Source organism: Vicia villosa, linkage group LG3 (genome assembly GCF_029867415.1).
Source record: "Vicia villosa cultivar HV-30 ecotype Madison, WI linkage group LG3, Vvil1.0, whole genome shotgun sequence".
In the NCBI taxonomy this organism is placed as follows: Eukaryota; Viridiplantae; Streptophyta; class Magnoliopsida; order Fabales; family Fabaceae; genus Vicia; species Vicia villosa.
Window position 1 is genome coordinate 205020401 of NC_081182.1, and position 132912 is coordinate 205153312.

At 36.3% G+C, this 132912-nt stretch overlaps 3 protein-coding genes and 4 pseudogenes across 7 annotated transcripts; 5 read left to right on the plus strand and 2 right to left on the minus strand.

Moving 5' to 3' along the window:
• Window positions 1–12668: 12668 nt before the first annotated feature.
• On the minus strand, window positions 12669–13811 carry LOC131659773 (uncharacterized). The gene has a single exon (XM_058928918.1). It carries the CDS (start codon window positions 13809–13811, stop codon window positions 12669–12671), a length of 1143 nt encoding a protein of 380 aa, XP_058784901.1.
• A 1955-nt stretch (window positions 13812–15766) lies between these two features.
• Window positions 15767–18133, plus strand: LOC131659774 (putative disease resistance RPP13-like protein 1; annotated as a pseudogene).
• A 3141-nt stretch (window positions 18134–21274) lies between these two features.
• LOC131659775 (uncharacterized) lies at window positions 21275–21964 on the plus strand. The gene is made up of 3 exons (XM_058928919.1): window positions 21275–21463; window positions 21517–21606; window positions 21743–21964. The coding sequence occupies exons 1-3, from the start codon at window positions 21275–21277 to the stop codon at window positions 21962–21964; spliced, it is 501 nt and encodes a 166-aa protein (XP_058784902.1).
• Window positions 21965–23635: 1671 nt separating this feature from the next.
• Window positions 23636–67263, plus strand: LOC131593367 (putative disease resistance RPP13-like protein 1). 5 transcript variants are annotated; one of them, XR_009280930.1, is made up of 8 exons: window positions 23636–23737; window positions 23819–23874; window positions 23962–24003; window positions 27473–27528; window positions 27656–27693; window positions 41206–44466; window positions 44552–44638; window positions 45114–45360. XR_009280930.1 is itself a non-coding variant. In XM_058865845.1 (8 exons), the coding sequence occupies exons 6-7, from the start codon at window positions 41213–41215 to the stop codon at window positions 44571–44573; spliced, it is 3276 nt and encodes a 1091-aa protein (XP_058721828.1). In that variant the 5' UTR covers window positions 23636–23737; window positions 23819–23874; window positions 23962–24003; window positions 27473–27528; window positions 27656–27693; window positions 41206–41212; the 3' UTR covers window positions 44574–44616; window positions 45114–45360. The 5 variants fall into 5 exon arrangements, 4 of the variants coding, with proteins under 4 accessions (XP_058721828.1, XP_058721825.1, XP_058721829.1 ...); XM_058865845.1 differs by having other exon boundaries at window positions 44552–44616; XM_058865842.1 differs by lacking the exons at window positions 44552–44638; window positions 45114–45360 and adding an exon at window positions 66951–67262.
• LOC131593368 (putative disease resistance RPP13-like protein 1) lies at window positions 63088–66511 on the plus strand (annotated as a pseudogene).
• Window positions 67264–69076: 1813 nt separating the features above from the next.
• LOC131659776 (putative disease resistance RPP13-like protein 1) lies at window positions 69077–72945 on the plus strand (annotated as a pseudogene).
• Window positions 72946–80206: 7261 nt separating this feature from the next.
• On the minus strand, window positions 80207–106518 carry LOC131659777 (glutamine--fructose-6-phosphate aminotransferase [isomerizing] 1-like; annotated as a pseudogene).
• Window positions 106519–132912: the final 26394 nt, after the last annotated feature.

The window sequence follows — 132912 nt, forward strand, 5'->3', positions numbered from 1 at the left end:
ATCTCCTTTCAGAATTGGTAGTGTTGCTGGAAAATGCCCATTCGGATGATTCATTTCCATCGCCATTCTTCTTGCCTTGAATCGATTAACCGGAGCTCTAGATACCAGATGTTGGAATTAGACTATCAGACCTTTGAGTAATTCCTTATCGTTAAAGATGACAATGAAGAAAATTAGAACAAAATTAGGATTAGGGTTTGCGGAAATTAAAAGAGAAGAAGAAAGTATTTTCTGCAGAGTTTCTCTCTGCCCACAAACTGTGGAAATTCTGTTATTCACTTGCAACTGCAACTTCTGTGAATACAAGATTAATGACTTGATTACAAATAATGAGGGTTACTCCCTATTTATAGATTTAGGTTAGCCTTCTCCCTAAGCCAAAGCCCAAAACTATAAAAGCCCAAAAACCTATTTTGGAACTAAATCAAATCTAATCTATTTTAAATCTAAATCAAATCTATCTAAATTTAAAACAAACTTATGTGTAACAAACTGTTACACACTTCGACACACCTTGTGTTCGAGTAACAACCTGCCTCGACACAAGGAATTACAAATTAACAAATATTATACTGATGTTAGAGTAAGATTCATTCTGTCATCCCACTATCCTTTTTCAATCATTTGTTTGGATCAAGTGTTATCCTATGACAAGTTCACGTTTGGTTCCGAGGACCTAAAATTTCTTGGGTCAATAGGTTAGAGTAAGGTATATTTCATCAATGTCTTTAACGTCATTATTGTGTGCCAATTTAAATGGCTTATTGATTTTAGTGTATTGTTAGTGGCTGACACACTTTTGAACTTTACTGTTATTAGATTGTAAACATTGTCATGATCCAAACATTTGGAGCAACAATAATTAGTCATAAATTAGTGAAATTTATTATTAATAATAGATTGTTATATATATATACTCCCTCCGTTCCTTTTTAATTGTCACACTTGTCAAAAAAAATTGTTTCTATTTAATTGTCACTTTATAGGTATAAGATCATTTATACCCTTATTTTTTTTATAGAAAAGCGGAATGGCGGGCTGAATAAAGATAAAGGTAAGGGTAAATTAGAAAAAAAAGTGAATATTTTTGTTCTTTTTTGGTTGTCTTGGTTATAGAGATTTTGGCAAGTGTGACAATTAAAAAGGAACAGAGGGAGTATATACTAAAAAAATATTGACTTATTGTAGCGGCCGGCCTAAAAACTCGCACCTCGAACGGGCGCGAAAAACAGAGTCGCCACCAAATTTTATTTATTCCTAAAAGGAAAGAGAAAATATCGATAAAACTCACAAATAAAAAGGAAAGGATAAGATGGTCATCACAACCAAATTAGGATTCGGGAATCGGTTAAGCAAGGGGAATGTATTAACACCCATCACCTCTATCGTACTCGATGGGACCTAATACATTCTCCTTGCTTAACCAATTCCCGACGATGTTAGCGTGATATTTACTTGTGTTTTTTTATTAAGTTAGGAGAAATAAAAAAAGGAACAAAATATGTTTTATTATTGTGCTCGCCAAGACATTTGTATGTTATGCCTAAGTATTCCCTCGTGCAATGGGAAAGTCAGAGCAATCGTAGTTCGAAATAAAAAACCACGAAAGTTTGTTGGTTGATTTTAGCGAGAGGTACTCAATCGCATTCAAACAATACCGTGCACACATGGATAAGAGATTGTTTGCATCACTACAAGAGTAGATAACTAAATAAAGATTAAAATAAGATTTTGGCCATCATCGCATTCGAGTGAAAAATATTCGATCTTCACATGTGGAAGTATAATTGCATTTGAATTTGACTAAGTGTCTCATTTATAAAAAAAAGGATTTTTGAAATGAAAAGGTCAAGATGACAAAAGGCGTGAATGAATTTGTTTATTAAGAGAATACAAGCATTCAAACAAAGGCTTAACGGCCATCGCTTAAATGCTTGAAAGAGTAACTTGCACAAGTACGTACAAACCCCTCTTGGATGGCGAAAAAGATTCGCACTTGGGCAAAAAAAAGAGGTGATTTAATGAATCGAAATTGTTTTGTAAAAGGCGAGATGAATTGAGTTTGAAATATTTTTAATGGAATTCAAGTACTCCAACAAAGGCTTAACGGCCATTGCTTAAAGTACTTGAAAGAGCATTCGCTAAATCGAGTTTTACGGAGTCTTTAATGGAGTCTACACACTCAAACAATGGTTTAACGGTCATCGCCTAAACGCTTAAGAACAACTTGTACAAGTACGTACAAACCCTTCTTCACCCATTAAAACTCAAAATTCAATTCGATTAAAAAAGAAATTGGTTCTTTTAAATTGATAAAGTAAAATAAATATATTAAATATTTTTGTGATTTTGGTATTATATAAATAAAACTCTAAAAAAAGTTCATTATTTTTTTTAATAAAGAAAACTATTTATAAAAACTATGGGCTGGATCGGGTTGGGCCAGTGTGACCCGGATCCATTTGAGTGGTGAGGTCACTGAGGAACGATTGTTGGTTCTGTGTATGAATGGAGATTTGAGCAGAGTTTTTGAAGGTTATCTCTTAGGTCTCTTTTTTTTCTGCCCTCTATGGATCCCCTGTTATATATAGATATCATAGAGACCGTTTTGGGAGGGAAAATTGAAAGGTTTGAACTTATTTGTAAAACTGGTATGTTGCTTTTTGATGCAGGTTAATGGATGATCATTTTGGTGAAAGTTCTTGGCCTCATGTGTGCAACAATTTTGGACTGGTTTGGACAGCAGCAGGCTGACATAGCAGGCTCTTGTATGATGCAGGGTCATAGAGATGATGGTAATGGTGCATGAAGGACCATTTTTGTTATTTTTGTTTTGTTCTAGGGTAAAAGAAAATGTAAAATGGACTCTATAAAAAAAATACAAGTTGGGCCTAAATTGAATATGTCAAAGCTCTCTCTATTTGTATAATTAAAATCAAAATAAATTGTAACTAAAATAAAAATAACAAAAATTCTAACAAATGAACAAAATAAAATTAAAAATAAAATTAAACTAGAAATTGAGACACAATTTTTTAAATATATTTTTTTAAAATGATAATAATAAAAACAACAACTATTTATTGTCTAAAAAATAAACTTTGAAAAAAAAAATAAACAAAGATGTAGACGCAAAGCTATTTTTTTGTTGACTATAATAAAAAGTCTATTTTTTTTCAAAATATGTAAAATGTGAAGATAAACTCACACAAAATACGAATGCAAAATATTCAAATGAATGAAATATGGATGACAAAAATTAGGGTATGACAGATGCCCCTATTTAATTATCTCGAGCCAGATAACATGAAAGACTTTGGTCTTCATGGTATCAATGACGAAAGTTAATTAAATACAGAAAGACCCAAATTTTGTCCTTCGTATGTAAATGGAGTGTAATGCATGAACTTCTTTTGTTATTTTGTTATTTTTGTTTTGTTCTAGTGTAAAAGAAAATGTAAAATGGATTCTATAAAAAAAGTACAAGTTGGGCCTAAATTGAATATGTCAAAGCTCTCTCTATTTGTATAATTAAAATCAAAATAAATTGTAACTAAAATAAAAATAACATAAATTCTAACAAATGAACAAAATAAAATTAAAAATAAAATTAAACTAGAAATTGAGACACAATTTTTTAAATATATTTTTTTAAAATGATAATAATAAAAACAACAACTATTTATTGTCTAAAAAATAAACTTTGAAAAAAAAAATAAACAAAGATGTAGACGCAAAGCTATTTTTTTGTTGACTATAATAAAAAGTCTATTTTTTTTCAAAATATGTAAAATGTGAAGATAAACTCACACAAAATACGAATGCAAAATATTCAAATGAATGAAATATGGATGGCAAAAATTAGGGTATGACAGATGCCCCTATTTAATTATCTCGAGCCAGATAACATGAAAGACTTTGGTCTTCATGGTATCAATGGCGAAAGTTAATTAAATACAGAAAGACCCAAATTTTGTCCTTCGTATGTAAATGGAGTGTAATGCATGAACTTCTTTTGTTATTTTGTTATTTTTGTTTTGTTCTAGTGTAAAAGAAAATGTAAAATGGACTCTATAAAAAAAATACAAGTTGGGCCTAAATTGAATATGTCAAAGCTCTCTCTATTTGTATAATTAAAATCAAAATAAATTGTAACTAAAATAAAAATAACATAAATTCTAACAAATGAACAAAATAAAATTAAACTAGAAATTGAGACACAATTTTTTAAATATATTTTTTTAAAATGATAATAATAAAAACAACAACTATTTATTGTCTAAAAAATGAAACTTTGAAAAAAAAAATAAACAAAGATGTAGACGCAAAGCTATTTTTTTGTTGACTATAATAAAAAGTCTATTTTTTTTCAAAATATGTAAAATGTGAAGATAAACTCACACAAAATACGAATGCAAAATATTCAAATGAATGAAATATGGAGGGCAAAAATTAGGGTATGACAGATGCCCCTATTTAATTATCTCGAGCCAGATAACATGAAAGACTTTGGTCTTCATGGTATCAATGGCGAAAGTTAATTAAATACAGAAAGACCCAAATTTTGTCCTTCCTATGTAAATGGAGTGTAATGCATGAACTTCTTTTGTTATTTTGAATGCAATATGATATGAGACAGACTTTGAATTCTGTGGGGAATAAGGTGCCACAAGAGACAAACTATCAGCGGAATGTGCAAAAGACTTGATGAAAGTGACAATTGGGTAAAAGGTGGTGAGCACCAGGGATATTCAGAAAAGCATTGAATAAACTCTAGAAACATTGAAGGCATCCAGAAAAGCTTGAATGAACTTCGGAAAGCAATCAAGCACATCGAGAATAACATTGAATGTACGAGAAACAAACATCAGAGATATCCAGAAAAGCGTTGAATAAACTCTAGAACACATCATTAAAGAAATTCAGAAGAGCATTGAATAATATTTGGAAAACACATCCAGAAAAGCATTGGATGGTAAGGAGTCTAAACTCTGGAAATCTCAAAGACAACCAAAGACATTCAGGAAAGCATTGAACGCAAAGGATACCTATAACCCGGGAATGCGTCAGAGACATCCAAAAAAGCATTGGATGTGGAAACAAAATGGAAAATCTGAGTAGTCATCTAGAAAAGCATTGAACGGTACCACAAATCCTGAAGAAAACATCCATGGCATTCAGAAAAGCATTGAATGTATGGAATCAAACTGAACATTCTAGAAAAGAATTAGAATGATCAAAGACATATTTGGAAAAGCATTGGATAAAAGGGTTCTGGGAGAGCAACAGAACAACAGAGACATATCCAGAAAAGCATCGGATAAACAAAGACAAATTGAAACAAATGGATAAAACTGTTTGATTGATGCCAAGTGAGTTGGACTTTAATCTCAAGGTAAGATGTTGATAACAACAGGACCTCGGAGAATGTAAATGAGCACGAATTTTGTTTCTATGCGTGATATTGAATTTTTCTGTGCATGATATGAATGATTAATGAAATGCAATTATTTATGACAACTGAGGCAGACTCTTCTGTGCGACAGAAAAGGACATCTGGTTCCTTAACACAGAGAACATTGCCAAATTCTTTTCTTGCAATTGTATTGAACTAATTATCCTCTAAGAAGGATCGCTAAACTGCTTAGGAATTCTCCTAAAAAGGGTTGCCCCAAATTGATTGATTGATGTAGAACAAGCTGATCATGGCTTCGACTTGGAGTAATTCTTGAAATGACAGCTTTACTGTGCGCTTGAAAATCACTTGCCCCAGCATGAGTCTTAAATGAGATGTTTTGATAAGCCAATTATGCGAATAGCTCGCACTGAGATAAGTCTTGAACAGGACCTCGAAGTGAAATGCCCCTGATAAGATCACGTACCAAGTTTCTCAACTGTTTGAAATTTCTGAGTGAGGAATGTTGTTTACAAGCAAAAAGGTTTGTTCGAAACTGGTAATTTAAATACAAAGTTCATGCAAGTTGTTTTTTTTTAAATCTACAGGAATGAAATTGTAAATCAAAGAGAAAGGTAAATTAAAAGGAGCACGACAAATGATTGGTAAATCTCTTAGGAGTCAGGTTAACGCAACCTTGTTGTGGTATGCTTTCAGAACAAACCTTGCTTCAATTAGAACTTTAGAGGGTAGTAACATGGCTTGGTTCAGGGTTTGAGAAACAAAGGATATAAGGCTCAAAATTTATTTGTGCCCACCCCTTCTTCGTAATGAACTTCCATCCTACATTCAAATAATTTCAACCAATGCATTCGGGTTCCAAGAGATTTTTGGATTGCAGCGCTGGTTTGATAATGATGATTCAGAAGTCAAGGGATTCAAAATGGTAATCACTTCTTCCTTACAAAATTTTATCGTTTTTGTTTGGACTTTTGTAAACTCTTTTTCTTTTTATTATCCCTAACTATTGTCTGAACTGTTTTATTTGAGATTTACAGTCAGCGGGATGCCCCAACTTTTGCCTAAGTCTCCTTTATAGGTTTTGACCTAGCGGGCTTTTTTTTGATGGATTTGTTTTAGAAAAATAATGATTGTCTGGCTTAATGATTACAATGAACCATCATTGGCTTTTGATTGACATCTCCGACACTCTTTTGATGTGTGCGGAGGTAGGCTTGTGATTGCAACCTTCATCGAAAGGTGTACTGAATGATTCTCATGTAATTGAATGCATAACCAATTTGACTGAGAACAACCCCGCCCCAAGTTAAAATTGTGGGTTTTTTCATGCGGAAAGAAACAACAACTTCTAGGCTCAAAGGGGTTAACGAGGGATTATCTTCCTTATTTCTCTAGTGTTTGGGAATTGAAACAATGCTTGTACATCATCAGCAAAGTTTTATTCGAAAGCACACCAACAACAATTATGGGTATTCCGTTTTCATCATCCTCCCTCCAATCTTTGCATAACCAAAAATTTTGATAAAGAAAGCAAAATGAGATACACACATATATTTTTTGAAAGAAATAAAACAATAAGTGAGAAGAATTTGAATCAAAATGTGCAATGCTCATTTCATTAAAATTAACAGTAAGAAACAAACAAGTTTGAAATAAAACAGACATTACAATTGAAGGAAATGTAAACAGAAAAGAAACATGGCCTAGAGACTAATCAGCAGCAAGGATGAGCTGTCCTGTCTGAAACACCTGGCTTTAGGAAGATAAATCTGATTCTAACTGAAGTTTCACTTGTCAGGCACTGGAAAAGGATTAACAACGTTTGCAGTACGAGCCTTGAAATCTATCACCTTTCCTCTGAAGAAGTCTTGCACTCTAGCCTTCAGCGCGTAACAGTGTTCTAAATCATGACCAGCGGCTCCCTGATGGAACTCACAATGAAGATCAGATCTGAAATTATCTGGAAGAGGGTTTGGAGGAGTCAAGGGTCTTGTAGTAATCAAACCTAGTTGAACCGAATGAGAATACATCTTGGTGTAAGTCATCGGGATAGGGTCAAACTGAGTCCTAGACCTTGCAGCGCGATTTTAATTATGGCCAGCATTTTGGTGAGGAGCTTAAACTGGTTGCACTTCGGCAATAGAGGCAACAACAACTGTCTGAAATTGATCATAAGGTTGAGCTCTATGACGAGGCCCTCTATCATCATTTGAAACGGCGTTGGTTTCACCATCTTTCTTCTTATAGAAGTTTCCATAAGGTTTCTTTGCCCCACTAGAGGATTCAGCAGCATTGGCAACCTTGCCATTCTTAATTCTTTCCTCTAGCCTTTGACCAATGGTCACCAAGTCTGTAAAGTTAGAGGACACGCTTCCAATCATCTTCTCCCAATAGATAGGTGAGAAAGTATCCATGAACATTTCAGTTAACTCTTTCTCGGCCAAGGGTGGCTCCACTTGAGAAGCTAGCTCCCTCCAACGATGGGCATACTCCTTGAATGACTCTTTGTCTTTCTGATACATGCTTTGAAGTTGTCGACGATCAGGTGCCATGTCCAGATTATACTTGTATTGCTTCATGAAAGCACCAATCAGGTCTTGAAAACAATGAATATGGTTCTTCTCAAGTCCCATATACCATTTCAGGGAAGCACCAGTCAGACTATCTTGAAAACAGTGGATCAGGAGTTTGTTGTTCTGTTGTATATTTCGTATGCTAAAATTAATTTTTTATTTTAAAATAAATAAATTAAAAGTATTGAGATACACCTTTTTTCAATTTTTTTTATTATGGTATTTTTTTTTTAAATAGGATGATATATATAATAAAAAGAAACAGTACAAAACGGGGAACCAGTTAGCCCCAAATCATGAGAACCTAAAGAAAGGTATACCTAACCTATTCTTTACAAAATCATTCCGAATTCCCAACGGGATGGAATCTAAGATGATGGTAGATCCGATGCCGAGCACTAAATTAGCCAAAAAATCAGCACAGGAATTACCTTCCCTATAGATGTGAGTTATAACTATGTGCGAGAAATTAGAGTGAAGAACGCAATAAAACCAACGAGTCCGAAAAACAAAAGGGACTAACTTGTGGTTGGAGAAAGCTTTGACAACCATGTTGGAGTCGGTTTCGACCCAAAGCTTGTTCCAACCCCTATCAATGGCCAGCTCCATAGCCCGAATAACTGCCCCGAATTCCGCGTGAACCGAAGAGATACACCGGATATTCTCCGCAAAAGCAAAAATAAAGTCTCCTTTATGATTCCGAAAAATGCCAGCACCACCCGCATTGGACGAGTCAGGAAGGAACGCACCGTCGCAGTTACACTTAATCCAGCCGAGAGTTGGAGGAGACCAAATCACTTCAGTTATAGATGGAGCTCTAGGGGGGTTTATGTTAACTTTAAACTCCTTGATGAAAGTGAAATCCAACATGCTTATGTGAGATGCTTTCGTTGTAGCATTCCCAGAAATTTGGACTTGATTCAAGATACAGGCAGTAGCAGAGTCAATATTGGGCTTAGTGTTGTTGTGCCTGGCCGCATTTCGCATCTGCCAAATAATGCACAGTAGGGACACGACTGCAGTAGAATGGACGAGCGCGACTTGCGGGGATTTGTTGGAGGTGCATTTCTCAAGCCAAGAAGCGATAGAGATCGGAGGAGTATTGATATGGAGTTTTTTCATAAGCCAGGCCCACAGATACTTGGAGAAAGCACAATCGAAAAAGAGGTGCTGGAATGATTCAGATTTGTTATGGCAAATTGGGCACATGGAAGTTAAAGAGAAGCCGCGATCAATGAAAAAATCATCAGTTGGGATTTTACCATGTATCATTCTCCAAACGTGAATGGATCTACTCGGGGGAATATTGATATGCCAAATCGCCTTGCTCCAAGGGACCTCCGGAAGCCGAGTCTCTTTAAACCAATACGCCTCCATTAGATCCAAGGTACTTGTAATATTGTGCTTCCAGCCCATGATGTCTTCGGAATCTTCAGACAGAACCATGGAAAGATCCAGACGCGGACATAAGAAAGGAAACCATGTAAACCAAATAGGAGGGATACACCACTGGCCATTGTTAAACAACTCTGATATTTTGATATGGGGATTGATACCTTTAGAGCCCGACCACGAAACCGGCCAGAAAGAAATTTTAGAGCCCAAGCCTATATTCCAACAAGCATTACTCAAAATGTTATTATATTCTGTCTTGACGCTAGTCCATATGGAGGAAAACACATGGTATCTGATACAACCGTAAGACTTTATCACTCTGTTTCTGATCAAGACCGCCCAGTCTTCGTGACTATTAAAAATGTCAAACATCATTTTCATATTTGTTGCTTTATTCAGCCAGCGAAGAGATCTAACACCCAGGCCCCCTTTCGATAACGATTGGCAAGTTTTCTTCCACGAGACTGTGCACATTTTCCTGCTTGTTGTACAGCCAGACCAAATGAAATTCCTACATGCCTTTTCCAACAATTTAATGTCTGCAGTAGGCCAATTGTAGATTGCAAAAGTGTATAACGTTATGCTGTGGATAACGGTCTTCACAAGAGTAAGTCTACCAGCCATGGAGAGACAGCTACCTTTCCAACTTGCAAGTCTGGCCGATACCTTATCTATGATTGGAGCAATGTAGCCACTTTTGATTCTACCTTTAAACAGAGGCGCACCAAGATGATTGAAAGGAAAAGTGCCCAGCTGAAAACCTGTTTCGGCAATAATACGATTCTTGTCGCGAACAGACATACCTCCCATGAAGACAAATGATTTGGCAAGATTAACATGCTGTCCAGAGGCAGTAGCATAATTGTGAAAAATACTTTTCAGGCTGTTGAGGTTATTTTGCCGACCAGAGCAAAAAACCATAATATCGTCGGCATACATACTGTGAGACGGAACCCAGTTAGATTTAGAAGCGCGAATTAGATTGATGGAGCCTTTAGAAACATAGTTGGTGATGAGCCTACTCAAGACATCTTGAGCCAAGACGAACAGAATAGGCAAGAGCGGGTCACCTTGACGAACTCCGCGCTTGCAGCCGAAAAAACCGTGAAGCTCCCCATTGAAACAAATGGACAGGCGCGCAGAATTAAGAATGGATGTAATCCAATTGCAGAAAGTATAGTTGAATCTGAAACCGCGAAGAACCTGCAAAATAAACTCCCAACTGATTGTGTCAAAAGCTTTTGAAATGTCCACCTTCATGGCTAAGTTTCCAAAGGAGCTTTTGTTGTCTAAAACGTTAACAGCTTCCGAAGCAATGCAAATGCAGTCCTTAATATTTCTTCCCGGAATAAACCCGCGTTGTTCCTTTGAAATGAGAGAAGGCATCATAGTTGTGAGTCTTGAAGCAATTATTTTTGAGATGATCTTGGCATTGAAGTTGGAGAGAGCAATCGGCCGAAACATATTCATAGTCTGGGCTTCCGGTGTTTTTGGAATAAGAATAATCTTGCTGACATTAAAGTTTGGAATGAAGGCTCCATGTTGAAAGAATTGAATAACCGCTGCGCAAACGTCCTCTTTAATGATACTCCAGTATGTTTGATAGAAAAATCCCCCAAACCCGTCTGGCCCTGGTGCACTTTGCTTGTTAAGACTGAAAACCGCACTTCTGATTTCCTCGTGAGAAGGCATCACCGTTAGGATGTTGTTCATATCGTCAGTAACCAATCTAGGGATCACATCATCAACAATGCCGAGGTTTTGAGCCGTGCCTGCAAAACAAAAAAGGTTAGTAAAATGAGATACAGCTAGAGAAGCCATCGCATCTTTATTGGTGACCGCAGTATCTCCATCCATGAGCAGGGAGATGATATTTTGAGAAGTTTTCAATTTGGCTATTCTGTGGAAGTATGTTGTGTTGCGGTCTCCATCCCTGTGCCACTCCATATTTGATTTTTCAGCCCAAAAAAACTCCTCCTGCTTTAGATAGTTATCCAAATCCTGTTGAGCGGAATTTTCTTGGTCCCGCAACATCGAAGAAGGACCGTGAATATTAATTTGTTCCTGTATATCATTCAGCTTGTTTTTCTGGTCTTTAACTCTTTGATGAATGTTGCCAAAAGTGTTCCAATTCCACTGCTTCAGCTTGGCTTTGAGAAGCTGCAGCTTTCTAGTTAGGATCCACATGAGGCAGCCAACAAAAACAGAGGACCAACAGTCAGTAACTAAGTCTTTACAAGAATTGTGAAGAGTCCACATACCATGGAACCTGAAATGCGATTTGATTTTGATTTGGGAGAACGAACAGTTTGTGAGGATAGGGTGGTGATCGGATCTTAATCTTGGGAGAACGGTGGAGTAAGAGACGAAACTTTCGTTGTGCCACACTTGATTGCAGAAAGCACGATCAAGCTTTCTTTCTAGGGAGGCAAAACCGGCACGACCATTATACCAAGTGAAAAGGTTGCCTTTGAAAGGAAAATCCAGAAGGTTATTGTCGTCTACCCAACTTTTAAAGTCCGAAATTGGAACACGATTAGGGACACAAGAACCTCTATGCTCATGCGCGCCAAGGATGGAGTTGAAATCGCCAATGCAGCACCACGGTAAAGAGTTTGAATTGAGGTAGGAGAGATCATTCCAAAGAGTTCTTCTTTTGATATGACAAGTGGAGGCGTAAATAGCCGTAATACCGATAGTTTTGTTGTTGTAGATGTAGGTAAAAGCAACATGCTGAGCAGATATGCTGTGAATTTGGGGGTCAAGACTCTTGCTGCAAATGCACCAAAGGTTAGGAAGGAGAGAATCTCTAGAGTTTACTGCAAACAGCCTCATGTTGAGTCTGTTCCAAAAAGATTGAGGGAAAATAGTATGGGACATCCATGGTTCTGCTATAAAACAAAAATCAGGCCTATGATTGATAATAAGATTTTTCAATGCTAACTTTGAGGGGGAGTTAGCGATTCCCCTGATGTTCCAAAAAAGGCAAATCATTGAGGAATTTTTCCAGAACCAGCTTTTGATCTGGTGCTTGAAACTTCCTTTGTGTTTGTTTTTCTTCTACTCTTTTTCTTTTTAGCTTTAGTAACCACTTTTGTAAAGTTTTCGTCTTCCTCCTCCGAAGATCCTTCCTTTTCCACTCGATCAGCTAGGTTTCCCCAAGATTCTGTGAGAAATTTATTGGCAGTGTTTTTCAAAGATTCTAATTGTGTTTCTTCTACAAATTCGGAGTCAGAACTGTTATCATCCAAATGGTTGATTACAGCGGCCTTCTTGAGAATCAGCTATTGCGTCATTTTATCTGTTAAACTGTGTTCTTCGATCTCTGCTATGGGAGTAAGGACAGTGTTGTGATTCCCTCTTTGATTGTTGTTAACATTTGGTATGTGTATGATTTCCTGTGAATTTCTCTCTATCGATGCTGGTGTGTCCAAAGCCGTAGAAGATGTCTGAACCACTTTGCTTGTTTCAACAGCTTTAAAAGTTCCACTCGTTTGTCCTCTATCAGGAGGTGTTTGATCAATGATGATTTCTTTACCACGAGAAGCCGGTTTAGTTTGTAATGAGTTGTTGTTTTGGTCTGTGTTTTTGGATTTAGGTTGATGTTCAGCAGCGTTTTGTTTCCTTCTGCAGGTGTAGACGGTGTGTCCCATAATCTTACAGAAACTGCAAAAGTCAGGGAGTTTCTCATATTCTAGGTCCACAAAGAATGCGAAACCAGCCCTTTCGACCAGTATTTTGTCGCGCAAATCCTTCAAGAGATCTATATCTACCAGAACCCGAACAAAATGTCCAAATGGGCGTTCAAGCAGAGGTTTATTAGAAGATGAATCGATGCATATAGGCGTCCCGATGCTGCTGGCAATTGTGAACAGAATTTTAGGCCTCCAGTATTCCTGCGCTAATCCGTGAATTCGAACCCAAACCTGAGCGGAGCTTTGTTTCATATTTGTTCGAACAAAATCTTTTGACCAAGGGAAAAGCTTGAGGATTCCTGGATTCAGATTCCACGCTGGTGATGATCGAACTCGGCGCACATCTTCCAGGCTAGAGAAAGAGAATTCATAGTATCCCTTACCAAGCGACGTTACCCCCCATTTTGGTAGTGAAGTCCATAACTCTTGGAGCTTAGATTTGAGCTGTTGCACAGTGATGGGAGTGGAACCTTTTGGCCAAAGTATTCTTCCATGTAAGTTATGTTTACAAGATTCCAGACCCAAGATATATTCGTCTTCTGGAATCATGATGGATAATCTATCTCCTTTCACACACGGAACAGGAAGTTGGTTTGTTGGAATGTCGCAAACATTGCCGATAGCTTCCACAAAGGATTTCTTTTTGCGAATTTGGTTTGGTTCCGGGCATGTTGTGGAAGGAACAGGGGCAGATTTTGAAACCGCTTCAGGAAAGAGGTCCTGGAAATTCATTGAGAAGAGGGGGGAAAAACACAGATTAGGGTTAGAAAGGGGGAAGAAATCTAGAGAGCGGGAGGACTTTCTCTCTCTATATATATTGTAAATTGAGAGTTATGTTTATGTATATTTAGCTGCAAATTGAAATAAAAATTTCGTATCTCAAATAAAGGTAATTGTTAATTAAAAAAAGATATTTTGCTGATAATGCCCCATGAGAAAAATAAAAAATTTTGACATTTGAAAATAAGAATTTTGTGTTTTAAATAAAGGTAAATCTCTATTAAAATAAAATATATAGCTGCAAATCGAAAATAAAAATTTCGTGTCACAAATAAAGGCAATTGTTAATTAAAAAAAAGATATTGTGTTTTAAATAAAGGTAAATTGTTATTAAAATAAAATATATATTTTGTTGATAGTGGCCCGTGAGAAAAAGAAAATAGTTTGACCTTTAAAAATATAAATTTTGTGTCTCCAATAAAGACAAATGTTAATTAAATTAAAATAGGTGTGAGAAAAAAAAATTTAACTGACAATGATTTGTGAGAAAAGAGAAATTTTGATATTTTAATATAAAAATTTTGTCTAAATTTTAAAAATATATTAATTAATATATTTATTAATAATAAATAAATAAAAATGATTTTATGTAGTGTAAAATCTATTTAAATATAAATTTAAAATAAATTATTTAATTGTAAAATGAATAATAATAATAATAATAATAATAATAATAATTTAAATTCAATTGTAGGGAAATTTTAATGTTTAAAAAAAAAAATTCATTGTAAAATTCAAACCACAATAATTTTAATGAATTGATTTTAGTGAAAAGAGATAAAAACTATTTATAAGTGAAGTGGAAGTGTGTTGAAATGAGAGGGTGGTGTATGATGGTTTTAGTGAAAAGAAAATATATGTTGCGAGAATTATTGAATTGTCCATTGGTTTATTTACATGTGGCAACATGAGAAATGATGGGAAGGTTGAAAAAATAGGTTGATTATGAATAGACTATTTTGACATTTATGCTTTGTAAATTTAAAAATAATAAAAGATATTTTAGGAAGTCTGGTAGATAGTTGATTGATAGTTGATCCTTTATTGTACGGTCTCAAAACCTTGTCTCTTTTAAGATATCTTATCTTCAGTTTGTTTCTTCAACGCTCTCTCGGAGTCAACTAGTCCTTCTCATTTGATATTAGATCTAATTTTCGAAATTCTACTCAAATATTCACTCTCAGATCCTCTTTTCATAATCTCAATTTGTTTACTCAGATGTATACTTATAGGTAATATCTTTCTCTTTTTGTAGATGTTTTATATACTTTCTTTTAGTGATTCATTTTCTATTTTAGATTTAGATTTTGTGTTGCTTCTAATTTTCTATATCTTACTCTTATTTATACATTCATTCTCAGGTTCTGTTTCATGAAGAGATCATAATCTTATGTTGTTTACTCACACTACACTTACAGATAATATCTTTCTTTCTTTGTAAATCTTCTTTTATACTTTTTTAGTGAATAATTTTCTACTTCAATTTAAATGATTTGTTGACACTTTAGGTAAATAATATTTGAATAGATTTTTGTTAATTGAGTTAAGTCTTCTTCGCATCGCCGAAACTTCTTTATAATTGAGCCAACCATTATTATCTATTTTCCTAAAGAAGAAATATAGAAGAATGATCAATGTGAGAATTTCTTTGATGGGTAATTGACCCTGATTCTAACTCTGGTGACCAGAATCCTTTGACCCTGGTCACCAAAGTTGAATTCACTTTTAGAGTCGAATTCACCTTTTAAAACAAAGGACTATTCATGTGTAACATTTAATTAGTGTTTAATAGTTTTTTACTCTTGACTAATATTTATTCATGTTTCAAGTGAATTATTCAAAGAAAATATTATTGCTACATAACCATAATTTACTGCAGAGAGCCTCTTAATCTCAATATTGTGCATCACACTCATCTCTCAGATTTCTTTATTTTGTATTACAGATAAGTCATGGCAGAACATATTACTGGAGCTTTTCTTTCGTCTTTCTTTCAAATGATTTTTGATAGGTTGCCTTCAAGTAATTTCACAGACTATATCCGTAGAGGAAAACTTGATAAGTTGGTAGAGGAACTTGAGTCTACACTCGATTCTATCAACCAAGTGTTAGATGATGCAGAGATTAAACAATACCAAATCCAAAACGTCAAGAAGTGGCTTGGTTATGTTAAACATGCTATGTACGAGGCTGACCAACTCTTAGATGAGATTGCCACTGATGCACCGTTGAAGAAGATGAGACTCGAGTCTCAACCTTCTACTAGCAATAACTTTTTCAGCTATGTTTCAGCTTTTATTAATCCGTTTGAATCGCGGATCAAAGAAATGATAAAGAGTCTAAAACATCTTGCTGAGCAAAAAGATGTGTTGGAATTGAAAAATGGAACTTGTGCTCGTAATGAAGTTGGTGTCAGTTTGAAACCTGTAGAAGGATTGCCAACTTCATGTTTGCTGGGTGGATCAGACATATATGGTAGAGATAATGACAAAGATGAAATGATCAAATTTTACTTTCAAATAATGGCGGAGGCAACCGTACACCAGTATCCAGCATTGTGGGTCTTGGTGGGATGGGCAAGACCACCTTTGCTAAGCTTGTGTACAATGAAAGTAGGATTGAGGAACATTTTGAACTTAAAGCATGGGTTTATGTTTCAGAATCTTTTGATGTTGTTGGACTCACCAAAGCAATTCTACAGTCATTTCATTCTTCTGCAGACGATGAATTCAAAGCAATTATCAAGTCATTTAATTCTTCACTAGACGATGAACATATTTTCAATTTACTCCAACAAAGACTGCAACATGTATTAACAGGCAAAAAATACTTGCTTGTTTTGGACGATATCTGGAACAAAAATGCGGAATGTTGGGAGCAGTTACTTCTTCCATTTAATCATGGATCTTCTGGAAGTAAGATTATTGTGACAACACGTGACAAGGAGGTAGCAAATGTCCTGAATTCCACCAATATATTTGATTTACATCAACTGCAAAGAAGAGATTGTTGGAGTTTATTTGTGGCACATGCGTTTCTTGGCAAGAATGCATGTGAATATCCAAATCTTGAATCTATTGGAGCGAAAATAGTGGACAAGTGCGGAGGGTTGCCTTTAGCTGTGAAAACATTGGGCCAACTTTTGCGGAAAAATTTCTCTCAACATGAATGGATGAAGATATTGGAGACTGATATGTGGCGTTTATCAGATAGGGAAAACAACATTAACCCAGTTCTAAGATTGAGTTACCATAAACTCCCATCCAATCAAAAGCGTTGTTTTGCGTATTGCTCTATATTTCCTAAAGGTTATTCCTTTGACAAAGGTGAATTAATCAGGTGTTGGATGGAAGAAGGTTTGTTAAAGTGTTACGGAACAGAAAAAAGCGAAGAAGAAGTGGGGAATGAAATTTTTTGTGAAAGAATTAGCAAACTCAATTTCAGGAGAGTTTTGTATGCAAATAGAAGGTGCTAGGGTGGAAGGTATCCTTGAAAGGACACGTCACATTCGGTGCTCTCCTCAATTAAACTGTGTTGATAAATTACTAGAGTCAGTTTGTAAGCTTAAGGGACTACGTAGTCTAACACTGAAAGGCAATGGAGCTATATCGATAAACAACAATGTGCAACATGATCTGTTTTCAAAACTAAAGTGTTTGCGGATGTTATCATTTAGATATTGTGTCATCTCGGAACTAGTTGATACAGTAAGCAATTTAAAGCTTTTGCGTTATCTAGACCTTTCTTACACTAAGATTACTAGCTTGCCTGATACCATTTGTATGTTGTATAATTTGCAAACACTCTTGTTGCGTGACTGTTATGAATTGACCGAGCTCCCTTCAAAATTTTCAAAACTGGTCAATTTACGTCATCTGGAACTTCCCTATTATATAAAGAAGATGTCGAAGCATATAGGAAGTCTAAGAAATCTCCAGGCCTTGCCTTATTTTATAGTGGAAGAGAAGAATGGATCTGATATTAAGGAGTTGGAGAAACTAAACCATCTTCATGGAACAATTCATATTAAAGGATTGGGTAATGTCATTGATCTTTCAGATGCTGCAACAAGCGTTATGAAAGATAAGAAGTATTTAGAAGAAATACATATGACATTCGATGACGGAAGAGAAGATATGGATGGTTTAATAGTTGAAGGCAATGTGTCTGTCTTGGAGGCTCTTCAACCAAATAGCAACTTGAGTAGGCTCATCATTGAGAACTACAATGGCATTATGTTTCCAAATTGGATAAGAGGTTGCCATTTACCATAAATCACCATTTTCCTTCCCCATTCACCTCATACAATAACTATTAACCCTCATACAATTTACACATCAATTGACAGCAATTTAGCACACATATAAGGTTCCTAAACATGCTTTTAACCATGGGTCATTCATACCACACATTGAACATGAATAAATCACAAAATCTCATGAAATCTACTAAACCCTTACATTTTATAAACTTATGAAATTGAGAGAAATAGAGATCATACACAATCATATACACAACATTACCCCATGATATAAACCTCTATCAATTCCACCAAATTCTCCACAAATCATTCATCAACAACATCAAGATTGCAATTCTCACACAAACATGGATATTCAATTATGAAGTCTAATCTCTACCATACCCATCATCATGCAAACCCTTAGATAGTAAGAATCCCACCCTTAACTTAGCAAAAGCTTCACCTTCTTCAATGGAGTCCTTCCTCTTCATGCCATAGCTTTCCTCTTTCTTCCCTTCTTTCTCTTCTTTCTCCAAAATATGTTATGAGACTAACTCTCTAAAACCCTAACCTTTACTATCTCACTAATGGGCTTAACCCATAACTCATCCATTGTATTATATTTCTTCCACTTAGGCCCAATTCATAATATTCCTCTAATTAATCAATTAAGCCAAATAACACACATAAATAAATAATCACATAGCATAACGAATATTATTTCCAATAATATTCCAGAACTACAATCGATCCATAACGCAAATAATACTAACTCGCAAATGTATTTCTCCGACTAATCCGACCACAACTTAACTGCTCAAATCAACACATTAATTCAATTACGCCTTTAGAATAATACCGATAAATTCCGACATCGACTAATTCCAACGAATAAATCCTTGATTAATTTAATTAAATAATTAATTAAATTCAGGGAGTTACACAAGGGACCCCACTACTTTAGAGGAGAAAATTCTTTCAATCACGGAAAAGTCATCTGAAATTCCTATTGACATCAGATGATCAGGGATAGACCTCTAATGATTCAAGTATTGATGTAGACCTTGTGTAACACCCTGGTTTTATTTACTAGTTATTTTATTATTTATTTATTTTATTAATTATTATATGATATAGTAATTAATTAAATTGTGTGATTTTGTGAACAAATATGTTATGTGGGTTGGGTTATTGGGTGTGAAAATAATAGAATGAGTAATTGGGCCTAATAATAATGTTAGAAAGAGTATAGGTGGGGGTATGAGTTAGTAAGCCCATTAGTGAAAAAATTATATTAGTAAGGGTTTAACAAAACAAGAGAAAATAGAAAGTTGGGAGAAAGAAGATAAAGGAAGGAAAGATAAGGGCCAACCCTAGAAGAGAACTTCATCGTAGGTAAGAGTGAGTTTTTCATATTATTATGGGGTATATGATGTATGTAATGGGTAGTAACATGTGTAGGATTTGAGAATTCCAATTTCTAGGTTTTGAAATGTTAGGTTTTGATGTGGAATCCATGAAATTGATGATTGAATCATGATTTGATGTCAGTAATTGATGTTATATGCTGAATACATGTTATTATGCTTTTAATCCATGAACTATGGTTGTTTTGATGTGTTTTGTGGAAGCAAAATCGTGGGAAAACAGAACTGTTCTGTAACACATTTTTCTGCTTTTTCATGAGCGGGCTTAGCGTGGTCTGCTATGTGAAATTTTAGATTTTTATGAATTGAACTAGATCTTGTATGATATTTATTTATCATGAATTTTCATGAATTTTCTTGAATTTTCTAAATATATTTGGTTAGCTTTTGAGGCATTTCTTTGTATGAACATAATACTTGAATTTAGGGTATATGTATGTTGTGAATTGCAATTGGTTGGGATTAACATTGTTTAGCTTTGTTTGCTACATGTTAATTATGATATGTTGATTTGATGAGTGTTATGAAGGTGTTTCATATGTGATTGATAACACGATATATGTATGTTTGTGCAAAATGGTGTGGTAATTCATATGTGATGAATGGTCTAATATATGCTTGTATGATTAAGATTTGGAGATGGTCTTAATTGCATATAATTGTTGGTATTTGCACATGCATCATTTTGTGTGAAGAGGCAATGTTCGTTAGTTTCGTGAAAATTAGTGACTGGTGCCAAACCTTGGAGATGGGTTTGAAGCTTAGGGGATGAACTTATTTTTGATGGTTATTTGTCTTGGAGATGAACGCGGTGATACCGCTAAAGATAACAATTGGTACCACATGCATATTGCATTGATTCGAATTTGAGTCACATGTGTCAATGTGAAATGCTATTTTAGTGTGCTTATGTGATAATTGTGTGAATGATACATTGATGGTAATTGTGATTGATTACTTTGGTATCTTGATTTGTTGAGCTATGTTGTATATGTAAAACATGTTAATTGTATTTAAAATTGTTGAATACATGAATGTATGTAATGTGTTGAATTCGATTGATGAATGTTGTTATGCATTACTTATTATTATATATTTCTATAATGATATAAATTCTCACACTTTTGTTGAAATGATGTTTTGTACGACATCGCTCAAGTACCGAGGAGTAGTGGCATTTGGCTTGCAAGGATTAGTCATGGAGCTTGTTCCTTACTTATTTTTATTCTAGGTAGTGAGTCATGCTCTGGTTATGTAATACGAGGAAACATTTGAACTCATGTTTATTATGGGAGATGTTTCTTATACTCTCTTTTATATTTTGGTGTATTTGAGATTTTGTGATGATTGGCCTTTGGTGCCTAATGCGTTTATGGATGACTTTCTATTATGATATTTCATTATTGATAATGTTTTGAAATGAATTATTATTCCGTTGTGATGTGCATGTGAAATATGAATTTCAATCTGTGTTGTGAACATGGCCAGACGTATACATGGTATATTTGTGTTTAGTTTTTCAATACACGTGACACCCTCTTTTGATATGCATGTTAATTTACTCTGATTATGCGTTATATTTTTCGTGGGGTTTAAATGGTGTTACATTAGTGGTATCAGAGCATAGTCGGCCAGTTGGCCAGGTTATTAACATGTTTATTTTTCTTTTGTATTTGATTTGTGTTTGTAACATAATCGGTATATGCTAATCCACGTCAGATTGTGGCTTATTGGTTGTTAAAACTATGGTTGCAGGAAGGAATGATGATGTTATTGCCGAGGCATTGACGATGTTGGCTGGTGCTATTGGGCAGGCTCTGAATGTGACTGCTGGTAACATAGAGGAGGATGAGTTCCGTGCTATGGGGAATTTCCAGAGGAACAATCCACCTATATCTTTGAGAGAGAGCATGAACCTGACAAGGCACAAGCATGTCTGAAGGAGATTGAGAAGATCTTTCGGGTTATGAATTGTATGGATGCGCAGAAGGTGCAATTTGGTACTCATATGCTTGAGAAGAAAGCTGAGAATTGGTGGGGTAACACTGTTCAGAGGTTCGATGAAGAAGGAATTGAGGTTACTTGGGCTCTTTTTTTGTGATGCATTTCTGGAGAACTATTTTCCAGAAGATGTGCGTGGAAAGAAAGAGTTTGAGTTTCTTGAGCTGAAGCAGGGTAATGGAAGTGTGACTTAGTATGCTGCAAGATTTCAGGAGTTAATTAAGTATTGTCCTTATTACAACACTGCTAATGCTGAGAGGTCTAAGTGTCTAAAGTTTGTGAATGATTTGAGACTTGAGATTAAGAAGGCTATTAGTTATCAACATATTTCACATTTTGTTGAGTTGGTTAACAAGATTAAGATCTATGATAAGGATTATAGAGAGAGTGTTGCTCACTATAAGTCTATGAATGATAAGAAAGGGAAAGACTAATTCAGAGAAAATCCTTATGCTGATAAAAGGAAACAGAAAGTTGGTTATGACAGGAAGTCGAGTAGGGGATGAACTCTAATTTCAATTAGGTGCTACAGGTATGGTGTTGAAGGTCATCGTGCTTCTGAGTGCACAGGTGCTGAAGCGAAATGCTTTAAGTGGGGCAAGCAAGGTCACAAAGCTAAAGATTGTAAAGGATGTGTAAGTGTGACATGCTACATTTTCGAGCTTGATTTAGTGGAGAAATAGAGTTTCGTAAATGAAAATGACGTATGGAGGTAGAAGATGAAGTTCTTCTAAGTTGGAAGTTCGTTTAAGTTTTAGGTTTCGCGCGGATCACTAATGGTAGTGTCTTGAGCGTTGGTACTCACTAAATAGCGGGCAAAGATTTATTTAAGGACGGTGAAGAAACTCAATAAACACGGTTATATTTCCCCATGACCCTGAGTGACTTTTCACCACGGTTGGAAGTTCCAACTGTTGTGAAAAGTGGCTTAAAAATAAATAAAAAACAAAATATAGGTGCTAGGATTCGAACTCATGACCCTGAGTGACTTTTCACTACGGTATAAGAAAGGAAGGGGGCAGCCATAGTGAATCCGATGACATCAGAGAGGGATTTATGTTTACTACTAGACATCCCACCAATAGAAATGATGGACTTAGCTTTACTGCAAAACTGACCCGAGCAAGATGCAAAGTATTAAGCGAATTGGAATGGCAGATAAGGATTTGAGATCTCCTCTACAGAAAATTATAATATCATCTGCATATATAGTGAGAGTCCACAAAACAACTTCTAAAGGACTCGAAGATTTGGACTATGATAATTTTGGAAATGATCTCATAATAGTTATTATGAGTTAAAATTATTTAATTTTTAAAAGTCACCAATATTGACTTGCTAATTTGCAAATTTAAGTTAATATTGGTTTGTGATTTTAAATTTAGATTTCAAATACTTTATTTATTTGTTAATCATAAATAAATAACTAAATTTCATTCTTAGTTTTCCATCAATATTATTTCACTTATATACTTAATAATGATTTAAGTTTGATGATTATTTCACCAATACTTTATTTATTGTTCCTTTTAAGAGAAAATATTTTCTATTTAAAAAAAAATATTTAATATAAAACGATTAAGTTAGTAAAACTTTGATAAAACCTAAATCTAATTTAATTTATTAAGTAAGTGGCTAAGACAAAGGTAGTGACTGTATATGTTATTTAAATCTCTTTTATATAGGACTATCTGATTTTTGAACTAATTGTTGAACATGCATATATTTGATTAATTATTATTAATTTAAAATATAAAAAATTTATTGTATGATTAATATAAAAAAAAATAACATTTGTAGTATATAATTAAAAATATTGTATATACAATCACATTAAACTAATAAATTAATGATGTTGTAGGGATATTTAACTATAAGAATATGAATTTGAATATAAGACATATTATTTATTTATTTTTAAGATATAAAATTCTAATTATTAACTTATTAAAAAATATACAAAATTCCATTTATCCGTGGATGCATACCCATTAACTATCATCTATAATTTTCTAGTCAATGACAAAGTCTTACCTTCCTTTTCCTAACAAGTGGTGGGAAGTTGCATGGTATGTAGGAAGACACGTTGCTAAAAGTAGCTCAATCATTTTTCTATTTCTTTCTCATTCTCTTCCATTTTAAACTTCATCTTTATCATAACTTTGTGTGGCCTCTAAACTTTCTCTCATTCCACTTCACTTTCTCAAGTAATCTATCTCTAAATATTCTCAGATCTCTTAACTTACATAATTCTGTGTTGTCTCTAATTTTTTAAATATTATTATCAGGTTCTCTTTTCTAGAAGATAAAATCTTCATTTGTTTGCTTACACCTATACTTATCGGTAATATTTTTTACTTCATATATATTTTAATTTTGTGTTACCTCTAACTTTTTAGATTTTATCATAATTTTTATTCATCATTTTCAGGCAGGTTTTCGTAGAGATTAAAGTATCCTCACATATTTCCGGGTAATTTATTTCTCTTTTATAAATATTTCTTTTATTTTCTTCTAGTGAATACTAATTTTATACTTTTATTTGAATTTACAATTAAATTCAATTTTAAGTTAATTTAATTTTTGTTTTTATTTTATTTAAAATGTATATTTATTCAATTATTAAAAGTAAATCTAAAATTATAATTATTTTAATATATTTAAATAAAAATTAGCCGCACCTTAAATTTGAGAATATAAAGGCAGATAAGTAGTACAAACTCCAAATCCATCAATGGCGGATCTATTTGGGAGCTGAAGGCTACAGTGGCACCCTTCATATTTTTACTTAAAAAAAATTCTTATATTAGTAGCTTGTTACCGTAAAGGAAAAACAAAAGCATAAAAACATAAAGAAACACATAAAAAAAATGAGACAATTAATAAATGGAGTTTGATTGAAAGAGAATAAAAATATGATACATTATATTATTTTTAAACAATTGATTTTGACTTTAATATAATTTAATATCTTTTACTATAAAAATAATAATAATAATAATAATAATAATAATAATAAATGTTAAATAAGCTTGAATTATTATTATTATTATTATTATTATTATTATTATTATTATTATTATTATTATTATTATTATTATTATTATTATTATTATTATTATTATGTTTAGAGAAATGCTAACGAGTGCCCCAGGGGCACTGGTTAAGAGTTTAAATAGGTAAGTAATACTTATATTTAATATTTTAAAAATGAAAATATACGACTTTTTTAAGGAATAACAAAGTTTATTTTATTAAAATTACTTGTATTCAATGCATTGAAAATTGAAATAACCAATTTACTTAAAGTATATTTTTTTTATATGGAATGCTTAAAGAGTGTCCCCAGGGCACTCGTTAGCATGACCCTTATTATTATTATTATTATATTATTTGTTTGATTTTAAAATTTTAATATTAATGTTAATTTGGCCATTTTTTTTAATCACAAATGAATAAAAGGCAACATAATATGTCATGAAATTTAATTTTTTTAATATTAGCATATCAATGGTAATATAATAAATTAATGAGTCATCAATTCAATCAATGAGATTAAATTTAGACTCGATGGTCTAAATTGAAAGTTGCTCAAAATTAAACATAAGAAAAATTGATATGTATTAGTAATTTGAATTTTGATAAATAGTAGTAATAAATAGTGTATTTTCTAAATAATGTTCTTTAGAAATTAAATTCATAGTATTTAAAGGTATTAATGATTTATTTATATAGTTTTTACTAGTAATAAACTGGTTAAACAAAACAAAAAATACATATTATATATACTCATAAATTTCAATTATAATATTTTGATTGATATTCATCGCACCCCTTAATATTTTGGGCGAGATCCGCATTAATATGAGAAAGAATTTTTTTAAAAATTGAGGAAATATACTTTGTTGAAAAATTAAAAGTTTATTTTTTTTTGGTAACAAAGAGGCCAAAAAGCCCAACAACAAAGAGCTAAACAGGAACGATTCTAGCGGTCGAAATACCCCTAGCATCCTCATCCAAAAGGTCCAACAAGAACTCAGGGGTTAGAGCAAAAACACGAACATCCTGTAGAGGAATATAACCAAAATTAGCTAAACCATCGGCACATTTATTCGTCTCCCTATAAACATGACAAAGTCTGACATTCATAAATTCTTCCATTAATCTTCTGATATGAGAGATAATTGCCAAACATTCGCGGATATTAAATCTCTCTTTATCAACAGCATGGAACACCAATAAAGAGTCAATATTGATTTCCAATCCTAAGTGACTTGGCAAAACCTCCCAACCAAACACCCCTATGATATTTTTAATATAACTGCTTTCTTAACTAATTAGTAATGATATTTTTGAAAATAATATTACTTCTTGAAATTGTTTGCACTTCTAAAAATTCATTTTATATAGAAAATAACATTTCTTTATTTATAATCAAAATGCTACTTTTGAGATTTTTTTATTAAATAACCACGTTTTGGAGAAAATTACGCAAATAACTATGTCTCAAAAAACGTTAAGACGGAGGAGTCAAATGAGACGGCGACACGACTTCCTACGCCAAATGAGATGACTCCTAGGTGCATGCGATTTTGAATTAGCAGTGAGATGACGCCTACTATATAATTTTGGGAAGAGGTGCCAATTGAAATGACTCCTACATGCAATCGTGTTTTCTATAAATAAAACACTTATTTCTCCCACATTATTCACACTTTCTCACATTCTCTTCTCATTCTCTTCTTATCAAATCCAGATGCTAGTAGGTAGGTTGATAATGTGAGAAATTATGAACAAGGTTGGTGAAATAAATGTTTTATTTATAGAAAACACGATTGCATGTAGGAGTCATTTCAATTGGCACCTCTTCCCAAAATTGTATAGTAAGCGCCATCTCACACGCTAATTCAAAATCAGATGCACCTAACCTAAGAGTCATCTCATTTGAAGTCTCCTTTAAAAATTTAAGTGGTGTCGCGATCTCACTTGGCTCCTCCATATTAACATTCTAAAACATGGATATTTGCGTAATTTTCTCCGAAACGTGATTATTTGTGTATTCTTTTTTCAATATGTGGTTATTCCAAAAAAAAAATCAACTTTTGATCTATATTTTTTTATTACAAAATATTAAACATTTGACTAAAAAAATAATTCATAGATTCTTATCCATAAGAATTAAAAGAAGATATAAGCCTATCTATATCTTTTAACTTCAATTTTTTAAAAAATATTTTTTATAATTTTTTAAAAAATATTAAGAGTTTTCTAAATTTGTTTTTTATAAATTAAAATATTAATTTTGACGATCAATAACATAAACATGTATTTTTCAAGATCAAAATATAATTTAAATCGTATTTTTTTTCAAAAAGTTGTATTTTAAAAAAAAATTAATGAAATCTATAAAAAATTTCAAAATTAAATTATTTTTTAAAATTTTAATATCCAAAAAAATTATAGTAAAATGATAAAATGTCTATTATAAAATAAAGAACCATATATTTGATTAATTATTATTAATTTAAAATATAAAAAATTATTGTACGATTAATATAAAAAATTAAGATTTATAGTATATAATTAAAAATATTGTGTATACAATCACATTAAACTAAAAAATTAATAAATTTGTAGGAATATTTAACTATAAAATGTGAATTCAAATATTAGACATGTTATTTATTTTTAAGACATAAAATTCCAATCATTAACTTATTAAAAAATATATAAAATTTAAAATGATGTATTTTGTCAACCGAGTGTGTTTTAAGATGGATGTATAAAAGATATCAAGACTACATGATTCATATAATCTAAACCTTTTCTTATTCCATTTGATTTCTTCCATTTGTCAATCAAGTAATCTCTAAAAATATATTCTCAGATCTCTTAACTTGCATAATTTGTGCTGTCTCTAATTTTCTAAATATTATTATCAGGTTCTCTTTTCTAGAAGATAAAATCTTCATTTATTTGCTCACACCTATATTTATAGGTAATTTCCTTTTCTCTTTCTACATATTTTTTATTTTTTTTGGAGTGAAAAATCTTTTACTTCAAATTTTAAATTGTGTTACCTCTAATTTGTTAGATCTTATCCTAATTTTTATATTCATTTTCAGGTTTTGTGAGAAATTATTGTCTCCTCACATATTTACTGGTAATTTATTTCTCTCTTTTGTGAATATTTCTTTTATTTTCTTCTAGTGAATACTAATTTTTTACTTTTATTTGAATTTTCAGTTACATTCAGTTTTAAATTAATTGGTCTTTTATTTTTATATTATTAAAAATATATATTTATTCAATTATTACAAGTAAACATAAAATTGTAATTATTTTAATATCTTTAAATAAAAATTAGCCGCACCTTAAATTTGAGAATATAAAGGAAATATATGGTACAAACTCCAAATCCACCATTATATTACATTCTTCTTATGAAAATTAATATTAATCTAGAATATTTAAAAAACTAAAAAATATAATTAATTTTGTAACACAATGACTAACTTTAAAAATTTTGTTTATTTGTCACTGTCATTGATATGAGAAAGAATAATTTTAAAAATTGAGAAAATATACTTCTACATTTTGTTGAAAAGTATAAAGTTTTTTAATATAATTGCTTTATTAACTAATTATTAATGATATTTTTATAAATAATATTGTTGCTTGAAATTTTTTCACTTAAAAAAAATTCGTTTTATAGAGAAATAGCATTTCATTATAATCAGAATACTACTTTTAATCATATATCAAACCCTTGAATATGAGCGCTCTGTTAGGGTTTGGGAAAACCCTAGTTTTCAAAAACGGCAAGTCTTTGGAGGAGGAAGACAAGCTGGTTCGAAATACGAAGCGTGCGAAGGAGATTGAGGACAGTAGTAAGGTTGCGGATGGAATGATCGTGGAAAGTGTGATGATAAGACATTACATGCACAGAAAGACGTAACTATCACCACAACGAGTAGGTCTTACAAAGATACGGTTTTAGGTGGCAATGGTGTTGAGACTAAGGATGCAGAGGGGGAGAGTGTTGGCATGGCAAGTGATGATGAGGAAGACGACGAGTTTGTGGAAGCATTAACAGTGGAGGATAAAAAACTTGGAGGGTACGAATGTTCCTTGTTTATTTTATTCAAAACTGAGGAGAAAAGAATTCATAAGCCATGAAAGAAAGGTTTGATAATTAAGTTGTTGGGTAGGAGAATCGGTTTCAAGGCATTAGAGACAAGGTTGAAGCACATGTGGGTGAAAAAAGGAATAATAAACATTATTGACCTTAGTAATGATTATTTTCTTGTTAACTTTTCCCACGATCAAGATCATGCGGTAGCAACGTTGAATGGGCCTTGGTTTATATACGATCATGATCTTATAGTCAAGGAATGGTGTTCAAACTTCCACCCTCAAAGTGATACAATTAAGAATGTTGTGGTGTGGGTGAGAATTGCAGAGCTGCCGATTAAATATTACGACAGTGGTATTCTACATAACATCGATAATAGAATTGGAAAGATAGTTGAGATGGACAAGAATATGATCATGCACGAACGGGGGAAGTATGCTAGGATATGTGTGGAGGTTGATCTAACCAAGGCGCTATTAGCAACCTTCATGTTAGGTGTACGATAATACTATATTGAGGGATGTCCTGACAAGCTGAAATCAAATACTGGAGGACTTGCAGGTGAGAGAGGAGTGGGGGTTGGGAACCAGACTGTTATGGGAGGTCAGCTTGAAGGAACGAGCAATGGATCATAGAAAGTGGTCCAAAAAAAAGTGTAAAACACGAGTATCAAAGGACAAAGGCCGGTTGAATGGTGTTGGAATGGTGAGAAAAAGGCCTGATATGGTGGTGGATAGGCAGCATCAAGGGTCACGTTTTTCTGCATTAAATCAGATGGACGAGATTGCTGTATGTGGAAAAGCCAATGTGGAGGTGAATAGTGAGCCAATCATAGAGATAGTTCAATCGGGGGAACATGTGATATCAACGAAGGTTCAGCGTGTCAAGATAATTCATGCTCAGAAGCAAAAAGAGGATGGGACTGTTAGTATGAGACAAAGCCTGGAAATAAATGAAGCAGCAACAAGAATAACAAAAGATCCTCCAAGCACATCAAAGGGTACAAAAGTGGATAGTGGTGGTCAAAATATTACTCAGGAAAAAGCAAAAGAGGTATCAATCTTAGGTCAAGGGTCACAAAGCAGCTTTAAAGGGAAGACAATAAGTAAGAATGTTGGGCGTAATGCTATGGAGAATAACATAGGTGTTATGGAAGCAAGTAAACTGGCGGTGTTATTTAAGAACCAATTCAAGCCAATGAGACATTGCCACAACGATATGCAACATGAAGAAAACGGGAGTATTATAGCCATAGGCTACCAGGGTGGGCCAGTTTTGGAGCCACTCCAAAATGATGATACTCATAAGGCCAAGCCACCAGATGTTAGTAAAGTCCTGCATTATGCAGGCCTAGGGAAATACAGCCTCGGGGCGAGTGAGATTTTTGAGCCCATACCGGATCAACTTCAAGAATTCATAGAATTTACACTGATTTCTTTGGATATGGAGGTTGTAAAGGAAACTCATGTTGGAGAGTTATAGTGAGGCTGGTTGTTAACTATAAATAATCATTGATTATGATGAATACACCAACAAGCATACTTGTGTGGAATTTCCATGGAGCAGCTAACAAGAATTTTTATCATTATTGCAATGAATATGTAATTATATGGAGACCTTTGTTACTGGTAATTATGGAAAACCGATGTCAGCCTGAGAGGTTGAAGAAAACCTTTGAGTTGCTGGGGTATGATGGTTTTGTTGCGTCTGATAATGTGGGATATGTTGGTGATATCGTTATTGGTTGGCGTTCAGATTCCATTGATGTTCAGCTAGTGGAACAATCTCTACAGTATGTGCATCTATAAGTGAACTACACTAGTTATGCCAAGTGGTTATTTACTGTAGTATACACAAGTCCAACATAGGTGAATCAGAGCATTATTTGGGATAACTTAAGAGCTATTGCTTGTCATATGACGGAGGCCTAGCTTGTGGCAGGAGATTTTAATGACATTATGTGTGCAAATGAGAAGAGAGGTGGGGCACTCGTGGGCCTCATTAGGTGTGGAAAATTTCGGGAAAGAGTGGATGGATGTCAGCTAATGGATGCATGGATGGTGGGTGCTAAATATACTTGGAGAGAGCTTATGTATCATGGAGGGAAAAGGATTCGAGAAAGGCTTGATAGAGCCCTTATAAATGACAACTAGAGACTTATGTTCCCCGACGGTTATGTTAAGGTGTTTTCACAGTTGAGTTTTTTGGACCATCACCCTTTGTTGTTATCTCCCTTCGATGGTTCACATGTGCATGCTCCAAAGCTATTTAAGTTTGAGAGTGTGTGGTACTCGAGGATAACTATTATACTATGCTGAGTTTCATTTACAGGCTGAGGTTGACGCTATAATGCAGCAGGAGGAATTCATGTGGCATCAGCGTTCCCGTGCAAAATGGTTGCAGGATGGTGATAGTAATACTCGATATTACCATATCAAAGCGTTTACGCGACGTCGACAGAACAATGTATTAATGCTGCGGATTGATAATGGTGAATGGATTGAGGATGCTGGTTTGCTTAGTAATATGGTGACGACGTTCTACAAGAAGTTGTTCTCGTTAAATCAGAGGCATGATGTGAGAATTGCCACAAGTGTGAAGCTTCCCGTGTTTGGGCCAGATGTAGTGCAGAGGTTGAATGGTCCTATTGTAGATGAAGAAGTTAGAAAATCTGTTTTTAATATGCATCCGCGAAAAGCGCCAGGGCCATATGATTTCCCACCGATTCTTACCAAAAATAATGGGATATAGTTAAGGATAACGTGTGTGGTTTTGTGCAGGATGTATGGAGGAATCCTAGTCTGCTGAAAGAAGTGAATCAAACGGATATCTACCTTATTCCAAAAGTCTCGCATTCAAAGCTTATTAGCCAGTTCAGGCCAATATCTCTGAGCAACTCCATTTATAAGGTGGTCACAAATGTGTTAGTTGACAAATTTAAAGATTGTATGTTGTTACTCATATCCCTTTACCAAACGGAACATACACAAGAATATTATTATTGCGCAGGAAATGGTGCACACTATGATGAAAGCGAAGGGATGTAATAGTTACTTTGTAATTAAAGTGGATCTTTCAAAAGCATATGATAAATTAAATTGAAATTTTATAGAGCATGTGCTTGTTAAAGTTGGTATTCCGGGTAGTATGTTGAATGTGATACTGCATGCAATTTCAACTGTGGAAACGAATGTGAAATGGAATGGTGCTAGAGGAGAGTTCTTTTGTCTGCAGAGAGGTATCAGGCTGGGTGATCCAATATTGCCTTATTTGTTTGTGTTGTGCATGGACAAGCTCTTGCATCTTATCAGTCATGAAGTGAATGAAGGTAGATGGAAAGCTCCTAGGGCTGGTAGAAATGGTCCAGTTATCTCCCATTTTATGTTTGTGGATGACTTATTATCGTTTGGCGAAGCTAATGTGGTCCAGATTAGGTGTGTTATGCGAACTTTGGAGGTTTTATGCAAGGCTTCAGACCAACAAGTGAGTAATGAAAAGTCTAGTATATTGTTTTAGGCTAACTCGAGTAGAAGAAGTAAAGAGGATATCCTTCACATATATGGTTTTCGTGAGACCAATGTCCTTAAAAATTACCTTGGAGTGCCTCTCACTGGTAAAGCTCCCAAGAGAAAAGATTTTGAGTACGTCATTGACCAAGTAAAGGCTAAGCTCGTGAAGTGGAAGGCAAAGCAACTTTCTTTGGCGGGGAGAACAATGTTGGCTAAGAGCATTTTGGAGGCCACACCAATTTATCCTATGATGACGTGTATGCTTACTAAGACTAGAGTAGAGGTAATTCATAAAATTCAGCGGTAGTTTATATGGGGGGATACAGAGTTTCGATGGAAGTATCATGAAGTGGGTTGGGAGATGATCACTCAACCGAAAATCCTTGGTGGATTGAGGCTTCGGAGACTGCATGTAATGAATAAGACATGTATTATGAAGCTAGTCCGTGGACTGTAGGATACTTCACAAGACTTGTGGTGTTAAGTTCTTCGTGGAAAATACCAGCGAAATAACTGCGGTAATCATACGGAAGTGCAGTCTACTGATTCTCATTTATGGAGAAGTATAATCAAGTTGTGGCCTTTGATGTAAGATTATAAGGAATGTCTAGTTAGAGATGGGAGAACAATTTAGTTGTGTCATGATGCGTGGATTGCCGCAGGTATAAGGCTGGCTGAGATACTGTTGGATATACCAGCAAATTGCAATAATGCAAAGCTGGCCGATGTTGTTCTTGACGGGCAATGGAATTGGAGTATGCTACAGTGGATTCCTGCATGATTCTTAGGCAAAATAGGTGTTATCATACCTCCACATGACAATTACGGTGCTGATGAGAGGGTGAGCTGGGATACGGATCCGAAGCTGACCTCTGTTGCTAACATGTACTACAAAATGTGCAATTTTCAGCAACAGGCAGAGAAACACGACTTGGATTCGGATATGGCGGCTAAAAGCCCCAGAGCGGGTTCGGGTGTTTTTTTTGGAAAGTTAAGCATAATCGATTGCTCACTAATGTACGGAAGCACTGTATGGGACTTGGCATACGCAATTGTGACTACTGTCATGGCTTCTCGGAAACAGCTCTTCACGTGCTGCGGGACTGTAAATTGGTGTATCAGTTTTGGTGCAGTATTGTCCCAATTACCAAAAGGTATAGCTTTTTCATGTGTAACCTGTCGTCATGGATCAACATGAATTTATGCAATAAACGGAATCTTGGTTGGCCGGAAAATTGAGACAAATTTTTGGAGAATGCTTTCCATATGTTGTGGATCTGGAGGAATAAAGAGAAGTTTAATGAAGGTTTCGTTTGGCCGCATAATCAGGTGGAGAGAGTGGGGAGGGTGATTGGATGTTATGCGATATCATATGTAATTATGCGAGACTGTTGTATGGGAAGAAAAATTACTAAGCAACTTCACTTTGTTTCTCCTAAAAGTAGGTGGATTTGCATTAATATCGATGGAGCTTGTAAAAATGGTATTATTGATTGTGGCAGTGTGATTCGAGGGGGTGTCGGAGAATGAATTAGTGGGTTTTTGAAATTAATTGGGAGAGGGGACCCTTATCTGGATGAACTATGGGGTCTCTATGAAGGGTTGCAGCTTGCTAGGAATATGCACTTTTGTAAGGTAGAGCTGAGGGTGAACTCATTGGTAGTGGTTCAGGATGTCAAAGAGAGGAGGATTATCCATCGATGAGGGAATAATCTTGTGACCATGATAATTAGTATGTGGGATCTAGACTGGGAGTTGGAAATTGTCCATGTTCTTAGGGAAGTTAATCAAGTGGTTGATGCACTGATAAACCATAGTTTTTCCTTGAAGGAAGAGTATAGCATTTTCGCAGATTGTCCTATTAATTTTGAGAATATTTGTAGAGCAGATGAGAACAACATTAATGATCCTAGAATTACTTGTCTGTAGTTTTCTTTCTCCGGGCATTTAGCCCTCTCTCTAATAAAAATAAAAATAAAAGAATACTACTTTTAATCTATATTCTTTTTATTAAAAAATATTAAACATTTGACTAGGAATTTTTTTTTTCTAGATTCTTATCCATGAGAATTAAAAGAAGATATTTCTTTTAACTTTAATTTTTTTAAACGATTTTTTAAAATTTTTTTTAAAATGTTAAGAATTTTTTCAAATTCCTCTTTAAAAATTGGAAGATTAATTTTTATAAGTAATAACATAAACATGTAATTATCAATGGGCTCACAAACGCTTAAAAAATATAGAAAATTTCTTTATGCATTTATATAAGGTGAAAAACACCCATAATATTTTCAAAATATCTTTCGGATATGCATATTCGAAGGCACTCTTATTATGTTTTTAATGATTTCGAAAATGTATATCCAAAATCATCCTCTTTGAATTTTTTTTATTTAAACATTGAATTTAAAATTTCAGGTGTTTTTTCGAATACGCATATCTGAAAAAATTCTTTTAATTTTTTTTGTTGAGATATTGGTTAATTCGAATATGCATATCCGAAGTATTCAATATTCAAAAAGAAACTTTATTTTATTTTGAAATAATATTTATTTATTATATAATTATATAATAATTACAGTGAGTTATTATTAATAAAGAATAACTTAAATATAAATTGTTATAAATAAGGAATAGAAGATTAAATAATATTTTAATTTGTCCAGGGATATTTTAATTTATAAGCATTATAATTTTTAATTTATATTAATTTTTTTAATTAATTTTATATGAGAATAATGTGTTGATTTAAATATTTAATTAATTATATATCATGATAAAATGATATATATTTAACTATATATTTTGATTAAAATGATATATACTTAATTATATATTTTGATTAATACAATTAATTATATTATTAATACAATTGATTCACCTTGATTTTAATTTTTAATAAATATTGAGTTTTTTCGGATATACATATTCAAAAATTCCAAGACCAAAAATTGAGTTATTTCGGATGTGCATTTCCGAAGTCACATTTTTCTAAAAAAAAGTTCCGATATACATATCCAAAATCATTCTTTTTATAGAAAAATGTGTCTTTGGAGATACACATCCAAAATATAGAAGTATTTTGAAGATTTTACCCCGGGTCTGTAAGAGGACATATGAGTGCATAAAAGAATTACCAAAATATACATCAAAATTTTAAATAAAATAACTTTTTAAAAAGTAATCCTTTTATCAATAAATTTAAGAGGATATAGTTAATTTTTTTTCTTTCTATATATTACTAACAACAAATTTCAAAAGTTATTAAATGTTGGTTTGTTGATACTTTGGATACATTAATAAAAAGTATTAAATAAAGTTCTAAGAGAATTGTCAACAAATATAGAGGAGATTCTAGTTCCTCTTTGAGGAAGTATGTCAGGAACGTTTTTACGGCAAACATCATACCTAGTAACATCACCAAAACTGTGGAAGAGAGCCAGAATTTAAAATCACCTCCAATAAAGACGACACTAAAATTATCCCTCACAACAATGATTTTATGGTCATCATGGTGCAATATTATGATGGAATATAAAGCGAGTATCAATCGACCTAAAAAGCTTGACAAAGGTCTTATTCTATAGCACCTTCTAAAGAATTCAGCTTGACCCAGACAATATGAGAGCATTCCAAGATTCTTTGATTGATCTGTCAGATAAACATGTATAAGTAAATGATCCCTTAACAATTGAAACAACATTAGGCTCATAGGAAAGCGTAAAAACAATCAAAGTAAGGTATCTCGTGGTGGATGCCTTGTCTCCATACAATGCCATCCTAGGAAATCCTGCCTTTAACTTGCTACGGATGGTCATGCCTACCCTTTAAATAGGCTTGAAGTATCACGTTGTCAAAAACATTGCCCTAAGCCAGAAGCACGAGAGGAAGATGTCACAAGATGGAACCCTAGATTATTTACCTAAAATAAAAGGCTCATTCCCATGAAGGATTTGAAAGAAGTCTGGATTAGGCCTTTGAAACATCAAGTCACCAAATTAGGCACCTCCTTATTTCTAAGGAGGAAGAGATGGTCGCCCTACTAAGGAGGAACATATACTTGTTCGCCCATGAGTCTTCAAATATGTCAGGAATATGTACAAGAGTGGTCTGACATCGCCTCGCTATTGACCTCGCAGGAAAGGTATTATCTTAGCGGAAAATCAAGGTAGAACAGAAGACAACAATTATTAATAAAGAAGTACGGAACGTGAGAAGCGGAGAATTTATAATTGAGGTAAACTACCTATACTGGTGAGGAATTCATCAAACAAGTGATGTATGTTCGTCGACTTCATTGGCCTTAATGGCTATTGTCCCAAAGGTCCATATCCCTTATCCAACATAGTTCGTCTCATTGAAATATCCTCTAGCTACAATACATTGATTTTTATGGACGCTTATTCTTGCTACAATTAGATCTTGATGGATTTTATGGATGCGCCCAAGAAAACATTCATGTACAATCACATAAATTATTGCTTCAATGTCATGCCATTTGGGCTAAAGAATTAAGAGCCATTTAACAAATACTCATGGACACAGTATTCTCTAAATAGATAGGGAACAACCTGGAGGTATACAATGATGACATGATAGTAAAGACCTTAAAAGGGAAGAGCCATTCAATAAACCTATAAGATATCGTTGAGTCAGTAAAAAACTACAACATGCATCTGCTAAGTGCTCCTTTGGCATACAAGATCAAGTTTCTAGGTTTTGTATTAATCAAGAGAGGTATAAATGTGAACCCAAATAAGTGTTAGACCATCAGTGACACGAGAAGCCTTATGTACGTTAAAAAGGTTCAACAACTAACGTGGCATTTATCTTCCCCATCTCTTTTCCTTTCTTGTCCAGATGACAATGCTTTTCATTTATTTTCCACTTTGAAGAAAAAGGATATGTTCACTTGGACGAGCAAGTGCGAAGAGGCATTCCCAAAATTAAAGGTCTTCCTGACATTGTTGCCCATCTTGACTCGCCTAATAGTAGTTTCTCCCTTCTGCCTCTATTTGTTTGTTACTAACCATGCGATGAGTTTGATGCTCGTCCAAGATATAGATAAAGCTGAGCGACATGTCCATTTTGTGAACTAAGTGTTTAAGGGTGTTGAGGCTTGATATCAAAATTTTGAAAGACTTGGTGGTCGTGATAACTACAAGAAAACTCATACCCTACTTTCAGGGGCATCGGGTTATGGTGAAAACCAACTACCACATTCAAGAGGTCTTGAAGAAGCCAGATCTAGAAGGAAGGATACTATCTTAGGCAGTGAAACTATTTAAGTACGACATTCCGTATATACCCCTCATTTAACCATTATAGAGACTTCGTTCATAATGGTATACGAAAAGGACATCATGCTACCTGTTGAAATAAACACACCCACTTGGTGGCGCTCTCTATATAATGCGAAAGAGAACGAGGCAAGGATTAGACGCGCAATCGACCTAATTGACGAGAAGAGGGATGTTGCTCACATGAAGGAATATTTTTCCAAGAAAACAACATCCAGAATGTACAAGTCAAAAGGGGTTTTGAGGGAAATGCAAGAAGGAGAACTAGTACTTAGACATGTTGTTGTTCCCATCCAGTAGGTGAAACTATAACTCAATTAGGAAGGACCAACAACATATGTCAGAAAATACCTCACGGAACCTACAAGATTGAAGAGCTGGTGGACGACTCATCCCCAGAACGTGGAACTCTATTAACGTGTGATATTACTATAGTTAATTGTTTTTTGGTTATGTGTTTAAATACAAAAGGCATTTGGCCTATCAATTTGGGAATCTCTTTGAAAATCTTATTGTTATTTACAATAAGTTATTTCGTTCCTAAGTTGACATGAATATCAGACTTCTACATGAATATCCTTGCCACCCTCTAAAAGATAATATAAACGTTGAACTTTCAAGGGAGGATCATTCCCGCCCTTAAACAACTTAAAGTCTTGCATGAGGGAATCAACTCAAAGTCTCGCATGAAGGACTTAACTTAGAGTATCACCAGAGAGATGTAACTTAAGGTTTTTCTTAAGAGACTCGAATTAAACTCTTGCCCTAAGGGAATCAACTTAAAGTTTCTCTAAAGGGACTCAATAAAGACCCTCACCCGAAGGACTCTACTTAAAGTCTCACCTAAGGGACTCAATTGAGAGTCTCGTCTAAACAACTTAAGCTAAACAATTGAAATAACTTTGTATTTTATAAAGACACCGTGCTTCAGAGATTGTCTATTGGAATAAGTGTAAAAGTCCCCTAGAGGAGGTACCCTAACTCTCAAGACATGCGAGGTGGAACATCTCCCACGCGAGAGACTCCATAGCCTCCCATTTAGGGAGGGGATCTCATTTCTTGATTTGGTCTCCCACTCTATGGGTGACTCGCTCGATTCGTGAGAATGTGAGTGCTGACGTGTCCTAGCCCAACAATAGTAGGATAAGGAAGTTAAAAAGGGAAATATCACATTCTTCTGAATAATAGGAAATTAGTTGTTCACTCTCCATACTCTTGGGAGCGGTTATTATTTTATTAGAACTTGAGGTTCAGGTCTAGGGATTTATAATAAATACCTCAGCCCTGAGGTTGAAAGCGAATCCTGTTCATTATGCAAAGCACCATATACAAAGCTTCTCACCATCCCCGCATCTGCTTCCTCTAATACAAAACAACCATATACACCTCTGGAATCCCTACACAACAAAGGATTGTCTTGTATTTTACTTTTGGCAAGTATGGTTGGTAAAATTGGAATTAAACTGATATGTTTGATTAGGAATCATAAAAATAGAGTGGTTGGTCTAAGCATACAAACAAACTTGCAAACAAATTAATGAAAAAATGTGGCATCCATCAGTGCGTCGCTCAAATCAAATAACCCGTCAAAAACTAGTCCCACTCTATTTTTAAATCGACAACTAAAGGCCCCAGAAGTACATCGAACAAACTAAATTAGACACAATATATACCATACCAAGGTTACAAGAACAACAAAACAAGAACGACCAAAGAAAGAAAAAACAAAAAATGACAATGCAAACACCGTGGAAAATGGAAAGAGGCTAAAAGTCAGCCCAAAAGGAACCACCATTAGTAGAAAAATTCCTCTAAAAAAACCACCAAAAACGTCACTGAAAGGTAACAAACTCTCAATCTGCTATTGGATAAAATAAATACTAAGGTTCTTAAGCCAAATGGAGAAAACACAAGAGTTTCGTAGTGGACCTGTCAAGATTCCATTTCCATGATGTGAAAATGATCTAATCTTATGATGAACATGCCTCCCAATGACCTAAACACCTTAAAAAGAGTCAGAAGGTCCTTAGGAAGAGGTAACTACAACCCCAACCACGTAAAAAATCTATACTAAATTGATTCACTCGTTCTGCATGTTACAAACAAATAAGAAATAAACTCGATAGACCCTTAAACAGTAGACACAAAATAACTTATGAGTCAACCAACACCCTCCGCTTATGCAAGATCTGTCTGATATGAATCTTATCTTGAAAAAACTGTCAAGAGTTTAAAAAGTTTCAATTACTCCGAATTAGGGAAGGACGGGCTCCATAGAATTGAGCAACAACTCACTAGGAAGATTGCACATATGATGAGGTAAGTAAGTTAAGGCTAAAGAAAAATATTATTCTCATTCAGTTTGATAAGAGGCCTATTTATTAATGAAAAATTCGATAAATAGATTGACATGTAAGAATAGAACAATAATGGTTTCTTCGATGGGGGCTTGGATGGAAAATGTTTGGATTTGGGAGGTGAAGCTTAAGCCTGAGAGGTTGTTGCGGGCGGAGGAAGAAATTGAGTTGGAATCTCTCTATTCCATTATGCAGGATGTTCAGATTCATCAGCAAATGAAGGATTCTTTTGTGTGGTGGAGGAGCAATAACAGTTTCTCGGTTAAAAGTAGTTATCAAGGTTTAGAAAATGCTTTTGGTTTAGAGGTGCGGATTGATGAGTACTACTTTCAGTTGTTGGATCTGCTTTGGATAACAAATGTGCCTAGCAAAGTTCTAGTTTTTGGATGGAGATTTTTGTTGAACAGGTTAACTAGTCAGGAGGCTTTGTCATTTAGGGGGATCATCAATGGATCTAACTCTCTTGGATGTCCCATCTGTTCTATTTATTTTGAAATTATTCCCCATCTCTTCTTCGGTTGTTTTATGCCTTTTCATGTTTGAGAGCAAATTTACGAGTGGATGAAACTGTAGTTTCAATTTGAGTTAGATGCTTCTGGTACTAATCTCAGTAGTTTTAGTTTTTTGCTAAAAGGAAGGATGAACAAGAGCAATCGTCTCTTGGTTTGGCTTTCGGTTTGTTGGGCTATTTAGCCAAGTAGAAATGAGGTTGTCTTTCAACTAGCGGTTGTGCGGGCTAGTGAAGTGGTTGATAGGACTAAAGTGTTGGCTTGGAACGTTTGTTGCAAAAACCAAAGGTGCAAATGGTTTTATTTGGTTTGATTGGTGTTCTAATCCTTTGGATTGTCGTGTGAATCATTGACTTATCCCTTCTATTTTAGACTTTGATTCAGTTGACACTCTTTATAGTTCTTTTCTCTTATATGGTTGGGTACCCATTGTACTTTCTATTAATACAAATTTTGCTTATAAAAAAAAAACAAAATACAACATCACATGTCTTTAAGTATTTTGCAAAAAATTGCATTAAAATTAAATATATAAATTATTATCATATTTATATATACCAATAATTTATCTTTAATCGATACAACTATTATTTTGGATATATAACTTGTACTACTATTTTAAATTTAAATCATAACATACAAAAATGAATCAATGCCCTTTAAATTTATATATACATATATGTTTAAGTGAATTGCTCAATGCCCTTTTCATTATTATTGTATGAATCAGTATTACAATAGTTTATTTGCGCGGAGATAAAAATAACAACATCTATGTTTATATTCTACATAACCATTACTGCAGATATATATCCTTTCATGTGCATTACACTCATCTCTCAAATTCCTTTATTTTGTGGTACAGAAAAGTCATGGCAGAACTTGTTGCTGGAGCATGCCTTTCGTCTTTCTTTCAAATGATTTTTGATAAGTTGGCTTCAAGTAATTTCACTGACTATTTCCGTAGAGGCAAGCTTGAAAAGTTGGTGGAGGAACTTGAGTCAACCCTTGATTCTATCAACCAAGTGTTGGATGATGCAGAGATTAAACAATACCAAATCCGAAATGTCAAGAAGTGGCTTGGTGATGTTAAACATGCTATGTATGAGGCTGACCAACTCTTGGATGAGATTGCCACTGATGCACTATTGAAGAAGATAAGAGCTGAATCTCAACCTACTACCAGTAGGAACAACTATTTTGGTTATGTTTCAACTTTTATTAATCCATTTGAATCTCGAGTCAAAGAATTGCTAAAGAATCTAAAGCATCTTGCTGAGCAAAAAGATGTGCTGGAATTGAAAAATGGATCTTTGACTCGTAATGAAGTTGGAGTCAGCTCGAAACCTTTAGAAAGACCGCAAACTTCCTATTTGGTGGATGCATCCCGCATATATGGTAGAGATGATGAGAAAGATGAAATGATCAAATTTTTACTTTCAAACAATGGCAGTGACAATCAAACACCTGTGTCTAGCATAGTTGGTCTGGGTGGGATTGGCAAGACCACCTTTGCTAAGCTTGTGTACAATGACAGTAGGATTGAGAATCATTTTGAACATAAAGCATGGGTTTATGTTTCTGAATCTTTTGATGTTGTTGAACTCACCAAAGCTATTCTCAAGTCATTTCATTCTCCGGCAGATGATGATGAATCTATTCTCAATTTACTTCAACAGAGACTACAACGCGTACTAACGGGCAAAAAATACTTGCTTGTTTTAGATGATATATGGAACGCGAATGCGGATTGTTGGGAGCAGTTACTACTTCCTTTTAACCATGGATCTTACGGAAGTAAGATTATAGTGACAACACGTGACAAGGAGGTAGCAAATGTTTTGAAATCCACCAAGTTACTTGATCTACAGAAATTGGGGAAAAGCGATTGTTGGAGTTTATTTGCAACACATGCGTTTCATGGCAAAAATGTGTGTGAAAATCCAAACCTTGAATCAATTGGCAAAAGAATTGTGGAAAAGTGTGGAGGATTGCCTTTAGCTGTAAAAACAATGGGCCAACTGTTGCGAAAAAAATTCTCTCAGCATGAATGGATGAAGATATTGGAGACTGATATGTGGCGTTTATCCGATGGGGACAACAACATTAACCCAGTGCTGAGATTGAGTTACCATAATCTACCTTCCAATCATAAACGTTGTTTTGCTTATTGTTCTATATTTCCTAAAGGTTATTGGTTTAGAAAAGACGATTTAATCAGGATTTGGATGGCAGAAGGTTTGCTTAAGTGTTGTAGAACAGAAAAAAGTGAAGAAGAGTTGGGTAATGAAATTTTTGGTGATCTAGAGTCAATTTCATTTTTCCAACAATCAGCCTACTATGACTCTGACATGCATGACCTTGTTAATGATTTGGCTGAATCAGTGTCAGGAGAATATTGTATGCGAATAAACGAAGCTAAGGTGGAAGGTATCCCTGGAAGAACACGTCACATTAGATGGTCTCTTCAATCAAATTTTGTTGACAAATTACTAGAGCCAATTTGTGAGCTTAAGGGCCTACGTAGTCTTTTATTAGAAGGCGACTTTGGTATATTGATAAGCAGCAATGTGCAACGTGATATGTTTTCAAGACTAAAATATTTGCGAATATTATCATTATTTTTTTGCGGCATCTCAGAGCTAATTGATGAGATAAGCAATTTAAAGCTTTTGCGTTATCTAGATCTTTCTATTAATAGAATTTCAAGGTTACCTGACACCATTTGTATGCTATATAATTTGCAAACACTCTTGTTGGATGAATGTAATGAATTGACTGAGCTCCCTTCAAATTTTTACAAACTCATCAATTTACGCCACCTTGAACTTCCCGGTTCTATAAAGAAGATACCAAAGAATATAGGAAGTCTAAGCAATCTCCAGACCTTAAATTCTTTTATAGTGGAAGAGCAGAACGGATCAGATCTTAAGGAGTTGGAGAAACTAAACCATCTTCGTGGAACAATTTATATTAAAGGGTTGGGTAAAGTCATAGATCATACAAATGTTACAACAAGAAGTTTGAAAGATAAGATGTATTTGGAAGAAATAGGGATGATATTTGATGGCGGAAGAGAAGATGTGGATGGATCAATAGTTGAAAGCAATATGTCTTTGTTGGAGGCTCTTCAACCAAATAGTAACTTGAAGATACTCACCATCAGCATGTACAGAGGTAATAGCTTTCCTAATTGGCTAAGTGGTTGTCATTTACTCAAGAAGCTTTATATTTCAGACTGTCATGGAATAAAGATCATCGGAAAAGAGTTTTCCAGCCATAACTTCAAGTCTCTTGAAATTTTGGGCTTTGAGAATATGGACAATTTGGAGGAATGGTTATGTATTGATGGGTTTCCTTTACTTACAGAGCTTTCTATAACAAATTGTCCCAAATTGAAAAGGGTATCACTGCCTCAACACCTTCCTTCATTACAGAAATTGGAGATTGGGGATTGCAAAATGCTGGCCGTATCAATTCCCATTTGTGATAATATCAAAAAGTTAAAAATAAAGAGATGTGGTCGGATTTTGATAAATGAGTTGTCATCCAGCTTGAAAAGGTTCAGAGTTGATGAAAATCAGTATGTTGAGTTCCCCATGGGTCATTTAATCAATAATCCCAATCTGGAATTAATAGAGTTGGATTTCAAGGACTTTGTAGAATGTCCTTCTTTGAATTTGTGTTGTTATAATTCTCTTTGGGGATTTTCAATAACAGGATGGAAGTCCTCCTCCTTGCCTTTTTCACCACACTTGTTCACCAATCTTAAATATCTAGGGCTGTCTAATTGTCCAGAATTAGAATGTTTTCCTATGGGAGGTTTCCCTTCCAACTTGACCAATCTTAAAATAGTTAATTGTCCTAAATTGAAAGCTTCGAGAGAGGACTGGGGTTGTCTCCACCACAAATCTAATGTTTATATTATTATTCACAATTGCCCTAGTCTTGAGCACTTGCCAGAGGAGTGGGGTTCCATTTTTGATTTGGAGATTGAAGATTGTCCATTACTTAAGGAGAAGTACCAAAAGGAGGGAGGAGAACGTTGGCATACAATTAGTCACATCTATGAAGTGAGGATTGACGGTTTTGAGCAGCCTTCTTTTATTTCGGAAAAGGAAATGAGGTAAGTACAACCCATGTGTTCATTTTTTTTTTAATTTTTTATTAGCCATAATAATAAAGCTCTCTTTGCATTTGATGTTGAACAGTGACAGTGACAAGTCTATGTAAGCCGATCCAATTGGCAGACGTTTCCGGATGGAGGCAGGCTTAAGTTAGTTATTTACATGTTTGAGGTTTTTCCCTTATAAAACTTAGAGAATGTTTAATGTTAATTGTCCAGTTTTCACTTTTGTTGTAAAAGTAAAATTGAACTAACAGTTCATTTTCAAAGCCGCCACTGCATAATATAATAGGCCAACTTCACTTCTCAATGTCTCTGTATTGACTTCGACTATAATAATTATTTTTCATTGATGTCAGCTATGCTTAGCAGTTATGAGTTATGTGTGTTTCTATTTTAGAGTTGTATCTAGCACATAACTCTCTCAATTTGCTATGCCATGTTCATCATCAAATGCTTTGTCTAGTATAAAACTTCTATAGTCTATTTCAAGTACTGCATTAACACAGGTTACTCAAAACCACTTCATGGCATTTTTCATTTTCTAAGCCAAATTATTTATCTTCCTTAGTACTATAATAACTTGTTCATGTTTAGCTTTTTGGGTTTACATCAATTTGATAAATATATTGTCAATCATGTTACAGATTTATCATGGAAGTCAAAGGCATGATATGTATCAGCCTTTCACATTCATGAGATTTTCATTCAAAGATAGCAGGAGAGTCCGCGGTACTCCCTTAATACTTTGATCATTCACAGTTATCCGTTACTTAAGGAGAAGTACAAAAAGGATGGATGTGAGCGTTGGCATACAATTAGTCACATCCCTACTGTGAAGATTGACGGTATTCAGCAACATTAGATTGACGGAATTGAGCGGTAGAAATGACTTCTTTGTCACAGGCAAGTACAACCCATGTGTTCATTTTTTCTTTGCTAGTCATTGTGATATTTTCCATAATAATAACACTCTGTATGTATTTGATGTTGAACAGTGGCAACTCTATGTGACCTCTTTCTTGCAAGTCAGCCTCAAAGATCTTGCACTTCCTACTACCAAGACATATGCACTGCCACCAACATGAAGCACCACCACTTTCTTAATCTTTTCAATCTACTGTTTGTATATTCCTTCCTAGTTCATACACTGGAAGTTGAGTTTCCGTCATACGTCTTTAACAATATGCTGCTATATTGTATTGTTTTATTTTTTTTAAGGCTAAACCCTTTCATGAACTGATTGAAAGTATTTTCCAACTCTGTTGTTTTGTGTTGGTATTTTTTTAAAATTTTGGAGCTGTTCCATGCATAATTTTCACGCCCCTTATGTAATGTTGGATCGATAATCTTTCTTTTGTGTGTCGGTCATTCTTTATCTTCGATGGAGAGGTGACCATCCCTTTTGTTTATGCTGAAAATCTAACTCAGACTTTTGTTTCTGGCCAACATCGATGCCGACCTTTATTTCATATCATGCTAAGATCGTAGGTGAAGTCTTTGGTACAGAACATGTTGTTCTCATCCACTATTGGTTGTAAATTAATATCTTTTTGTGATTGATTTGTTGGTATTCTCAAGTATATCAATCACATGACCAGTATAAGTATATCTAATCATATATCTTTCACAAAAATGATTAACTATGTTGGCAATGATAATCTTGTTGCAATTATAAATATATTTTGAATTTTTTAATGCTAAACCCTTTCAATAGAAGATGTGATAGCAAAGCTTGGAACAGAAAATGCAACCTCTTTAAGATTTTCAACTACACGAGCTATGTGTTGTTATTCAGAATTTTCATGAACCGATTTAATGTATTCTCCAACTTTGTTATTCTGTGTTGGTATTTTTTTATTCGCAATTACATGAACTGATTCAATATATGCTTCAACTTTGTTGTAATGTGTTGTCAGAGTTTTGTTGGCACAACTAGAATGAAGGATGTCTATGAAAACTTGGATTTGTTTGTTTTCTAAAATCCTCAAATCTTTGTTGAAGTTATCCATTCATGTTTACTTGTAAAGCTTCCAAATGTTCCTCTTCAAACATGAGTTCGTACACCGATGAAATGTCTCTTGACACTGATTTATGGCTAAGATAGTGACTTATATCCCCTCCAGCACTAGAGTCCTTCTTGTCGCCTTTCTTGAGCCTCACTTTCACCCTGAAGTTGTTCCCAATGTGCCTATGGAAATAACACCCCTTACAATCTGATGCAAGTATCCTGGTTTGACTACTACCAATAACACCAACAATTTTACCATATTCTTGGAGTTGTTTTTCAGAGCATCTTCTCCTAGAAATGTCCAATTCCAACGTTTCGTAAAATGGCAGACTGCCCTTTATTAGTTCTAAGACTTCAAACTTAGAGACTCCTTTGAACTGAAAACTTTTTCGTAACTTCTTGCATCGCTAAATTTTGTTGGCTAGTTATTCTGGTGCAACAAAAGGATTCATAAATCTTCTAGCAAGTCCAAAGGTGGACATATTGCCTAAATTTGGCACTTTTGAGAAATACTACGAGTTCAAATGGAACCCTTGAAATTATACTTACGATTCGATATATGGATGAGGATTTAGACAAAGCTTCAAGAAAACACAATACCAAATGGTCTATTCTAAGATTCATAAACACTATGATGGACATCCTTTGGTCCCTCGCGTCGTATCCAAAAATAAATCAGTATGCTTCTTTTGGTTTGGCGAGTGAATTCCATGGTTAGTTAAAAGCATGTTTGTAACATTCTCATGTTTAGCCTTTGTGCTATCTGCAATTTGATAAATATATTGTCAATCATGTTGTAAGTATATCTAATCATCTATCTTTCACAAAAACTGTTGTTTTTCGGTTTTGTAAAATTGCCACAAGAAAATTATCGGGACGAGTCGCGTATTAGGTCACTTTCTTGAAGACGTTTCGTCGTACTGCCAGTGATTATTCAATGTGGTCGAGTTTCGACGATGTCTCCAGGATAAAACAGCCCATTCAAAGTTACGATTATCACTTGCACTGGAATGAGTTGTTACAAGAGATACACATTCAGATGGTGTTTAAACCACTCGTTGATGGCGCGATAAGCCACTCGAAAAATTTACCGTGTTTTCAACAAATTTTGAACAAGAGATAAGCCACGCGATAAGCCACTTGCATTGTTCGTTTATTGTGCTTTCATCAAGTTAATAAATTTATTACCAAATATGTTGTATGTATATCTTATCATCTATCCTTCACAGAAACTATTTTAATGGTAGAGAAATGTACATTTATGCATTTCCTATAACAACACTAGTTTCATTTTGTGCTATTTTGTGAATTCTCTGATCTTGTTTTAAGTGACAAGTTGACGCCAAAAATCATTTAAGAGCAAAGGTTTGTTTTGATTATGTTATGTAATCATTTTCTTAACAAAAATGATAATTGTGATTTCACTGATTTGTTGAGATTATGAACATTAACATTCCAATATATGAACCATTTTATTGGTTCTGGTTAGTCTTGCCTTTAACCTGTTTGTTATATTGTCTGTGAGACAATTATTAAATAAATCCCAAAATGTAGCTTAATCCTTCAACTAAATATATGGATGTCGATAACTACAATGAGGCAAAGGTAGGTACTACTCCGATTTTTCTCGCAATGCTAACTCTGTAAAATACTCAGAAATTTTATGGTTACCTTGTTTCAGATTTGCAATTTATTGTTGCAACTGTATAACTTGAATTTTATCTACCTCGCATATATTGATCGTTGAGATCTTTCCAATCGATTTGTCTACAAACTTAAACTTGTTCTTCCTTGCTAAGGCTCTATGCATCTACAGTGCCCAGGCATGATAGTTTTCTCCGGGTAAACATAATAGAGATCTAGGATTAATGTTTGATCCTGTTTTTGATTCTGAGAATTTAGTCCCTTCTCCATGAATGTTGGTGAAAAAAATTTGAACTTGGTGAAAAAGAAAAGAGAAGTTGATCGTAGTCAAAGAAACAGTAGATGAATCTTGTTCATTTAGCGTAGCATAAACAAATCAGTATGAATTCACTCTGATACCATCAGAGTGTTAGCAGAAGATGAAAACAGAAGAATGAATTACAAACTTCAATGGTTTATTAAGCTGAAACTACTCCAATGTCAGCTTATGTAGACTAGGCAGTTGGAAAAATTAGTTACAAGCTATAACAGAATTCAGCTAACTAACTAACTTTCTAATTGAGTTACGGTTGGTGTATTTTGATAAATTAATATTAAACCGGGCCCGTATTAAAGACTTCTTACTAGTGTTATCAAACTGTGGCGCTATGGCGGATGTACATGGCGGTTTTTGGGCTTTGTGCAATGGTAAATATAGGCCAAAATTGCATGTTTTCCGCCATAATCTGCTATAACGGCGCCACAAAGCGACCGGTATGGCGGGATTTTGGCTCTCCTCCATGGACCGCCATCGACAACACTGATGTTATTAGTCAATGGTATATGGCATATGCAATTGATAACAAACCTTAATAATTAAATACTCAAATAATTATTTGAGATTTTTTTGAATGTTCATTTTCAAATTGGATACATATTTAACTAAATTAGTGTTGACCAAATTTAAAATACCCACTTTTCTTAAAAGGGTAGCCTACCTAATACACATATCAAAGTCAAGTAGTAAATAATTTTTTTTATCAAACTTATATGTCATAGTGTTGAATGTTGTGAACAGAGTGCAAGTGGTAGAAGATTAATAATAAATAAATCAACATCATGGTTGGTCACTGGTTTTTGATCATTTTGTTCGGTTGATGAGGATGCTGCTTCCTTCATTCATTCAACATTCTCTGCGTTTGCTTATTGATCTCAGTCTCAGTTAATTGAAAACAACCTCAGGTAACTCTCTCATTCTCTTAATTTCATATTGTAATCATTTTCATTTTCAATCTATTTTCGCTTTACTTTTCTAATGTTTCTTAATTTCTATTTCCCTAGTAAATCTTTTCTAATGTTTCAAGCTATTTTGATTTCATTTATTTACTGGTTTTTTATTAGGATACACCTGTTGCACCCCAAAATTTGCCCATCTAATTATTCTTAATTGGCTTACATATCTCATTCATTTTTTTGCATTTTTGGTCATCTAACACATCATTGCATTCATAATCCAAAACACGTGGGATCAGGGATCGATTGGTGAACTAACTGGAGCTCACAAAGTTTTGGCATGAGCTTATTCATTCAAGAAAAGAAGCTTGGCATTTGATCAGAAGATGATAATTAATTCAGCCTCTCAAAGAACACTTGATCATATGACTTTGACATTGGCCTCATAAGTTTGGTTTAGAGCGTTGAGTCATTTGGATTGTTCGCTTATGTTGTAAACCATTGGTTTGAGTGGATTTATTCTACTACATGAATGGATTCATTTAGGTGGTCCTTTTCATTATGAGTTATTGGACTAGCCTACATAAGGGGTTGATCTTATCTCAAGTTCAAGCGTGGATGTTCGGAAGCTCATCCGATTCCAACAAAAGAAGAATTTCACTTTTTATTCAAAGGGATACAAACTCATATTCAATCTCAAATTAAAAGTCTTTATGTCAAATTAAATGTCTACATTCAATCCCTAGTTATGTACATCATCAAATCCATTACAGAAAAAAGGCATTACAAATAATAATATTTCTTTGGCCAAAGTCTAATGGAATCTTGAAGGCTTGTTCCCTGTTCCGATTTTCCAGCTCATATTTCGGTCTCCTCTTCTTCTCCATCACATCAAACCAACCTGCATAATCAAGCGCATATCAATCCAAGGAGATTATATTATCAAGTCATATATTCAAATTCAATTCATCACTTCTTACTAATCATCATTCATTCAAATTCAAGCTATATAACAAAACCAAAACTTCTAAATAACCATACCAAACAGCCCTGCAAAACCAGAAAGATACCACATAAACAATCCCTCATTCAGCCCTAACATAATCCGCAATTGTCCTAACAGCATTCAAACACCTAACTGTATATTAACCCCGCATATAAGCAGCCATCTCACATCATCCATCTATTCATATACATACACAAAACCATCACTATGTTACCATTCAACCATAACATCACCATCCCATATCAATTCAAAGACAGTTTGAAAAAGAGAGAAAACAAAAGTGCGAAATGCTGTCTTCATCATTCAAATCATCATAGTTAGCCCCTGCAATACATACATATATTCAGAACCCCCATACAAAACATTCACTATTTCATAACTTTAACAGAATTCCCTAACTGATTTAACCAATTCAGTTACAAACATATAACCACCTCTAACTGTCTAACCGATTCAGTTACAAAGCCTAACAGAATCGTAACTACCTATAACAGATTTCTAACCATCTCTAAACAACTTTTAACAGCAGAAAAATCAGTTACACAGAGTTGCAACAGAATCAGTTAACTAACAGAGCAACAGCAGTAACAGAAAATTCAGAATAACAGAAAACCAACCTTTAACTACATTGAATCTGAACCTTCAATCTTCAACCAACTTTTTGATCCATTGGCTCAAGCTTCTCCCTTTTGTAACTAACTTCAAGCTCTAACTGAATTCAAACTCTCACCTATATATCTCAGCTTCCCTCCATAATTCAAGGCTCTCAACCATTTTCACCATAGCTCTCCACCATTCTTCCACTCTCGATTCATTCCATTCTTTACTTCTCTTCTCACTCTCTCCAATCTTCCACCTTCATCATTCTTCATCCCCTTTCATACCATGTTCATCACTCATCAAGAATCTGCAAATAGAAAAACTCAGAAAATCAATCTTCAATCTCTCCTTTCAATCTTCATGACCTAATAGCAAGACCATTTTCTCCAGAATTCACTTCTCAACCATTCTTCACGCACCATCCACCACTTCACTCCATTCTCTCTGCAACTCCATTCATCATCATCCAAACTTCAATAGCCTTCATCTTCAACCCGCTTCAACACCTTCTTCCAACACCTTCAATCTCCAAAAACTTCTAAACGCATTGTCGAATCAATCTCAATCTCTTGCTCTCTCCTTCTGAACCGAAACCATATCCTCCATAATCTTCATCGTCACCTGAAAATTGCAACAAGAAAACCTTCGTGAAGTTGCAACTGAGTCAACTCTTATCATTAATCGTCAATTATCTTCGCGTTTCAAGGTTGAGCTTCTCCTTCGACGTTATCATCAATCTGTGATTCACCAATCATCGTCAAGAAATCATCATCAACACAACTACTCAGAATTCAAAAAAACGAGAAGAAGAGGAAGTTAGAACGCAAAGGCTGAGCGATACTCATACCTGAAAGTTGAAGCGATTTCGCCGGATTTCGGATCCAAACCGTTGAAGACGTAACTCCGTTCAGTAATAGAAGGAACAGCGAGACGAGAGATGACTCTGGGAAGATGAAAGAGCGAGTGATCAACTGCCTTGGATACGGTGGCTGGGGTTTGATTTCGTCGGAGAAGACTGGTCTTCGCCGCCGCCTTCGTGAGAGAGAGGGAGGATGTCGTTCAGACAAGCCCAAAGGTCACAAATGATTTAACCCTAGCCCCTTTTGATTATTATTATAATTAGTGTATTATTTTGTTAATTTCATAAAGTATGATTCATTTAGTTTGATTAGAGATTAATTTCATATAGTCTGAATATTTGATTTCGATTAGGGTTTAATCTGCAATCATGTTCAATAACCAAATCTGAATAATCAATAAGCAAATAAACATTGATGGATCAAGAATCACTATGGGCCGAATTTGCTACTGCACCCCCTTTGGGCCCTTTCACCTTTTTTGTCAATCTGCAATAATAATCATCTTGGGCCTCCCACTAGGCCCTGCGCCCAGACTTGCTTATCACACCATGTAATCCAGTTCACACCCCCTGTATACATCATTCTTTAATTTTAGATTTTAATTAGATTTCTTTACCATTTCTTTTAGACATTAAAAATACTAATCTTTCTCATGCATTTTAGACCTTAATAGAATTTTTGTCACATATAAGAATAATCACTAAAAATATTAGTTTAGTTTTTAGGCTATTTGTTTTTAGTCTTTTTACTTGACTTGTAATTCAATTTCTCCCATAAAAATCAATATAAAAAAATAATAGTATTTTTAATTCATTTTTGTACTATATTTTTGACTTGTTACCATATGCTTGTATGCCAATTTTTGCACCATTGTGTTACTCACTATTGACTTCTAATTGCGATCTCTAGTTTCATGTTTCTTTTATTCCTAACCTTAGGTAGAAACCATGATAACATTAGGTAGAAATTCCCTTCATATTAGGCTAGTTTTCATTTAGGCTAGTTTCTTTTCCTTTTCAACTTTAAAACACTTAACAAATACTTGACTTAATTTCCCTTAAAAAATACAAAGAAAACACTTAAAAAACACTAATAAAAAAGTGAAAATCATTAAAAAGGGAATGGAAGCTTGAACGTCCCTTGCTTTAGGGAACGTTCGAGTGCTTGGATCTCCCTTGCTTTAGGGAACCATTCGGGCGTAAGTTCCCAAACTCTAAAAAACACAAACCAAAGAGCAACTCGAGTCTCCCTTGCTTTAGGGTGCAACTTGAACGCTCAAACTCTTTTCTCTATCTCGCCTCAGAGGCATTCTTTAATCGGATACGTTATTTCCGCTCCATTCCCAGCTTAAGACTCCAGAGGTCGAGCAGCGGAGTGCGAATGTAACTTCGTCCACTAAAAAACACAAAAACAAACAAAACTAAAGAGCCGAACTACGGCGCTCTGATTCCTGAAAAGGATACGTAGGCATTGGGTCGCGGGGCCTAAGCGAGCACAACTATTTATAAACCTTATTTTCCCCGTGTTTCATTTTCTTTCATTTGCATGCATTCCCTTAGTAATTAAGCCTTAGATTTATACACCCTTAGAATAGAACAAACATAGGTGGATACCATCGAGTACGATGGGCGTGAGGGGTGCTAGTACCTTCCCCTCGCGTAACCGACTCCCGTACCTTATCTCTGGTCGAAAGACCTCGTTCTTATTCATCTTAGGTTTCCTGATATTCCTTTCCCTCTTTGGGATAAATATATTGGTGGCGACTCTGTTGTTCATTTTCGCGAGCGTGCGATAGCTGGCGACTCTGCTGGGGATGACCTAAGCAAGTCGATCCTAGCCTTTGTTTGTTTTATTTTATTGGGTGTTTATTTGTTTTATGTCTATATCTTGTATATATGTTTGCATATCATGTTTATTTCTGCTTGCACATCATGCATATGGATTATATTTTGTGTTCCTTGGGGTCTTCTGTTCTGTTTTGCAGGTGGGGGGTTTTTGTGAGGTAAAAGGCCCACTACCCAGGCCATTGACACATAGGATTAGCGTGGATGCTCATGTTGACTCCCTTGGCCCTTGCTACGATCGAGTTCAACATGGGGTACCACAACTGGGCGAGGTTCTTTCATGGAACACTGTGTCTGGCACCCTTGTTGCCTCAAACACTTTGTACCCCATGGGAACTGTAGACCCTAGTGACCATTAGGGACCACTTGTCCGTGTCTAGACTACATACCCGTGAGATTGGGGTGGGACAGGAAACTTGACCTCCATCATACCCGGATTTCTGCTATTCAGTGAAAGACGTCGAACCTTTGATCCTGGGACATTTGACTTATATAGAAGTTCTACATCAGTTATCTATCAGAATCAACGTCGAACCCCTGAATCTGGAGGGTTCGACCATCTTTGACTTATGCACAAGCTATTTATCCAGAGAGCAACGTCGAACCTCTGAATCTGGAGGATTCGACCATATCTTATTGACCATGAGAAGTTGTTATCCAAGAGGCCTTGATCCTTGATCCTGATACATTTGCATCTTCATTAACATTTTTGCATTCATGCATGTGCATCCATGGTTATCAAGACTCTTACCACTCTTCCTCTCCGTCAGATCAGTCAAGACGATTCCTCCACACCGATATCTGACAAGAGCTCACAGAAGAAGAATCATGGAGAACTATGAACAAGATCAAACTGCTATTAGAGAAGAGATGGATCAAATGAAAGGCAAGGTTGATGCTATTTTGGAAGCCCTCCAAGCTTTGAGAAATGAAAGGATTCCTGCTGTACAAGAGGTTCCCGTTGATGCTAATCAAGCTGCTGCTAGTCAACCTGATGTCATTCCACCTTCTACTAATCCACCTGAGTTCCAACCAAGGACTAATGCTACTCTTGGGATGCCATTTAGCTTCATGACTGCTGATACTCTTGGAGCTTCAAACCAAGGAGGGTCCATGCCCTTAACCTCTGGAGTGCCAACTATGAATGGACCTGTTTTCCCATTTCCTACTCCACCTCCTCATACAGAGATTCCTTATCCTGCTTTCTGTGGTCCTCAGTTTGCTAATCCAGAAATGCGTCCAATATCAACTGCTGAAAGAGCTCAACCTGTTGAGAGATCTGCTGAGAAGTATAAGATTCTTGAGGAAAGGATCCGAGCTATCGAAGGTTTTAGTGCCTATGGGATGAACGCTGAAGAAATGTGCTTGGTTCCTAATCTGGTTGTTCCTCCCAAGTTCAAGACTCCCGACTTTCAGAAGTACAAGGGTTTAAGCTGTCCGAAGAGCCACATTATCATGTACTGTCGTAAGATGGCTTCTCACATTCACAATGAACCATTGCTCATCCATTGCTTTCAAGATAGCTTGTCTGGGGCATCTCTGAACTGGTATATGAATCTGGAGCGTAATAGGATCCGATCTTGGAAGGATTTGTATGATGCCTTTCTCAAGCAATACCAATACAACATCGACATGGCACCGACTAGGTTGCAACTTCAGAATCAAGCACAAAAGACCAATGAGACATTCAAAGAATATGCCCAAAGGTGGAGAGAAATGGCTGCTCAAGTTAATCCACCACTTTCCGAATCTGAATTGGTTGATATGTTCATGAACACTCTTCAGGGGCACTACTATGAAAGGATGGTAGGTAGTGTCTCTTCTGGCTTCTCCGATCTGGTCAGGATTGATGAAAGAATTGAGAATGGCTTGAAAATTGGTAAGATCCAGAATCCCGCCAATGCTGCTGCTGCTGCTAACCAATATGGGTACAAAAAACCTCAAGGTAATTTCATCAAAAAGAAAGAAGGTGAGACTAGTGCTGCTTCTACTCAAGATCAAGCTCCCTACTATCAAGTGAACGCCACCGCTCCTCAAGCTTATGTGGCACCTGTTGGTCAACAACCTTGGGTTCCGTATCGGCAATATGTTCAACAACAACAACAAGGTTATCAACAGAGACAAGGTCAACAGAGACAAAATAGGCCAAAAAGGGTGTATGATCGTGTGCCAATGTCTTATAGCCAACTTCTTGCTACCTTGCTCGACCTCAAACTGATTCAGTTAGCAGAAGCGAGGCCTCCTCCTGATCCTCTCCCTCCAAATTACAAGATCAATGCCAAATGTGAATTCCACTCTGGGGGATCTGGTCACACTACTGAAGAATGCAGAGTTCTCAAGGACAGGGTTCAGGATCTGATTGATGCAAAAGAGATTACATTCGCACCTGTGGCACCTAATGTGGTCAACAATCCCATGCCACCTCACAATGGAGCTTCCACCAGTGGACCATGAAGACTTTATGTTTGTCAGAGAACATTTCATTCGCATTAGAATAAGGCCAAGCTTGCCATTGTATAGATTTCTTTAGCACTTTCAATTGTACTACTTTTGTTGTTATCAAGTACTATCCATTGTAAGAAACTCATTCTGTTTGAATAAATAAAAATGTAATATACATGTTTTTCTCAAATCATTTCATCTTTGTCATTATGTTCATTGATACTTCACTCATTTGTCTTAAGCAACTAAAAAAGGAGAATGATGAAAATCAAAAAACCACATGAATCACTAATTGTATGCTTTTGGAACAAGATCCTGCCGACGATGTACAGACATTGTTTCAATTCCTAAACACTGGAGTTATAAGGGAGTGAAACCTTCGTCAACCCCTTTGAGCCTAAGGAGTAGAAGTTTCTTTTCAAAAGATACAAAACCCTCAATCTTAACCTGGGGCAGGGTAGCCTTCAGTTAGTACGACCGAGCGCTCAACTTTCAGGTACTCCATCAGAGGATCAATCATATCTCAGATCTCACAACAAAAAAAGAAGAACACAATCCACAATGGATGTCTCCCATTCACTAAGAAGAAGGCAGTCACAACCTTTTCATCAAGTCAATCACCAAAGTCATACAACTTGTTCCCGAACGAGACAAAAAAAAGAGAGAATGAAAAGAAAGTTATGAATCATGATAAAAAAAAAGAAGCAATAGCCCGCTAAGTCAAAAAGAAAAGCTTTGAAGCAAATGACTTAGGCAAAATTGGGGCATATCCCGCTGGACAACAAAAATCAAAGTCAAAAGAAACTTTCTGTCCAGGCAAAAGTTAGGGAAAGCAAAAGTCAAAAGCAAAAGAACAAAAATCCTCCAAGGAACAAGTTATTGTGATCATCAACGAAAGCATCAAAGGGTGACTGCCACTTCAATCAAAGCTACAAAGGATCCTCATCCATCGCAATCCTTCCTGAAAGGCGAACACTCGTGTCAAACTATCTGAACGTAGGACTGGAGAACATCACGAAGAGGGGTGGGTTAAGTAGAACTTGAGCCTTTATCCTTTGTTTCTCAAACCGTGAACCCGGCCACGTTACAACCCTCAAAAGTCCTAATTGAGGCATGGTTCGTTCCGAGAGCATACAAACTGTAAGATCATGTCAAAACTGACTCCTAATGTTGCTGTGTCACTTGTGTTAGTATCAATACAACATTTTGACAAATAAAACTTTTCCTTTGAGATTAACATGTGCATTGCATTCTCATTATCTTTTTCAAAACAGAATTGTCTCTGACCTGAAAGTAAGTACTTGATACCAAGGAAAGTTCAACATTGAAACTCCATCGAGTAATCTTACAAAGGCAAAGGTTGGTCATCTGCAAAGCAAATATCTGAAGCATCCATTTGGTGGAATAGTTCCTTTCAGTCTGGGGCACTCACTCCATGATCAACACTGGGGCAGACCATTGCAATCTCCATCATTCAAGCACTATCAAAAGTTCTATCTCAAAAGATCACGCAAGCTGGGGCAAGCTAGTAACAATTCATCTCTTCATCTTCAATCAAGTGTCAGATATCAAGACAAGTGTCGAGGAGTCAAGCCAAACACCTCACCTTCACAAGTTCTATCCTTCAAGCTATGACATTTCTACAAAGGCACTCTCCATCAATCCCTGTATCTTGGAAACAATCATTCCATTCATAATCATACATGCATCATGCATATCATTGCATTCTCATTGGCATATCTCCCTCAATAATCCAATCATCAACAAAGCTGGGGCATCCACCCCATCTTGAATCAAGCAGAGTTCAGAACTCCATCTAATCTACACCATACAAAACAGAAACCCTGAACATCAATCAGTACACTGCATATAGAATTCATTGCATTGCATCTTCAGAAGTGCACAAATAAATCATACATTGCATATGAAGCATAAGCCAAGTTACTCATCAGATGAGGTCCCTACAAAGCATTCAATTGGTATTCCACTGGATCACTTAGAGTTACCATTGTGATGTCATCTCCCAAAGTCAAACACATTCATCTTCCTTCAACCCCGAGTTGATGTTTTTGTGTTCAACCCAGAGTTGACTTTCCCTCCATCTTTTAACCCCGAGTTAATTATCTTTTCCCACTCAACCCAGAGTTGACGGTTATCTTTTATCCAACCCAGAGTTGATCCTCCTCTTTTTTCCCACTCAACCCAGAGTTGACGGTATCTTTTATTCAACCCAGAGTTGATCCTTCTCTTTCCCTCTCACCCAGAGTTGACGGATATATTTTCTCCTTTACCACTCAACCCAGAGTTGACGGTTACCTTTTGTCATTTTCCACTCAACCCAGAGTTGACGGTTATCTTTTCTCCTTTCCCTCTCAACCCAGAGTTGGCGGTTATCTCTTGTCTTTCCCACTCAACCCAGAGTTGACGGTTATTTCTAATTGTTCTCTTTTCCCATTCAACCCAGAGTTGACAGTCATTACTTGTCTTTCCCACTCAACCCAGAGTTGATGGTTATCCCTTATTCAATCCAGAATTGATTCCTTTCCCACTCAACCCAGAGTTGATGGTTATCCCTTGTTCAATCCAGAATTGACGGTTATCTTTTTTCCTTTACCTCTCAACCCATAGTTGACGGTTATTTCTTATTCAATCCAGAATTGATTTGTCTTTCCCACTCAACCCAGAGTTGACGGTTATCTTTTATTCAATCCAGAATTGATTTCTCTTTCCCACTCAACCCAGAGTTGACGGTTATTTCTGATTGTTCATCCTTCTCCTTTCAACCCGGAGTTGAATTATTTTCTCTCGACCCAGAGTTGATGTCTATCTCTTGTTTTCAACCCAGAGTTGATATTCTTGCTTTCTCTCTCAACCTAGAGTTGATGCCTATATCTTGTCCTATTAATACTGATTTCCCCTTTCCGTTCTCAACCCAGAGTTGATGTTTACCTCTTGTCCAACCCAGAGTTGACCCACTATTCCTCTTCAACCCAGAGTTGAGTTCTATTTCATTTCTAACCCAGAGTCAATTTGTTCAATCCAGAATTGATACACTTTTCCTCAGTGGAGTTGACACCATTTCTTCCCCAGTGGATCTTATCTCTCATCGGGCAAATTTTCAAGTTCTCTTGGTATTTAATCTTCTTCAACCTTGAATGTTCGAAAGGCTGACGCCAATCTCACTCTCAGGTTTAAGATGATTAAATAGGGGCAGCTGTTGCACCCCAAAATTTGCCCATCTAATTATTCTTAATTGGCTTACATATCTCATTCATTTTTTTGCATTTTTGGTCATCTAACACATCATTGCATTCATAATCCAAAACACGTGGGATCAGGGATCGATTGGTGAACTAACTGGAGCTCACAAAGTTTTGGCATGAGCTTATTCATTCAAGAAAAGAAGCTTGGCATTTGATCAGAAGATGATAATTAATTCAGCCTCTCAAAGAACACTTGATCATATGACTTTGACATTGGCCTCATAAGTTTGGTTTAGAGCGTTGAGTCATTTGGATTGTTCGCTTATGTTGTAAACCATTGGTTTGAGTGGATTTATTCTACTACATGAATGGATTCATTTAGGTGGTCCTTTTCATTATGAGTTATTGGACTAGCCTACATAAGGGGTTGATCTTATCTCAAGTTCAAGCGTGGATGTTCGGAAGCTCATCCGATTCCAACAAAAGAAGAATTTCACTTTTTATTCAAAGGGATACAAACTCATATTCAATCTCAAATTAAAAGTCTTTATGTCAAATTAAATGTCTACATTCAATCCCTAGTTATGTACATCATCAAATCCATTACAGAAAAAAGGCATTACAAATAATAATATTTCTTTGGCCAAAGTCTAATGGAATCTTGAAGGCTTGTTCCCTGTTCCGATTTTCCAGCTCATATTTCGGTCTCCTCTTCTTCTCCATCACATCAAACCAACCTGCATAATCAAGCGCATATCAATCCAAGGAGATTATATTATCAAGTCATATATTCAAATTCAATTCATCACTTCTTACTAATCATCATTCATTCAAATTCAAGCTATATAACAAAACCAAAACTTCTAAATAACCATACCAAACAGCCCTGCAAAACCAGAAAGATACCACATAAACAATCCCTCATTCAGCCCTAACATAATCCGCAATTGTCCTAACAGCATTCAAACACCTAACTGTATATTAACCCCGCATATAAGCAGCCATCTCACATCATCCATCTATTCATATACATACACAGAACCATCACTATGTTACCATTCAACCATAACATCACCATCCCATATCAATTCAAAGACAGTTTGAAAAAGAGAGAAAACAAAAGTGCGAAATGCTGTCTTCATCATTCAAATCATCATAGTTAGCCCCTGCAATACATACATATATTCAGAACCCCCATACAAAACATTCACTATTTCATAACTTTAACAGAATTCCCTAACTGATTTAACCAATTCAGTTACAAACATATAACCACCTCTAACTGTCTAACCGATTCAGTTACAAAGCCTAACAGAATCGTAACTACCTATAACAGATTTCTAACCATCTCTAAACAACTTTTAACAGCAGAAAAATCAGTTACACAGAGTTGCAACAGAATCAGTTAACTAACAGAGCAACAGCAGTAACAGAAAATTCAGAATAACAGAAAACCAACCTTTAACTACATTGAATCTGAACCTTCAATCTTCAACCAACTTTTTGATCCATTGGCTCAAGCTTCTCCCTTTTGTAACTAACTTCAAGCTCTAACTGAATTCAAACTCTCACCTATATATCTCAGCTTCCCTCCATAATTCAAGGCTCTCAACCATTTTCACCATAGCTCTCCACCATTCTTCCACTCTCGATTCATTCCATTCTTTACTTCTCTTCTCACTCTCTCCAATCTTCCACCTTCATCATTCTTCATCCCCTTTCATACCATGTTCATCACTCATCAAGAATCTGCAAATAGAAAAACTCAGAAAATCAATCTTCAATCTCTCCTTTCAATCTTCATGACCTAATAGCAAGACCATTTTCTCCAGAATTCACTTCTCAACCATTCTTCACGCACCATCCACCACTTCACTCCATTCTCTCTGCAACTCCATTCATCATCATCCAAACTTCAATAGCCTTCATCTTCAACCCGCTTCAACACCTTCTTCCAACACCTTCAATCTCCAAAAACTTCTAAACGCATTGTCGAATCAATCTCAATCTCTTGCTCTCTCCTTCTGAACCGAAACCATATCCTCCATAATCTTCATCGTCACCTGAAAATTGCAACAAGAAAACCTTCGTGAAGTTGCAACTGAGTCAACTCTTATCATTAATCGTCAATTATCTTCGCGTTTCAAGGTTGAGCTTCTCCTTCGACGTTATCATCAATCTGTGATTCACCAATCATCGTCAAGAAATCATCATCAACACAACTACTCAGAATTCAAAAAAACGAGAAGAAGAGGAAGTTAGAACGCAAAGGCTGAGCGATACTCATACCTGAAAGTTGAAGCGATTTCGCCGGATTTCGGATCCAAACCGTTGAAGACGTAACTCCGTTCAGTAATAGAAGGAACAGCGAGACGAGAGATGACTCTGGGAAGATGAAAGAGCGAGTGATCAACTGCCTTGGATACGGTGGCTGGGGTTTGATTTCGTCGGAGAAGACTGGTCTTCGCCGCCGCCTTCGTGAGAGAGAGGGAGGATGTCGTTCAGACAAGCCCAAAGGTCACAAATGATTTAACCCTAGCCCCTTTTGATTATTATTATAATTAGTGTATTATTTTGTTAATTTCATAAAGTATGATTCATTTAGTTTGATTAGAGATTAATTTCATATAGTCTGAATATTTGATTTCGATTAGGGTTTAATCTGCAATCATGTTCAATAACCAAATCTGAATAATCAATAAGCAAATAAACATTGATGGATCAAGAATCACTATGGGCCGAATTTGCTACTGCACCCCCTTTGGGCCCTTTCACCTTTTTTGTCAATCTGCAATAATAATCATCTTGGGCCTCCCACTAGGCCCTGCGCCCAGACTTGCTTATCACACCATGTAATCCAGTTCACACCCCCTGTATACATCATTCTTTAATTTTAGATTTTAATTAGATTTCTTTACCATTTCTTTTAGACATTAAAAATACTAATCTTTCTCATGCATTTTAGACCTTAATAGAATTTTTGTCACATATAAGAATAATCACTAAAAATATTAGTTTAGTTTTTAGGCTATTTGTTTTTAGTCTTTTTACTTGACTTGTAATTCAATTTCTCCCATAAAAATCAATATAAAAAAATAATAGTATTTTTAATTCATTTTTGTACTATATTTTTGACTTGTTACCATATGCTTGTATGCCAATTTTTGCACCATTGTGTTACTCACTATTGACTTCTAATTGCGATCTCTAGTTTCATGTTTCTTTTATTCCTAACCTTAGGTAGAAACCATGATAACATTAGGTAGAAATTCCCTTCATATTAGGCTAGTTTTCATTTAGGCTAGTTTCTTTTCCTTTTCAACTTTAAAACACTTAACAAATACTTGACTTAATTTCCCTTAAAAAATACAAAGAAAACACTTAAAAAACACTAATAAAAAAGTGAAAATCATTAAAAAGGGAATGGAAGCTTGAACGTCCCTTGCTTTAGGGAACGTTCGAGTGCTTGGATCTCCCTTGCTTTAGGGAACCATTCGGGCGTAAGTTCCCAAACTCTAAAAAACACAAACCAAAGAGCAACTCGAGTCTCCCTTGCTTTAGGGTGCAACTTGAACGCTCAAACTCTTTTCTCTATCTCGCCTCAGAGGCATTCTTTAATCGGATACGTTATTTCCGCTCCATTCCCAGCTTAAGACTCCAGAGGTCGAGCAGCGGAGTGCGAATGTAACTTCGTCCACTAAAAAACACAAAAACAAACAAAACTAAAGAGCCGAACTACGGCGCTCTGATTCCTGAAAAGGATACGTAGGCATTGGGTCGCGGGGCCTAAGCGAGCACAACTATTTATAAACCTTATTTTCCCCGTGTTTCATTTTCTTTCATTTGCATGCATTCCCTTAGTAATTAAGCCTTAGATTTATACACCCTTAGAATAGAACAAACATAGGTGGATACCATCGAGTACGATGGGCGTGAGGGGTGCTAGTACCTTCCCCTCGCGTAACCGACTCCCGTACCTTATCTCTGGTCGAAAGACCTCGTTCTTATTCATCTTAGGTTTCTTGATATTCCTTTCCCTCTTTGGGATAAATATATTGGTGGCGACTCTGTTGTTCATTTTCGCGAGCGTGCGACAACACCTAGGTTCTTTATTTTGTATCTAGTTTCTTAAAAGGAAGAGAACCATATCTTTAAGAAAAGAAAACAGAACTATTTGTTATTGTAGAAAACCTATCAGGATCTTGCTTATATCTAATCATTTTTTGCGTGACAGTAAAATAATGAAAGAAATGATTGTTGAGGCATTTCTTTCATCTTTATTTGGTGTGGTTCTTGAGAGGTTGGCTTCAAGTAATTTAATAGACTACTTCCGTAGAGTCAAACTTGACACACTGGTGGATAAACTTGAGTCTATACTCAATTCTATCAATCAAGTGTTGGATGATGCAGAGAAGAAGCAGTACTGGAATCCAGACATGAAGACGTGGCTTGCTGATGTTAAACATGCTATGTATGAGGCTGACCAACTATTAGACGAGATTGCCACTGATGCACCATTGAAGAAGATGAGAGTCGAATCTCAACCATCCAGCAACACTATTTTCAACCTTATTCCAACTTTTACTAATCCATTTAAATCTAGGCTCAAAGAATTGATAGAGAGCCTAGATTATCTTGCAGAGCAGAAGGATAAGCTGAAACTGAAAACAAGAGTGCGTGCTTATAATGGAGATGGAGTCGATTCGAAACTTTCAGAAAGACTACCAACTACATATTTGGTGGATGTAACCCAGATATATGGTAGAGATGATGAGAAAGATGAAATGGTTGAATTTTTACTTTCAAACAGTGATCCTTGCAACCAGACACCTGTATGTAGCATTGTGGGTTTGGGAGGGATGGGTAAGACCACCTTTGCTAAGCTTGTGTACAATGATAGTAGGATTGAAGATCATTTTGAACTTAAAGCATGGGTTTATGTTTCTGAATCTTTTGATGTTGTTGGACTCACCAAAGCAATTCTCAAGTCATTTCATTCTCCATCAGATGATGAATCTATTCTCAATTTACTTCAACAGAGACTACAATGTATACTAACGGGCAAAAAATACTTGCTTGTTTTAGATGATATCTGGAACGGGAATGCAGAATGTTGGGAGAAGTTACTACTTCCTTTTAACCATGGATCTTATGGAAGTAAGATAATAGTGACAACGCGTGACAAGGAGGTAGCAAATATTTTGAAATCCACCAAGTTATTTGATTTACAAATATTGGACAAAAGCGATTGTTGGAGTTTATTTGTGACGCATGCGTTTCATGGCAAAAATGTGTGTGAAAATCCAAACCTTGAATCAATTGGCAAAAGAATTGTGGAAAAGTGTGGAGGATTGCCTTGGGCTGTAAAAACAATGGGCCAACTGTTGCGAAAAAAATTCTCTCAACATGAATGGATGAAGATATTGGAGACTGATATGTGGTGTTTATCCGATGGTGACAACAACATTAACCCAGTGTTGAGATTGAGTTACCATAATCTGCCTTCCAATTTAAAGCGTTGTTTTGCTTTTTGTTCTATATTTCCCAAAGGTAGTTATTTTGAGAAAGATGAATTAATCAAGCTTTGGATGGCTGAAGGTTTGTTGAAGTGTTGCGGACAAGAAATTAGTGAAGAAGAGTTGGGTAATGAAATTGTAGGTGATCTTGAGTCAATTTCATTTTTCCAACAGTCAATTGAAAAAGATTACTTAGACATGCATGACCTTGTCAATGATTTAGCTAAATCAGTGTCAGGAGAATTTTGCATGCAAATGGACGCATCTAATGAGGAAGGTATCAGTGAAAGAACACGTCACATTAGATGGCCTCGTCCATTAAATGGTACACGTGATTATAAAATACCAGAACCAATTTGTGAGCTTAAAGGACTACGTAGCCTGTTACTAACAGACTATCATTCTATAATGATAAGCAACACTGTGCAGCATGATATGTTTTCAAGACTAAAATATTTGCGAATGTTATCATTCAATGGTTGCAGTCTCTACGAGCTAGTTGATGAGATAAGTAATTTAAAGCTTTTGCGTTATCTAGACCTTTCTTTTACTGAAATTTCAAGCTTACCTGACACCATTTGCATGCTGTGTAATTTGCTAACACTCCTGTTTTGTGGCTGTTCTAAATTGACTGAGCTCCCTTCAAGTTTTTCCAAACTCATCAATTTACGCCATCTTGAACTTCCCTATTCTATAAAGAAAATGCCAAAGAATATAGGAAGTCTAAGCAATCTCCAGACCTTGTCTTATTTTATAGTGGAAGAGCAAAATGGATCTGATCTTAAGGAGTTGGGGAAACTAAACCATCTTCGTGGAAGAATTCAAATTAAAGGGTTGGGTAAAGTCATTGATCCTACAGATGTTACGACAAGAAGTTTGAAAGATAAGAAGTATTTAGAAGAAATAGAGATGACATTTGATGGCGGAAGAGAAGATATGGATGGATCAATAGTTGAAAGCAATGTATCTGTGTTGGAGGCTCTTCAACCAAATAGTAACTTGAAGATACTCTTCATCAGCAAGTACAGAGGTAATAGCTTTCCTAATTGGGTAAGTGGTTGTCATTTACCCAACTTATTATCTCTTACATTGAAGAACTGTGGATTATGTTCCCACTTGCCTCCACTTGGGCAGATCCCCTCTCTCAAGAAGCTTAATATTTCAGGCTGTCATGGAATAAAGATCATCGTAAAAAGAGTTTTCCAGCAATAACTTCAAGTCTCTTGAAATTTTAAGATTTAAAAGAATGAACAATTGGGAGGAATGGTTATGTATTGAAGAGTTTCCTTTACTTTAAAAGCTTTATATAAGTGATTATCCCAAATTGAAAAGGGTATCACTGCCTCAACACCTTCCTTCATTAGAGATATTGGAGATTAGTGGTTGCAAAATGCTGGCCTTATCAATTCCCATTTGTGATAATATCAAAGAGTTAAAAATAAAGAGATGTGGTCGGATTTTGATAAATGAGTTGTCATCCAGCTTTAAAAGGTTCACCCTTCGTGAAAATCAGTACATCGAGTTCCCCATGGTTCATTTAATCAACAATCCCAATCTAGAAGTGTTGGAGTTGGATTTCAAGGACTTTGTAGAATGTCCCTCTTTGAATTTGTGTTGTTATAATTCACTTTGGAGATTTTGGATAACAGGATGGAAGTCCTCCTTCTTGCCTTTTTCACCACACTAGTTCACCCTTCTTAACTCTCTAAAGCTGTCTAATTGTCCAGAATTAGATTGTTTTCCTATGGGAGGTTTCCCTTCCAACTTGATCAATCTTTATATAGTTAATTGTCCTAAATTGAAAGCTTCGAGAGAGGACTGGGGTTGTCTCCACCACAAATCTGAAGTTTGTATTATTATTGACAATTGCCCTAGTCTTGAGCACTTGCCAGAGGAGTGGGGTTCCATTGTTCATTTGGAGATTGAAGATTGTCCATTACTAAAGGAGAAGTACCGAGAGGGAGGAGAACGTTGGCATACAATTAGTCACATCTGTGAAATGTCGATTGACGGGATTGGCGGGATTGGCCAGCCTTCTTTAATTTGGGAAGAGGAAATGAAGTAAGTACAACCCATGTGTTCATTTTTTTCTTTATTTTTTATTTGCCATAATAATAAAGCTCTCTTTGCATTTGATGTTGAACAGTGACAGTGACAGTGACGAGTCTATGTAAGCCGATCCAATTGACAGACGTTTCCGGATGGAGGCATGCTTAAGTTAGTTATTTAAATGTTTGAGGTTTTTTCCTTATAAAACTTAAAGAATGTTTAATGTTAATTGTCCAGTTTTCACTTTTGTTGTAAAAGTAAAATTGAACCAACAATTCATTTTCACAGAAGCCACTGCATAATATAATAGGCCAACTTCAGTTCGCAGTGTCTCTGTATTGACTTCAACGATAATAGTCAACTATGTTTAGCAGTTATGAGTTATGTGTGTTTCTATTTTAGAATTGTACCTAGCACATAACTCTCTCAATTTTCTATGCCATGTTCATCATCAAAAGCTTTGTCTAGCATAAAACTTCAACAGTCTAATTCAAGTACTGCATTAACACAAGTTACTCTATGGCATTTTTTCATTTTCAAAACCAAATCATTTATCTTCCTTAGTACTATAATAACTTTTTCATGTTTAGCCTTTTGTGTTTTCAGCAATTTGATAAATATATTGTCAATCATGTTATAAGTATATCTAATCATATATCTTTCACAAAAATGATTAACTATGTTGGCAATGATAATCTTGTTGCAATTATAAATATATTTTGAATTTTTTAATGCTAAACCCTTCAATAGAAGATGTGATAGCAAAGCTTGGAACAGAAAATGCAACCTCTTTAAGATTTTCAACTACACGAGCTATGTGTTGCGATTCAGAATTTTCATGAGCCGACTTAATGTATTCTCCAACTTTGTTATTCTGTGTTAGTATTTTTTTATTATGGGCGTGTCGGTAATTTTTTTATTCGCAATTACATGAACTGATTCAAAATATCCTTCAACCTTGTTGTAATGTGTTGTTGGAGTTTTGTTTGTATAACTAGAATGAAGGATGTCTCAGAAAATTTGGATTGTTTGTTACCCTTTTGATATTGATTCTGATACTAATTTCGGCCTCTTCTAAGCTTATTGCCTATGTATTGTACTTATTAATTAGGTGGCCTAACAACAAACAGTTTGATGATCACTTAATTAAAGTCCACACTTCATGCTCAGAAACTCTTTTCTAAAATCCTCAAATCTTTGCTGAAATTATCCATTCATGTTTACTTGTAAAGCTTCCAAATGTTCCTCTTCAAACATGAGTTCATACACCGATGAAATGTCTCTTTGACTATGATTTATGGCTAAGATAGTGACTTATATCCCCTCCAGCACGAGAATCCTTCTTGTCGCCTTTCTTGAGCCTCACTTTCACCATGAAGTTGTTCCTAATGTGCCTATGGAAATAACACCCCCTTACAATCTGATCCAGGTATCCTGGTTTGACCACTACCAATAACATTGTTTTTCAGAGCATCTTCTCCTAGAAATGTCCAATTCCAACGTTTCGTGAAATGGCAGACTGCCCTTTATTAGTTCTAAGACTTCAAACTTAGAGACTCCTTTGAACTGAAAACTTTTATATTTGGCGCAATAATAACACTGTAATTTGTATGTGTTTGATGTTGAACAGAGGCAAGTCTAATTGGCAGACGTTTCCGGATGGAAGACTTATTTGGTTTTCATTTTTTTGTTAAACGTAAAATTGAGCTCAGTCTATTACCAAAGAAGCCACTGCATAATAGGCCATCTTCAGTTCTCAATTTCTCTCCACAATATTGCATGTTTTCCACCATAATCCGCTATAACGGCGCCGCAAAGCAACCTGTATGGCGGGAGTTTGGCTCTCCGCCATGGACCGCCATCGACAACGCTACTTCTTAATAATAATACAATTAATATAGAGAATTGTTGTATGTTTAGGAAAGCCTTACTTTCACACTGATGTTATTAGTCAATGGTATATGGCATATGCAACTGATAACAAACTTTAATAATTAAATACTCCAATAATTATCTGTGGTCCATTTCTTTGAGATTTCTTTGAATGTTCATTTTTGAAATTGGGATACATTTTTAACTAAATTAGTGTTGACCAACTTTATTTTACTATCTTCCTATTTCCTTGCAAGTGATAGGAAGATAACATTCTTTTCTTTGTTTGTGAAATGTACTATAAACCTTTTCTCATACACTTTCAATCAAATTCCTCTTTGTTCAGAAGATCATAATCTCAGTTTGATTGTTCACATATTTATAGGTAAATATCTTTCTCTCTATATACATGTTTTTACCTTTCCTTCAGTGAATAATTTTCCAGTTATATTTGGATCTACAATCAAAAATATGGGGAAGTAGAAGGTATCCGACTAAAACTTTAGTCTGTCATGCAAAAATATGAGGTCGGGGTGGGCTTGATGGGCCCTGAACCCTAAAGTCTAAAAGTTGCAAAATGCATATTATTATCTGCGGTCGTTAAAGTCCGCAGAAAAAATAGAGCGGGCAGACTTATTAGAAAGCGAGAACATAAAACCTTAACCCATTTCGCAAAAGAGTGCGGACTTTCCCAGCGAACTGAGCTCGTTTTACAACCTTTAACTATAACTATAGATGACTGACTTATTATATGATTAGAGGTCATATTACATTGAATAAAATGGATCGGGATTTGTGGTGGTCATCGAATTCCCGCAATAATGCAGTAAGTGTTAGAGGTCATTAGATCCCTCTCACACAACTCTGATTTAAGTTTGATATTTTCAGCAATACTAAATATAAATTAAATATATTTTTTTAGACGGTTGGATCAAATATCAGACCGTGATTGATGGTGTAACTGCATCATTGCGGGAAAAAACTGCATGGAATCAATTTTCAAATAAAATATCCACTTTTCTTAAAAGGGTACCTCACTCTTTCTTTATTTTATAAATAGAAAACTTATATGTCATATGTTGAATGTTGTGAACAGAGTGCAAGTGGTTGAAGATTGAATAATAAATAAATGAACATCATGGTTGGTCACTGGTTTTTTATCATTTTGTTCAGTTGACCAGGATGCTTCTCTACTACAACCCCTTCTTCCTTCATTCTCTCTGTTTGGTGATTGATCTCAGTCTTAGTTAAGTGGAAACAACATTCTCTCATTCCGTTAATTTCGTATTGTAATCATTTTCATTTATAAGCTATTTTCACTTTGTTTTTCTAATGATTCTTAATTTCTACTTCTGAGGTAAATCTTATTTAATGTGTGATATGATGCATGAGAATTCAATTCTCTCTTTATATAACAAAAGAAATCTCTTAGGGTAGAAATATAATTGAGTTTTTTATTTCTTCTATTTACTGGTTTTTTTATTCAGATACGCCCAGGTTCTTTATTTTGTGTTTAGTTTCTTAAAACCAAGAGAACCATATCTTTAAGAGAAGAAACATAACTATCTATCTTGTTAAGAGACTCTCAAGCTTGTATTATGTCTCACTTATATCTCTAACCATTTTTGGTGTGACAGTAAAATAATGGCAGAGATGGTTGTTGAGGCATTTCTTTCGTCTTTATTCGGTGTGGTTCTTGAGAGGTTGGCTTCAAGTAATTTAATAGACTACTTCCGTAGAGTCAAACTAGACACGCTTGTAGACAATCTTGAGTCTCTTCTCAATTCTATCAACCAAGTCTTGGATGATGCAGAGAAGAAGCAGTACGAGAATCCAGACGTGAAGACATGGCTTGGTGATGTTAAACATGCTATGTATGAGGCTGACCAACTATTAGATGAGATTGCCACTGATGCACCATTGAAGAAGATGAGAGTCGAATCTCAACCATCCAGCAACACTATTTTCAACTTCATTCCAACTTTTACTACTCCATTTAAATCTAGGCTCAAAGAACTGATAGAGAGCCTAGATTCTCTTGCAGAGCAGAAGGATAAGCTGAAACTGAAAACAAGAGTGCGTGCTTATAATGGAGATGGAGTCGACTCGAAACTTTCAGAAAGACTACCAACTACATATTTGGTGGATGCATCCCAAATATATGGTAGAGATGATGAGAAAGATGAAATGGTTGAATTTTTACTTTCAAACAGTGATCCTTGCAACCAGACACCTGTATGTAGCATTGTGGGTTTGGGAGGGATGGGTAAGACCACCTTTGCTAAGCTTGTGTACAATGATAGTAGGATTGAAGATCATTTTGAACTTAAAGCATGGGTTTATGTTTCTGAATCTTTTGATGTTGTTGGACTCACCAAAGCAATTCTCAAGTCATTTCATTCTCCATCAGATGATGAATCTATTCTCAATTTACTTCAACAGAGACTACAACGTATACTAACGGGCAAAAAATACTTGCTTGTTTTAGATGATATCTGGAACGGGAATGCAGAATGTTGGGAGAAGTTACTACTTCCTTTTAACCATGGATCTTATGGAAGTAAGATAATAGTGACAACGCGTGACAAGGAGGTAGCAAATCTTTTGAAATCCACCAAGTTATTTTATTTACAAATATTGGACAAAAGCGATTGTTGGAGTTTATTTGTGACGCATGCGTTTCATGGCAAAAATGTGTGTGAAAATCCAAACCTTGAATCAATTGGCAAAAGAATTGTGGAAAAGTGTGGAGGATTGCCTTTGGCTGTAAAAACAATGGGCCAACTTTTGCGAAAAAAATTCTCTCAACATGAATGGATGAAGATATTGGAGACTGATATGCGGTGTTTATCCGATGGTGACAACAACATTAACCCAGTGTTAAGATTGAGTTACCATAATCAAAGCGTTGTTTTGCTTTTTGTTCTATATTTCCCAAAGGTAGTTATTTTGAGAAAGATGAATTAATCAAGCTTTGGATGGCTGAAGGTTTGTTGAAGTGTTGCGGACAAGAAAATAGTGAAGAAGAGTTGGGTAATGAAATTGTAGGTGATCTTGAGTCAATTTCATTTTTCCAACAGTCAATTGAAAAAGATTACTTAGACATGCATGACCTTGTCAATGATTTAGCTAAATCAGTGTCAGGAGAATTTTGCATGCAAATGGACGCATCTAATGAGGAAGGTATCAGTGAAAGAACACGTCACATTAGATGGCCTCGTCCATTAAATGGTACACGTGATTATAAAATACCAGAGCCAATTTGTGAGCTTAAAGGACTACGTAGCCTGTTACTAACAGACTATCATTCTATATTGATAAGCAACACTGTGCAGCATGATATGTTTTCAAGACTAAAATATTTGCGAATGTTATCATTCAATGGTTGTGGTCTCTTAGAGCTAGTTGATGAGATAAGCAATTTAAAGCTTCTACGGTACCTTGACCTTTCTTCTAATCAAATTTCAAGCTTACCTGACACGATTTATATGCTATATAATTTGCAAACACTCTTGTTGGAAAACTGTGATAAATTGACTGAGCTCCCATCAAATTTTTTCAAACTCATCAATTTACGTCATCTTGAACTTCCCTATTCTGTAAAGAAGATTCCAAAGAATATAGGAAGTCTAAGCAATCTCCAGACCTTGTCTTATTTTATAGTGGAAGAGCAAAATGGATCTGATCTTAAGGAGTTGGAGAAACTAAACCAACTTCGTGGAAGAATTCATATCAAAGGGTTGGGTAAAGTCATTGATCCTATAAATGTTACAACAAGAAGTTTGAAAGATAAGATGTATTTGGAAGAAATAGAGATGAAATTTGATGGTGGAAGAGAAGATGTGGATGGATTAATAGTTGAAAGCAATGTATCTGTCTTGGAGGCTCTTCAACCAAATAGTAACTTGAAGATGCTCACCATCAGCGAGTATAAAGGTAATAGCTTTCCAAATTGGGTAAGTAGTTGTCATTTACCCAACTTAGTATGTCTTACACTAGAGAACTGTGGATTATGTACCCACTTGCCACCACTTGGGCAACTACCCTCTCTCAGGGAGCTTTATATTTCACGCTGTCATGGAATAAAGATCATTGGAAAAGAGTTTTACAACAATAACTTCAAGTCTCTTAAAATTTTGAGATTTAAGAAGATGGAAAATTGGGAGAAATTGTTACAATATATATTACGGTTAAATATATTTGGTCCCTATAAATTATAGAATATTTGTTTTTGGTCCCATAAAAAAATCCATGGATTTTGTTAGGGAATAATTATCATGGTTTTTGTTTTTTATTTCTAATATCAACATGATATCAACAAATTCTACAATTTTTTTTACATTTTATTTAATTGTTTTAAATTATATTAAATTGTCTATTGAGAAAAAAATATATCTTTAGTAAGTGGAATCTATACTGTAACACCCCATATTTTCTAATTTTAATTTAATTGGAAATTAAATTATTATTTAGAATTATTTGGTATTTTGTTGAATTATTTGGATAATTATGAGATGGGCTACTGGGCCAAGTGTGGTGTTAGTAAAGAGGGGGTGATATGTTAGTAAGCCCTTTTCTAAAATTATAATCTATTTTCATAAAATAAGAAAAAGAAGGAAATTGGAAAATAGAAGAGGAAAACCTAAGAGGAAGAAGGAGAGAGCTCATGGACAAAGACCTATTTTCGTATTCATGGTGCAACCTTCACAAAACGAGTCATAACTCCTTGATCGTGGCTCCAAATCGGGTAATTCTTGAAGATTCGGATTCTACACGAAATTTCCTTCGATTTGATATATTAATTCGTGTCAGGGAAGTTCTTAATGAGGGAGATACACGAGTTTGAAGATTGGAGATTCTTCCTGAAATTGAGGAAAAGGGGCTTACGGGTTTGATGGAGAAGAAGTGGAAGAATCCATATTCCTGGCTAAGGTAAGGGGGGACTCTTCCGATTAACATCTATTATCGGGTTATGGATAATAGGACTGATATAGATATATTATTTCATGTCAATTGAGTCGAATGATAGAGTTTGGGTTTTGGGATGTTTGTTGATGATTATCAGTTTTGATGAATCCCATGAATTTGGTGTTGTATGATGTTTGATGATGCATCATATATGTTATATGTGTGTATGATATATGTTATGTGGCTGTTTTGTAGTGTTTGATCAACTTGAATCGATTTGGTCGAGGTTGAGGAATTTGGGATTCAGGTTCGTATGATGTCATTGCGATTGGGACCTCTGACCTAGTCAGTTCGCGACGCGTCCAATTGTTGGTGTCGCGAACTACTTGGCAGAAAGCTTAAGAACAATTATTTCACTCATTTCGCGTCGCGTCCCTTGTTGGCGCCACGAAGGCATCGTTTCCTGGCAGCGCGTCGCGAACAATGTGTGGCGCCGCGTGCTGGTAGTGATTTTTGAAAAGTTTAAAGATGCATAACTTTCGAACCGTTGGCCTATTTTAAGTGCCATTTTGAGCAGGATGAAGCTTATGATATTCTTTGTATTATAATGATGAAATGAGCAGTAGCTCGAATTTATTTTTAAACCATGATTTGCTTGTTTTGATGAATGATGTGTTGTGGATATATATGACAAGATATGACGATACATGCTATGTTTAAAACATGAGTTGTGTGACGATTTGTTTGATTGTATAATGAAGCTAATGAGACATTCTATACAATGATATGAGTATGATGTGAAAATTTTGTTTGTTTGATGGATGATATATTGTGCATATATGTGATGAGATGTGATAATATATGTTATGTTTGAAGTAATAATCATGTGATGATTTATTGGTTGTAAGATGATGATGATTGAATCGTATTTGAATGACGGTAACATATGTAAACATGCTTGATGAAGATGATGATGGTTTGAGTATTGGATGATGTTACTCATAGACTTAACGAGGATATAAGTATGTTTCATATATCTTTGCATTCATTTATAATCATGTGTTGAGGGCTGAAACCAGATGATGTTGTGGAATCAGTGAAGGGCATAATTCCCATTGTGTGGAATTTGTGCTGGCAGGGCCGTATCTTGATGATGTTGGATAGGTCGGTGGGTTAATCCCATTGATGATGTTGGTACCACATGCATAGTGTTAGTTGCATTCATATGCATGATTTTTATAACATGATTGGATGTTTTCCAGTGTTATGAATATTGATGATGTGTTGGTTGTTAAAATGATGAAACTTGTCTGAATATCTGTGTATGATACAATTGGGTGAGTAATGTGACTATGATGTGTTAATGTTTATGACTCTATAACATTTGTTAATTGTGAATGAGACTCACCCTTATTGTTGTTATTTTTAGATTGGCGAGTAGCGGCTTTTGGCTTTGGTGAGGATAGCTCATAGGCCAGTTTGTTTAAGTATAGCGTCGGTGTCATGCTCTGATATTGTAACACTGGGAAACGCTAGTTAGAGTCTATGATGATACTCTATTATGCTGTTATTGTATTAATTTTGTGGGATATTGCATAGATGATGTTGTGCTTATCCGTATGATGAATATTCCGTTGTGTAGAAACATAATTTTATTAAATTGATGATTGTTCCTTAGCGAAAGCATGACAAGTGAGTTATAATAAATTGTTTTATTGATTTGTGGCACCCTTATTTTCATGTTTACTCTGAAATTTTTATATAATTGCCGCGGGGTTTAGAAGAGTGTTACATATATAATATTGAAAACATTTATTTTTAGTTTATATTATACTATTTTTTATAAATATTTTATTTATTTTTTTAAACAATGTAACAAATATATTTTAGTTTTATATGAATATATATTTGGATTTATTTTCTTAAATTCATATGTATCTGATAAATTTGGTCCAATTCACACCAAAACCTGTGCGGACACACGAGTTTCCCACTAGTTTTAAAAAGAAAAAAGATCCGACCAAATTATCTATTGCTTAACAAAAAAAATAGGAAAACTATACAGATTGATAATAAAACTAAAACAATATTGTTTATAAAAAAAATTGCTTCAACTACCTAACTAATAATAAGACATACCACTAAACACCCTAAAACACCCTTAATGAAAAAAATAATTGCCCTTAAAAAAGCCTTTTATTGTAATTTGCTAATTCAAAGTTTTATTCCTACCCATCAAATTTGTCCATTCCTCCAAATGGCACTCTCTTTTCATATTCTTATTATTTCTTTCTAACTATATCTATTAACCATTGGATTTTTCCATCAAACCTTTGAAAACCGATAAACCCATTCAAGTACTCTACACCCCCTTCATTTGTCAAATATGTGCTTTACTTTTGCTTTTTTTCCTTCTCTCTCTATTGAAAAGTTAAACACCACGACCCTAGCCTCCTTGTCCCGAAATCAACATCGTTGCAGCAAAGCTTTACCTGGTTCTCATTTTATTTTCCTCTTCCATTTCAAAGCAATACTCCTATACTTCTCTTTCTCTTCTTTATCATCCAACCTCCTTCTCTCTTGTCAGTTTTTGTACAATCAAGAACAACTTCATTTCCTTCTTCCAGATCCACCAATTTTCTCCTTACCGATTCCATCTTCCTTCCTCATAATAAGATTGGTTATTCATTTTTCTCTTCTGTTATTCAGTTTTTCGATTTAAAGTTTTAGATCTGAATAGTCCGATCTAATTTTTATTTCGTGTTATTTTTGTTTTGTTTTGTAGATTGAAACGGAAAGGCGCTCGAACTGGAAGAAAACAGTAGAAAACAACTGATGATTATTACGGTTAAATCAAACTTGAAGACTTCATGTTTCATCATGTAAAGCTCTTCATTTATGGACATGGCTTTTGATTGTTTACCACTAAAACTGATAAACTGTGTGTTAATCGCTTTTTTCTGGTTTGAAGATGTGTTTTTCGTCGCATAGTGCAAGCCAGTTTTCGTAGTATTCCTTGGAAGAGGAAGAGGTACTTACTTCGCTTCTATATGTTTTTTCTAATGTTGTTCTTTTTGTTTGTTATTATGTGGGGTGCACTTATTTTGAAGTTTTTATGCGAATGTTGTGGCCGTTATTTTGTTTTAGCTCTGGGGTTTGCTTTCGATGTTTTATTGGAAACAAGATGTATCAGTATATTGCAGTTGCTCTATACATGCCTCTGGCAGATATTTATTATTTATAAGAATGACTATTGCATTTCCATGTTTTTTTATATAACTACTATATATAGATTCATTCCATCTATATTATGTTTTGTTAATCTTAAATTAACATTCCTCATTTGAATTTTCATACTTCTTTTTTTACATTTTTAATACATTATTCATTTTAAGATTTCACTTACCCGTGCCGACGCACGGGTTTTCTACTAGTTAAAGATTAAAAAAATTCAAGAAAATGACTATTAATGATTCTTTGACCCGAAGAAGACATCTCCAACAATTTATCCATTAATTAAGAGAATTTCTTTATCCACCCCCCTTTCTTCTTGGTGACCCCTGGTGAAAACCCCAAAAGCCCCCTGTTTCGGAAATGCATTTCCGAAGTGCAAAAAAAATCTGTTTTCTGAGATGCATCTCCGAAAACGCATTTTTTTTTTCAAAATTTGTCCTATTTCGGAAATGAATTTCCGAAAACAGGAGGCAGAGGAGGAGGTACCGGATGTTGACCCTCCGCACGGGGAGGAGGAGGAGGAGGGCTACCCGGGAGGGCCCATTGACACGTCTGTGCTGATTTCCTACCATGAGCACGTCGCTCAACGTGTCTGGGAGGGATAGGTATTTTTTATAATTTGTCCGACTTTATTATTTAACCATTTTTTATTTAGCTTTTTATTACACATTTTCTTAACGGTCTAATTAACAATGTTTTTTTTGTGTTTTTGTTGTAACAGGAGAGACAGACTTTAAAAATGGTGAACCACGCCCGGAAGATTTTGGTCTATTTAAACTAGAGGCGCAGTGGTTTAACGACGCGGTGACAGCTTCAGGGCTAGGTGGGTTGTGCATGACCGAGTATACCACCATCAGCCACGGCATGCAGGGGGCCTTTGTGGAGCGGTGGCACAGGGAGACGTCTTCTTTCCACTTACCGGTTGGGGAGATGACGATCACCTTGCACGATGTGCAGTGTCTTCTCCACTTGCCGATTAGGGGGAAGCTACTGGACCATTCCCAGATCCAGAGGGCCGATGCGATCGAGTGGAAGGCGATCTATCTGGGTATGGAGCTAGATATGGCTAATTTTGAGTGCCGGACGACAAATGGGTCTCATATTTGGTTCTCCACATTGAGCAATTATTACGAGCATCACTTGGTGGCGGCGGCCGAATCCGAGGATGCGGAGAAAGGCCTATTTATGGAGTATCACCGTGCCTGCACTCTCCGGTGCTGGTTCATGTTTTCGATAGGCACTGCACTCTTTGTGGATAAGAGTGCAAGATACGTTGACGTGACCCCGTTCACCAGTGGAACTAGGGGTCAGCTATTCTGGTTTACCTATACTAGAAGCTGAATGAGGCCTCCAACTGAAGGACTAGGCAGTTGACCGGATCCGCCACACTCGTGACAGTACGTTTCATTTTAATTGTTTCACATTTATTTATGGTTCGTATTTATTTTTAATACATTATCGTGTTTGTGTTTCGGGGCTGGATCATCTCCTACTTCCCCCGCATCCACGGCTTCCACATTGATCCTGCGTACGAGGACGCCATGCCCAGGGCCGCCCGATACGTTCTCCAAAGGGGGAACAATGCAGTGGGACCATATTGTGGGTACCTCGACCGCACAGCTCACGATGACATTCCTTGGAGGCCATTCAGTGACTACATTGTTGTTGTCGCCTTAGACCGCATCTCGTTATATTCTGGCTGGTTGGCATGCGGGACCAACACCATGGTGAGGTATCTCCCTGAGCGGTGCATGCGGCAGTTTGGATTTGTGTAGATGATACCCATGTCACCTTTTGAGGCTGCTCCCGACATAGTTACCCGAGTGGAGCTCACTGGCATATTTGCGGATTGGGAGCGTCATGTGGTCCCGGAGGAGTATCGTCGCATGCAGGTCACCCAGGACTGGCACAGTGTGGAGGGATATGTCACATAGTTCTATCGGGTGTCACATCCTCCGATGACACCCGATGCTCCCGGCGCTCCTAGGCCAGCATACGAGGTCCTGGAGAACCAGCATGCCGATGATGACCATGTCATTGATCTCCTGCCGATCTGCCAGCGGATAGAGCTGCTGGGGCGGGACGCGTTGGACCGAGGTATCATTGATCAGGGCGGTTCAGAGGCAGTCGCTGTGGTGGAGAGGATAATCGGTGATGCGGGCCATGCGGCGGCACATAGGAGGCAGAGGAGGTTCCAGGGAGTGAGGGTTAGACATACCCAGTAGGGGTTCGGGATTATTTTTCATGTATTCGGCTTGTACTATTACTCGTTTTGTATGTATTATTCGGATTTTATTTGTTAGTATTTTATGTTGATATATTGTTTATTTTGTTCGGCGTTTTCGTTTTGTATATATTATGTTCGGGACTGTTAAGAAAAACATTAAAAAAAAGAGAATTTCTGCATAATTCGGAAATGCACTTCCGAAAATCCCCAAAAATTGGAAAAAAGGTGTTTTCGGAAGTGCACTTCCGAAGTCTGGGAAAATTTAGAAAAAAAATACTTCGGAGATGCATCTCCGAAGCAGGGACAAGTTGGGGTTTTCGCTGGGGGTCAACCCCATAGGGAAGTGGATAAAAAAATTTCTTAATTATATTAGCAAACAGATAATTTACATAGCAAAACAAAATTAAAAACTTAAAAAGAAACAACAACCACACCATTAAAACCACACTATTTTAAGTAGTAGTGAGAAAATATGTTAGAGAAGTTGAACAATAATTATGGTAAATATCATAAAGTATATGGCAGTGATTTAAATTTTTTGAATAAAATAAAGTTCAAAATTGAAGTGAGAGTCTTGCTTTCATACCAAATTGGATGACAACTAAATTAGGACATCTTCAGTTAAGAAATATAAATGGCAAGTTTCACTCCCAATACTTGTGTCCCGCTTTCGTGGGAAAAGACCGTCTAAAGAAAAAGTTATCTAATTGCTCATGTTCGGTAACCACTTTGTGAAGGTTATTATATTTTACATTTTCTTTTGTTGACTTTGAAAACATTATTACCGTATATAATTTATTAATATTATGTTTTCTTTGAAAATGTTATTACCGTATATTGTTTATTAATATTTTGTTGGCTTTTAGGAATATGTTCAAATATATATAATACTCGTAAATCTTTTGAATAAAGCAAAGAAATGCAAAACTGACACTGATATTTATATTCAACATGAGAAAACACCAAGAAGCTCATGGAATAATGAAGAAAAGAATCAGTAACAACTAGCAACACAGTGGAGAATATTTTAGTATAAAGACAGGCAAATAACGAAATGGTTTATCCCTTTGTATATTGTATTAATGTTACTAAAAAACAAAGTAATAAGATACCTATAACGGAACTGCATTCATAATCGGTTGAAGACACTCATCAACATTTGGAACTTCAATTGTCCTACACTTCTTACCAGGGAAAACAGAATCAACATCCCCTTTCGAACACATAACTATGACACAATCTGGATGGGCATGAAGTTGTTGTATGACAGACTGCTGTTTGCTGCCAAATGTAAAACAGTGTTAATATCAATGTGATACTAGGTACTCAAAATTTAATACAACCAACCTGAAGCAACTATCGCGTGTGTAACACCCCTCTAATACCCCACGGCAATTAACAAAATTAAATCAGAGTAAACATGCAAAGGGTGTCACAATTCAAAAATAAAAGAAAACACACGTTCGACATATGTCATGCTTTCACTAAGGAACAATTCATCATAATACATAAACATCTCATGTTAACACAGCGGAAATTCACCATACGGATAAGCATAACATCATCTATGCAATATCCCACAGAATTAATACAATAACAACACGATAGAGTATCATCATAAACTCTAAGCTATCGTTTCCCCAGTGTTACAATATCAGAGCGTGACACCGACGCTATACTAAACGAACTGGCTCATGAGCTAATCCTCACCGAGCCAAAAGCCGCTATCCTCAATCTGAAAATATCAACAGTAAGGGTGAGTCTCATTCACAATTAACAAATGTTATCGAATTATAAACAACAACACATCATAGTCACATTATTCATCCAATTTCATTATATTCAGATTGTCAAGAAGTACTCATCAACACACAACAACAAATAGAATACATTACCAAGAGACAACACCATAATTCATCCAAACGAATCATAACCATTATACAATCATCACATATTATAACATTGGACAATCTTCCATTCATGTTATAATAACACAAGTAGCCTAATGCAAATGCAACTATATGCATGTGGTACCAAAATCTGGGATAACCCAACTCACCGATCCATCATCGTCAAGGATACGGCAACACCCACTCACTAATTCCACACAATGGGAATTAGCTACCACTGATCCACCATCGTCAAGGATCAGCCACATAATGATTATGAAATGCATGTATCAACCATAACATGCTCATCATCCACATAAACCATCCAAATGTCATAATCATCAACCAACACAATAATCAATAGCCACACACAATTATGCTATTTCTCAACCATAATAAAATACATATTTTACCTCAACAATATATGTATATCAAACATCAATTACCACCACGACATCATAACAGGTAGAACATCCGTCATTCAGTGCAACAACAAAGACACCTCTCACAATCGTGTACTAGGTACCACAAATCAACCCAACAAAACAGAGTATTTACATCACCATTCATCAAAACACATGATAATCATATTTACCATGAACAACATCCATTTGCATAACAAGCAGGAGCAACCGCATTATCACAACACACATCATTGCACATATTCAATTATGCAAACAACAGTCATTGCATCTCATCAACTATGCACAACCAGAATAAACCACATTTGGAGAAAACGGTAATTTTCAAAATAAAATCAAGTTATTGTTGTTTTATTTATTTCATATGGTAGAGCATTCAATTTAAGGAACAACGTCCAAAACGGCGTCTAAAACGGACTTACGGTTTGAAAGTTACACATCTTTAACTTTTTACAAGAAAACAATTATCGCTACAGTACGCGGCGCCACACACAGTCCGCAGCGCGTAACGAATAGAAAACACGCCTTCGCTGCGCAAACAAAGGTTCGTGGCGCGGAACGAGAAAATCACTACGCCTTCGTGGCGCGGACCTACCTTCGCGGCGCGAACTGGCAAAAGTCAGAGCTTTCATCGCATTTGACAGCATTACGGGATTTACCCCAAAATCCCCAAAAACCAAACCAAGTTATGTCATGAACCTCAAATACCACCATTTCAGCCAAATACATGTTATAACATAAATATAACACACAAATAGGATCATCTAATCACCATAATAATCATATAATCATATAATTCATCAAATCATACAATTCCCTCATAATCATCCCAAAACCCCAATCTAGCATATAACCAATTGACACAAACAATGCATCTAAATCAGTCCTATTATCTATAATACGATAAGAGATATTAACCAGAAGAGTCCCCCCTTACCTTAGCCAAAGATCTTGATTAGCCCTCTTCCTCTTTTGTTCCTCTTTCACGTATCAGCTTTCCAATCTCTCATCTCCTCTGCTATGCTTTTCACGTTCCTTTTTCCTTTTTCCCAATTTTCCTTATTTCCTTTATTTTATGAAAACATAAAATAATTAGTAATGGGCTTACTCACTTAGCACCCCCATACTAATAATCTCACCATTCCAGCCCAATGGCCCTTAATCCATAATTCTCCAATAATTCAACAAAATACCAAATAATTCTAAATAATAATTTAATTTCTGATTAAATTAAAATGAGAAAATATGGGGTGTTACAGCGTGTAGCAATAACAATCATGAAACCTCCATCGATAGATGCCAAAGATTCATTCTTCATTTCATCTGCGAGTAACCCATAACTATACAGGCGTGCCATTTCGTGTAGTTTCAAAGCTCCTGCTAGAGCATTCGCATAGTTGCATCCCCTCCCAATGACAAGAAGAGACTTTTCAGCAATCAATAGATTTGTTAGATCCTTCACCTCTTGATCAAGCTTCATGACCTCGCTGACTTTGTCTACAATTCAAAATTTAAATAAGATTACTTCCATAACTTCTCTAGAGCTACTTTATGTTTCACTTCCTAGTTTCTACAGTATTTTGAAGTAATTCATTAAAACTCACTTGGAAGGTCATAAAGACCGTCGATGATAGTTTCTCTTACTTTGCTGAAAATATTATCGCCAGCTAATGCTACAAACAGCATGGCCATCGTTACTATTTGGCTTGTGTAAGCCTGTAGTAATTGCAAGAGTGAGAGTAGCTCGTTGGTTAAGAAAACAGTAGGGAAATATTAAAAACAAAGAATACAATATCCTTTAATTTCAACACATACCTTGGTACTTGACACACCAATCTCAGCAGTAGCATTTATATGAACATCGCAGTGTGTTTCTTGCAACAGCACTACCAATAGTATTTGTCACCCCAACACATAATGCAAAATTGTCTATAGCATATTGCAGTGCTAGTAAAGTATTTTTAGTTTCGCCAAATTGATTAACAAAAATGGTTGTATCTTCTCGGTGTATTAGACCCTTCCGATCAAATAAATCACTAGCAATTTCAACCATAACAAGAATACCTATAATTCAATGTATGCAGAAAAATAAACAGTTTAACAGCATAATTTAAATATGCAAAACTTAACCAAAAAAAGTCATAAAGGCACTGACTAGACAATTCTTCAAAAATTGGCCTAGCTGCCAAAGCAGCATTATAACTGCTTCCACTGCCAATGAGTAGTATTCTTCGACCTCTCCTAATAGTTTTTAAGTGATCTTTTATACCACCTAAGTGAATAGACTTGGATTTTCCAGATCTTGCTCAAAGATTTCCTTTTGCATATAATGTTCATAATGCCCTTTGTTTATTTTTTCTATCTCCATTTCAAGAAAAGAAAGTGCTTGTCGCACTGAAGAAGCTCGGGAGAAAGAAGAGGCAGGTTCTCCCATGTCATACTCAAACTTCAAAAATGAAACCCCACCACCCTGAAACAACCATTTCCAAATTATATTCTTCATATTGAAATATATGTGAGTTAGGTGTACAAGTACAATAGACATAAAAACACATAAACTTAGAAACGTGTTATTGAAAAAGGAGGTTGTTGTATCTGCCTTGATATGCAGAACTTCATTATCTTCAATAACTCGCACTTGCTTGCAATGCTGAACCACAATATTGGCATCATTAGACAAAAACATTTCCTTGGGCTTTCCATCTTCTGATAGGAATTTGTTTTCCTCAAAGGCAGAACAATTATACTTATTTTCTGTCAATTCCTGAAATTAGAGCACTAATTAGTTAAATATTGTAAATAGAAATTCACAATCCCCACTCAATTTATGCATTGACCATGAAATACAAATATAAAAATATAAGATGGTATTGTTAAGTAATTGATTGAGAGCACTTGCATCTGCTTTTTTCATCCATGATCTGCATTGCATTTGTAGCTGGTATGTTCAAAATACTTCTAATTATTTCCTAATGTTTTACAGGAAAAGTTTTACAGATAAAGAAGCATTGTTACTCAAAACTAGTTTGACTACCCTACCATTACCATCCCTTCACATTGAATGTGAGAGAAAATAAAAAATACAAATTTAGAGTTATTGATTCTATTAGTGGCCCGTTCCCTGAAGGTATGTATAATCTTACGGTTCAAGATCTTCTCTTACCCAATAGTAAGTGATGGAATGTTGGTGTTGTTAATTCCTTATTTGAACAGGTGGTTGCTAAAGAGATCTTGAATATTCCTTTGATTGAGGAGGTAGTAGATGATGTTCTTATCTGGAATGAGGAGAGAAGTGGGGTCTATAGTGTTTTCACGGGGTATAATTTGTGGAGAAATTCCTGCTTGTATCAACCTAATTGGAGGATTGATGGTAATTGGGATAGTTTATGGAATATCTTGGTGCCGCCTAGAGTTAAGCACCTTCTTTGGAGAATTTATCGAGGTTGCTTACCGTCTCGTACAAGACTTAGAAAACATTTTTTCCAGTGTATTGCACCCCAAAATTTGCCCATCTAATTTTATTTTTATCTGGCTTATGCTTCCCAATTCATCTATTTATCATGCTTGGGTTAAACTCTTAAAGTCTCGTTCATTCATACTAGGTCACTTTTATTTCACCTGCATATATGGTCATATGATCATTCATTCACACATCGCACATAAATTTGGCTTAGGATCAAAGACCTTGAAGAGTGTGGCATGATTCCTCTAGTTCTTCTTCGAACTTTGACTTATGGATCGGAGTTTCTATCATCATCAAAGACTTAATTGAGTTGATCCTTACAACTTGGTTCAATTGGGATTTTACTATCATCTGAAGTATCGGATAACTTGATTATTTGAATTATAAGGCGTTTACCTGGGTTTGTATGCAAATACTGGAGTTGGTATGGTGTTTTTGTGAATCATTTCATCTTTGGAAGCCATTGGATAACACATCAAGAGTCAACCCCAAAAGGTTGACTTTCCAACCAAATTTCCACTGAAGGTTCTTTGATAGTTTTCATCTCACCTTATGGTTCATTCAAGTTTCCAAGGAACAAGATCGGAAATGTCGAATATTCAAGTTGAAAATGAAAGGAAAGAGTGAACTTCAAAATTACTTGAAAAAGGTCAACATTCAAACCAAAGTCAAAATTCGTTACAAAGATCAGAGAATCATTACAGTTCCAAATCTCCACAAGGTCCATCTATTACATCACGCAAAAAAATTTAAATTATTACAAACAGGACCTTTGTTCTACAAACTGAACCAATTCAAAAGAAAAACCACTTCACATCATCCAACCATGTTTTAAGCTATCTCAAAATCAAGCCACTGACTACATTGAACCAAGCCATACAAGTCGCCTTCCATGATTCTATGTTGCAAATTCTCCTCCAAGAAGCCTTCAAATGACCGATACGCATACCGCAACTCTTCACAAGTGAAGCAATCTGAAATTCTATCAAACTCAAGCTACAGCCCTGCAACATTCACAAAAAAAGACCATGTCAGCCCCATACCATTCACAATGCCAACACAGCTCTGCATAAGCAAAAAGAAATCAGAAAGGTTACTAACAGCACCCCTTAAACACTTGAAAACCTGCATTAAAATATACATTCAGCCCGCACAATTCCAGCCCTGCAGTTAATCCAAATTGGTTCGTTAAACCGGTTCGGCACCAACACAAACATAAAGAAGCCAATTCAGTGCAGAATAACCATGGCATAACAGTTCACATAAAAAGTCCAAGCCATATATACATAGGGCATACAAACCACATAGCTATTCCTAAACCCCAACTAACCAGCTTTTCACTAACAGTTTCTCTGACCATCTTCTAATTACCTAACAGAATTCCCAACACAACTAACTACCCCTAACCGAATCTCTAACCCCCTGCAACTGAATTCGTAACAGAAAAACAATCACAAAGCGGAGCTATAATATAACAGAATTCAGAGTAACTAACTCCTGATATCCTAACAGAATCAGCAGCATAACAGAAAAATTCAGAGGAGAAACTAACCTGCAAAACTATATATAACAGAGTCTCATCACTAATTCGGCTCCCTCTTGATTCATTCTTCAAATCTTCACTTCACACTCAGAACCTCACTTCTCACTCTCCTTCGATTCATTCATCATCACCATCTTCATTCACCACTTTGCTTCCAGATCCATCTTCACTTTCATTCAAAGCTTCTCTCCACCATTCACTCACTTCACCTTCATCACCATCACCGATCCAGTGTTTTTCACCTTCAGAATCCTTCACCTCTTCAATCAATTATCAACCTTCATCCCCTTTGACGCTATCTTCATCGCACAAAAAACAAAGAACCTGCAATAAAACTTGGAGCTCTATAATCGCTTTGAACAGGACCTTTATCCTTCTCTCTCCGAACCTTCTGCATCATCTTCACCATCAACACTTCAATCTTCACCGCATCTATCAATCATCATCATCGCAGCATACACACAGAATACAACAATCAAAACAAAAACTCAAGAATCAAAAAGAAGAAGAAGAAGAAGATAGCGCAAGAAGTAGAAAGATAACGGAAGAGTACCTGAAGTGAAGACTTCCTCGCGTTTGTTTCACCAAGGCGACGCTGTCGAAGGAGCGCCGGACTGACTCCAGTAGGTAAACGCGAAATTCCCCAACTTTCTTCATCTCTTTACGCTATTTTTTCACGCCATACAGTAGATTATCATCCTCTGATTATTTCCACCATGATCACACTCCATGATTCGCATCCGTTGCCGTTTAATTTCGTTTTGGCTAGATCTAGGTTTCTTTTGTTGTTCGGATTAGAGAGGATTAAGAGGGAATATGAGAAAGCTAAGGGAAATTTGGAAGAGAGGGAGTGGAGGTGATTCTTTTGGTACGTTCAATTTTGAGATTAGGGAAGCTCCGCCGCCTCCGGCGCGGCGGAGCGATTTCCGGCGAGAGCGAGATACGATAGTGAGGGAGAGAATCTGAGTTGAGTTGAAACGTCACTTTCTATCCCCTTTACTTATTTTTTCTTTTTTATTAACTGATTATTTGAATTAATTAGAATTAATCAAGTAAAACCAAATATTAATTATTGTTAGTCTGAATAATTGGTGATTAATTGAATAAAATCTGAATTAATGTGATTAATTAAGTTTGATTAACTTTGATTAGAATCAGAACAAAACTCCTTGGGTCATTCGCTGCATACACCCCCATGTGGCCCATACCATATTTTTGGTAATCTGTAACAAAAAACCCTTTGGGCTAGGCCCTGCGCCCATAGCTCTTCACACCACTATCTTCAATTTTCACCCCTGTTTACATTTTAATTTAGATTTTAATTAGTTTTTTGTCATTTCTTTTAGTAATAAAAATGCTGACTTTGCTTATTGTTTTAGACTTTAAATACAATTTTTGACATAAAAAATAATCACCAAAATATTAGTTTTAGGCTAATTGTTTTAATCTTTTTTGCTTGATTTGTAATTCAATTTCTTCTATAAAAATCATAAAAAATAAATAGTATCTTTTAATTCATTTTCGCACTATATCTTGAATCACTTGTTTTCATGTTTGGTGCTATATTTTCAAGTCACTTCTTTTAGTCAATTTTGTACTAGTTTTGTATCATGCTTACTTGTGATTTTTACTTGTAATTTCACTTGTGTGTTCCTTTAGAATTTTAGGACCCATAATCCATAACTTTTAGGCTAGTTCCCTTAAATCCCATAATTTTAGGTAGAACTTTAACTTGACAACATTAGGACTTAGAAGTTCCCTTCATAACACTTAGGCTAGTCATTCATTTTAGGCTAGTTTGCTTTTCCTTTTTCTTTTCAACTTTAAAACATTTAATAAAGGAAGAGGCGAATCACACTTCACTAAAAGTGGGAGAGAAATGAGTGGGATTTATTCCTTAATCTGTTTCTCAATCACTTAGTGTAGAGAAATGAGTGGGATTCATTCCCTAATCTGTTTCTCGATCACTATGAAGAGAAATGAGTGGGATTCATTCCCTAATCTGTTTCTCGATCGCTATGTAGAGAAATGAGTGGGATTCATTCCCTAATCTGTTTCTCGATCATTATGTAGAGAAATGAGTGGGATTCATTCCCTAATCTGTTTCTTTACCATCATGCACTCTTATGTGATTCAACTCGCAGATTAATTCCCCTTAAAAGACACCCAATAAAAAACATTTCAAAATATCTAATAAAGGCTCAGACCTAAACAAAGTAAGGAAGTGATGCGAAGCCTTGTAGTGGGTTTTCGTCCATCATGGAATTACACCTAAAAGACACAAACCAATTTTCTCTCTCCTCTCTCTTGCCTCCGAGGCATTCCTTCTCTTGCCTTCAGGGCATTCTTTCTCCTTAAGAGCACGTTACTTCCGCTCCATTCCCAGCTTAAGACTCCAGAGGTCGAGCAGCGGAGTGCGAATGTAACTGTTCAACTAAAAAACACAAAAACAAACAAAAACTAAAGAGCCGAACTACGGCGCTCTGATTCCTGAAAAGGATACGTAGGCATTAGGTCGCGGGGCCTAAGCGAGCACAATTATTTATAAACCTTATTTTCCCCGTGTTTCTTCTTCCTTCATTTGCATGCATTCCCTTAGCATTAAGCTTTAGATTTATACACCCTTATAATAGAACAAACATAAGTGGATCCTGTGCAGTACCACAGACGTGAGGGGTGCTAGTACCTTCCCCTCGCGTAACCGACTCCCGTACCCTATCTCTGGTCGAAAGACCTTTTCTTATCCTTTCTTTATTCCAGGTTTTCTGACATTCCTTTCCCTTTTGGGATAAATATATTGGTGGCGACTCTGTTCATTTTCGCGAGCGTGCGACAACTGGCGACTCTGCTGGGGACGTTAGACCTATTGCGGGTCCGTATTTAGCGAGTCGATCCTAGCCTTTGTTTGTTTATCTATTTTTTGGGTGTGCTTATATATTGCTTATACTTCCCTTCATTTATTTTATGCTTGCATATCATGACTACTTATTGCTCGCATATCATGTTTATTTTCTCGCATTTTGGACTATATTATGGGTCCCCGTGGGGGCCACATATTTTTTTTGTTTGCAGGTTGGGTGGGATGTTTCTATGAGGTAAAAGGCCCAATACCCAGGCCAGAGTTGACACATAGGATACCTAGGATAGAGTGGATAGTCATGACGCCGATGAGATGTCAGGTCTTGTCTAGTGCGATCATGAGACCCACGCCCAGTCGAGGTTCAAATGGGGTATCATCGTTGGCATGTATATGCAACAATGGTGGTATCTCAGGAGAACTGATAATGCTGGTTGCCATATTTACCTACCCTGACCTAGACTACACCCGTGAGTGGGGGGGAGGGAATCATATTCTTAACAGGTACAGGTACATGTTCTGTTGGTGACTATTGGTCCTCCTGGTACTCAAAAGCAACGTCGAACCTCTGAATCTGGAGGATTCGACCACATCTTATTGACCATGAGAAGCTGTTATCCAAGAGGCCTTGATCCTGATTTATGTTGCATTTGCATCATCATTAACATTTTGCATTCATGCATGTGCATCCATGGTTACCAATACTCTTACCACTCTTCCTCTCCATCAGATCAGTCAAGACGATTCCTTAACACCGTTATCTGACATGACAATAGACAAAGAATCATGGGGAATTACAAACAAGATCAAGCTGCTATCAGAAAACTCCATGCCTCCTAAAGGGGCACCTTCCACCAAAGGATCCTAAAGACTTTATGTTTGTCAGAAAATATTTCATTTGCATTAGAATAAGGCCAAGCTTGCCATTGTATAGATTTCTTCAGTATTTTCAATTGTAGTACTTTTGTTGGTATCAAGTACTTCTCATTGTAAGAAACTCATTCTGTTTGAATAAATAAAAATAATGCAATATACATGTTTTTCTCAAATCATTTCATCTTTGTCATTACGTTCATTGATACTTCACTCATTTGTCTTAAGCAACTAAAAAAGGAGAATGATGAAAATCAAAAACACATGAACTACTAACTATAAGCTTTTGGAACAAAGATCCTGCTGACGATGTACAGGCATTGTTTCAATTCCTAAACACCGGAGTTATAAGGGAGTGAAACCTTCGTAAACCCCTTTGAGCCTAAGGAGTAGTAGTTTCTTTTCAAAAAAAATACAATGAAACCCTTCATCTTAACCAGGGGCAGGGTAGTCTTCAGTTAGTGCGGCCGAGCGCTCAACTTTCAGGAATTCCATCAGAGAATCAATCATATCTTATATCTCACAACAAAAGGAGAAGAGAACTATCCACAATGGATGTCTCTCATTCACTAAGAAGAAGGCAGTCACAACCTTTTCATCAAGTCAATCCCGAAAGTCATACAACTTGTTCCCGAACGAGACAAGAAAAAAGAATGAAAAGAAAGTTATGAATCATGATCGAAAAAAAGAAAGAAGCAATAGACCGCTAAGTAAAAAAGAAAGAGAAGCTTTGAAGCAAATGACTTAGGCAAAAATTAGGGCATATCCCGCTGGACAACGAAAACCAAATTCAAAAGAAACTTTTTGTCCAGGCAAAAGTTAGGGAAAGCAAAAGACAAAGCAGAAGAACAAAAATCCTCCAAGGGACAAGTTGTTATAATCATCAACGAAAGCACCAAAGGGTGACTGCCACCTCCATCAAGGCCATAAAGGATCCTCATCCATCACAATCCTTCCTGAAAGGCGAATACTCGTGTCCAACTAGCTGAACATAGGACTGGAGAACATCACGAAGAAGGGGTGGGTTAAGTAGAACTTGAGCCTTTATCCTTTGTTTCTCAAACCGTGAACCCCGCCACGTTACAACCCTCAAAAGTCCTAATTGAAGCAGGGTTCGTTCCGAAAGCATACAAACTGTAAAATCATGTCAAACTGACTCCTAATGTTGTTATGTCACTTGTGTTAGTATCAGTACAACATTTTTGACAAATAAAACTTTTCTTTTGAGATTAACATGTGCATTGCATTCTCGTTATCTTTTTCAAAACAAAATTGTCTCTAACATGAAAATAAGTACTTGATACCAAGGAAATCTCAACATTGAAATTCCATCGAGTAATCTTACAAAGGCAAAGGTTGGTCATCCACCGAGCAAATATCCCAAACATCCATTTGGTGGAAGAGTTCCTTTCAATCTGGAGCATTCATTCCATGATCTACGCTGGGGCAGACCATCGCAAATCTCCATGATTCAAGCATATCAAAGTTATATCTCAAGAGATCTTACAAGCTGGGGCAAGCTAGTAACAATTCATCTCTTCATCTTCAATCAAGTGTCTGATATCGATACAAGTGTCGAGGGGTCAAGCCAAACACCTCACTTCACCAACAATTTCACAAGCAATGACTTTTCCGCAAGGGCACACCCCATTCACTCCTTGTATCCCGGAAGCAATCATTCCACTCATAATCATACATTCATCATACATACCACTGCATTCACAATCATCAATAAAGCAGGGGCATCCTTCCCACCTTGATTCTCAAATACAGAGCTCCTGAATTCCATCCAACCTATTCCACACAAAGTAGAAACCCTAATCAATCATTATACTACATATAGAATTCATTCCATTGCATCTCCAGAAGTGCATAAAACAAACCAAACATTTTCATATGAAGCATAAAGCCAAGTTACTCATCAGATGAGATCCCTACAAAGCATTCAATTGATATTCCATTGGATCACTCAGAGTTACCATTGTGGTGTCATCTACCAAAGTCAGTCATGTTCATCTTTCTTCAACCCAGAGTTGATGTTTTGTGTTCAGCCCAGAGTTGATTTTCTTTTCATCTTTTAACCCCGAGTTAATTATCTAATCCCACTCAACCCAGAGTTGACGGTTATCCTTTTGTTTTTCTCACAACCCAGAGTTGACAGTTGCCCTTTATTCAATCCAGAATTGATTTCTTCTTTTCCCACTCAACCCAGAGTTGACGGTTATCCTTTTGTTTTTCTCTCAACCCAGAATTGACAGTTGCCCTTTATTCAATCCAGAATTGATTTCTTCTTTTCCCACTCAACCTAGAGTTGACGGTTATTCCTTGTTAATTTCTTTTCCTACTCAACCCAGAGTTGACGGTCATCCTTTGTTCAATCCAGAATTGATTTCTCCTTTTTTCCCACTCAACCCAGAGTTGACGGTTATCCTTTATTCAATCCAGAATTGATTATCCTTTTCCCACTCAACCCAGAGTTGACGGTTATCTTTTATTCAACCCAGAGTTGATCTCTTTCCCACTCAACCCAGAGTTGACGGTTATCTTTTATTCAACCCAGAGTTGATCTCTTTCCCACTCAACCCAGAGTTGACGGTTGATAGGAAAATAGCAAGTGTACTATTTTTGCCTATGTAGTAGTAATGGGAAAATCCCAAGTATCGAATCTCAAGGACTGCTTGACGATATAGAGTTTTATCAGTGTTTCAATTAAACAAAAGTTCAAAAGGTTGTTTTGATTGGTTTTGCAAATAAAGTAAATAAACAGAATAATAGAACGATGAACAGAGATGAGTAGATTGCTAGGGACGGTGAATGATTCTTCATGCAACGAATTTTCTGTCTTAATACAATAACATGCTTTTCATAGTTAATTACCGGTTCTTTAGAGTATCTAATCCTAAGGCCTTAGTGAAAAGATCTTTGACCTCACAACCTAATTACTATGTCCATAGACAATTACGGTTATGATCAAGCATTCCAATAACAAGAAATTCCGGTTACAATATGATATCCCTAGTCCTAGGTGATATAAATATTATATGTTCTTAATCGTGTCCACAAATAATATGCCGTCCAGCTACACTATTCATTCATATTCAGAATCCGTTTTTCCGACGGATAAAGCATTATTAACGGATGAAGAACAAATTAACAAATATGAAAAGTAAAATAGTTATTGCATCAATTGAATAAATTCATCACAATCAGAATCAGGGTCACCCCCCTAGCAATGGGGGGTTTAGCTACTCATGAAAATAACAAAAACCATAGTTTTGAATATAGACATTACAGATAAATGAAGGAATCAGATCTTCAATGGCTAATGCTCATAGAATTCTTCACTCCTCGCATAAAATCTGAGTTCTCCAGCCTTCTACAATGTATTTTCGCTCCCCAAATTCGTCGAACCCTTGTCCAAACGCAACCTCCTCCTTTTATTTCTGCCAAACTGGGCTTTTCAGCAAGAAAGCCCATTCTTTTACGTGCACACGCGTGTGGACACGCGTTTGGTGGCTGTGACACGCGTCCTGGGACGCGTCCTGGCAGGGGCAGGCATTCCTTTGTAATTCTGGCAGCTGGGACGCGTGTGGGCACGCGTTTGGCAGTCTGGGACGCGTCTGGGCACGCGTTTGGTGGCCTGGGACGCGTCTGGGCACGCGTTTGATCAGCAGACCTCAGAATTTCACTTCCACACGCGTTTGGGGACGCGTTTGAGCAGCAGGATGCACTTTCATAGGCTCCACACGCGTGTGGGGACGCGTTTGGCCAGGCCATGTGCTTTTTCATCAATTTCTTCACGTTTCGCACTGATTTTCTCCACTTCATTCATCTGAGCCTACAAACACTTAAACACAAAACCAAAGCATAAAATGACGAATAATAAATTAAAACATAAAATAAAATACTTAAAGATAACTAAAAACAGCGGTAAAAATACGTGTGAAAACCACTGATCAAACTCCCCCAAACTTAAACCGTTGCTTGACCTCAAGCGACAATTACAAGAGTTAATGACCTTCAAGGCACATCGGTATTCATACGTGAGATATCCAGTTTTATTGATCAAGAAACAGTGGTCCGACATTCACATGACGCGACGAGTTTCTGCTCCCACTTTAAACCTTAAGCTCCCCTTTTCGATACCTCTCCAACTATGCTTTGCACTTAAGTCTCTTTCCGATTTTCCTCCTCTTTCATTCGGACAATCACATTACGGCACTGTATTTCTCATAATAATCATCACATGCATGAGACAGATCAAGACTTTATATTTTCTTTTCTCTGGCACCAAACGAGCAGCATTTGCTACTTTCTTATTACCGATGAAATTTTCAAACTTTACAGTTGTATATTGTCCTTTTGGACGACGTTTGGGGATCAACCTCCTTTGGGCTGAATAACCGGGTAAGGGTTACCCAACTTAGCGAGCCGGTTGCCTTTTACCGCCTTTTCATCATTTGGTGCCAACCTTATATCCTTTATTTTTTTTTTCAACCAATCATCATGCATGTGAATCTGAATTATGCCAGACTGTATCAATAAACTACTCGAGGAGTACTTCTCAGGATACAAGTACTATGGTGCAAATCTACACGTTGGACTCGTATTTCCTTTAAGGAACCAAGGGTGTTTAAACAAACCTCTTCTTGTCACATTATTCCGAACTTCCTGTCCTCAACCAATCCTCCCTTCATCTCTATATACTATTCCCGATCGCTCTTTAAGATCAAAAACTCTTCAAAATTTAAAAATTTCGGTTAAAATTTGGGAGAATGATTTTGTAAGTCTTACACATATTATAGCAGCAATATAAATTAAAATGTAAAGAGTAAAACCTCCCCCAAACTTGAACGAAACATTGACCTCAATGTTTTAGAACAAGCCTGAGAGAGGTGACTCACAGAGGGTAATGCACTCCATAGCTTCCACTTGAAATGCCCCTTTTATTTCCTGAAAATAAAACAAACAAACAGAGAAATTAATTATTAAAACTGTGGGTTGCCTCCCACGAAGCGCTTCGTTTAACGTCGCATGGCTCGACGGTCCATTACCCTTTATTATGGAGGGTATTTTCTATTCCACACCTGGTTGCTTTTCACCTCCGCAACCAAAAACTCATGAAGATGAAAGGCATGAACAACTTTTCTCTTCAATTCACTCACCACATTCTTCTTGACTTTCTTAGCCTTCTTTGGACTTTTGATAGCTCCTTGAGTTGTTTCCACCCGAGATGCTATGCTTGAAACTTTTTCTTGGAGTTGCTCAGGCTTTTTGTCTTTTTTCTCATTCTCTGTCATACCACCAGAAGTTTGATCATTTACAACCGCCCTATGTTTCTTAACTCCTAACATCTTCAAGGTTACTTCTTCATCAAAAGATCTCAGCGTTAGTGTCCCCTTTTCAATGTCGAGGTTGCAGCGGCCTGTCGACAAAAATGGCCTCCCAAGAAGGATAGGAGTTTCTTCGTCTTCCGGAATGTCCATGATGTGGAAGTCCACAGGGAATACAAACTTATCCACTTCCACCAATACATCTTCTGCTACCCCATATGATTTCTTGATGGTGTGGTCGGCGAACCTTAACTGTGTCTTACTCTCACTAATCTTTTGCAACTCAAGCTTTTTAAAAATTGACAAAGGCATTAAACTCACACTAGAACCAGAATCGAGGAGTACCTTTTTAAAAGTTATGTTATTGATAGTGCATGGTATTGCCACCGCTCCCGGGTCTTTCCTCTTTATTGGGATCTTTCTTGCTGACGAGACTAAACCGCACTTCTCAGTTGCAATCTTTTGTTCTCCTTCCACTGATCTCTTTTTCGCCATAACTTCCTTCATAAATTTCCTATACAAGGGCATGTGTTCAAGTGCTTCGAAGAATGGTAGATTTACCTCTAGCTTTTTGAACAATTTAGTGAACTTCTCGAAGTCTTTCTCTTTTGACTTCTTCTTTGTCACTCTGGAAGGGAAAGGTAGTTTGATCACCGATTCAGCATCTTTCTTTTTTTCTTCAACTGGTTTAACCGGTGGTATCACAACTTCTGGCTCTTTCGCATTCTCTCTTATTTCTAGATCCACCTCTATTACCATAGGGTCATCTATTTCCTCTTTCTCTTTTTCTGATTCAGCCACCCTTTTGCTCCTTGTTGTAACAGCATTAATCTTCTTTTGATCTTTCGGATTTTTCACAGTTGCACTCGGAAAGTTACCTTGTGCCTGTAGAGTGATATGCTGTGCTATTTGACCCACTTGAACTTCCAGATTTTTTATTGAAGCTGTGGTGTTCCTGTGGTTGTTTCTTGTCTCTTCTTGAAACTGAGAGCATTGTCCAGCCAATCTCTCGATAGCTACTTCCCACTCCGCTTTCTGAGGGCCTTGTTGTTGTTGTTGATCTTTCCAAGCGAAGTTGGGATGATTCTTCCACCCAGGATTATAGGTGTTGGAATAAGGATTATTTTGCCTCAAGAATTTGATTTCTTCAATTTGCTTGGGAGTTGCAACACAACAAACAGTTTGATGAGGACCACTGCAAATTTCACAGATAACATGTTGAGCTTGTTGCACTTGAGCAACCCGTTGAGTACCTATATTGATGGCCTTTAGTCTCTTTTCTACCTCTGCAGCTATCGCATCTTCAACTCGGATTTTTGAGGTTTCCAGCTTGAGGTCAATGATTCCTTCTGGTTTACTGGCACACCTATCATACAGCTCCAAATGCTCATTTGCAGCTATAGCTTCAATGATCTTGATGATACCAGAGGCTGTTGTGAAATTTGTTGAGCCTCCAGCTGCTGTGTCGATTAACTGCTTTGTTTTCATTCTGAGCCCATTGACAAATACTTGCATCTGTTCAGTCTTGTCCATATTATGAGTGGGACATGCTACTAGAATTCTTTTGAATCTTTTGTAAGCATCTCCTAAGGGCTCACCCTCCTTCTGCTTGAAGTTCAAAATGTCATACCTCTTTCTTATAAAGACCGAGGCGGGGAAATACTCATTCAAGAAAGCCTTCTCCATCTCTTCCCATGATGTGATACTGCCTGCTGGGAGAGAATAGAACCACTCTTCTGCTTCTTCGGCTAATGTGAACGGGAACATTCTCAGCTTCTTTGCTTCTTCTGTATGCCCTTCAATTTTTAGAGTTGTGCTCATGGTCAGAAATCTCTGTAGGTGCTTGTTTGCATCTTCATTAACCTTTCCGGTGAAAGGTTTTCTTTCCAGCTGATTTATTGTGCTCGGATGCAATTGAAAATTTGCCGCATTTACCGGTTGGTTGACAATTGTGAGTCTTCCTCCCGGGTTGTTTGCAACACCGTAGTCACCAAGAAGCCTCTCAGGAGGAGGAGGATTTTCACCCATGGTTTCTTCCTCACTTTCAGACTCTGAATCGGAATGAACTGACACAATTTCCTCTTCAGGTTCCAGATTAGCCAACCGAGCTTGTCTTCGCCTTGCGTGCAAAGTTCTTTCAATTTCTGCGTCAAAAATAAATTCAGCTGAGGCCTTACCTCGCATACACAGATTAGACAAATATTAGAATTAGGAAAAAAAATAAATAGTGCAGAAAATAAAATTTTAGTCGCAGAGCAACAAAATTTTAATTGAAATAAATCTAGAACTCTATAATCTTCGGCAGTCCCCGGCAACGGCGCCAAAAACTTGATAGGAAAATAGCAAGTGTACTATTTTTGCCTATGTAGTAGTAATGGGAAAATCCCAAGTATCGAATCTCAAGGACTGCTTGACGATATAGAGTTTTATCAGTGTTTCAATTAAACAAAAGTTCAAAAGGTTGTTTTGATTGGTTTTGCAAATAAAGTAAATAAACAGAATAATAGAACGATGAACAGAGATGAGTAGATTGCTAGGGACGGTGAATGATTCTTCATGCAACGAATTTTCTGTCTTAATACAATAACATGCTTTTCATAGTTAATTACCGGTTCTTTAGAGTATCTAATCCTAAGGCCTTAGTGAAAAGATCTTTGACCTCACAACCTAATTACTATGTCCATAGACAATTACGGTTATGATCAAGCATTCCAATAACAAGAAATTCCGGTTACAATATGATATCCCTAGTCCTAGGTGATATAAATATTATATGTTCTTAATCGTGTCCACAAATAATATGCCGTCCAGCTACACTATTCATTCATATTCAGAATCCGTTTTTCCGACGGATAAAGCATTATTAACGGATGAAGAACAAATTAACAAATATGAAAAGTAAAATAGTTATTGCATCAATTGAATAAATTCATCACAATCAGAATCAGGGTCACCCCCCTAGCAATGGGGGGTTTAGCTACTCATGAAAATAACAAAAACCATAGTTTTGAATATAGACATTACAGATAAATGAAGGAATCAGATCTTCAATGGCTAATGCTCATAGAATTCTTCACTCCTCGCATAAAATCTGAGTTCTCCAGCCTTCTACAATGTATTTTCGCTCCCCAAATTCGTCGAACCCTTGTCCAAACGCAACCTCCTCCTTTTATTTCTGCCAAACTGGGCTTTTCAGCAAGAAAGCCCATTCTTTTACGTGCACACGCGTGTGGACACGCGTTTGGTGGCTGTGACACGCGTCCTGGGACGCGTCCTGGCAGGGGCAGGCATTCCTTTGTAATTCTGGCAGCTGGGACGCGTGTGGGCACGCGTTTGGCAGTCTGGGACGCGTCTGGGCACGCGTTTGGTGGCCTGGGACGCGTCTGGGCACGCGTTTGATCAGCAGACCTCAGAATTTCACTTCCACACGCGTTTGGGGACGCGTTTGAGCAGCAGGATGCACTTTCATAGGCTCCACACGCGTGTGGGGACGCGTTTGGCCAGGCCATGTGCTTTTTCATCAATTTCTTCACGTTTCGCACTGATTTTCTCCACTTCATTCATCTGAGCCTACAAACACTTAAACACAAAACCAAAGCATAAAATGACGAATAATAAATTAAAACATAAAATAAAATACTTAAAGATAACTAAAAACAGCGGTAAAAATACGTGTGAAAACCACTGATCAAACTCCCCCAAACTTAAACCGTTGCTTGACCTCAAGCGACAATTACAAGAGTTAATGACCTTCAAGGCACATCGGTATTCATACGTGAGATATCCAGTTTTATTGATCAAGAAACAGTGGTCCGACATTCACATGACGCGACGAGTTTCTGCTCCCACTTTAAACCTTAAGCTCCCCTTTTCGATACCTCTCCAACTATGCTTTGCACTTAAGTCTCTTTCCGATTTTCCTCCTCTTTCATTCGGACAATCACATTACGGCACTGTATTTCTCATAATAATCATCACATGCATGAGACAGATCAAGACTTTATATTTTCTTTTCTCTGGCACCAAACGAGCAGCATTTGCTACTTTCTTATTACCGATGAAATTTTCAAACTTTACAGTTGTATATTGTCCTTTTGGACGACGTTTGGGGATCAACCTCCTTTGGGCTGAATAACCGGGTAAGGGTTACCCAACTTAGCGAGCCGGTTGCCTTTTACCGCCTTTTCATCATTTGGTGCCAACCTTATATCCTTTATTTTTTTTTTCAACCAATCATCATGCATGTGAATCTGAATTATGCCAGACTGTATCAATAAACTACTCGAGGAGTACTTCTCAGGATACAAGTACTATGGTGCAAATCTACACGTTGGACTCGTATTTCCTTTAAGGAACCAAGGGTGTTTAAACAAACCTCTTCTTGTCACATTATTCCGAACTTCCTGTCCTCAACCAATCCTCCCTTCATCTCTATATACTATTCCCGATCGCTCTTTAAGATCAAAAACTCTTCAAAATTTAAAAATTTCGGTTAAAATTTGGGAGAATGATTTTGTAAGTCTTACACATATTATAGCAGCAATATAAATTAAAATGTAAAGAGTAAAACCTCCCCCAAACTTGAACGAAACATTGACCTCAATGTTTTAGAACAAGCCTGAGAGAGGTGACTCACAGAGGGTAATGCACTCCATAGCTTCCACTTGAAATGCCCCTTTTATTTCCTGAAAATAAAACAAACAAACAGAGAAATTAATTATTAAAACTGTGGGTTGCCTCCCACGAAGCGCTTCGTTTAACGTCGCATGGCTCGACGGTCCATTACCCTTTATTATGGAGGGTATTTTCTATTCCACACCTGGTTGCTTTTCACCTCCGCAACCAAAAACTCATGAAGATGAAAGGCATGAACAACTTTTCTCTTCAATTCACTCACCACATTCTTCTTGACTTTCTTAGCCTTCTTTGGACTTTTGATAGCTCCTTGAGTTGTTTCCACCCGAGATGCTATGCTTGAAACTTTTTCTTGGAGTTGCTCAGGCTTTTTGTCTTTTTTCTCATTCTCTGTCATACCACCAGAAGTTTGATCATTTACAACCGCCCTATGTTTCTTAACTCCTAACATCTTCAAGGTTACTTCTTCATCAAAAGATCTCAGCGTTAGTGTCCCCTTTTCAATGTCGAGGTTGCAGCGGCCTGTCGACAAAAATGGCCTCCCAAGAAGGATAGGAGTTTCTTCGTCTTCCGGAATGTCCATGATGTGGAAGTCCACAGGGAATACAAACTTATCCACTTCCACCAATACATCTTCTGCTACCCCATATGATTTCTTGATGGTGTGGTCGGCGAACCTTAACTGTGTCTTACTCTCACTAATCTTTTGCAACTCAAGCTTTTTAAAAATTGACAAAGGCATTAAACTCACACTAGAACCAGAATCGAGGAGTACCTTTTTAAAAGTTATGTTATTGATAGTGCATGGTATTGCCACCGCTCCCGGGTCTTTCCTCTTTATTGGGATCTTTCTTGCTGACGAGACTAAACCGCACTTCTCAGTTGCAATCTTTTGTTCTCCTTCCACTGATCTCTTTTTCGCCATAACTTCCTTCATAAATTTCCTATACAAGGGCATGTGTTCAAGTGCTTCGAAGAATGGTAGATTTACCTCTAGCTTTTTGAACAATTTAGTGAACTTCTCGAAGTCTTTCTCTTTTGACTTCTTCTTTGTCACTCTGGAAGGGAAAGGTAGTTTGATCACCGATTCAGCATCTTTCTTTTTTTCTTCAACTGGTTTAACCGGTGGTATCACAACTTCTGGCTCTTTCGCATTCTCTCTTATTTCTAGATCCACCTCTATTACCATAGGGTCATCTATTTCCTCTTTCTCTTTTTCTGATTCAGCCACCCTTTTGCTCCTTGTTGTAACAGCATTAATCTTCTTTTGATCTTTCGGATTTTTCACAGTTGCACTCGGAAAGTTACCTTGTGCCTGTAGAGTGATATGCTGTGCTATTTGACCCACTTGAACTTCCAGATTTTTTATTGAAGCTGTGGTGTTCCTGTGGTTGTTTCTTGTCTCTTCTTGAAACTGAGAGCATTGTCCAGCCAATCTCTCGATAGCTACTTCCCACTCCGCTTTCTGAGGGCCTTGTTGTTGTTGTTGATCTTTCCAAGCGAAGTTGGGATGATTCTTCCACCCAGGATTATAGGTGTTGGAATAAGGATTATTTTGCCTCAAGAATTTGATTTCTTCAATTTGCTTGGGAGTTGCAACACAACAAACAGTTTGATGAGGACCACTGCAAATTTCACAGATAACATGTTGAGCTTGTTGCACTTGAGCAACCCGTTGAGTACCTATATTGATGGCCTTTAGTCTCTTTTCTACCTCTGCAGCTATCGCATCTTCAACTCGGATTTTTGAGGTTTCCAGCTTGAGGTCAATGATTCCTTCTGGTTTACTGGCACACCTATCATACAGCTCCAAATGCTCATTTGCAGCTATAGCTTCAATGATCTTGATGATACCAGAGGCTGTTGTGAAATTTGTTGAGCCTCCAGCTGCTGTGTCGATTAACTGCTTTGTTTTCATTCTGAGCCCATTGACAAATACTTGCATCTGTTCAGTCTTGTCCATATTATGAGTGGGACATGCTACTAGAATTCTTTTGAATCTTTTGTAAGCATCTCCTAAGGGCTCACCCTCCTTCTGCTTGAAGTTCAAAATGTCATACCTCTTTCTTATAAAGACCGAGGCGGGGAAATACTCATTCAAGAAAGCCTTCTCCATCTCTTCCCATGATGTGATACTGCCTGCTGGGAGAGAATAGAACCACTCTTCTGCTTCTTCGGCTAATGTGAACGGGAACATTCTCAGCTTCTTTGCTTCTTCTGTATGCCCTTCAATTTTTAGAGTTGTGCTCATGGTCAGAAATCTCTGTAGGTGCTTGTTTGCATCTTCATTAACCTTTCCGGTGAAAGGTTTTCTTTCCAGCTGATTTATTGTGCTCGGATGCAATTGAAAATTTGCCGCATTTACCGGTTGGTTGACAATTGTGAGTCTTCCTCCCGGGTTGTTTGCAACACCGTAGTCACCAAGAAGCCTCTCAGGAGGAGGAGGATTTTCACCCATGGTTTCTTCCTCACTTTCAGACTCTGAATCGGAATGAACTGACACAATTTCCTCTTCAGGTTCCAGATTAGCCAACCGAGCTTGTCTTCGCCTTGCGTGCAAAGTTCTTTCAATTTCTGCGTCAAAAATAAATTCAGCTGAGGCCTTACCTCGCATACACAGATTAGACAAATATTAGAATTAGGAAAAAAAATAAATAGTGCAGAAAATAAAATTTTAGTCGCAGAGCAACAAAATTTTAATTGAAATAAATCTAGAACTCTATAATCTTCGGCAGTCCCCGGCAACGGCGCCAAAAACTTGATAGGAAAATAGCAAGTGTACTATTTTTGCCTATGTAGTAGTAATGGGAAAATCCCAAGTATCGAATCTCAAGGACTGCTTGACGATATAGAGTTTTATCAGTGTTTCAATTAAACAAAAGTTCAAAAGGTTGTTTTGATTGGTTTTGCAAATAAAGTAAATAAACAGAATAATAGAACGATGAACAGAGATGAGTAGATTGCTAGGGACGGTGAATGATTCTTCATGCAACGAATTTTCTGTCTTAATACAATAACATGCTTTTCATAGTTAATTACCGGTTCTTTAGAGTATCTAATCCTAAGACCTTAGTGAAAAGATCTTTGACCTCACAACCTAATTACTATGTCCATAGACAATTACGGTTATGATCAAGCATTCCAATAACAAGAAATTCCGGTTACAATATGATATCCCTAGTCCTAGGTGATATAAATATTATATGTTCTTAATCGTGTCCACAAATAATATGCCGTCCAGCTACACTATTCATTCATATTCAGAATCCGTTTTTCCGACGGATAAAGCATTATTAACGGATGAAGAACAAATTAACAAATATGAAAAGTAAAATAGTTATTGCATCAATTGAATAAATTCATCACAATCAGAATCAGGGTCACCCCCCTAGCAATGGGGGGTTTAGCTACTCATGAAAATAACAAAAACCATAGTTTTGAATATAGACATTACAGATAAATGAAGGAATCAGATCTTCAATGGCTAATGCTCATAGAATTCTTCACTCCTCGCATAAAATCTGAGTTCTCCAGCCTTCTACAATGTATTTTCGCTCCCCAAATTCGTCGAACCCTTGTCCAAACGCAACCTCCTCCTTTTATTTCTGCCAAACTGGGCTTTTCAGCAAGAAAGCCCATTCTTTTACGTGCACACGCGTGTGGACACGCGTTTGGTGGCTGTGACACGCGTCCTGGGACGCGTCCTGGCAGGGGCAGGCATTCCTTTGTAATTCTGGCAGCTGGGACGCGTGTGGGCACGCGTTTGGCAGTCTGGGACGCGTCTGGGCACGCGTTTGGTGGCCTGGGACGCGTCTGGGCACGCGTTTGATCAGCAGACCTCAGAATTTCACTTCCACACGCGTTTGGGGACGCGTTTGAGCAGCAGGATGCACTTTCATAGGCTCCACACGCGTGTGGGGACGCGTTTGGCCAGGCCATGTGCTTTTTCATCAATTTCTTCACGTTTCGCACTAATTTTCTCCACTTCATTCATCTGAGCCTACAAACACTTAAACACAAAACCAAAGCATAAAATGACGAATAATAAATTAAAACATAAAATAAAATACTTAAAGATAACTAAAAACAGCGGTAAAAATACGTGTGAAAACCACTGATCAACGGTTATCTTTATTTCAACCCAGAGTTGACTTTCCTTTATCTCTCTCAACCCAGAGTTGACGGTCATATTTTCTCCTTTCCCACTCAACCCAGAGTTGACGGTTATCTTTTATTCAACCCAGAGTTGATCCTTTCCTTTTCCCACTCAACCCAGAGTTGACGGTCATCATTTGTTTCCTTTTCCCACTCAACTCAGAGTTGACGGTCATGCTTTATTCAACTCAGAGTTGATTCTTTGTCTTTTCCCACTCAACCCAGAGTTGACGGTTATCTTTTACCTTTCCATTTCCAACCCAGAGTTGACAGTTATATTTTATTCAACCCAGAGTTGATCCTTGTCTTTCTTTCCCACTCAACCCAGAGTTGACGGTTATCTTTTACTTTTCCACTCAACCCAGAGTTGACGGTTATCTTTTACTCAATCCAGAATTGATTCCTTTTCCCACTCAAACCAGAGTTGACGGTTATCTTTTGTCCTTTCCTACTCAACTTAGAGTTGATGGTTACTTCTAATTGTTCATCTTTCCTCTTTCAACCCGTAGTTATTATCCAATCCCTTGTTCAACCCAGAGTTGATTTCCTTGCTTTCTTTCTCAACCCAGAGTTGGCGCCTATATCTTGTCCCGCTAATACTAATTTCCCTTTCCGTTCTCAACCCAGAGTTGATATTTACCTCTTATTCAACCCCAAGTCGATTTCCCTTTATTCTTCAACCCAGAGTTGACCCACTTTTCTTCTTCAACCAAGAGTTGAGTTATATTTCATTTCTAACCCAGAGTTAATTTGTTCAACCCAGAGTTGATACAATCTTCCTTAGAGTTGATATCATTTTCATCCCAGTGGATCTCATCTTCCCCAAGCAAATTTTTAGGTTCACTTGGTATTTAATCTTCTTCTATCTCGAATGCTCGAAAGGCTAACGCCGATCTCACTTTCAGGTTTAAGACGATTAAATAGGGGCAGCTGTTGCACCCCAAAATTTGCCCATCTAATTTTATTTTTATCTGGCTTATGCTTCCCAATTCATCTATTTATCATGCTTGGGTTAAACTCTTAAAGTCTCGTTCATTCATACTAGGTCACATTTATTTCACCTGCATATGTGGTCATATGATCATTCATTCACACATCGCACATAAATTTGGCTTAGGATCAAAGACCTTGAAGAGTGTGGCATGATTCCTCTAGTTCTTCTTCGAACTTTGACTTATGGATCGGAGTTTCTATCATCATCAAAGACTTAATTGAGTTGATCCTTACAACTTGGTTCAATTGGGATTTTACTATCATCTGAAGTATCGGATAACTTGATTATTTGAATTATAAGGCGTTTACCTGGGTTTGTATGCAAGTACTGGAGTTGGTATGGTGTTTTTGTGAATCATTTCATCTTTGGAAGCCATTGGATAACACATCAAGAGTCAACCCAAAAGGTTGACTTTCCAACCAAATTTCCACTGAAGGTTCTTTGATAGTTTTCATCTCACCTTATGGTTCATTCAAGTTTCCAAGGAACAAGATCGGAAATGTCGAATATTCAAGTTGAAAATGAAAGGAAAGAGTGAACTTCAAAATTACTTGAAAAAGGTCAACATTCAAACCAAAGTCAAAATTCATTACAAAGATCCAAGAATCATTACAGTTCCAAATCTCCACAAGGTCCATCTATTACATCATGCAAAAAAATTTAAATTATTACAAACAGGACCTTTGTTCTACAAACTGAACCAATTCAAAAGAAAAACCACTTCACATCATCCAACCATGTTTTAAGCTATCTCAAAATCAAGCCACTGACTACATTGAACCAAGCCATAAAAGTCGCCTTCCATGATTCTATGTTGCAAATTCTCCTCCAAGAAGCCTTCAAATGATCGATACGCATACCGCAACTCTTCACAAGTGAAGCAATCTGAAATTCTATCAAACTCAAGCTACAGCCCTGCAACATTCACAAAAAAAGACCATGTCAGCCCCATACCATTCACAATGCCAACACAGCTCTGCATAAGTAAAAAGAAATCAGAAAAGTTACTAACAGCACCCCTTAAACACTTGAAAACCTACATTAAAATATACATTCAGCCCGCACAATTCCAGCCCTGCAGTTAATCCAAATTGGTTCGTTAAACCGGTTCGGCACCAACACAAACATAAAGAAGCCAATTCAGTGCAGAATAACCATTCACATAAAAAATCCAAGCCATAGATACATAGGGCATACAAACCACATAGCTATTCCTAAACCCCAACTAACCAGCTTTTCACTAACAGTTTCTCTGACCATCTTCTAATTACCTAACAGAATTCCCAACACAACTAACTACCCCTAACCGAATCTCTAACCACCTGCAACTGAATTCGTAACAGAAAAACAATCCCAAAGCGGAGCTATAATATAACAGAATTCAGAGTAACTAACTCCTGATATCCTAACAGAATCAACAGCATAACAGAAAAATTAAGAGGAGAAACTAACCTGCAAAACTATATATAACAGAGTCTCATCACTAATTCGGCTCCCTCTTGATTCATTCTTCAAATCTTCACTTCACACTTAGAACCTCACTTCTCACTCTCCTTCGATTCATTCATCATCACCATCTTCATTCACCACTTTGCTTCCAGATCCATCTTCACTTTCATTCAAAGCTTCTCTCCACCATTCACTCACTTCACCTTCATCACCATCACCGATCCAGTGTTCTTCACCTTCAGAATCCTTCACCTCTTCATTCAATCATCAACCTTCATCCCCTTTGACGCTATCTTCATCGCACAAAAAACTCAGAACCTGCAATAAAACTTGGAGCTCTGTAATCGCTTTGAACAGGACCTTTATCCTTCTCTCTCCGAACCTTCTGCATCATCTTCACCATCAACACTTCAATCTTCACCGCATCTATCAATCATCATCATCCCAGCATACACACAGAATACAACAATCAAAACAAAAACTCAAGAATCGAAAAGAAGAAGAAGAAGAAGAAGATAGCGCAAGAAGTAGAAAGATAACGGAAGAGTACCTGAAGTTAAGACTTCCTCGCGTTTGTTTCACCAAGGCGACGCCGTCGAAGGAGCGCCGGACTGACTCCGGTAGGTAAACGCGAAATTCCCCAACTTTCTTCATCTCTTTACGCTATTTTTTCACGCCATACAGTAGATTATCATCCTCTGATTATTTCCACCATGATCACACTCCATGATTCACATCCGTTACCGTTTAATTTCGTTTTGGCTAGATCTAGGTTTCTTTTGTTGTTCGGATTAGAGAGGATTAAGAGGGAATATGAGAAAGCTAAGGGAAATTTGGAAGAGAGGGAGTGGAGGTGATTCTTTTGGTACGTTTAATTTTGAGATTAGAGAAGCTCCGCCGCCTCCGGCGCGGCGGAGCGATTTCCGGCGAGAGCGAGATACGATAGTGAGGGAGAGTCTCAGTTGAGTTGAAACGTCACTTTCTATCCCCTTTACTTATTTTTTCTTTTTTATTAACTGATTATTTGAATTAATTAGAATTAATCAAGTAAAACCAAATATTAATTATCGTTAGTCTGAATAATTGGTGATTAATTGAATAAAATCTGAATTAATGTGATTAATTAACTTTGATTAACTTTGATTAGAATCGGAACAAAACTCCTTGGGTCATTCGCTGCATACACCCCCATGTGGCCTATACCATATTTTTGGTAATCTATAACAAAAAACCCTTTGGGCTGGGCCCTGCGCCCATAGCTCTTCACACCACTATCTTCAATTTTCACCCCTGTTTACATTTTAATTTAGATTTTAATTAGTTTTTTGTCATTTCTTTTAGTAATAAAAATGCTGACTTTGCTTATTGTTTTAGACTTTATATACAATTTTTGACATAAAAAATAATCACAAAAATATTAGTTATAGGCTAATAGTTTTAATCTTTTTTGCTTGATTTGTAATTCAATTTCTTCTATAAAAATCATAAAAAATAAATAGTATCTTTTAATTCATTTTCGCACTATATCTTGAATCACTTGTTTTCATGTTTGGTGCTATATTTTCAAGTCACTTCTTTTAGTCAATTTTGTACTAGTTTTGTATCATGCTTACTTGTGATTTTTACTTGTAATTTCACTTGTGTGTTCCTTTAGAATTTTAGGACCCATAATCCATAACTTTTAGGCTAGTTCCCTTAAATCCCATAATTTTAGGTAGAACTTTAACTTGACAACATTAGGACTTAGAAGTTCTCTTCATAACTCTTAGGCTAGTCATTCATTTTAGGCTAGTTTGCTTTTCCTTTTTCTTTTCAACTTTAAAACATTTAATAAAGGAAGAGGCGAATCACACTTCACTAAAAGTGGGAGAGAAATGAGTGGGATTTATTGCCTAATCTGTTTCTCAATCACTTAGTGTAGAGAAATGAGTGGGATTCATTCCCTAATCTGTTTCTCGATCACTATGAAGAGAAATGAGTGGGATTCATTCCCTAATCTGTTTCTCGATCGCTATGTAGAGAAATGAGTGGGATTCATTCCCTAATCTGTTTCTCGATCATTATGTAGAGAAATGAGTGGGATTCATTCCCTAATCTGTTTCTTTACCATCATGCACTCTTATGTGATTCAACTCGCAGATTAATTCCCCTTAAAAGACACCCAATCAAAAAAATTTCAAAATATCTAATAAAGGCTCAGACCTAAACAAAGTAAGGAAGTGATGCGAAGCCTTGTAGTGGGTTTTCGTCCATCATGGAATTACACCTAAAAGACACAAACCAATTTTCTCTCTCCTCTATCTTGCCTCCGAGGCATTCCTTCTCTTGCCTTCAGGGCATTCTTTCTCCTTAAGAGCACGTTACTTCCGCTCCATTCCCAGCTTAAGACTCCAGAGGTCGAGCAGCGGAGTGCGAATGTAACTGTTTAACTAAAAAACACAAAAACAAACAAAAACTAAAGAGCCGAACTACGGCGCTCTGATTCCTGAAAAGGATACGTAGGCATTAGGTCGTGGGGCCTAAGCGAGGACAATTATTTATAAACCTTATTTTCCCCGTGTTTCTTCTTCCTTCATTTGCATGCATTCCCTTAGCATTAAGCTTTAGATTTATACACCCTTATAATAGAACAAACATAAGTGGATCCTGTGGAGTACCACTGACGCGAGGGGTGCTAGTACCTTCCCCTCGCGTAACCGACTCCCGTACCCTATCTCTGGTCGAAAGACCTTTTCTTATCCTTTCTTTATTCCAGGTTTTCTGATATTCCTTTCCCTTTTGGGATAAATATATTGGTGGCGACTCTGTTCATTTTCGCGAGCGTGCGACACAGTGCCCTTTGTTGTGCCTGGTGTGTGACTTGGAAGTGGAGGATGATTGGCATGTGTTCTTTGGATGTCAATCTACTAGCTTTTGTTGGCGGGCAACAGGTTTGTCTACTATTGTTGATCATCGGTTACAAATTTTTAGTGATGCTAAGTCTATTATCCTTGATATTTGTAGTAGGGAGGATAAGAAAGATGCTAGGAGATTCGCTATGGTTTTAGAGAGTAAGAGCCATAATAATATTGTTTGGAATAATAATAGGGAAGATCTTGTGAGAATTGGTATTCAAGCTTATTACAATTGGTTTAATTGGTTTAATGTTCGGGATGTTCATGTCCTGAATATTGATCCTTAGTTCCCTCTGGTTTGGATCCCCCTGCTGTAGGGTGGATGAAGTGTAATGTTGATACAGGTTTTAATAATCACTACCAAACTACAAATAGGGCTTAGTGCCTTCGTGATAATTTGGGGAGATTTATCGCTGCAGGTGTAGCTTGGGATAAAGGAATTACATCACCCATAGTTTGGCTCTGAAGGAGGCCATTCATATTGCCATTATCATGAACTTGAATAATGTGATTTTCGAAAGCGATTCTCATGTGGTAATTTATAGAACTAATTCTGCGGTTACAGGGAATTCGGAGTTTAATATTATTATTAATGCTATCCGGAGATTGTTGAGTCTTGTTACAAACTTTGACGTAAAGTTTATTAAGCGTCAAACGAATATGGTTGCCGACTCTTTAGTTAAGACGACCAATTCTTAGTCTAGATGTAGTTTCGTTAATACTATACCTCCTTATATTGACATTCATTTGGTTAATGATATGAGTTTAATTTGTTTCTGTAAAAAAAAAAATATGTATGAGAAATAATAACTATTGAATGATGGAGAGAAATAAGAACTAACACATGAATAGATTATTAATTTTGTTGAAATGGGCCCAAAGGAGACAAAACAACATTTTGACCGGTGCAGTGGTACCTAGAGGCACATGCCATTACACTACTTACGAGGCAGGTAGCATAAATAATGCTTTCAACTACCACACAATTTTCTTTCACACGAGATAAGTGAGGGCAAAAAAATTGAAAATATTATCATTCTTTATTAGAGTATATTAAATTTAAGCCCTCGAAATCATCACATTCCACCATCTTTTGCACGAATTCGGGCATAAATATCAGAAGCAAGCAACAGTATGATTCTAAATAATGGAAACATAACTAATGAAGTCTCAAAATCACATTTAACACATAAAGGGACACAACAAGATCAAATTGATATGATTTCTGTAAGCACATAAAGGGACACTACAAGATCAAATTGATATGATTTCTTTAAGCACATAAAGGGACACTACAAAGATCAAATTGATAGAATTGCAGCATGAGTATTGAAACTATCCTTCAAATTCAGTTCAACTCCATTGAATTCGGTTTACATTCAATTTCAAACATCAAAAATCAAGAAGACGGTGAAGACTTAAAATTAAAAATCAAAATTCAAACTCATTTCAATATCATAGAACCCTGTTTACATTCAATTTCAAAAATCAGAACCAAAAACCTACCCTCAAGTATTCAATTTCATTACGCAATTGCATTTTCAAACATCAAAAACCGAAAAACAATAAAAAAAATCAAGAAGATCATGATGAAGAATTAAACTTGCTACAGCGATTTAAAAAGGGACTTGATGTTGCCTTCTTAGAGGAAGACAAGAGGAAGAGATGAATCGGAGGTACTACTTGATAGAGGAGATGAGCCAATAGCGATTCCGGCGGAAACCGCGATCTTTAACATTGTAGAAAACGCGTAAGATGTGACTTCTTTTTCTCTATAGATTGAAATTCAGATAAGCGAAGATGTCACACATATTTTTAACTATGATCAGATACATATTATTAGCAATAAAATAAAAGTAAAAGAAGACAAAGAGTTTCGTGAATTTTAGAGGAGGAAGACGAAGCGAAGAGTTGCAAACAAATTACACTAATATGATTGACTAATGATGACCAGAACGCAATTAGCTAACTTATAGGTTTCCAAGTGAAAAGTATTTTCGTGATTTGATTGCTCTGTTCAATTTAATTAAAAAGTTAATAGACCTAAGTGAAGGATAAATTAGTTATAATCATTAATTTTATTATTAAAATATTGAAAATTAAAAAAACCTACTTATTTTTAGAAAATAATAGTATTTTTTTCTATCAAGTTAACCTTTTTAATATTTATGAATAAAATTATTTTAAAATAAAATTCTTTCTATTTGTTCATTTTTTTTCTGAAGTGAATATTTGTATAAATCTGTTTATAATATTTGTTAGAGACAAAAAAAAATCATCCAATCTAGAGATAAAAGCATATGTGATTAAAATTGATCTATTCTAAATTCAGTTTCACTTTAAAAGTAGTTAAAAATTGTGGGAAAAGTTGAATATTGTTAATTGTGTTAAATTTATAATTTAATTTTTAACAACATCATTTATTTATAAATTAGTGTAAATAAATTGTTAATTTTAATAAATAAACAACAAAAAGTAGTCAAAATTTATAATAAAGGGTGTTATTTATCTTCATTGTAAAACATATTTTTATAATCAAATTTTTATCAATTTATTATTAATGATAAAATCTGATCTAATGATAAAAGATAATTTAGATCTATAATTTTATATAAATATTTATTTAAATTTTTGAAATTTGATCTAATAATAATAAAAATATTTGAGAACTCTAAATGTATGTTTGAGTAATAGCCCATTTGAAGAGAGTCAAATATTATTTATATGAAAATGTTGTACATGATTTGGATTTACTATTATATCTTGCTCTTAAAAATATTCCTTAAAGAAAGAAAAGTAACCTACAATTTTATTAAGTACTAAGATTTGATAATATTAGAGATAAAACATAAAATAATTTAAAAAAACTAACATAAGGTTTAATGAGTGGATTAGTTTTTTTTTATACTTTAAATATGGTACAACACAAATAAGACATAACTAAGAACTAGATAAAAACAATTAAATTAAGAAGAGATTATAAAGAATAATTTTTTTCTCAATATTTTATCTAAAAAATATAAACATAATCAAGAATTAAAAAACATAATTTAATACAATTTTTAAATAAAAAAATTGTGATACTTCAAAATTTATACCTAAAAAAAATAAAATAACATAACCATAAATAATAACTTTTCATTTATCTTGTAACTTCTCTCTCTCACAGAAATTAATACATCTTTTATATCTCAAAGTTTCATCTATAAAACACCTACAAAACATACACAACCAAAATAATGTTTTCAACTACCGCACAATTTTCTTTCACACGAGATAAGTGAGGGCAAAACATTTGAAAATATTATGATCCTTTATAATGAAAATATTATCATCCTTTATTAGAGTATATTAAATTTGAAAATTTCTTTAGCCACCCCCCTATAGGGGTCACCTCAGCGAAAATCCCAAAATACCCCTGCTTCGGAAATGAACTTCCGAAGCGCTTTTTTTTAAAAAAAATTTCCACAATTCGGAAGTGCATCTCCGAAAACACCTCATGGGGGGTGTCTTCGGAGATGAACTTCCGAAAACACCTCATGGGGGTGAATTCGGAAATGAACTTCCGAATTATGCAGAAACTGTGTTTTTTTTTAATGTTTTTTCTTAAACTGTCTCGCATTTTAATTAAACGCAAACGCCAAATAAAAATAAGCAACAGATAAACTGAAAATACTAAGATGATAAATCCAATCCAAAAACACTGTGCGAAAGATACAATCCGAAATCAAAACAAAACAAAACAAAGACACGTTATTCTGCCAGACGAGCGTTACAAAATACACATCAAACAAAACAAAAACACGTTATTCTTCCCGACGAGCGAACTCCTCCGAATGAAGATAATTATACCAATCCTCATCCCACTCAGTCTCAGAACCATCAGCGTTGATCACGCCTGAAGACTGAGCCTGCACGTCCGAGCAATGGACCCCAAGGGGACGAGAAGCAGAACCAGTCAAAACCTTCTTCTTCTCCTTCACCTCCTTCACCTCCTTCTTTGAAGAACCCTTTCTTCCCTTAGCGCCACCCATTCCTGCATAAAAATGAAGAAAGAAAGGTCCATGAGACCTCCTTTTATAAAAGAAGAAAGGGGACAAAAACGCTTGGGAAACAGACAAGTCATTAAAGAACAAAGACGTTGGAAACCAGCGACACACCGTCAAAGAAGTCAGAACGCATGCACACAAACTTCAAAGAAACAGGCACAATAAACAAAGGCGTTAAAAATAAAGTACTTGCAAATTAAAACGGACACTCCCTACCCTCTCTAGCCGACGCAGGCTTGGTCTCCCTTCCCTGTCTGATGCGTGCTGGTTGGTTGTCTGACATGTTCCTGTAAACAATTGAAATCGATTAATATGCGAGACAAAATAAAAAAAATTGAACTTCTGATACATTTCGGAAGTTCATTTCCGAAAACTGGGATGGAGGTGTTTTCGGAAATGAACTTCCGAAACACCCCTGCGATGGAGTTTTCTGCAACTTCCATGGCAGACCCCTAAACCAAACTTCAAACCAAATCAAAATGCTTCTAAACAACCTAAATACTACTAACAACCTAACCATATATCATTTATGCAATTAAAACCCTAAATAACATGCATTTGAATAATGAATCTAAAAATTTCAAAACTTACAAAGTGTTAGGATTGAGGGCTTTTGAATGTTGTTTAGCAGTGTGATTGGAGCCTTGATGCAGCCTTGGAATTCTGTTTGCACAAATTTTCGCCTTTGCTTGTTTTTTATTTGAGTTAGGGTAAATGAATGGGGGAGGGGAAGTGTTTTAATAAATCTGCAGAACGCGCAGTATTTCGGAAGTTCACTTCCGAAATGCTGTTTTCGGAAATGAACTTCCGAAATAAGACAATTTTTTCAAAAAAAAAGACGCTTTCGGAGATGCATCTCCGAAAACGCCTTTTTCTTGCATTTCGGAAATGAACTTCCGAAGTCAGGGGTAGTTTGGGTTTTTCACCAGAGGTGGACTAGAAGGTTGGGAGGTCTATAGAGAAATTTCCTTAAATTTAAGTCCTTGAAATCATCGCATTCCACCATCTCTTACATAAATTCGGGCATAAATATCGAAAGCAAGCAAGAGTATCATTCTAAATAATGGAAACATAACTAATGAAGTCTCAAAATCACATTTAATACATTAAGGGACAAAACAAAATCAAATTGATAGGATTTCTTTTAGCACATAAAGGGACACAACAAGATCAAATTGATAGGATTTCTTTTATATCGAAAGTTTTAGGCCCCGTGAATATATTAAAGTTCATTCATTTTAAGTAGTAGGGATGGTTGTTTAGTGGGCTTCTATATAAGCTAGGATCCGTTTGGATGAACAACTTAATTAAGCGCTTATCTTAGAAGTCCTTATGCATAAGTTATTTATGTAACAAAAGATAAAATGAAGTCAAGCTATTTTCAGATAAACTAGCATCAGTTGTTTCAATATAAGCTAAGCTGGTATAAGTTGTTTTCATAAGCTATATTGAAGAGTTTATGGACATGGCATAAGTTCTTTTCATAAACTCTCTCGACAAGTCTTGCGCTCTTACAAGTGCTTATAACAATAGATAAGTTTAAATAAGTCAGTCGAAACATGCCACTGATTCTATTATACTTATACGGGAACTTAATTATTTATTAGTACCAAATATTAAACATAACAGTAAAACAATTGCACAAGGTGAGTACTTACCCATGACAAAGCTCAACAAGTTGAGGAACAAGATCGGAGTCTTTAAAACATTTTTTAGAATTTTGGCTGAGATGTCAAGAGATGTCAGTTGCCACTTCCTGCCTGAACACTGATGCTCCTTCAAGTCCACAGAAAAACATATCACCTTATTGCTCAATGTGTTTGACTTTAAATATGAACTTAAATGACATCTTACAATTCAAAAATGAAAACTCGGATTTCACAAGTAACTCCACATATCAATATCTATCATTCAAACATACTCAGATTTTTCAGCGTCCAAAAACTCACCACTGTGATCTACAAAACACAAGCACATGAAAAATTTTAAAGCACAATGCAAAAGGGGCTAAACCCTAGATTTCTAAATTCAGTCAAAGAAATTCAAACCCATATAACAAAACACTTGGAGATACTACGAATGAAAACGAAATTGATAAAACTAACCTCGATTGAGACCGTCTTCCACAGCTTCGTCGTCTTCAATGGCTTCCAGCGCCTTCGTCTTCGCTCTAGGGTTCCTCTTCCAATTTTGCTGAGAATGAGAAATGAAATGTGAGAGATAAACATGTAATACCTGTTGGTGCACAAGAATCAAAGATGATAACAAAGAGAATAAACAAAAGGAATAACGGCGCAAGAATGAGAGAATAATTGTTGTGTTGTATATATTCTACTACTAAATGATAGCTACTACAAGGCTATTTATACAAAAGAAATCTTGCCACATAAGCCCTAATAGAATAAACTTAATGAACAAGTCTAAAGGTACAAATAGTACAAAACTAACAAATAATAAAGTACCCTTTAAATAAACAGCTACGCTTCCTGGACCCAGAAGGTAGAACTTCTAGTCAACACTATCTTCTGAGTAACCATCAGAAGATCAGTCCACATCAGAACTTATGATGCTCAGAACTTCTGATGCTCATCTTCAGAATATGAATTACTCTTCAATACCATCCCTTAATTCATATTCTTCAATCAAATCTGACAACGTCAATTCCATTCCTTAAGAGCAGAAATTGATTCGTCTGGATTGCCTTCGTCAGAACATCTGCCAGCTGCTTCTAGGTGCTACAATGCACAACCTCTAATGTTCCATTCTGGACTTGGCTTCTCAATAAATGATACTTAGTCTCAATATGCTTGCTTCTTCCGTGTAACACAGGATTCTTGGCAAGATTGATTGGAGACTTGTTATCAATCATCAGCTTCAGAGGCTTCTTCACTTTAATCTTCAAATCTTATAATAAATTCAAAGGCCATACAGCTTGACATGCAGCTACATCGCCTGCAATGTACTCAGCTTCACAAGTTGATAGAACAACAATAGCTTTCTGTTAGAACAAGATTTGTTCTGATCAATTATCTTAGTTTTGATGATAACAACAATATGAATTTTGCTTAAGATAATATGGTACTCTAATCCAATGCAATTTCCTTTTCAGGAAATATATATAAAGAGTACGCATAATTCAGTGCTCAGAAGCTTTGTCTCAAAGGGTTCAGCATGCAACATCAGAACATGGTCTGGCAAGACATCAGAAGATGGTCGAAGCAGAATCAGAACATGGGTCTATGGAAGCATCAGAAGAACAAGAGAACAGAAGCACTGAAGTTCTGATGGTATCACGCTCAGAAGCACTTCAAGGTCAGAAGATCAGAAGATGCTATGCACCAAGCTGTTTGACTCTGATGATATTCAAACGTTGTATTCACAACATCAGATCAGAAGAAAGTACAAGTGGCAAGCTACGCTGACTGACAAAAGGAACGTTAAAAGCTACTAAAGGCTACGTCAGTAGACACAGCGTGAACAAGGCTCGAGGTAGTTGACAAAAGCATATAACATTAAATGCGATGCTGTACGGAACACGCAAAGCATTAAATGCACTCAACGGTCATCTTCTCCAACGCCTATAAATATGAAGTTCTGATGAGAAGCAAGGTTAACGATTCTGCACCAAAACAACTCATATTAAACTTGCTGAAACGCTGTTCAAATTCAAAGCTCAGAATCTTCATCTTCATCAAAGCTCACTACATTGTTGTTGTAATATATTAGTGAGATTAAGCTTAAACGTTAAGAGAAATATCACAGTTTGTGATTATCGCTTTCAAGAAGCATTTGTAATACTCTTAGAATTGATTACATTAAGTTGTAAGGAACTAGAGTGATCGTGTGGATCAGAATACTCTAGGAAGTCTTAGAGGTTATCTAAGCAGGTTGTAACTAGAGTGATCGTGTGGATCAGTATACTCTAGAAAAGTCTTAGAGGGTATCTAAGCAGTTGTTCCTGGAGTGATCAGTGTGTGATCAGAAGACTCTGGAAGACTTAGTTGCTGACTAAGTGGAAAACCATTGTAATCCGTGCGATTAGTGGATTAAATCCTCAGTTTAGGTAAATCATCTCTGCGGGGGTGGACTGGAGTAGTTTAGTTAACAACGAACCAGGATAAAAATATCTGTGCAATTTATTTTTATCTGTCAAGTTTTTAAAGCTACACTTATTCAAACCCCCCCCCCCTTTCTAAGTGTTTTTCTATCCTTCAATTGGCATCAGAGCGCCGGTTCTAAGGTGCAAGCACTTAACCGTGTTTAGAAAAGATTCAGGAAGAGAAAAACGCTTCAGTAAAAGATGGTTGATGAAAGTGAAAAGTCTACACCTGCATCTACATCTGGCTCTGCTGAGCAATACAACAGTAACAATGGTTATACTAGACCGCCGGTATTTGATGGTGAAAACTTTGAATACTGGAAAGATAAACTGGAAAGTTACTTTCTTGGTCTAGATGGTGATTGTTGCACCCCAAAATTTGCCCATCTAATTTTATCCTAACTGGCTTAGACTTTTGCATTCATTTACATCTTAGGTCATCAACAAAATCATGCATCATTAAACAACCATTGGCATTGGAATCAAAGATCTTAAATTATTGAAGTTTCACTGTTTCTATACTTCGAGACTAATTCATCTTCAAAGGTTCTTCAAAGTGTTGCTATGGAATTGATAGTATATAAGCGCTGTTCTTTCAATCGTTTGTTTCTTGTCAAGGAAGTTAACACGATTTAAGGAATTAAGATCCCATTGAGTTAGAGTTGGATTTGAAGTATTCATTCAAGTTAATTAATTTATCAAGTCTAAATGATTGAAGGTTTGTTCAAGCAATCCCGTGATTCCAATTATTCAAAGACATGAGTTTGGCTATGATACTAAGACTCAACTCTTGTTATATTCAGAAGAAATATTCAATTTATATAGGGTTTCTTACAATTCAAGGTACAAGATACAAAGGCAACATCATTCAAGTTCCTTCAAGTTACAATATCCATACCAAAAATCCAAATCCTTTACAAATTACAAGTACAAGATGGAAGGAGAAGTATAAAGATTACAAAAAAATATTACAAAATTTATGGTGCTGTTAACCAAAGCTTTGGACTTCCTAAAATACATCCTAAAAGATCCTTGACGAAAGTTTTATCATGATTTCCACTTCATGCCTTGTTGTTGTTGCCATACCCTTGCTACCTCAGATACCCATTTCATCCGCACCTCCATATTCAAACCTGTTTTAACAAACCATCAGTCATAGTGAGAAAAATCAAACTTGTTGCATACAGAAAACACAATCATGTACAAGTGCCATGAACATTCAAATTAGTTCAACATCTCCCTGCTGTATTCAATTCAAGTCCTTCAAGTAAATAAAATTAAAAAAGAAACCAATTTATATTATTCAAAACCAGTATCAACCACATACAAGTCATCCTGCCATATACCTCATTCAGCCACGTTCAAAAAGCTTCCATATTCTAACCTACTAAACTGTCATAACTAATTTCTGTTATTAACTTCCCAACTATCAGCTAACAGTTTTTTAACTAACCATCCTAACTCCCTAACAGAATTCTAGTTGCCAATAACTACCCCCTAACTGTCAAAACAGAATCCTATAACAAACCCTAACCAATCCTAACAAACTCAAAAAAATCAGTTACACATCCTAACTACCTATAACCAACCTTCTAACAGTCTGCAACAGAAGAATGAGAAACTAACAGAATTATTTAACTGAGATTTAACAGAAAAGTGAGAGGGGAATTCAAACCTGAAATTCTATATATAATAGAGCTTCATCACTGATTCAGGGCTCTCGGGATTCATTCTTCAAATCCCTTCGATTCTTCACTTTTTCACCCTCTCCATTCTCAACCATCTTCTTCACCTTGCTAACAATCATCACCTCCACCTCTTGACCTCTCCACCATTGCTGATCATTCACCAACACTCTCATCTTCAATCTCATCTTCAACCCCTTCAATTCTTCACTTCTGAGCTCACCTTCATCTTCAATCTTTATACCCCCTGCGACCTCTCTCTGAACACTCGATCACCATCACTGGCTTCAATCCCTTACCAAAAACAGATTCGCATCCTTCATCATCATCAATCTCTCAAATCAATAGAAGCTCGAAGTAAAAGAAGAAGAGTTGAAAAAGAAAGAAAGAGAGAATCTCAGTGTTTACCAGAAGAACCTCACCGAGCTCTCGCGTTACTTCGCCCATAGCTCCGAGCGGACACTCATCTTTGAACAATCACCATCTTCACTATCTGTGCGCTCCAAACTTCAACGTCATCAATCGCCTTCGCGATTAGTCTTCACTGCATCATCAACAACCTGTAAACGATGACATTACAATGGGATCAACGGAGAAGAGAGACCAGGGAAAGTGAAATCGGAGGAGAAAGTAGAGAGAGATCGAGACAAGGTAGTTATTAGTCGAAGCTGGTGTTTGCGGCGGCCGGATTTTGATCGGAGTTAAGAGGGAGAATTTCGCCATCGGTCACGAAGAAGAAGCTGCGGATTTGATTCCAAAGGTCATATTTTCTGAACCCTATTCCCCTCTTTCAATTTTCATTTTTTATTGATTAATCTTTATTCCTCTTTTAATTTCTTTTCTAATCTTTAAACAAAAAAATCTGATAATCATAATCTTCATTGGGCCTTCACCGAGTTTCAATTCACACCCCCATGCTGCCATTTTTGGCAAATCAAATCTGTAACAAAAATGCCCTTTGGGCCAGACCTGGGCCTTGCGCCCGTTTGTTAAACACACCTCTAATTTCAACTTTGCACCCCGCTGTTCATTTATTTTTTAATTTTAGTTTTAATTGGTTTTTTGCCATTTCTTTTAGGTGATTAAATGCTAATATTTTCCTATAAATTTTGAGACTTTAATATAATTTTTGACATATAAAAATAATCACAAAAACATTAGTTTTAGGCTATTTGCTTTTAGTCTTTTACTTGTAATTCAATTTCTCCCATAAAAATCAATAAAAATAATAGTATCTTTAGCCCATTTTTGTTCTATATTTTTGACTTGTTATTTCACGCTTGCGTGTAATTTTGTATCATCGTCTATATTGATTTTTGCTTGTGATTATGATTTCACTTGTTTGTTTCCTTTAGGTTTAGGACCTATAATTCATAACTTTTAGGATAGTCTTCCCTTTGAAATCCTTTAATTTAGGTAGACTTTAACTTGACAATTTAGGACTTAGAATCATCTTTTAGATTAGGTTCTTTTCCTTTTTCTTTTCAACTTTAAAACATTAATAAAGGACGACGCGAATCATGCTAAATGCCTTTTTTTAGTGTGAAAGAAATGATTGGGGCGTAGGCCCCGATGTATGTTCTTTCCCACTTAGCGGAAGAGAAATGATTGAGGCGTAGGCCTCGATGTATTTCTTAACCGTTATTTAGAGAAACGATTGTGGCGTAGGCCTCGATGTGCATTCTCTAAATATTCAAAAATTGTATTTCATTTAGAGAAACGATTGTGGCGTAGGCCTCGATGTGCATTCTCTAATTATTCAAAAACTGTATTTCATTTAGAGAAACGATTGTGGCGTAGGCCTCGATGTGCATTCTCTAAATATTCAAAAAACTCTTTTTTTATGGCATGATTCAAGTCACAAATTAATTTCCCTTAAAAGACACCCAACCAAAAACATTTCAAAATATCTAATAAAGGCCCAGACCTAAACAAAGTAAGGAAATGATGCGAAGCCTTGTAGTGGGTTTTCGTCCATCATGGAATTACACCTAAAAGACACAAACCAATTTTCTCTCTTCTCTCTCTTGCTTCCGAGGCATTCTTTCTCTTGCCTTCAGGGCATTCTTTCTCCTAATCGGACATGTTATTTCCGCTCCATTCCCAGCTTAAGACTCCAGAGGTCGAGCAGCGGAGTGTGAATGTAACTGTTCAACTAAAAAACACAAAAACAAACAAAAACATGTGAGCCGAACTACGGCGCTCTGATTCCTGAAAAGGATACGTAGGCATTAGGTCGCGGGGCCTAAGCGAGCACAACTATTTATAAACCTTATTTTCCCCGTGTTTCTTTTCTTTTATTTTCATGCATTCCCTTAGTAATTAAGCTTTAGATTTATACATCCTTAGAATAGAACAAACATAAGTGGATCCTGTGGAGTACCACAGACGTGAGGGGTGCCAATACCTTCCCCTTGCGTAACCGACTCCCGTACCCTATCTCTGGTCGAAAGACCTCGTTCTTATTCATCTTAGGTTTTCTGATATTCCTTTCCCTCTTTGGGATAAATATATTGGTGGCGACTCTGTTCATTTCGCGAGCGTGCGACAGCTGGCGACTCTGCTGGGGATGTGATAGACCTGTGCTGGTCCATTCTTAGCAAGTCGATCCTAGCTTACGTTTGTTTTCTTTTCTTTGGGTGTTTATTTATTGCTTTAGTGCTTTATTACTTTATTGCTTTATTGCTTTATTTCTTTATGCATCGCATTTTATTTTCATATACTATGATTATTATTCTGTTGTCTGTTGGGATGGGATGTTACTGATTTGAGGTAAAAGGCCCAATACCCAGGCCAGAGTTGACACATAGGATACCTAGGATAGAGTGGATAGTCATGACGCCGATGAGATGTCAGGTCTTGTCTAGTGCGATCATGAGACCCACGCCCAGTCGAGGTTCAAATGGGGTATCATCGTTGGCATGTAGATGCAACAATGGTGGTATCTCAGGAGAACTGATAACGCTGGTTGCCAATATGACCTACCCTGACCTAGACTACACCCGTGAGTGGGGAGGGAATCATATTCTTTACAGGTACAGGTACATGTTCTGTCGGTGACTATTGGTTCTCCTGGTATTCAAAAGGACGTCGAACCTTTGATCCTGGAACACTTGACTTATACAGAAGCTCTACATCAGTTATATATCAGAATCAACGTCGAACCTCTGAATCTGGAGGTTTGACCTTATGTGACTTATGCAAAGGTTATCTATCAGAATCAACGTCGAACCTCTGAATCTGGAGGGTTCGACCATCTTTGACTTATGCACAAGCTATTTATCAAGAGAGCAACGTCGAACCTCTGAATCTGGAGGATTCGACCATATCTTATTGACCATGAGAAGTTATTATCACAAGAGGTCTTGATCCTTGATCCTGATTCCTACTACATTTGCATCATCATTAACACTTTGCATTCATGCATATGCATCCATGGTTACCAAGACTCTTACCACACTTCCTCTCCATCAGATCAGACAAGACAATTCCTCCACACCGATATCTGACAAGAGCTCACCGACAAAGAATCATGGGGAATTACAAAAAAAATCAAGCTACTATCTAAGGACCCCACGCCTCCTCATGAGGGTACCTTCCACCAATGGACCATGAAGACTTTATGTTTGTCAGAGAACATTTCATTTGCATTAGAATAAGGCCAAGCTTGCCATTGTATAGATTTCTTTAGTATTTTCAATTGTATTACTTTTGTTGTTATCAAGTACTTCTCATTGTAAGAAACTCATTCTGTTTGAATAAATAAAAATAATGCAATATACATGTTTTTCTCAAATCATTTCATCTTTGTCATTATGTTCATTGATACTTTACTCATTTGTCTTAAGCAACTAAAAAAGGAGAATGATGAAAAATCAAAAACACATGAACTACTAATTGTAAGCTTTTGGAACAAAGATCCTGCTGACGATGTACAGGCATTGTTTCAATTCCTAAACACCGGAGTTATAAGGGAGTGAAACCTTCGTTAACCCCTTTGAGCCTAAGGAGTAGTAGTTTCTTTTCAAAAAATACAAAACCCTAAATATTAACCAGGGGCAGGGTAGTCTTCAGTTAGTGCGACCGAGGGCTCAACTTTCAGGTATTCCATCAGAGGATCAATCATATTCCATCTCTCACAACAAAAGCAGACGAGCACTATCCACAATGGATGTCTCTCACTCACTGAGAAGAAGTCAGTCACAACCTTTTCTTCAATTCAATCACAAAAGTCATACAACTTGTTCCCGAACGAGACAAAAAAGGTGAAAAGAAAGTTATGAATCATGATAAAAAAAAGGGAAAGAAACAATAGCCTGCTAAGTCAAAAAAAGAAGGAAAAGCTTTGAAGCAAATGACTTAGGCAAAAATTAGGGCATATCCCGCTGGACAACGAAAACCAAAATCAAAAGAAACTTTTTGTCCAGGCAAAAGTTAGGGAAAGCAAAAGACAAGAACAAGAACAAAAATCCCCCGAGGGACAAGTTGTCGTGACCATCAACAAAAGCACCAAAAGGTGACTGCCACTTCCATCAAAACCATCAAGGATCCTCATCCGTCACAATCCTTCCTGAAAGGCGAACACTCGTGTCAAACTAGCTGAACGTAGGACTGGAGAACATCACGAAGAAGGGGTGGGTTAAGTAGAACTTGAGCCTTTATCCTTTGTTTCTCAAACCGTGAACCCGACCACGTTACAACCCTCAAAAGTCCTAATTGAAGCAGGGTTCGTTCTGAAAGCATACAAACTGTAAAATCATGTCAAACCTGACTCCTAATGTTGCTTGTCACTTGTGTTAGTATCAGTACAACATTTTGACAAATAAAACTTTTTCTTTGAGATTAACATGTGCATTGCATTCTCATTATCTTTTTTCAAAACAGAATCATCTCTAATATGAAAGTAAGTACTTGATACCAAGGAAAGTTTAACATTGAAATTCCCTCGAGTAATCTTACAAGGGCAAGGGTTGGTCATCCACAAAGAAATACTTGAAGCATCCATTTGGTGAAAGAGTTCCTTTCAATCTGGGGCATTCGTTCCATAATCAACACTGGGGCAGTCCATCGCAAATCTCCATGATTCAAGCATTATCAAAGTTCTATCTCAAGAGATCATACAAGCTGGGGCAAGCTAGTAACAATTCATCTCTTCATCTTCAATCAAGTGTCAGATATCGAGACAAGTGTCGAGGAGTCAAGCCAAACACCTCACCTTCACAAGGGCTATCCTTCAAGCAACAACCTTCCTGCAAGGATTCCTCCATCCACTCCTTGTATCTTGGAGACAATCATTCCACCCATAGTCATACATGCATCATGCATATCATTGCATTCTCGTTATCATTTTTTCCACATGATCCAATCATCAATAAAGCAGGGGCATCCACCTTATCTTGAATCAAGCAGAGTTTTAGAACTCCACCTAATCTATCCCTCACACAAAGCAGAAACCCTGACCATCAATCAGTACACTGCATGTAGAAATCATTACATTGCATCTCCAGAAGTGCATTAAATAAATCAAACATTTGCATGTGAAGCATAAGCCAAGTTACTCATCAGATGAGGTCCCTATAAAGCATTCAATTGATATTCCACTGGATCACTCAGAGTTACCATTGTGATGTCATCTCCCAAAGTCAATCATATTCATCTTCCTTCAACCCAGAGTTGACGGTTATCATTTGTCCTTTCCCACTCAACCCAGAGTTGACGGTTATATTTTCTCCTTCCCACTCAACCCAGAGTTGACGGTTATCTTCTTTCTTTCCCACTCAACCCAGAGTTGACGGTTATCATTTTCCTTTTCCCACTCAACCCAGAGTTGACGGTTATCTTTTATTCAACCCAGAGTTGATCTCTTTCCCACTCAACCCAGAGTTGACGGTTACTTCTTTCTCAACTCAGAGTTGACGATTATCTTTTATTCAACCCAGAGTTGATCTCTTTCCCACTCAACCCAGAGTTGACGGTTACTTCTTTCTCAACCCAGAGTTGACGGTTATATTTTCTCCTTCCCACTCAACCCAGAGTTGACGGTTATCTTCTTTCTTTCCCACTCAACCCAGAGTTGACGGTTATCATTTTCCTTTTCCCACTCAACCCAGAGTTGACGGTTATCTTTTATTCAACCCAGAGTTGATCTCTTTCCCACTCAACCCAGAGTTGACGGTTACTTCTTTCTCAACTCAGAGTTGACGATTATCTTTTATTCAACCCAGAGTTGATCTCTTTCCCTCTCACCCAGAGTTGACGGATATTTATTTTCTCCTTTCCCACTCAACCCAGAGTTGACGGTTATCTCTTGTCTTTCCCACTCAACCCAGAGTTGACGGTCATCCTTTGATCAATTCAGAATTGACTTCTCTTTCTTTTCCCACTCAACTCAGAGTTGACGGCTATCCCTTGTTCAATCTAGAATTGATTATCTCTCTTTCCCTCTCACCCAGAGTTGACGGATATTTCTTATCTTTTGTCTTTTCCCACTCAACCTAGAGTTGACGGTTATCTTGTTTTCTTTCCCACTCAACCCAGAGTTGACGGTTACCCTTTTTTTCAACCCAGAGTTGACGGTCACATTTTATCCTTTCCCACTCAACCCAGAGTTGACGGTTATCTTTTGTTCTTCCCACTCAACCCAGAGTTGACGGTTATCTTTTGTTCAATCCAGAATTGATTCCTTTTCCCACTCAACGCAGAGTTGACGGTTGTCTTTTATTCAACCCAGAGTTGACGGCTATCCTTTGTTCAATCCAGAATTGATTATCCTTTTCCCACTTAACCCAGAGTTGACGGTCATTTCTAATTGTTCATCTTTCCCTTTTTCAACCCAGAGTTGATGTTCTTACTTTCTTTCTCAACCCAGAGTTGATGCCTATATCTTGTCCCACTAATACTGATTTCCATTTCCGTTCTCAATCCAGAATTGATGTTCACCTCTTATGCAACCCCGAGTTGACCTCCCTTTATTCCTCGACCCAGAGTTGACCCACTTCTCTTTTTCAACCCAGAGTTGACGTCTATTTCATTTCTAACCCAGAGTTAATTTGTTCAATCCAGAGTTGATATTCCTCAGTGGAGTTGACATCATTTTTTGTCCAGTGGATCTCACCTCTCATCAGGCAAATTTTCAGGTTCTCTTGATATTTAATCTTCTTCTACCTTGAATGATCGAAAGGCTAGTGCCAATCTCACCTTCAGGTTTAAGACGATTAAATAGGGGCAGCTGTTGCACCCCAAAATTTGCCCATCTAATTTTATCCTAACTGGCTTAGACTTTTGCATTCATTTACATCTTAGGTCATCAACAAAATCATGCATCATTAAACAACCATTGGCATTGGAATCAAAGATCTTAAATTATTGAAGTTTCACTGTTTCTATACTTCGAGACTAATTCATCTTCAAAGGTTCTTCAAAGTGTTGCTATGGAATTGATAGTATATAAGCGCTGTTCTTTCAATCGTTTGTTTCTTGTCAAGGAAGTTAACACGATTTAAGGAATTAAGATCCCATTGAGTTAGAGTTGGATTTGAAGTATTCATTCAAGTTAATTAATTTATCAAGTCTAAATGATTGAAGGTTTGTTCAAGCAATCCCGTGATTCCAATTATTCAAAGACATGAGTTTGGCTATGATACTAAGACTCGACTCTTGTTATATTCAGAAGAAATATTCAATTTATATAGGGTTTCTTACAATTCAAGGTACAAGATACAAAGGCAACATCATTCAAGTTCCTTCAAGTTACAATATCCATACCAAAAATCCAAATCCTTTACAAATTACAAGTACAAGATGGAAGGAGAAGTATAAAGATTACAAAAAAATATTACAAAATTTATGGTGCTGTTAACCAAAGCTTTGGACTTCCTAAAATACATCCTAAAAGATCCTTGACGAAAGTTTTATCATGATTTCCACTTCATGCCTTGTTGTTGTTGCCATACCCTTGCTACCTCAGATACCCATTTCATCCGCACCTCCATATTCAAACCTGTTTTAACAAACCATCAGTCATAGTGAGAAAAATCAAACTTGTTGCATACAGAAAACACAATCATGTACAAGTGCCATGAACATTTAAATTAGTTCAACATCTCCCTGCTGTATTCAATTCAAGTCCTTCAAGTAAATAAAATTAAAAAAGAAACCAATTTATATTATTCAAAACCAGTATCAACCACATACAAGTCATCCTGCCATATACCTCATTCAGCCACGTTCAAAAAGCTTCCATATTCTAACCTACTAAACTGTCATAACTAATTTCTGTTATTAACTTCCCAACTATCAGCTAACAGTTTTTTAACTAACCATCCTAACTCCCTAACAGAATTCTAGTTGCCAATAACTACCCCCTAACTGTCAAAACAGAATCCTATAACAAACCCTAACCAATCCTAACAAACTCAAAAAAATCAGTTACACATCCTAACTACCTATAACCAACCTTCTAACAGTCTGCAACAGAAGAATGAGAAACTAACAGAATTATTTAACTGAGATTTAACAGAAAAGTGAGAGGGGAATTCAAACCTGAAATTCTATATATAATAGAGCTTCATCACTGATTCAGGGCTCTCGGGATTCATTCTTCAAATCCCTTCGATTCTTCACTTTTTCACCCTCTCCATTCTCAACCATCTTCTTCACCTTGCTAACAATCATCACCTCCACCTCTTGACCTCTCCACCATTGCTGATCATTCACCAACACTCTCATCTTCAATCTCATCTTCAACCCCTTCAATTCTTCACTTCTGAGCTCACCTTCATCTTCAATCTTTATACCCCCTGCGACCTCTCTCTGAACACTCGATCACCATCACTGGCTTCAATCCCTTACCAAAAACAGATTCGCATCCTTCATCATCATCAATCTCTCAAATCAATAGAAGCTCGAAGTAAAAGAAGAAGAGTTGAAAAAGAAAGAAAGAGAGAATCTCAGAGTTTACCAGAAGAACCTCACCGAGCTCTCGCGTTACTTCGCCCATAGCTCCGAGCGGACACTCATCTTTGAACAATCACCATCTTCACTATCTGTGCGCTCCAAACTTCAACGTCATCAATCGCCTTCGCGATTAGTCTTCACTGCATCATCAACAACCTGTAAACGATGACATTACAATGGGATCAACGGAGAAGAGAGACCAGGGAAAGTGAAATCGGAGGAGAAAGTAGAGAGAGATCGAGACAAGGTAGTTATTAGTCGAAGCTGGTGTTTGCGGCGGCCGGATTTTGATCGGAGTTAAGAGGGAGAATTTCGCCATCGGTCACGAAGAAGAAGCTGCGGATTTGATTCCAAAGGTCATATTTTCTGAACCCTATTCCCCTCTTTCAATTTTCATTTTTTATTGATTAATCTTTATTCCTCTTTTAATTTCTTTTCTAATCTTTAAACAAAAAAATCTGATAATCATAATCTTCATTGGGCCTTCACCGAGTTTCAATTCACACCCCCATGCTGCCATTTTTGGCAAATCAAATCTGTAACAAAAATGCCCTTTGGGCCAGACCTGGGCCTTGCGCCCGTTTGTTAAACACACCTCTAATTTCAACTTTGCACCCCGCTGTTCATTTATTTTTTAATTTTAGTTTTAATTGGTTTTTTGCCATTTCTTTTAGGTGATTAAATGCTAATATTTTCCTATAAATTTTGAGACTTTAATATAATTTTTGACATATAAAAATAATCACAAAAACATTAGTTTTAGGCTATTTGCTTTTAGTCTTTTACTTGTAATTCAATTTCTCCCATAAAAATCAATAAAAATAATAGTATCTTTAGCCCATTTTTGTTCTATATTTTTGACTTGTTATTTCACGCTTGCGTGTAATTTTGTATCATCGTCTATATTGATTTTTGCTTGTGATTATGATTTCACTTGTTTGTTTCCTTTAGGTTTAGGACCTATAATTCATAACTTTTAGGATAGTCTTCCCTTTGAAATCCTTTAATTTAGGTAGACTTTAACTTGACAATTTAGGACTTAGAATCATCTTTTAGATTAGGTTCTTTTCCTTTTTCTTTTCAACTTTAAAACATTAATAAAGGACGACGCGAATCATGCTAAATGCCTTTTTTTAGTGTGAAAGAAATGATTGGGGCGTAGGCCCCGATGTATGTTCTTTCCCACTTAGCGGAAGAGAAATGATTGAGGCGTAGGCCTCGATGTATTTCTTAACCGTTATTTAGAGAAACGATTGTGGCGTAGGCCTCGATGTGCATTCTCTAAATATTCAAAAATTGTATTTCATTTAGAGAAACGATTGTGGCGTAGGCCTCGATGTGCATTCTCTAATTATTCAAAAACTGTATTTCATTTAGAGAAACGATTGTGGCGTAGGCCTCGATGTGCATTCTCTAAATATTCAAAAAACTCTTTTTTTATGGCATGATTCAAGTCACAAATTAATTTCCCTTAAAAGACACCCAACCAAAAACATTTCAAAATATCTAATAAAGGCCCAGACCTAAACAAAGTAAGGAAATGATGCGAAGCCTTGTAGTGGGTTTTCGTCCATCATGGAATTACACCTAAAAGACACAAACCAATTTTCTCTCTTCTCTCTCTTGCCTCCGAGGCATTCTTTCTCTTGCCTTCAGGGCATTCTTTCTCCTAATCGGACATGTTATTTCCGCTCCATTCCCAGCTTAAGACTCCAGAGGTCGAGCAGCGGAGTGTGAATGTAACTGTTCAACTAAAAAACACAAAAACAAACAAAAACATGTGAGCCGAACTACGGCGCTCTGATTCCTGAAAAGGATACGTAGGCATTAGGTCGCGGGGCCTAAGCGAGCACAACTATTTATAAACCTTATTTTCCCCGTGTTTCTTTTCTTTTATTTTCATGCATTCCCTTAGTAATTAAGCTTTAGATTTATACATCCTTAGAATAGAACAAACATAAGTGGATCCTGTGGAGTACCACAGACGTGAGGGGTGCCAATACCTTCCCCTTGCGTAACCGACTCCCGTACCCTATCTCTGGTCGAAAGACCTCGTTCTTATTCATCTTAGGTTTTCTGATATTCCTTTCCCTCTTTGGGATAAATATATTGGTGGCGACTCTGTTCATTTCGCGAGCGTGCGACAGTGATCTATGGGATCTTCTGATGGATGGTTACAAACATCCAGTAAATGCCAGAGGCGTAAAGCTGACAAGGCAAGAAATGAATGATGATCAGAAAAAGCTTTTCAGGAATCATCATAAATGCAGAACTGTTTTGCTGAATGCTATCTCTCATGCTGAGTATGAGAAGATATCTAACAGGGAAACGGCCTATGACATATATGAGTCCTTGAAAATGACTCATGAAGGAAATGCTCAAGTCAAGGAGACTAAAGCTCTAGCTTTAATCCAGAAGTATGAAGCCTTCAAGATGGAGGATGATGAAGACATTGAAAAGATGTTTTCAAGATTTCAAACTCTTACTGCTGGATTGAGAGTTCTTGACAAGGGATACACCAAGGCTGATCACGTAAAGAAGATCATCAGAAGCTTACCCAGAAGATGGGGTCCTATGGTGACTGCATTCAAGATTGCAAAGAATCTGAATGAAGTTTCTCTGGAAGAGCTTATCAGTGCCTTGAGAAGTCATGAAATAGAGCTGGACGCAAATGAGCCTCAAAAGAAAGGTAAGTCTATTGCATTAAAATCCAATATCAAGAAATGCACTAACGCTTTTCAGGCTAGAGAAGAAGATCTTGAAGAATCAGAATCTGAAGAAGAAGATGAACTGTCTTTGATCTCCAGAAGGCTAAATCAACTCTGGAAGACCAAGCAAAGGAAGTTCAGAGGCTTCAGAAGTTCAAAGAAATTTGAACGTGGAGAATCTTCTGATGACAGAAGATTTGACAAGAAGAAGGTCATGTGCTATGAATGCAATGAGCCTGGACACTTCAAGAATGAATGTCCAAAACTTCAGAAGGAAAATCCCAAGAAGAAGTTTCATAAGAAGAAAGGTCTTATGGCAACCTGGGATGAGTCAGAAGTTGATTCAGACTCTGAAGATGAGCAGGCCAACTGTGCGCTGATGGCGACAGAAGATGACGGATCAGAATCTACATCAGAATCAGATTCTGAAGAGGTATTTTCTGAACTTACTAGAGATGAGTTAGTTTCCGGTCTAACTGAACTTCTGGAACTCAAGTCTCAGATTAGTCTCAAATACAAAAAGCTGAAAAAGCTATTTGAATTTGAAACAAAGAAGCTTGAGTTGGAGAATTCTGAATTAAAAGAAAAACTTTTAAAATTATCCAATAATGTTGGATCTTCTTCTGATTCAGAAAAATCCACTCCTAGTCTAAACCATATTCTGAAAGAATATGATTTAAGTTTCAGGAAGTTCTTATCTAGAAGTATTGGCAGAAGTCAGCTAGCTTCTATGATATATGCTGTGTCTGGAAACAAAAGAGTCGGCATTGGTTTTGAGGGTGAAACCCCATACAAACTTGAACCTGTTGATGAAATGAAATTCACATACAAGCCATTGTATGATCAGTTCAAGTATGGCCACTCCCATGATATTAGGCACACTTCACATGCTCAAAGTTTTCACATAACACACACCAAAAAGCATGTGACACAACCTAGGAAATATCATGAAACTCACATTAAAAATTATCATGTTGTTCCTCCTATTGCTTACAATGTTAAACCCAAGTTCAATCAGAACTTGAGAAAATCTAACAAGAAAGGACCCAAGAAAATGTGGGTACCTAAGGATAAGATTATTCCTATTGCAGATATCCTTGACTGCAAAAAGGACAAAGCACAACATGTCATGGTACCTGGACTCTGGATGCTCATGACACATGACAGGAAGAAGGTCTATGTTCCAAGACCTGGTGCTTAAGTCTGGAGGAGAAGTCAAGTTTGGAGGAGATCAGAAGGGCAAGATAATTGGCTCTGGAACTATAAAGTCTGGTAACTCTCCTTCCATTTCTAATGTACTTCTTGTAGAAGGATTAACACATAACCTCTTATCTATCAGTCAATTGAGTGACAATGGTTATGATATAATCTTTAATCAAGAGTCTTGCAAGGCTGTAAATCAGAAGGATGGCTCAATCCTATTTACAGGCAAGAGGAAGAACAACATTTATAAGACAGATCTGCAAGATCTTATGAGTCAGAAGGTGACTTGTCTTATGTCTGTTTCTGAAGAGCAGTGGGTCTGGCACAGAAGATTAGGTCATGCTAGTTTGAGAAAGATTTCTCAGATTAACAAACTGAATCTGGTCAGAGGACTCCCTAATCTGAAATTCAAATCGGATGCTCTTTGTGAAGCATGTCAGAAGGGCAAGTTCTCCAAACCTGCATTCAAGTCCAAGAATGTTGTTTCTACCTCAAGGCCATTAGAACTCTTGCACATTGATCTGTTTGGCCCAGTCAAAACAGCATCTGTCAGAGGGAAGAAATATGGATTAGTCATCGTAGATGATTATAGCCGCTGGACTTGGGTAAAAT

What these genes read in the sequence shown, in the direction of transcription:
- LOC131659775 (XM_058928919.1), top strand. Translation starts at nt 21,275, where the DNA reads ATGGTTGCAGGAAGGAATGATGATGTTATTGCCGAGGCATTGACGATG. An exon ending in ACCTGACAAGGCACAAGCAT is followed by an intron (nt 21,464 to 21,516) that starts GTCTGAAGGAGA and finishes ATGGATGCGCAG; the next exon opens with AAGGTGCAATTTGGTACTCA. An exon ending in TCGATGAAGAAGGAATTGAG is followed by an intron (nt 21,607 to 21,742) that starts GTTACTTGGGCT and finishes GCAAGATTTCAG; the next exon opens with GAGTTAATTAAGTATTGTCC.
- LOC131593367 (XM_058865842.1), top strand. Translation starts at nt 41,213, where the DNA reads ATGGCAGAACTTGTTGCTGGAGCATGCCTTTCGTCTTTCTTTCAAATG. An exon ending in ATTTCGGAAAAGGAAATGAG is followed by an intron (nt 44,467 to 66,950) that starts GTAAGTACAACC and finishes GATGTTGAACAG; the next exon opens with TGACAGTGACAGTGACGAGT.
- LOC131659773 (XM_058928918.1), bottom strand. Translation starts at nt 13,811, where the DNA reads ATGAATTTCCAGGACCTCTTTCCTGAAGCGGTTTCAAAATCTGCCCCT.